Below are 144,179 nucleotides of genomic sequence, written 5' to 3' on the forward strand. Positions count from 1 at the left end.
GCTCCAGTCATGCCCGTGTTCTCCAGAAGGTGAAGCACTGACTGGCGGATGAAGCCTCAGAGTCCCAACTCCACTGGATATACTGTTGCTCTCCAACCGGCCTCCTTACACTCCTTACACTCTCACACTCCGCTGCCAGGTCGGAGTACTTCAGCTGTTTCTGCTCATAGGCTGCTTCTGCCCCCTCCTCCCATGGGAGGGTGAGCTCCATAAGGAGCACCACCTTCACCCGAGTGGACCACGTCTCCATATAAGGAGCACCACCTTCGCCTGACGGACTGTAGCACAGTGGGTAAGGAACTAGACTTGTAACCGAAAGGTCGTAGGTTTGATTCCCGGGTAGGACACTGCTGTTGTACCCTTGAGCAAGGTACTTAACCGAAATTGCTTCAGTATATATCCAGCTGTATAAATGGATACAATGTAAAGTGCTATGTAAAAAAAGTTGTGTAAGTTGCTCTGGATAAGAGCGTCTGCTAAATGACTGTAATGTAATAAAAAATGTAAAAGTGGAAGACGTCTCCATATAAGGAGCACCACCTTCGCCCGAGTGGACCACGTCTCCATATAAGGAGCACCACCTTCGCCCGAGTGGACCACGTCTCCATATAAGGAGCACCACCTTCGCCCGAGTAGACCATGTCTCCATGTTAGGCCACAGGAACGCTGTGCTGATTTCATTTGGGAAACGGAGCTGTGGATTGAGATCTACACGCATGTAGATGACGCTCCACCCTCTGCCTGGAACCAGGGCTCTACTCCCACCTTTGTGTCCTACGGTCCCCGCCTCCTCTGCTTGCCTCACAAAGTGGGTTTGATGCTCTTTCACAGCAGAGGCGTCTCTGTTTGCCTCCTGTCTGCTGGTCGTCAGTATTTCCGGAAGCTTCTGCAGCAGCTGGTCATGCCGCCATCTGTAACACCCCTGTGCTGGAGCCGTCTCATAGCCTGACAGAACGTGCCGGAGGCCTGCTCTGTGTCCCTGTGCTGGAGGCCTGCTCTGTGTCCCTGTGCCGGAGGCCTGCTCTGTGTCCCTGTGCTGGAGCCGTCTCTGTGTCCCTGTGCTGGAGCCATCTCTGTGTCCCTGTGCTGGAGGCCTGCTCTGTGTCCCTGTGCCGGAGGCCTGCTCAAATGCTTGGGTTTTAATGTATACATTATATAAAACGCATATTTTAATTACTAGTTAAATATACATTATTGACTGTAGCCTTACAGTAAGCCTAGTCTATAATTTGTTTTACAAGTGTCTCGGTATGCTGCGACACTGAGACATCCTACCCTTGCATCTACGATGCCATTTGTTCACCTTAAAAGGGAGTTGTCATCTCTGAAGGCACACCTGCTTGTCTGCATTTCCGATATATTAGTCTGGTGTTTCTCATGGAATACAACTGATAGCTTCTAATGATCAATGAGTTTATGACAATTTAAGTATTCATGTCTAATGTGAATATTTTTGATTAAACTCATTTTAATCTTACCATAGTCTCCCGAGTAGAAATCTCACTCCTGGATTAGATGCACTAACGCTATTTAAATATACGCTTTCATGTCACCGAAAAGCAGATAATGATTGACCACATTCAAACATTAAGTCATAACTGGGGACATTTAAATCCTAGATGTAGTTGTACACCAAGGAATCATAATTCCTCAGGAAATTATGCAGCAATCAGACATGTAAAAATCTGAATAGGTTTAATAAAATGAGACAAAAAACACTTATGCCAATAGATTTTTCTTTAATCAAACATCCAAAATAAATACAATCAAGACTATCACATTTCTTCAGCCTTTAATGGTGAAATCCACTGGCCATGGCAAATTCTGCCCGATAGCAGCTGAAGCCCTCATTCTTTTCCAAGATCTTGATTATGACCTTTAAAACAGAAAACACAAGCCACTAGTCCCCTTTACACATCACTCTTATTATTTATGCAACCAATATCAGTGAGCTATAACTCACATCTTACCTCTTGAAGTATGACATCAAAGAGGTAGTCCATCGTTGAATTTACCTCTGTCAATTTTTTCTTCAAAACCCTGGTTACAAGTGCTTTATATTTAGACAGAGGTGGGTAGAGTAGCCAAAAAGTGTACTCAAGTAAAAGTATTGTTACTTTAAAATAATAATGACGCAAGTAGAAGTAAAAGTAGTCATCCAAATAATTACTTGAGTAAGAGTAAGAAAGTATCTTGTGAAAAGACTACTCAAGTACTGAGTTACTTCATATAATCTGATTTAATGTTGAAATAAGCAGAGCAAGATGAATGTAAAAATCCAAATGTCCAAAATATAAAATTGTAAATGCTTGTCCAATAGAAATAAAGAAAATATGAAATAGCCATGTGCAAATTCAAATATGGCCTAAATCATATCCCTTTAAATAAAACAATACACAGGAGGTTCGTCAGAAGAGGAGGATTTTCGCTTTCTGTTGTACTCTCTCTCTGAGAGAATGAAACAAACAGAACGTCCATTGAATAAAAAATGGGTAAAAAATAAAAGTAACGAACGGAATGTAGCCGAATATAACGGAGTAAGAGTAACATTTTTTCTTCGCAAATATACTCGAGTAAAAGTGAAAAGTATGTTGCATTAAAACTACTCTTACAAGTACCATTTATTCAAAAAGTTACTTAAGTAAATGTAATGGAGTCGGGTTCGGGTTAGGTTTAGCGTTGCAAGAACAGAGTAAAACAAATGTCAGATTAATTTACCTGACTCTACACAGAGGTTTTGGTGTTTTTGGTCATTTGCTCTAGGGATGTATCCGGATCCGAATACTGTATTCGGGAAAGCACGAATAACAGATATTTCTTCTACCCGAAGCTGCTCGTTTAACATCAGCATGCCTTTGGAGCTGAGATGCGCAAGTGAGTATGTTTAACATGGTCGGTGAAAATAGCGGTGATGTGTGCTATTCAACCAATCATTTTAACAGAAACAATTACACACTAGACATTTGACACGTAAACAGTAAAAATAACATATACAAATGCAACATTACAAACTATTACCAGCAGGTGCTATCTGATAGAAGAAAAATAATCACATTATCAGAACAGACAGAGCAGACATTGCCACGCGAATACCTAACACGAAACGCTATTTTCCCCCATGTGGAATAAGCCGGCATTTTGGAAAAACAGAGTTGCGCGGTCTCTAATAAAAATGATTAACATGGCTTACAGGCCACGTTACAAAAATAATATAAAATGACACCAACACAACAACCCTGTAATGTAATTACAGTATCATATTTTGCAGTAGATTACTGACTTATCAATGTTCAGTCCAAAAACTCTTATTGACATTTTTAAGTTTGGCCTTACAATCCTTCCAGCTTTTCCCATTGTTATGCCTGGATTTATGACATGGTCAATCACTGTGGCTCTAAATTCATTCGATACAGCAGGATTTCTGCTACCTGCTTGACCACAACCTCAGCCTCAGCCACGACCCGTCCATCAGTACCAACCGCATTGGGCTGCTCCATGTTGTCAGACACTGCTGAATGTAGTGCTGTAAAACTGCCTTTTATGTTGGGATTACCAATCGTGCTGCAATGCGACTCACCTGGGCAATGTTGTTGGACAAGACAGGATTGCAAACATGTTGCCCTTATTTTACAATCTGCATGTCTATCAATAATAATTTGGTTTTAATATGAGGTGACTGTATTGTGAAAACTGAGTGTGATTTAGACTTTTGTACTTTGTGTGTAGGTACAGAAATTTGTGTCTTAAGGTAAGAATTTTGCCGGTTGTTGGTTTAGCTCATTTCATTGAGTCAAAGCAGTCATAACATACTGTAATGCATTTGCAGATATTAGAAATGCATATGAAAAAATGAGAAAAACTGTAGTGTCTCAGGAACATCTCAGAGACTGGATGTCATGCAAACCACACTTCTGCCTTGATTTTGGCTTAGTGGTCTAATCCATTCAACTGATGTGCAGCAGATCCAGGTTCAAACCTACAGGAAAATGATTTCTTTGAGAGGTAACAGAAACATAACTGCTCAATAGGCAAGCAGTGACTTTTCAAAATGTATTGAGTTGTGGTTACACTACAGTAACAGAAGCAAGCATTCATAAGACACTACACAACTTTCCTTATAATGGATTTTATTTCCATTACATTACATTACAGGCATTTGGTAGACGCTCTTATCCAGAGCGACGTACAACAAAGTGTATAACCATAACCAGGAACAATTCAACTACTGTAGATGAATTTCATTGCTTCATCTGTGTAGATTTCAGTCCCATACTGATCTATTCACATTGAGCCCAAATTAAATAAGTACTACTGTGTCGCAGGAGTGTCATGGTTCTGTGTTTCTGTCTCTGTTTTTCCTTGTTGGGCTGCCAGATGATGGCACTTCTGTTTTGTGTCCTGCTCGTTCCCCTGTTAATTGTATTACTGCTTTCAATTATTTTATTATTGTTTCTGATTGTGTCTCGTTGTTCCCACCCTGTCCTGGTTGATTGTTAATTGTGCCCTCCTGTGTCTTGTTGGTTTTGAGTCTTTTAATATTGGCTAGGTGACAAGTGACGGTGAACCTATCATAATGATAGCTGGCATTCAAACCCGGTTTCAGAGGGTCTTTGAGAAACGCAAATGAAATGCATTCAGAAACACAAGGAACCAGCATCCGAGTCAGGGAGACAAAGGACTTAAATATTCTGGGTTTAGGTCAGAATGGTCTCACAGAGTGCTTGTTATCCCGGGTAGCTCGCTAGCTAACTATTTAATTTATATTCATAACAGGTTACAACAAATGCAAACCTACAAAGATACGGATGAAAATGCGTCCCGTAGCCATGACTTACATACTGTCAAAATAAGGGAGGATTCTGTATTTTTCCGGATTGTTGGCATTCCTAAATGAAGCCAGTAACTAGAGCCATGATTCAACATTGCCATCAATTGTGAAATTGGACACTGAAAAGGGGAGGTGATGTAACAACAACTGAAAAGGGAAAAATAATGTGGCTGTTTTAACTGCTTTGGTGTCAGGAAGTCAGCCTGATTCTCCGTTGTGTTCCTGTTTCTTTATTGTTTATTTCTTTTTTTTATTATTTCGGTTTACTTTGTTTCGTTTGCGTGTTTGCTTTCTGTGTTTGTGTGAGTGCTTGGGGTGTGCATTGGTTTTTTCCCCCCCCCTTAGGTCCCTGGTTCCTTCCCACGCTCCGCCCCAGTCCCGCCTGCTCACCTCATCATCAATCAAGCCTCTACAGCCATCTTCACCTGCGTCTCATCATCCACTCATTACTGTTGCTATTTAGTTTCTGTTAGCCCTTTAGTTTTTTCCAGATCGTGCCTCTGTTCTTCTCAGTTGCCGTTCGAGCCTTTCTTATGTGTCGTGGTATTCCCGGTTTTGACTTTTTTCCTGTTTTTCTCGACTACGAGTTTAGCCTGCCTGCTCCGCCCCGAGCTTCAGATTTAAAAGGCCTGAGGTGTCCCTTTACAAAGAAATAATGCACACCCTTTGGACCAATCAGAATCGAGTATTCAGCCAAGCCGTTACATTACAGCTCTGCTTCCCAACATTCATAGCCAAATCCACAGTATCACATTATCAATCAAGCAATCAAATTGTATTTGTATAGTGTATTTTACAGCAGTTGTCACAATATACTTCACAAACAACCCTGGCCTAAATCCCCACAGGAGCAAGCCTAAGGCAACAGTGGCAAGGAAAAACTCCCTCTGGAATTACAGCTATGCTTCCCAACATTCATACCCAAATCCACAATCACATTACAGCTGTGACTCCCAACATTCATACCCAAATCCACAACCACATTATAGCTGTGCTTCCCAAATTTCATACCAAAATTCACAATCACATTACAGCTGTGCTTCCCAACATTAATACCCAAATCCACAATCACATTACAGCTGTGCTTCCCAACATTCATACCCAAATCCACAATCACATTACAGCTGTGCTTCCCAACATCCATGCCCAAGTCTACAATCACATTACAGCTGTGCTTCCCAACATTAATACCCAAATCCACAATCACATTACAGCTGTACTTCCCAACATTCATACCCAAATCCACAATCACATTACAGCTGTGACTCCCAACATTCATATCCAAATCCACAATCACATTACAGCTGTGACTCGCAACATTCATACCCAAATCCACAATCACATTATAGCTGTGCTTCCCAACTTTCACACCAAAATTCACAATCACATTACAGCTGTGCTTCCCAACATTCATACCCAAATCCACAATCACATTATAGCTGTGCTTCCCAACATGCATACCCAAATCCACAATCACATTACAGCTGTGACTCCCAACATTCATACCCAAATCCACAATCACATTACAGCTGTGACTCCCAACATTCATACCCAAATCCACAATCACATTATAGCTGTGCTTCCCAACATGCATACCCAAATCCACAATCACATTACAGCTGTGCTTCCCAACATCCATGCCCAAGACTACAATTACATTACAGCTGCGCTCCCCAACATTAATACTCAAATCCACAATCACATTACAGCTGTGCTTCCCAACATTCATACCCAAATCCACAATCACATTACAGCTGTGCTTCCCACCTTTCACACCAAAATTCACAATCACATTACAGCTGTGCCTCCCAACATTCATACCCAAATCCACAATCACATTACAGCTGTGCTTCCCAACATTCATACCCAAATCCACAATCACATTACAGCTGTGCTTCCCAACATTCATACCCAAATCCACAATCACATTACAGCTGTGCTTCCCAACATTCATACCCAAATCCACAATCACATTATAGCTGTGCTCCCCAACATTCATACCCAAATCCATAATCACATTACAGCTGTGCTTCCCAACATTCATACCCAAATCCACAATCACATTACAGCTCTGCTTCCCAACATTCATACCCAAATCCACAATCACATTACAGCTGTGCTTCCCAACATCCATGCCCAAGACTACAATTACATTACAGCTGAGCTCCCCAACATTAATACCCAAATCCACAATCACATTACAGCTGTGCTTCTCAACATTCATACCCAAATCCACAATCACATTACAGCTGTGACTCCCAACATTCATACCCAAATCCACAACCACATTATAGCTGTGCTTCCCAAATTTCATACCAAAATTCACAATCACATTACAGCTGTGCTTCCCAACATTAATACCCAAATCCACAATCACATTACAGCTGTGCTTCCCAACATTCATACCCAAATCCACAATCACATTACAGCTGTGACTCCCAACATTCATACCCAAATCCACAATCACATTACAGCTGTGCTTCCCAACTTTCATACCAAAATTCACAATCACATTACAGCTGTGCTTCCCAACATTCATACCCAAATCCACAATCACATTATAGCTGTGCCTCCCAACATTCATACCCAAATCCACAATCACATTACAGCTGTGCTTCCCAACATTCATACCCAAATCCACAATCACACTACAGCTCTGCTTCCCAACATTCATACCCAAATCCACAATCACATTACAGCTGTGCTTCCCAACATTTGTGTACGTGAATGGTCCTATATGTAAATTTATAAAGGCCATTTATTTTGCTGTCAGTGTCAAAACACATAAGCCCTGTGTGGTGTCTAGCATGGTGGCATTTGGTTTGGCAAATGGACTGCATTTATATAGCGCTTTTATCCAAAGCGCTTTACAATTGATGCCGCTCATTCATCCATTCACACACCAACAGTGAAAGGCTGTCATGCAAGGTATCAATCAGCTCGTTGGGAGCAATTAGGGGTTAGGTGTCTTGCTCAGGGACACTTTGACACGCCCAGGGAGGGGGATCGAACCGACAACTCTCCGACTGCCAGACAAACACTCCTGAGCCATATCGCCCCAATTCGGCAGTATGCAGGTGGAGAAACCAGGTGGAGAAACACTGCTTTAGAATGTTCTCGAAAGTGCAGAGAAATTATTTTGGTTATTCAGATGAAAATAAAAGATTTTCCCCCTGCGGATTTGGTTTTTATCTTAAGACTTTTTCATCTGCTAGTTTTCAGGCTTGTGTTAAACCTGTTGAATCTTTGCCTGTCTTCTTTTCTGTCTCTTAGGCTCCAAGTCATGTTTACAAAGGCCACAGCAGCCATGTGACAAACGCTGCCTTTCTCCATGACGACAGTCACCTGATCTCTACCGGAGGGACGGACATGAGCGTCCTGCAGTGGTCGTCTAGTGAACTCTGCTGCACCTTCACTGGAGCCTCCTGTCCACTAGAGGGCAGGACTGCTGTGCCTAAAACTGTCTTTACCCTGCTCTCCTACTCCTGTCTGAGTGTTCTCTACTGTACTGTGCTGAGTAGCCACTAGATGGGGCTCTGGCAAAAGAGAAATAGCATATCAAGAAGAATATTTAAAGCTATTTAAAGAGCTGTAGCTGCTATGTGCCGTTTGCAGAAGTCTATAGCGATAAAGATATGTAACCGAGTGGCTGTTGTATTTTAATATTTAAAGTACTTAATCTAGTTGCACTTGATGCGTAGATAGAAGTATGCTAATGCTAGACTTGGCCTCTTTTGTTTTACTAATAAAGTTTCTACTTGAGTTTGATCGTCTACACTTTCTTTTTGTTGAGAGTAAAACCTTGTGCCATACTTCCAGTTCTGTTTTACTTTACTTCCAGTTGCCTGCAAAAAGTAGGGAATCCAATTGAACATATCATACATTTTGTGTATTTCTGTGGTGTTATGACTTCACTCAGTCCCAGTGAGGAGGTATTCCTATGATGTGTGATTTAGATACAGAGGATTACTACACTGATTGTGACATGGTCAGGTCTTGGTCATGTTTGCTGGAGGTGTGTTCTCTGAAATGACCTTGTGACCAGCACCATCACCTGCTGCCATTTGCTGTTGACCGTCAATATGACCGGGGCCAAGAAAAGAAAGGATGTGACATCAGCCTTCACCTTCTCTCTTGTTCTCCTCTCATCTGCCATAAAATTGGTTGTGGCCCAGTGTATTTACAGGCAATACACAACAAACCCACGTCTTTGGAAGGCCGTGGATAAGGTCAACAGGTAAACCTACACACCTGCCCTGCCCTGACTTCTGACTTGTTTATTTGGACATTTTCCAAAGACGAGGCACAGTGGGAACATGTGATTAGCAAGATTTAGGGGGTTGGACCCAATCAACAGCTTGATCCACCTGCCTGTCAAAAAACAAATGAAATGTTGCTACTGCATAACACATGCAGCTTGCATTTAGAATGCATTTAATGATTTTGGTGAAGATTTGGCTTGCATTTGGGGGTCTGTTGATCTCCCAAACTACCCCCCCCCCCTTCCCCAACCACATGGTCTGCAATCAAAATGATAACCCCCACCTCCCACAATCCACAATCCTTCTAAAACCTTTTTTTAAATTATTTATATTAATATTTGAAATAGATATAATATTTTAACTTGGGCGGGGGGGGGTGGGTGGGGGGGGGGGGGGGGGGGTTGGGGGTCCTCTGGATCAGTAAAGGTTGATAACCCCCATGTTAAAGGGTGCAGAGTAATCATTTTCTTCAGTTTTGTCTGTATTTCAGTAAATATGTCATATTTATCCCCCCCAACCCCCTACAGCTTCTTCAGCAAATTACTTGTGCCTGAGATGAGGGGCAGCCCTTTGGCAAAAAATGTAGCTGTTAAAATGTTATTCTCATAGTAAATCAATTTTTATAGATTTTAAGCTGATAATTTCCCAAATGTTGTATATAAATAGGATGTACTTAGCCATCTTGTTTTATATTAGTCACTCACATCCTGTACAAATATATAGTACTGCATGGTGCAGGATTGTTTGTTTTTTTTTTGTTTTTTTTTGCAGAAACACTCTGACGTGGAGAGGAAGGGTTTATTGAACCAATCAGAACCTGAGGATGGTCAGCGTTTATTGAACCAATCAGAACCCGAGGATGGTCAGGGTTTATTGAACCAATCAGAACCTGAGGATGGTCAGCGTTTATTGAACCAATCAGAACCTGAGGATGTTCAGTTGCCTGAACTGAGGAAGCCATCCCATCACTTTGAGATAACGTTATGGCCTCAGGGAGCCTGAGTCTCAACTTTACGTCTCATTCTGTAGAGAGCTTCTCCTTCACCAGTGTCATTACACCAGGGGTTCATTCCAATCGCTTATTTTATCCATCCTCATCTCGGTCCTCGCGTAACCTGGAAATCAATCAATCCGCCATCTTTAAGGACGTTCCAATCCGTTTAATGCTCCTTGGAGGAGCGAGGAGGCTCCTGGAGGATGCTTCAGTGAGGATACATCTTTTTTGGAGCGTGTGAGGTATAAATGATCTACCTGCGGTCCACCTCTCCACATTTGCTGACTGTAAATGGCCTGGCTTCAAACTGATGCTAAGCAAGGACGTTCCAGTTGCCTAACACATGCTGCCTCGATTCCTCCCTCCTCGTATCTCATCCTTGCATCTCTTCTTCACGTCCTTCGTTCAGTGGCGCTAGGAAGCAAGGAAAGGACAGGAAGAGTTTCAAGGAGTGAAAATAAGTGATTGGAATGAACCCATGGACACTGGTTTTCTACTCGATCAATGAGGAAATGCTGCTCCCTACAGCCCCACCATTGCTAGTATCCGCAACATGTTTTCCCAATAGGCTTCCCATTTTACCAAGAGCAGCCCCAAACAGCTTTGCCTGTCTAGCAGGGGTAATGTGCGGGGCAGCATGGTTGCTGTCTCCATGACGATGTCTCTGATATGTAGACATTACCTAGCTGTAAGGTTTCAGGGACATTTTCAGCAGTTGTATTTAAACAAGACCTTGCCCATGCCTATTAATTCTTCTTTTTTCATGAATGTATGTATTGTTACACAAATATGAAGTTAGCCTCAACCTTCAGTCTATATAAAGTCAGTTGCTCCCAATTTTTGGCTGACCCAGTGCGAATGTCTGTTCCCCATTTCTCAAATGAATGGGACAGATCCTAATGACTGGGCCCATTTTTAGGTCAATGTGTTGTTTTAAAGGCTAATCCAGAACCTGATTTATACAGCGCCTTACAGCCAGGGTACAGGGGCTATTTCTGTGTATCTCTGAGTAGAAATTGGAAAAGGAGTGCGGAGGGAGGGGATTTCCATACCCACAGACCCTTCCATTTCCCTCTTCCAGTGTCCAGTATCAAACATTGCATAAACTGATTAGTGATTACTAAGCGGTATCTCTTGTAATGGCCTAGGTGGAAAGAAAAATAATAATTTGGACAAAAACTCAAGCAGGGAGGGAATTTTCTGTGGAGTTAATCTTCAAAGAGGAAGTGCATATCTTGGTTAATTGGTTGCCAAGCAACAGCGCTGGGGATGATGTCTCCAAGCCTCGGAGTGTGGGGGTACTAATCTGCCCTGATCCAGTCTTCCTCTGCCTGTCCCCGATCCAGTCCTCCTCTGCCTGTCCTCGGGCAAGAGGAAACAGCACTGTTGTCTTAGGCACATGAAAAAGGGCTTTCAAAAAGTGTTCTTAAGTGGAATTAGGCTGACTGGGTTCTCAGCCTCTGTGTCAAGCAGTTGCATGTCGAGTGCAGTTTCGCAGCATTCAGGCAAAAGACCACAGCTGAGCTGCACTCAAAATAGCACTGCCTTTGAGTCGTAACAAGTAATCTGCATAGTCAGCTGCTTTAGCTTTTTTTTGGAGTTGTGGTTCTGAGACTCAGTGATTGGTAAGCATTTTGATAAGCTTGTGTATTATCCGATGCAAAGGAAACAAGTAAAGACAAAAGGCAATTCATGAAATATGCCCCCCTGCATTCTCCTTTTGCAGAAACTCTGGAGCATTTCCTTGTGAACTTTGGACCTTTGTGACCACACTTCCTGTGTGAAAGACAGACGGTATGATCACAAGCCTGGAGGGGTACTGCAAGCTGGAAAAACCTTTTATGGAATTTATGGAATTTATCATTTGTTATTTCTTTTATTGTGTGAAACCAAATGTCTTTTTGACAACCCCAACAAACCATAACTTTAAGAAAATGGGACATTGTTCATTCTCAAATTTCCTTTGTTTGCAGTTGTTTTGCCTGAAAATACTTCTAACCTCCTCAGAATACTTCAGTCTTGGAATGATGATCTGCAAGCTTTGAACAAACAAACATTGTGGAATCATGTTAAGGTTAATATTTTGCTACCCTCAAATAACCCTGACTATTAGATGATACATTTTTAAAATGAAGCCTAATGCTTATTTAAATTCTGATAGAAGATATCAACTTTTGGATATGTCCAACTATGTCTTTTTCCTCAAACAAAGTTACCTCCCGTTTCCAAAGCCCTTCCGTTGCAGCTTCCCTACTGAGCCACAGGGTTTTCCTTCATGATGTCTTCACACCCTCAGTCTCACACTGAAAAACCTTCTTCTGCTTGAAAGCTGCTGCTGTCAATGCATGATTTCATTGTACCAGCTATCCTGGAGGCTTTTGTTGCTTTCTTTCTCAGACGTTATGCTCTTGGAATGGTCCACACGCAGGACCTCTTCCATGAATCAGGAGCTGACACATGGAAGAAGATGCATTGTGTAAACTGGGGTTTCTGAGAGGGCGTACGCAGTGACACGCCCAGCAGCCTGGAACCAATCATGTGGGCTGTCGGACAAGCGAGGATTAATTCAAAATGAGTTCATTCTCTGAATCCAGAAATCCAGAGGTTCCAGCTGTCAATTCCCATGTTACAGTTTTTTACGATTGCTTTGACTAATTTTGCACAACAGAGTTTCAATGTGCAAAACTCTTAACACAGAATGCTATACTGCTCATTTTGGGTTCAAAATGTAATGCGAAATAAAAATACCAGTGTTAAATCAGAGAATATTATATGCAAAAGTTTATCACAGCACCAGAACATTTACCAGATATTTCAAACAATGAAGTTAAATCATTGCTGTATTTTCAATATACAACAGTCATCATCAAATAATGCTGCCAAACACAAAATCCTTCTGATCAAAAAAGAGTTTGAGAGTGTTCTTTGGTCATAATGCAAAATGCTATACTCCTAATTTTGGGCTCAAAATCATATATAGCATGCACAATAGAAACAATTGAACCAAATTAGATTGTATTTCATGCTAAAGTTTATCATAGTGTCAGAACAGTGGATATGTTAATCTAGAATTTTGGCGGACTGCATGGTCTTACACGCGATTCAAAATGTATGTGTCTTATATGTTTATTGGCAAGACTGCGCTGGTAAAATTTTTTTACAGTGCCTTATCCACCCCTGACACTGCAGGGCTGTAATGTCATCGCATGCCTCATCCATGGCCTGAAGGAGCGTTGCCTGCTCATACGGACGCCTATCGTATACCTTCCACCTCCAGGCCGGGGTGGAAGGAAAAACTCCTCGATGGGGTTCAGAAAGGGGGAGTAAGGTGGAAGGAATTTTGATCGGAACTCTGGATGGGCTGTAAACCAGTCTCGCACTGCCAATGCACAATGGAAGTTCACATTGTCCCAGACAATGATGAACACCATCTGAGCATTTCGCTGTACGAGACGGTTGTACAGCCCATCCAGGAAATGTGTAAGGTGCTTGGAGTTGTATGTCCCCAGCGGAGGGTCACGAGCCTCAACTCCATTGCGGGAAAATGGCAGCACACATTGAGATGTTGGCTCCACGCTCTCCAGGAACATCAACAGTGGCCCTCTGCCCAATTACATTCCAGCCCTGATGCCAGCGCTTCATCCACCTATATGAAATCATGCTGCTCTGCTCCAGCATCAATGTCCATCCCGCTCTGAAATATAAACCACATGAGCATTACCGAGATAAAAATAGACCAATGCTTTACTGTACATACAATATGCAAAACAAGGTAATTTCTATGCACCATATTGTAGCGCTTTCCAAATGTCAATAAAGTTGAATAGGCTACATTACAATTGATTAGGCCCAGGTGCTTTTACTCATTGAATGTTGGTTGCCCACAGGCTGACCAATCAGGGATGGATGTGTGTGGGCCTGCCCATTGGTCTCAAGGGCCGGATCTAGGAAAACTAGACATGTGCTTACGGTCCAATTTCGCCAGGGGGTCCATTCAGCGCAAATATACAGTATATAGGTAATAGGTACTGTATATGCCTAGTTTGCCTAGACACGCCCCTGAGACCAATGGGCAAGCCCACACACATACTTACATAATCCTAATGCGATGTCTAGGGCATAATGTCAACCGGTCTACACATTTATAGAGGATGGGTTGCTGAAGTATTTGCTACTGTAGTATTGCAACATTGCTATACACATACCTGAACATATTCCACCCTCAAAGCCTCCACTCTATCTTCCTTCCTTAGGAAAGGCACCAAGTAAATTTGTTTCATTGTGATTTGGTGCTTTTTCAAAATTTGCCCAATTGTTGTTCGATTGATTGAGTGGATGTTTTGGTAAGATTTCCTTATCTGCCAGAATGTTTTTTTGGATTTTCTTGATCCGTATGTCATTTCTTTGAACCCCCATGTCTACTAGTGCCCTCTCCTGCTGGGCAGAGAGAAGACCTGGTGGTGCTTTTTCAGTTCTAAAGTACAGTAAAGATAATAATTACAACAAAGATAACAGTCTAATGTACCTTTAGTAGTGCTGCATGTTTAACTTGTCTTGTGAGTTTGTAGCATAATCTTTGGCATTTTATTATATATTAACCACATAATGTGCCAGTAAGCGTACTTAAATCAGAAAAGGAATCCTGATTGATGATTTTACAGTATCTCTGATATTGTAACATGGATTCAGTCACTGATGTAAACCTGGAACTAACAGGGATTGACTGAATTATCAGTTTGTGACCTCAACTATTTATAGGAAAGGATATTGAGGATGACACAGCAAGGAAAATCTTAAACCATCGGTAAAGCCGCGTCTTAATCGATCTATAGATCAGCATCTTTAAGCGTTCAGAGGATAGCAGATTAATCTTTATAACAGCGTCTAGCATCTCCAGGACAGCATCTTAAAGTATCTATAGAATACCTCTGTCCTTTACGGAAATTATTACATGTTTTGTGAACATTTTTAAAAGTAACTCTGTAAAAACGAAAAATAATAATAATAATATTTTTTTTTCAGTTATGAAAGAGTTATGATGTATCAGTTGTAATACTGACTGTTGTCTGTGGCTGTTAATGAGTTATTTTCATGTGAGACCAGGATGTGAGTGAAGGCTGAGATCCAGGTAGATAAGTGGGGATGACGTAGGTACCTTAATCAGAATGAATAATTGTCCTCTACTGAAATATTAACACTGCAAGGGGCAGGTTTTCCTAGAAGGCCTGTCATTTAAAGCACTGAACAAACCAGACCCTGCTTAATTTCAGCCACCGGGCACACAAATTAGAGCACTCTGACTGCTGACTGTTGGCAAATTGAGAGTGTATTTACCATCAGTCTAAGCACACACATTACAGTCTTAAAGAAAATCATCACTAAAGTTTTCAATGGATCAGCATTGAAGTGATACAAATGAGCCCTTCTGAGACTTTGTGGTTTGACTCTGCAGTTTGATGCAACTATGCAAAAAATAAAATGAATAAATACATAATGTTTCAACCGGGAGAGACCAAATTTGCTGCCTGGCTTGTCCCATGTCCAGTGGCAGGGTTAGGTTCACTCAAGTGTCCCCACTGATACCTCCCAAAAATGCACCCAGAAGCACCCGCCTGGTCTGAAGTTCTCCCCGGCTCAGCGTGAACAGTCTGTGCTAGCAGAAAGCTAGCACTGTCAGAATTCACAAACAGGGATTACTCCCCTGCCACAGATACATCCTGTTTTAATCACGTTCTCCGCACAAGACCGGATCATATTCTCTTCCTTACTTACAAAGCTATTTATGTTGGGAACCGTCCCTCAGTCTCTGGCTAAATATGTGAAGAGCAATGCTATTTGCTTGCTTATTTCCCTGGTATTTGTTAATAAATATCTGATCGGGGCCTTGGAAGCCCGGACCATAAACACTTGATAATTTACGGGCACGTTGCTCGAGACTGCGGTCGAGGTGGATTTAGGGTCTCAGCAGAGATCTGAACTTCATGCTGTTCTAAATTTGAAGGACAAAGCCAGTTTATGCGCACCACAACCTGGTGACAACAAGCTGATAAGGAGCAAATTGCCAACTATATTTGGCATGCAGTAAATTAACCATGGCTGAATAAGACTACAATCTGCGGTGAATTACCGAACTCACAGCTCGTAATAAATATTTTCCTTGCTAACTTTTTATTGCTTTTCACAACTGTTTTAATACTATTACAAATATATACCATATAACTACACTCCGTGTACATATTTATCTTCAAAGAAACTTTATTATACTTCATGCTTCTAATTATTCATTGTTAATAATTGATTTAAAAAAAATACATCTTCAATGTATTAAAACATTCAATTATAAAGATAAGATAGCTTCAACGAAATGGACCCCTTCACTTCCATATAAACATCCAATAGGATTTATACACAGTATGTGATCCTATTTCAGTCATTTGAAACTAACTGGATACCCAGAAAACTATAAACTAATCTAATGTTCCAGTTCTGTTGCAAGCAGAGTGAGGATTCTAAAACTATACATTTTGCTTTGCTTGCTTTTGGTTTTGTTTCTTAGCAGGCTGGCTGAAATGTCAGTTTAAATAATTTAATGGCAGTGTTTCTGGATTGTAGTTTACGTGATATAGTCACATGAGTAAAACAGAGTTGATGAGTGTCGCAGCGTGGGAGAAAGATCCTTCTTCTCCCTCGGTCTTCTGTCATGCAGAAGATATTCCAGTTAATAAGCTCCTCTCAGGGCTTCACTCAGGGTTCATAAGCAACCGAAAACGATCCTGTTTTTACCTCTGCCGGAACCTGTGACCTCAGTGCAGGTGAAATGCTCTCATCGCAGGCGACCCAACCCCCCCACAGCCAACGCTGGAGGAACCTGGGCCTCGCCCGGCAGAGCTGCCACCCTCAGTGGGCACAGTCCAGATGCCATACCAGTCCAGGGCCATCCAAACACTGGAGCAGGATGAGTCCATACACTCCAGCTTTAGACAGTAAACACAGGCAGACAACCTTTTAATCATTTTTTGCTCCCCAATAAGCTGGCAAGCACAACAGCACACACACACACACACACATACACACACACATGCATATTCACACACACACGCATACACACACACACACGCACCACACACACACACACACACACACACACGCACCACACACACACACACAAATGAATGATTGGCACAGGCTGCAAAGCCAGTGATACAAAAGTGGTAGAACTGACTGCATTGATTTATAAAGTTACATCACTCTCTAACAGAGACAATGTAATATAACTGAACTATAAGTGAACACAGCGAAATCTAGGAGACTATTGACATCACAGAATTAATTGCATTACTGGGGGCTACCATGTAGATTTAGCGGCAACCACAGAAAGTGATGTATTGCTTTGAGGTGCAGTTTTATATGAGTTTAATGTGAATGCCGCCTTCTTCTCTAGTTTATTTAGTCTTCCTACTTCACCGTTGGGGTGCTAATGATGTGTAACAGCAGTATTTGTTTTGATAAACATACAAAAAGTTATGCAGCGCCATTGGGCTGCTACCTTCCACTTGATTCATTAATTATACATTTACAGCATGGATTGTTTTGACATATTCAATGTGATACAATTGCTGAAATTAGGAATGCATAAGACCTTTATAAATTATTGATGGCCAGGCCCTTGGGTGTTGCCACCCAACATCACTATCATGTTGGTTTCTGTAGTACTTTCTTCTTAGCAGAGTAAGTTAACAACATGTATTTTTCATTATCCTTATGAGTCTCTGCTTTTTTTTGTTTTTGTTTTTACATATTTGTAAAAGGTAAACAGAAAGGGAAATGTCATTGTGGTCCTGCAGTAACTCCTCTGGCTGAAGAACTATATTTAAAATGAGAATATTTTCTTGCTGTTAAATGAACAAAACCTCGCTGGCATAATTAGGCCAGATTATGAGTCCTATTTTGCTGCGCAACATGTTTTCTCAGCACTGCTACTGTGAAAGAAAATGGCCGCCTTGCAGGCATACCGTGCAAATCCTGTAGCGTAAACGCGAGTGAAATGTGTCACCAGGAGTGAGGAGATTACAGTTTTTTTTATTGCTAAGACACATTTAATGAAACAATTCCTCTTTTTCTCAGAACTATTAACACAATCCCAAAACTACACATCAATCAGCACAAACATCCATGCCAAACTCAAATTATCTTCTCAAAAACATATAATCTTCCATCAAAATTAAACTTTGCCTTCAAATGGCACACACAAGCCATCGAAAACACAGACAATGTAGATTACCCATAAAACACCAGTGAGATAAATTCAAAGCACTACTGCAAAAACCTTTTATAGCAGTGCGTCAGGAGTTATTTTCTCCTGGTTATTCTACTTATTTTATGGTTTTCAGATTTTGATCTTTGCAATGTTACACTACTAACAAATGAGGGAGTGTGCAAATTTCCAAATATTTTATCTGTAGTACTGAAAAGTGATGCTGAGTGAAAAGTACTGTACAGTGACCACAACACAGTTGAATGAACAAAAAAATGTAGTATTTTCAAAGGAGAGTAGCATTCATAAAAGGAACTCAATATATGTAGCACTATAAACAAAAACAGCAATAAAATCTAAAGAACATATAGTCTGTAAATACACTTCAGCATTACATAGACAGCTTATCCTCTCACAGCAGTACAGCAGATACAATATGTAACATTACAGTAAATTATAGTACCTGTTTTCTTGTCTGAAAGTATGGACAATGGATGCCACTGTGAAATGATTCAAGTTTGGCTGAACTCTCTGTCCAGCTTCCCTCATCATCATACCATGCACCAGCACATGGTCAATCAAGGTGGCACGTATTTTGTCTGGGACAAATTGTCTCCTGCCTCTTTGTCTCCTTTGTCTTCCTGGTCTTTGGACAGCTTGTCCATTTTGAGGATCCATTGTTCAAAAGCACACAGACGCAAACTGTGGCCCTATTTATTGATCCAGAGATTGTGACCGGTGTGTAAACAATTTTGCTGCCAAGTGTTTGCACCTAGAGAAAGGTGTGTTACCTGAGTTTAGGTTGTGATGACTTGAGTTAACTGTTTTGACTACTAGTGATTGTTGCATGAGCACAGTGTGTAACCAGTGATTCATGAGAGCATTTGTTTGTAGAGATTTGCAGAAAAAGTTTAACAATTTGCAGCATGTGTTAAAACAAGTGAAAAGTGTTCATAGTTTTGAGAGATGTGTTGGTCCTCTGAGAACTGAAGTAATAATTTGAGAGTTTTTTCTAAAAGAACCAGTTTTAGTGTGTTAGCAATCGGGAAAAACTGTAAGCTGAATTATGAGACACCCCCTCATGTATGTATATATGTATATGTGAGTGTGTATGTGCGCGTGCGTGTATGTACGTATGTATGTATGTATGCATGCATGTATGTATGTATGTATGTATGTATGTATGTGTGTGTGTGTGTATATGTATGTATGTATGTGTGTATGTGTGTGTGTGTGTGTGTGTATGTATTTTACAGTATGAATGTAGGTATGTGTGTGTGTATATGTATGTATGTATGTATGTGTGTGTGTGTGTGTGTATGTATGTACAGTATGAATGTAGGTGTGTGTGTGTGTGTGTGTGTGTGTGTGTATGTATGTACAGTATGAATGTAGGTATGTGTGTGTGTATATGTATGTATGTATGTATGTATGTGTGTGTGTGTGTGTGTGCGTGTGTGTGCGTGTGTATTGCTTGTGTATAAATAAACTGTGATAAATATATATTTTAGACCAAGGATAATCACTTGATCATAGATAAGGAAGATGTGGATCCACTCTCTGGGTTGTGCCCTCATAGGCCCAAGGGTTCTCGACCACCTTATCCGCCCCCCTTTTCCAGAAACACAAATGCACACTCCCATCTCGCTCCTGCTAAGCCATCACAGTGCTAATGGACCTTGTCCTGTCGACCTTGTGTAGGCCGGTGGGATGTTCCTCCCACGCAGGAAGGGCATCGAAGCATCAAACCAATCACAATGTTCTGGTGCAGCACACAGCAGGCACGCACATCTGAGAGCAATATTTTCAGCTCCCGGATGATACAGTCGTACAATCATACAATGCATACTGGGCCAAAGACTAGCTGTTTTTCAACGTTTGTGTTCAGGACCTTATGTATGACTTCATTTCAGGTTTAATTTAGTTCGATCACCAGTTACAGAGAGCTGGGTGAGAAGCGTATACTCATGAACCCAGCTCTTTCTGTCTCAGGTTCTCAAAATTCCCATGAACACTTTCCAGAGCAGGAAAAGGGTGAGGATGATAATCAGCTCAAAACAAAAGGGTCGCACTCCGCGCTGCTGCAACGAGCCAAGATCGCGCTCCTGTGCCAAGCATTCTCCTTCTGCAATTTACACGCGTTTTCGAGCGACTTTTTATATCCCAGGATGCAAAAGACAGTGAAATGAATGTGATTTTTCCTCTGCGTCTTAGTTCACTTGAGTGCATTGATAAAACAGGGCCCTGAATTAGCACAGCCTCGGCCAGCGAAACAAACATGATTACCGTCTACATGAAAGTGATCCCAAATAATTACACAAAATTACTCATTTACAAAAAATTAGCGGCATACACAAAAGTACTGACACATAGAAAATCACTGATATACACAAAATTACTGGCATATACAAAATGATTGGCATTCACATAATCACCGATATACGCATAACCACTCATTTACACAACATTACTCAGATACACGATTACTGATGTACACAAAATTACTGCCACACATGTATGCAACATTTTTTACCGCAAGATCGCATGCTTGCATGGGAAAATAACAAAAGAACCCTTTCACCACTTTAGATATCTTTGTTTTTAAAGTTTTCAAGAGAAAAACTTGAGTATTTATTTATTTATTTTTATTTCTTATTCATTTATTGTTATTCAACATGGGAAATACACATTAATCCCAATTTCAGTTTTTACATCAGCGTAAATGTGCCAGAGATAGGTAATGAACTCATTTTCTTCCGTAGTCCCTGGGTGGGTCATGACAAATGGAAAGATTTTGGAGCCAGTGGATGCCAGCTGCAGATGCTTCAGAAAGACGCAGCGATACCAGCCAGCTCTGTCTCAGCAGTCAGATCCTCTTTCCTTATATAACATGCTGTATTTTTATGACATTTTCACAGATTTGGCACACAGAAGTGTTGATGGTTTATTTGTGATCTCTGCTCTGAAATTATGCAGCGAGCAAAGGGAATATTCTAAATCCAAGCTCATCTAATAAGCTGTGAGACAGCCTGTTTTTAACGCTCCGCACATTGCCTCTGTCACAGTGGTTTCCACGGCATCAGAGGATCACACGGCTCCTCTGGCTCACAGCACCACTGTATTCCAGGAGTGAGACAGGACCACTGAACAACAGTCACTGTGTGGGAATCCAGCCTGCGTCGCTGCAGCTGCGGACCGCTGTGCTGTCTGTCAACACACAACATCAGACCACCACAGCAGCCAGCTGGACAGAGTCCCAGAACCTGCAGAGTGCTCTTCCAATCAGTCAACATGCTAGCATGAAGTGTGCCTAAAAGTGTGTGTGTGTGTGCGTGTGTGTGAGCGTGAATGCATGTGTGTGAGTGTTTAGTGTGTGTGTGCGTGTGTGTGTGTATATGTGTGTGTGTGTGTGTGTGTGAGTGTTTAGTGTGCAGGTGTATGTGTGTGTGTATGTGCCTACAAGTGTGTGTGTGTGTGTGTGTGTGTGTGAGTGTTTAGTGTGTGTGTGTGTGTGTGTGTGTGAGTGTTTAGTGTGCAGGTGTATGTGTGTGTATGTGAGTGTGTGTGCGTGTGTGTGTGTGTGTTGTGCAGCTGTATGTCTGTGTGTGTATGTGTGAGTGTGTATGTGTGTGTGTGTGTATGTGCGTGTGTTTGTGCGTGTGAGTGTGTGTGTACGTGTATGTATTTGTGCGTGTGAATGTGAGTGTGTGTGTTTGTGCATGTGTGTGTCTGTGAGTGTTTAGTGTGCAGGTGTATGTCTATGTGTATGTGTGTGTTTATGTGCGTTTGTGTGTATGTGTGAATATATGTGTATGTGTGTGTACATGTGTGTGAGAGTATGTGCGTGTTCGTGTGCGTGCATGTTGTTTGTATGTGTGTGTGTGTATGTGCATGTGTTTGTGCATGTGAATGTGCGTGTGAGTGTGTGTGTGTGTGTGCATGTGTGTGTGTTTGTGCGTGCATGTGTATGTGTGAGTGTGTGTGTATGTGTGTGCATGAGTATGTGCGTGTGTTTGTGCATGTGAATGTGTGTGTGTGTGATTGTGTGTTTGTGCATGTGCGGGTGTTTGGGTGTGTGTTTGTGTGTGTGTGAGTTTGTACATGTGTGTGTTTGTGCATGTTGTTTGTATGTGTGTGTGTGTGTGTGTAAGTGCATGTGTTTGTGCGTGTGTGTGTGTGTGTATGTGAGTGTGTTTGTGTATGTGCGGGTGTTTGAGCGTGTGTTTTTGTGTGCATGTGTGAGTTTGTATGTGTGTGTGTGTGTGTATATGTGCATGTGTTTGTGTGTGTGCGTGTGTATGTGTGTGTGTGTGAGTGTGTGTGTATTTGGGTGTGCGTGTGTGCATATGTGTGTGCGTGTATGTGTGTGTGTGAGTGTGTGTGTATGTGTATGTGTGTATGTGTGTGTGTGTGTGTGAGTGTTTAGTGTGCAGGTGTATGTCTGTGTGTGTGTGAGAGTGTTTAGTGTGCAGGTGTATGTCTGTGTGTGTGTGTTTACATGTTAGAGTACAAATATACAGTGAACTCCATAATGCTTGGGACACAGACATATTTTTCCTTTATTTGGCTCTGTACTCAACAATTTTTGATATGCAATCAAATAATTCTCTTGTGGTTAAAGTTCACATTCCCAGCGCTTATTTAAGTGTATTTTTATACACATTGAAACCAAAGTGTATAAAAATAACCTTAATTACAGTACATTTTTTACATAACCCCACCCCCACCCCCCCATTTCAGGGCACCATGATGTTTGGCACATACTAAGGTTATGTAAATAAAAGTGGTCATGTTTAGCACTTTGCATATCCTTTGCATGCAATGACTTCTTGATGTCTGCACTAGACATCACCAGGTGCCGAGTATCTTTTCTGTTAATGCTCTGTCAGGTCTGTATTGCAGCCATCTTCAGCTCCTGCTTGTTTTGGGGGCTAGTTGCCTTACATTTTCTCTTCAGCATATGAAACGCATGTCATTTTGGATCGGGTGAATGATTTGGTCAGTCAAGAATATTCCAGTTTTTGCTTTGAAAAACTCCTTCATTGCTTTAGCAGTATGATCAGGATAATTATCTTACAGGTGGTTGAAGTACCGTCCAATGATTTTGGTTGAATTTGAAATAATAAGACGCTTCTGTACAATTCAGAGTTCATTCTGCTGCTACTGTCAGCACTTCCATCCTCAATGAAGACAAGTGAGCATTTCCTTTGGGCCTCCACACTTAGCTCTTTGCCATCACCCTGATACAAATAAATCTTGGTCTCATATCACTCTGATACAAATAAATCTCTCACAAGACCTTTTTCGGACCTTGTGAACAGAGGTTCATCGTCTTTTTCGGTTTCCTCGGGTGGCCTGGCATGGCGGCTGCAGCAGAGTCAACGAGTGTGCGAAGTAACAAGAACATTTCCCAACGACTGATGGAGGGGTGCTCCCCACATGACACCAGCCACATGGATAGTGCTCAACCAATCAGGCTCATGGTCATGAATTGGCCGGCTAGCTTCAGGGTCACACACTGAAACCCTTCAGTGCTCTCCACAGCCAGTCGCTTGCACACACTCTCCTGTCATAATCTGAAGGAAAACACTAAAGCACCAACTCCTGGATCTATTTGTTGCAAAAGGACTCAGGAGCTGACCTGTAATCTGCTTTATGCCACTCTGCACCTGATCCTGATCCTGACACACAGAATGTGCTGAATTTCCCTACATTACCAGCACTATTCGCACCCAAGTGTTTCCGTCTCTGCCACAGCTGTTCCTGGCCACTGTCCTCCTCTCGGTGCCATCCATCAGTCTCTGAGAGATGGCTGCTACTGAGAAACCCTCATGTCCATTTCATAACTGCTACAGTAGCACGCGCCCCCACCCGACCCGGCCCACCAACGCAGGGCTTGACAACAACAGTCAAGTACTGACTCCAAAACTAATGTGCCAATACAGAGAGGCTCACTGCATCATCGCAGCCTAATTTGGGAAGGTCGCTGACATTTGTTTTTATAACAAGATATTTTGCATTGTTCCGTCAGAAGATTTGTCCATTTATGGCAACTTCTTCGGGCTCAGTGATATCACAGTTATGATGAAACACTCTCAGTGTCCAGGCCTGCTCCTTCCTAATAGGAAATCCACCCTTTTTCCTCTTTGGCTAATATAAAGACATGGATGACATTATTAAAATTATTAATGGGTGGGCAAGCAGAAAGCATGAACTAATGTTATCAGGTGTAATTGAGCAGGCAATAGCATACAGGCAGCCATGCTACCTTGCTCAGATTGTCTTGATACTATCAATAAAAGCCTTGATGAGATCCTCGGATCAATAAGCTATTAGCAAACATGCGAGGAAGCCCAACCCTGCAGACTCTCCTGGTTTATGGGTTTTCCAATGTCTGTTTTTCAATTCATGAAATATGTCGGAGAGAAAATCTCATGTATCTCAGCCTTTCATTTTCTTACCTTCAAAAAAGCTAATATCGCTCTAGCTTTCTTCCAGATCTGTGCCGAACAGAGTTACAGACAAAGAAAATGTTCCTGATGGTAAGATGCACATATAGAAATGCATCCGCACACTCACAAGCCCGACAGCTCGTTGGCGTAGTTTCCTGTTGGATCTGGCACACACGTTGACTCACTGGCATCACCACGCACGTCAATCCTTTCAGACTAGCTCAGGTATGTACGGCATCAAGTTCCCACCGGTCTTCTATCTCCTTCTGGGAGGCAAATCGTTGTGAATGTGCACATACCTGATGTACCTGTTTCCCTTACAATACCCCCCCCCCCCCCCAAAAAAAAAAAAATATATATATATAAAAAAAGGAAAAGAAGATCCGAACCATATCCTGTCTAAAAACTGCTCTGTTCTAATGAATTAAAGTCTCCATGCAGCCTCCCTTTTCTTACATTTAAATTGTTCCTTTAGTTACTAAATTACAATGTATATGTATTTTTTCTACGTATTAGACTTTGAAAACATAAAAAACCTGCTTTGATGTAAAACCTTAATTTCTTAATATAGACTCAAGACTGGCTGGGCGTGTCAGTTCTGTCCTAATTATTCATGCATTCACTTTTGATTGACAGCTGTCAGTTGTTAGCTAATGTTAGCTAGTTATCATACGACCGTAATAATGGATGACGAGTACAGCAATAACAGCATTAGAAATATTGAGCCATATATGTATGAGCCCATCGCTTACAGCCTACAATATAGGACCCTAATGTTATAGGATAACCTATGTTAGCACATAACATTATCTATTGTTTTTTTTTTTTTTTGCGGCAGTAACGTTATAACAGTCTGGAGAATAAAGTAACGTTATACTCGCCGTTAGCTATATTTGCACAAGATAATTACAGCTCATTGCTACATTAGCAAAATTATCGATAGCCAGACAGCAAGTAAATTGGGGAGATGAGGTTAATGGTAACGTTATAGTTGGTAGGCTTGATTCGATTAATAGCAGAACGTCATCTAGCCCGAACGGATGCTTACCGGAACCAGTCCGTTCAACCGGCCTTGAACTTGGGAGCGCACACTATATAAATATTCATACTGGGTGAGTGTTTTGGCCACCGCACATTGGTCAATGCAAAGTAGAAACATTCGCAACGTCATGAATTTGGTCTCAAAACCACCAATACCAAATACTCCGCCAGGCAGCATTGTATAGTTTTTAGGGGAAAAAAACAAATTCATTACATACATGTATGAAATACTTTTAAAATCAATGTGTAAGTAACCTTATAGTCTTTGGTCATAATATAAGCATTTTAAAATCATGATTTTGACTGCAGAGGGTCTTTAAATACTCCAAATAGCACTTTTTCATTGACATTCTTCTCCCTCTCCTTTGCCCTCCAGAGGCACAGGGGGCGCCCTCCTTGTTCAACTATGTGTATAATAGTATTTGAAACAATAAACAGCAGGGGAAGCATGTAAACAGAGCTGGCTGCAGCTTTCCCATGAAGTCAAGTGTTTGTAAATCCATCCTGAAATGGACACAGTATCCCCTGATGGAACAATGTAGCTTAGGCTGCTGCCAACATATTCTAGAGATCCACACCTGACTGCTGAACAGACTCACCCTTTTTTTTTTTTTTTGCATTATGATTTTTTTCTCTCTATTGCCATGTTTGTCTGTCTGCATATCTATGGAGTTGCCAGGCATTAAAATCCCTGAAACGGGATTGGACATGTGTCGTCTCAGTTAATGAAGTACATGTTCACTGGCCGCTGCTGTCGTTCCTGCGATCGTTTCCTCCACCTCACCCCGTTGAGGCGTGTGATTAGTGAGAAAGTGGCTCGGAAATAAAAAGCAGCCCTCATTTCATCAGGTGAAGGGCCACCTCTTATTGTCCCTCGCCTTGACATTGACCATAATCACGCAATAATTCATACCTAGACTGAACTGCAGGCAGCCCTCTTCATATTACACTTGGTGATGTTTTATCGCAGATTAAATACTGGCTCTTGATTAGGGCCATTGTTGCCATTGTGACAGATGGTTTTTAGCCCTCTCAAAGAGAATATTCCAGACAAAGTCCCTCATTTAAGCAGCTTAAAATCAATTAATGTAAACAGGAGAGGGAGGAGGCCAGACCAGCCCCGCATCCTTCCAAATTTCTCCCTGTGGGGTCTCTCCTGAGGAAGTCCCGGCCAACTTTACGGCCAACTTGGCAGCAATGGTGAAAACAGCGTGGAGTGGAGCACACAGCCCTTCAGATACAGGGCTAACAGGAGCACATAGCCCTTCAGATACAGGGCTAACAGGACAGGAGCCCTTCAGATACAGGGTGTTACGTCCCCTGCCTCTGCTTGCCTGGGTAGTGCAGGTGGAGGTAGTTGCTTAATTACCTAATTGCCTGATTGCTTCCACCTGCCTGTGGCCCAATATAAGCCCAGTAGTATGAGGCAGGGGAGATTTTCTTTTGGGGCTTGTGATTTGTGTGGAGAGATTTGGTTTTGTGAACTTTGTGTGTTTTTGTTTGTAATTTAGATTAATAAATGTCTGGGTTTGTTTTTAGATCAGTTTCTGTCTTGTTTTCGGTGCATCTGGACTTTGTTTGTTGCGGCCAGTCGAACCAGCCGTAACACAGGGCTAACAGGAGCACATAGCCCTTCAGATACAGGGCTAACAGGAGCACATAGCCCTTCAGATACAGGTCTAACAGAACAGGAGCACATAGCCCTTCAGATACAGGGCCCAACAGGACAGGAGCACATAGCCCTTCAGATACAGGGCTAACAGGAGCACATAGCCCTTCAGATACAGAGCTAACAGGATCACATAGCCCTTCAGATACAGGGCTAACAGGACAGGAGCACATAGCCCTTCAGATACAGGGCCCAACAGGACAGGAGCACATAGCCCTTCAGATACAGGGCTAACAGGAGCACATAGCCCTTCAGATACAGAGCTAACAGGAGCACATAGCCCTTCATATACAGCGCTAACAGGAGCACATAGCCCTTCAGATACAGGGCTAACAGGAGCACATAGCCCTTCAGATACAGGGCTAACAGGACAGGAGCACATAGCCCTTCAGATACAGGGCTAACAGGAGCACATAGCCCTTCAGATACAGGGATAACAGGAGCACATAGCCCTTCAGATACAGGACTTACAGGAGCACATACCCCTTCAGATACAGGCCTAAGAGGACAGGAGCACATAGCCCTTCAGATACAGGGATAACAGGAGCACATAGCCCTTCAGATACAGGGCTAAGAGGACAGGAGCACATAGCCCTTCAGATACAGGGCTAACAGGAGCACAGAACCGAAATCAACTAAACGTGTTTATGTCCCTTTAGCTTAAGGGAGGCCTTTCTCTGGTCAGCCTTTTCTGCACACGCCCTCGGGGATGCATGACCACACCCACAAGCACATCCTTCCCTAAGATCCTGACATAGACATAATCCCTTACAGTATACACACTTCATAGTTTCGGCATCTGTTTGGGACAAACTTAATCCTGTTTGGAAGACATTTCCCTTGTTTCAGAAGGTCATAGAGCATTTAGTTTTTTTTGCCACAGGAAGCCTAAGAAACGCGCTCTAGCAGCCCAGAAATCTTAAGGGTTGCCTCGCTGTGGCAGCAAAAATTGCCAAAAGTAAATGAAAAATGATCGTAGTGATATGATGAATTTTTTAAACATCTCATACCAAAGAGGAGATTAAAGAGAAAAGTTGGAAACACACTTTCACCAACATCAGTACTTTCATAACCTTCCCAACTGCAGGGAGACAGGGCTTCGGTGTAAATATCATGCTTCAATGCCCTTGTCTCCTGCAGCCCGCATGATGAATTTAATGCCATTTCGGCCATTGTGTATTTGCTAAACTGGTGTTAAACTCATAACAAGCTTGGTAAAAGAGCTAGTACGTGGATGCCCAAATCGGGACATTGAATCTAAATCCAGCCTTGGTTTTCTTTCCCCCCTGGTAATTAACTGAACAACTGGTGCTACTGATTGTCCAGACTATATTCACACCTGACTCTCAGGTAAAGGGAGGTACCTGACCAAAACAACTGTTCTTTGACCTCAAGGGCTGTGATTTCAATAGGTTAGTAAGTTAATAATTTGGGCCACATTCTCTAATGGTAATTTTCAACTGGTGTCCTTCAGTAGTAGCCAAAGCATTACTGGCATGAGCAAAAGCATTACTCTTATCCCGAGTGACCTAGTGAAACATGGACAGCACAATCACACAGATCTGGGACTGAAGTTCACTGCCATAGAGGAGGAATTCTGTTAAGCACAGAGCAAAAAAAGTGCTGGACTCAGCTGACAACTTGTGTACCATGCTGACACATATTAGCAAACACCAATAAAACATAAAGGAGTGGTAAAGTTAAGGGTTAGTAAAGTGTTAAAGAGAGTGGAGGAGGCGAAGGGGCTGACTGAAGGGGTGGCCCTTCAATGGTGATGGGTACAGCTTCTCTGCTGTCGTCACAAGAAGTTCCTTCCGAAGGGGAGGGCAGAACAGAAAGCAGATGTGTCTACGAAGTGCGAGCGCTTCTACTGTGTAGGACAAGCTGGGAATGCACTTACTAATGAGTTTTTTTTCTTTTAAGTATGTGTTTCTAGGCTACATTGGTAGCCGAACGCAAAGCCAGACTGTTTAGCACACACAATTACCTTGAACTGCTTCTGTGCAAATCAGATGGGAAGTCGGTTGCTAAGACAACCAGCAACTGCGGAAAAAACGTGCCAATTAAACTATTTGCTTAATTGGCGAGGCAGTCATGTCACACCAATTGCTGCTTAAATTAAACTCAAACCGTGTATATTCGATTTGACATTGTTTTCTGATGACACGCTTATATTGTAAGTGCGCAATGGCATTACACAATTGCGTTATTTCCACTCGGAGAGCAAGTTGTGGTAGTATGGAAAGTACAGAATACGGAGATATACTGTGTTGTAATACTGTACTGCCATGGTCAGAAATGACTGATGATGCTTATTAGCATACTTTATCGCTTGTGAGAATCAGTGCAACGGCGTGTGCCCCTGTGTGCGAGAGTGTGTGCGCGTGTCTGTGTGTGTGTGTGTGTGTGTGAGAGAGAGAGAGAGAGAGAGAGAGAGAGAGAGAGAGAGAGAGAGAGAGAGAGAGAGAGAGAGAGAGAGAGAGAGAGAGAGAGAGAGAGAGAGAGAGAGAGAGAGGCCGTCGCCACTGCTCTAATACGCATCGTTGCACGCCGCCGCTCTCAGAGAGGAAGCGAAGAGAGGAATAGCGCGTGTTTCAGCCATCAAGACTGCTGCCATCTGTTTCAGGCTTTCCTTCGTCAGTATGGACACTTCGGTATTTCGGAAAAACACTGCTAAAGGACCGAAATGTAAGTGGTTAAACTTTTATTCGTTTGTCCTTATGCATCTACTTTGCGACAGTAACTAGCCATTGCCTTTCTCATTTACCTGCTTACCCATGTAGCCAGAGACTGCTGTGCGAAGTGCCCTCACGAGCCAGTTACACTTGTTGGAAAATTGTATGATAGCTATAATACTATATATATATATATATATATATATATATATATATAGTATATATATATATTTTTTTTTTTTTTTGGAGGGGGACTGAATTTCAGTCGACAAAGGATACATGATACGCTTTACTGTACTTATGATAATATGTTCCATCACCATTGATTGTAGTTAAATTACCGTTGTTCTTTGATTGACTGCTTTTTGACACTGGACTCGAATGTTGCTTTTTTATCAGTAATGTTTCTGAAAACCGTACATATGATTAACACATTAGTAAGGAATCCAGGCTGTTTAAAACAATGTTGTACATTTATTTAACTATCCGTTCTGCTAGTTGTCTTGCTATCCGACGGCGTTCGCTGTGTGCCGTAATTACCTGCAGTAATATTTGTAGTTTAATAATATTTTTATTGTTCATGCCAAAAACACGATGAACAGTATGGACATATCTCGATAGTTCCAGTTAACCCTTTATTGATAATACATATGCAGTTGTCAGCGTGACGCTTAGTAATTATTACCATTACCATGGTATAACTAAAACATTACCACCCACACAATAATTACTGCTTTGACAGGATGCACAGTAAAATTGATGCTGTTGCAACGGGACAGTGTTAAACTTCGTTTTTTGAAGTGCATTCTAACTTTAAAAGGTAGTGTGGCATTTGGCTGCGTATTTTTCTTCTTTGTGTTGGAAAATACATTTGGGGTTGAGTGTGTGCGTGGTTCGTGAGTTATATACCTTTATCAGATTAGTGATGTTTCCGTATGTCTAGCTTCTGCCTTCTAGGTTCATGCGTGCAACTGCCTGCTAGCTGTATGCCTTGTATCCTGCCAGTTTATCACTATAATAATAATAATAATAAGCAGTTGCGCCTCGATACCACAGTGCAGTCGTGCCATGTTGCAGGTTCATGGGTGGCTATACAGGGCAAAACTGTCTTATGACGACAGTTTGAAATGAGCGCAGTTAAATAAGTTACAAACAAACACTTCATTCTCCCTTGGACATAACTACAAATTTTCACTTTGCTGAGTCAGATTGTCGCGGTGAAAGTAATTACGTACTTCATCTGTCTGGACATGCGTGCGGAAAATGAAATGAAAGTGCGATAAAATACTGCATCCTGTACGTCATATCAGGAATTATATTTCACTCAAGTACTCCTATAGACAGGCAGTGACCTTAATTTTACTATTATTGTGATTATTAATATAATTATTATTAGAGATAGTGGTAGCAGTAATAATGGGTAGTAGTAGCAGCAGCAGCAGTAGTAGTGATGGTGGTAGTAGTAGTAATTTTAATGGCAGTAGTACTGAATGTACACTATCCTAATGCACTGAGCAGCTAGTATATTTGTTATGACATTAGTGTGATTTCAGTATTTTATAATAGTAAAAATACTTCAACTAAATACTAAATTACGGATAGCTAAAATCAATCTCAGTCAATGAAAGTTCCACTCCCAGGAAACTGCTGTGTGTTTCTGTCACAGCCCGCCACTGCGTCTGCTTTATGGTTATGGTTTTTCATGGTTATTCATGAGAAGGTTTCCCTGTCTGTCTCAGAATCTTAAGAAATTCAGTGCAATTGCCATGAAGGATGTTGCTTACAGAAACTTTGCTTGTTAGTTGTTTTTTTTTCTTCCTGAGTTCTGCAGTTGTTGTGGCAGCTCATGGAAACAGGAGTGCGACTAGCCCCTGCCTGTCTCCTTACACAGCCTTTGTGTCCCTTAATCCCGAATCAGGGCCTCTTTGCAGAACTTTAGGGGTCGCAGAGCTGCCCTTCAGTGCTCCAGTGTCCTGCGGTTTCCTTGTTTACCTCAGACAGAGGGCAGTGTCATTTGACCCAGCGTCCACCCCCCGAGCTGTCTGTTTCCTGGTCTGCTCGCCGGTCTGCTCGCCAGTCTGTTTCCTGGTCTGCTCGCCGGTCTGCTCACTGGGGCAGTCTGCTCATCGGTCTGCTCGCCGGTCTGCTCAGCAGTCTGCTTGCCAGTCTGTTTCCTGGTCTGCTCTACGGTCTGCTCGCCGGTCTGCTCAGCAGCCTGTTCACCGGTCTGCTCGCCGGTCTGCTCGGCTCGCCAGTCTGCTCGGCAGTCTGCCCGCTGGTCTGCTCACCGGTCTGCTCAGCAGCCTGTTCACCGGTCTGCCGCAGTCTGTCGCCGGTCTGCTCGGCAGTGTGCTCGCCGGTCTGTTCGCCAGTTTGCTCTCCGGGCTGTTCGCCGGTCTGCTCAGCAGTTTGTTCGCCGGTCTGTTCACCGGTCTGCTCACCGATCTGTTCGCCGGTCCGGTCTGCTCGCCGGTCTGCTCGGCAGTCTGCTCGCTGGTCTGTTCGCCGGTCCGGTCTGCTCGCCGGTCTGCTCTGCAGTCTGCTCTCTGGTCTGTTCACCGGTCTGCTCGCCAGTCTGTTCACCGGTCTGCTCGGCAGTCTGCCCGCTGGTCTGCTCACCGGTCTGCTTGGCAGTCTGCTCGCTGGGCTGCTCTCCGGTCTGCTCGCCAGTCTGCTCGCCGGTCTGCTCGCTGGTCTGTTCGCTGGTCTGCTCGCCGGTCTGCTTGCCGGTCTGCTCGTCGGTCTGCTTGCCGGTCTGCTCGCTGGTCTGCTCGCTGGTCTGTTCGCCGGTCCGAGCGTTGTGGATGGAGGTAATGCAATTGTTGTGGAATGGCAGGGGCAGAGAGAAACAGACACAAACACGTCATTATCCCCTCCCCCGCACCGCATGGCATGCGCCTGCCCGCGGAACGCTGGGCGGCGTGTTGCGCCATGCGCCCTGTCCGAGTCTGAGCTACGCGTGCACCCCCCCTCCCCCCATCGCCCCTCGACACTTTCACGCATCGTTACGTCCATTTTCACACTGTCTAATGAAGTCACATCCCCTTAAACAGTCAGTCTTTTACCCCAGCCTCTATTTTTAGCAGGGAGGGAACATCGTATTCGCGAGGAGCTTTCCCCCGTGCTCGCTGCCAGAGCGGGTTTGGGTCACGCACCAAATAGTAGTACGGCTGCAACAGGACGTCCAGACGTTTCATCACGGCGTGCGGACAGTCGGTGTAATTGCCTGCTTGGGGACGTGAGATAAGCGGGGAAGTCAAATGGGGGTGGTGGGGTTATCGCCCAATTACAAGCGCAGGCTTGTCTGGTCTGCAGGCACGTCTAATTGAATCTCTGTTTCGGAGGCATCGGCTGGTCAGAAACTCAATTTGCTGGAAGGGTGTGTCGGCTGCAAGGATCCGTGAGTTATAGACCTGTGTATGGTCTGCATTTGAATGCAGCCCATAGTTTTCCTGTTGCTGCAACAACATTTATTTTGGGTTGCCGGGGCAATAAATTGAGTGTGGATTTGAAAGTTCCCCTACTTTGCATAAAAGGGGAAGTGTGTCTCTTCTGCTCTCTGGCTTGTTTGTCTTGGTGTCACATGATTTCATTAGAGCTATACTAATGTTTAAGTCATTTACTGGAACAATTATAAGAAAGCCTGAAACCTACAGTACATATGTACATATAATATTCATATGGCTTTTTCTACCAGTACTTCGGGGTGTAACTTAGGATAGCCTGGATACCATGTACGATCCTTTCAATTTTCGAAATTAGCAAGTATTTTTTAAGCAGATACAAGGCTTACAAGATCACTGCTGCTAAGTGGCAGAGTACTCTTGTGTGCCTGAAGCCTGTTTCACAGCAGCTGAGCATTTTCTCGCGCTTTACTTCGCACAGAACATCGCTGAGGATCGGGCACATCTGCACCTGCGAGCTGTGCTTTCCCTGGCCTGGCCTCACAGCTGGGGCTGCTGCTGGTTACTATAGGCTACTATAGTACCACTGAGGCCCCCTGGGAATTAGAGTTTTTATTCACTTTGAGTGTACTCCCTAGTGATATTACTTCTGGCAGATTAACTGACTGTTTTTCAGCACATCCTGGTTCAGAATTACATATATATAAACAAAGCCTTCACTTGGAATGTAAACAATGTAAACACCAAAAATATACAGCTGATATATAAACCAATAAATGTGCCTTAAAAAACAAAAACAAAAGCTGTCTTTTGGAATAAACAGTTGAAACAGCATTTTGTAGGCACCACATGGTAATTGAATTCTGTTTCAGTGTCTGTTGTAGCGACTAAACTAACCCAAAACATAAACATGTACATGTTACCTGACAAAAGTACCTCCATCCTTTAAGCAAATGGTGAGTGTTTTCATGTGTAAATCTTTGATTTAATCTGAATACTCTGGGAATAGAGTAGAGCAGAGCAGGAAGGCGAGCGGCTCGTAGAGCACAGAGCAGGAAGGCGAGCGGCTCGTAGAGCACAGAGCAGGAAGGCGAGCGGCTCGTAGAGCACAGAGCAGGAAGGCGAGCGGCTCGTAGAGCACAGAGCAGGAAGGCGAGCGGCTCGTAGAGCACAGAGCAGGAAGGCGAGGGCTCGTAGAGCACAGAGCAGGAAGGCGAGGGCTCGTAGAGCACAGAGCAGGAAGGCGAGCGGCTCGTAGAGCACAGAGCAGGAAGGCGAGCGGCTCGTAGAGCACAGAGCAGGAAGGCGCTGCTCATAGAGCACAGAGCAGGAAGGCGAGCGGCTCGTAGAGCACAGAGCAGGAAGGCGAGCGGCTCGTAGAGCACAGAGCAGGAAGGCGAGCGGCTCTAGAGCACAGAGCAGGAAGGCGAGCTGCTCATAGAGCACAGACAGGAAGGCGAGCGGCTCTAGAGCAGAGCAGGAAGGCGAGCGGCTCGTAGAGCACAGAGCAGGAAGGCGAGCGGCTCATAGAGCACAGAGCAGGAAGGCGAGCGGCTCTAGAGCACAGAGCAGGAAGGCGAGTGCTCGTAGAGCACAGAGCAGGAAGGCGAGCGGCTCGTAGAGCACAGAGCAGGAAGGCGAGCGGCTCGTAGAGCACAGAGCAGGAAGGCGAGCGGCTCGTAGAGCACAGAGCAGGAAGGCGATACAGGAGGCTGATGCTTCCTCACAGCAGCCCTTCCCTTCTGCAGGTTACCCAGAGGAAGCCAAGCATTTCCCCCAAATGCTCCCGTGCTTGACCCCCCCCCCCCCCCCCCCTTACACTCGGCCTGAGAGAAGCAGAGAACACTCTGTTTCATGCCCTGAAATTTGGCCGTCCTGCTACAGACAGTCTGTCCTGTTACAATGAGGGATGCCAGGAGTTGTCTCGCTTTCCATCACCCTGCAGTCTCCCGCGATGGTGATGGAACGGGAGAGGATGCACAGAACTAATAATCTGAAATGTCTGTTTTAATGCTAGAATCATGAAAAATACATTATTGGACCTTGATGCTGCAAATAGTGGGGGCTATGACTTGGTTGGGATTATAGAGAGCTTGGGGAGGAGGATGGGGATGAATATAGTATAGAGGGGTACAAAATCATTTGGAAGGATAGACCTAGTAAGAGAGGTGAGGGTGTAGCTCTCTGTAAAAGAAAATTTTAATGTGCAGAAAATTCCAGAAATTGACCAGCAGTGAATGTTTTTGGATTAAGCTCATTGCGGAACATGAAAAGGGCCTTACGGTAGGTGTGTGTTACCAGCCACCAGCTTCAGACAGTAGTGTGAATTCAATGCTCTTTGGAAACAAACTGGTCAGGATTGTTACCATTATTATGGGTGACTTCAGTTACCTTGCTATTAGTTGGGAAATGGTGACAGGACAAGGAAAAAGTGAGGAAGAATATTTAGATGTTATAAATGACCTTTTCATGGCACCATATGTCAATCAGCCGGCAAGAGGGAAATCAGTTCTGGATCTGGTGCTTTGCAATGGTTCGGACAGAATTAGTAGCATTGAGGTTATCGAGCCACTTGGAACTAGTGATGATTCTGCAGTTTGCTTTGATATATTTTGGCAAAGTAACAAGGCCTCCTCTATGGCTAAAATGTTGTTAGAAAAATGAAGACAGTAGGAATTAGAGTATGTATTTCAGAGTGGATTCGGAACTGGCTACAGGATAGAACACAAATGGCGCTTCTCCACTGACCAGCATGGCGCGGTACAGGATGGCAAGCATTCGTATCCTACCCTTGCCTGTTGCGCTTCTCCATTACACAACAGACCTGTGAAGGTAGGAGGAGTCATGGGAGAAGTAAAGCAGAGTAAAGCGTCCTAAATATGTAATAATTAACTCTTGTATGTATTTCTATGCTCTGTACTCTTGTATGTTTTCTTGTATGGGGATGGGACAACATGAAAACAATTTTCAACCGTCCACCACGTTTTGGCAATGTTCCAACACTCTCATCATCACTGTTGCATGCATCACAAAAACTATTACACTACTAACAAATGCTAACATTACAGTGTGAAATATCCACATATAATACCACTAACCTATTTAAAGACACTTAATTTAAAAAATAACGTATATAACCAAAATATTTGACCAGTAATACTTACATTACATCTTTCGTCTTTTACTGCTATCACAGAGAGTGCGTAAGTTATTGCGACGATAAGAAAATTTTCGGTTACGCTGACCTATAAAACACTATTCCAGAAGCAAAATTAGATATGTTATACATCGTTAGAAAGCTTATACTCTCACCTACTGAATAAATGAATTGTCAAACAAGCCAGACTGTACAGCTTGTTACACACAGCTTGTTATTTACAAAGGTACCCAGGCATTGTCATATATTGTCCAAGACAATATATGACTACTTGGTCTCAAAAGGGACATCTCTATGCGTAGAACCAATGGTAAGGTTGTATATTTATTCAATATTTAGTCCCAGATATTGACTGTAGAATTCGCTAGTTAACGTTACTCTCTCTTGCTGTTGTGGTATTTAAAAATGGTGGTTGCTGCTGGTGAACAAACTGAACATGGGATGACGTTTTGTGACTATTTCCATTGACTAATCAATGGTCTGCAGTATTGAATTGCAGCATGGATAGTACCTTTGGTACCTACCCCAGAGCAGTAGCTAAAATCGGCACGGGTCAGGTGGCAGTGGAGAAAGCAAAACAAAGCGGGAGCACGGATTCTGGCACGGCACAGTGGTGGAGAAGCACCAAAAGAGTAGTAGTAGGGATATTATCTGAGCAGGGAACTGTTGGAAGTGAAGTCCCACAAGGATCAGCTCCTCATATATCAATGACCTCGACAGGGACATAGAAAATACATTAGTCAAATTTGCAGATGATACAAAACTGGGAGGCCCATCTAATAGTTTGGAATATATTAAAGCAATCCAAGAAGATTTAAACAATCCAGAAGTGGGAGGAAACCTGGCAAATGAAATTCAAAATAGCCAAATGTAAAGTTCTGAATGTGGGAAATAAAACAATTAGGCAAGATTACTTTTTGGGAGGAACAACTGGAAATTGGAATATTCTTAGTTTGAAAAAGACTTGGGAGTAATGGTTGATCAAAGCCTTTCAGATTCTAGGCAGTGTGCTGTAGCAATAAACAAGTATGAAACCTTCCAGACCCACGGCGCACCTGTGCTAACTATATAACTAGCTAGCTATGGCATGCCCTCGCCTCTGTAACGTTATTTGTTGTCCTCTGTGTGTCCATACATCTGTATCGGTGGTTGTAGCTGTGCCCTTAGCTCCTACTCATGCGTGCAGGATAGCATCCATACGTGCTAACTAGGTTAACTAAAGTAGGCGATCCGTACGCGCTAACTAGGTTAGCTAAAGTAGGAGAAACGCGAACATGTTAGGGTTAGCTAAAGTAACGTTAGGCGATAAAGCTGTGCCTAAAAATGTTGTGCCTTACCACCTGCACATGTGTCCTACTAAACGTCCTACTAAACGAAACACCACCTGCGCATGCGTCCCACAAAACGTCCCTCAAAGGTCATCCATGAGTGCGTGACCACAATTTGCCATGCATAGCCCATGGCGGCAGTCCTGCCTGCGCACCGTGGGAATAAGACCAACGGGATGCTGGGATATATAGGCAAAAGTATTGAGTATAAATCCAAGGAAGTTATACTTGTCTTATACAATACATTCGTTAGGCCACACTTGGAGTATTGTGTGCAGTTCTGGGGAAAGATACAAGATCAGTTACATGAAAGATATAGAGGCTCTGGAAAAGGTTCAAAGAAGGGCAGCCAAAGTGATTCCTGGTATGAAAGATAAAAGTTATGAGGAAAGACTTAAGATGCTTAATCTCTTCAAGCTTAGTAAAAGGGGACTTAGAGGTGATTTAATTTAGGCTTTTAAATTCATAAAGGCAATCAAGAATGTGAACTACAAGAGATTCTTGTAGTTCACATTCTCTCGAGGTTGAGTTCTGTTAGTAGAAGGAGACATAAATGGAAATTAGCAAATGGCAAATTCCGTGCAGATACTTGGAATAATTTTTTAATGCAGAGAGTAGTCAAAGTGTGAAGCCTGACAGTTCACGTAGTAGAGGCAGGAACTCTGGGGATTTTCAAGAGAAGGCTTGATAAGGTACTATCTGGTCTGAAGGCAATCAGAGGTAATCAGAGCGCTAGGTACAATTTAGTCAGGAAAATGGCAAGCACTGTTGGGCTGAATGGCCTGTTCTTGTCGTTATGTTATGTTATGACGCAAATGAGCGCGTCAGAGGCGGCACCTTCGCTGCACAAGGTGACATGTCCGAACGCTCGCACGCACCCATGCACGGGCTGTTAAACACACGCGGAGATGGTGCGCCATGTTGCTGACTGGAGCGGCAGGCCGGCTGAGCCAGCGTGATTCTCGCGGTCCTCTCGGTCGGGAACCAACTCAAAAATCTGCCACTTTTATTGAAGTCATTAATTCTCCTCCCAGGACATCAGCCCTGGGCTCTGCAGAGCCACTCCGCTGCCTCCCCAGCCGACCGTGAAATGGGTAAAAAATGAAGCACCTGTGCTGATTCCTTGCCATGCAAAGGGTGCTGGCCCTAACCTGCCGTCGCTGCGCGTTTGCATAAGCCGTGCAGGCAGGCCTGTCCTTGGGTTTGGAAGCTGAGGGGCGCCCGTGAGCACTGATATCTTATTGCTCCTTTACTGTCTACTGACATGCCCACAAGTCCCAGGAGAGTGTGTGTGTGTGTGTGTGCATGCATCTGAGTGTGTGTGCGTACGTGCATGCGAGTGTGTGTGTGCGTGAGTGTGTGGTGTGTGTGTGTGCGTGTGTGTGTGCGTGAGCGTGTGTGTGTGTGTGTGTGTGTGCGTGCATCTGAGTGTGTGTGCGTACGTGCATGCGAGTGTGTGTGTGGTGTGTGTGTGCGTGTGTGTGTGCGTGAGCGTGTGTGTGTGTGTCTGTGCTTTGTGTTCTCAGCTCAAAGGTTATAATGACATTAGCACCTTGTGGTTCATCAGAGGAGGGGAAATGGCAGGGTGTGATGTACTGGGCCGCGTCCTGTTCAGTGTACCGCCTGCTCGTCGTCCTTCACTCATCGCTGCCAGACTGAATTCTCTTCCTCCTCTAGATGCTGTCGTTAAAGCTGCGGTCCCAGTGTGCTGCCGATTGGCCACATACCCCCTCTCTGGCAGCGTGGCTGAGTGCAGAGAGCAGCTCCATTTTTCTGGGTGGGTGAGAGAGCCACCCTTGACGCCATGGCTGCCCTGTCCAAAAACAGCAGTGAAAAGCCACACGGAAATCCCCCTCCCCCTCACCCCACCCCACCTCCCCCCCCAACCGTGGGTACACATCTCAGAAAAGAGACAAAAACAGCAGAAACTGCGTTGTTTGCCTTCCTGAGTGGTGTGTGGTTAGATGAACCGCACATGCGTGCCTGGTGGCGGGGTGTTTGTTATGAGGCTCCTCGTTTCTGTGCGAACTGGGCGGACTACTCCGGAACTTGGTATTCATTGCATCACTCTTGCCAGTCTCTTTTCAATGCAGCCTTCTTTGGTCCTTTTTAATCTGAGTTTAATTGTGGCTGAACAACAGATGTGGGGGGGTCGGGTGGGGGGTTGTTTAAAATCCCTCTAGGGAAGGGGGCAGAATCGTGGCCTGTGGGTTTCAGTTAGTTGCTGTATGTCCCCTGTACTCTTACACTCAGAGTTAGGCACATCTCTTCCTTTAAAAACAATTTAACTGTGTGCTTTGATGTTAAAACCCTTTAAGTTGTGAAATCACAAATGTTGTTAGAATGTTCTTAACTGAACATTCTAATGCTGATGTAACTGATGTAAGTAATTGAAAGCGATGAATTTCTGGAACACTGACTTGAAAAAACATTCCAAATAACCTACTCTTCAGAGGATTAACTCCCTTGAGATAAAAGTGTTTATCAACTGGCTGAATAAGATAAGATGGCCATTAAAAGCCCTGCTGATAGGCCCCTTGGTCATTTATTTATTAACATCATGAGGCTGAATCTCCAGGGGTTAGGAGCAGACACAGGTCCATTCAAGTGTACAGATTTATGAATAATTCTCATGGTACCCAGCTGAGCCGCAAACCTCCTCTGGAGATGCTTTATGAATATGGGCTACTGTTAGTACAAAATTGCCTGCAAGTTATATGCATAACGTACCTGAACCAGGCCTTGGTTTAGTTCTATTCTTCCTATATGCCACCCGTGCCACTGTTCTTCTGTATGCCACCCGTGCCACTATGCTTCTGTATACCACCCGTGCCACTGTTCTTCTGTATGCCACCCGTGCCACTATGCTTCTGTATGCCACCCGTGTCGCTGTTCTTCTGTATGCCACCCGTGCCACTGTTCTTCCTATACTGTATGCCACCCGTGCCACTATGCTTCTGTATGCCACCCATGCCACTGTTCTTCTGTATGCCACCCATGCTGCTGTTCTTCTGTATGCCACCCATGCCACTGTTCTTCTGTATGCCACCCGTGCCACTGTTCTTCTGTATGCCACCCGTGCCACTGTCCTTCTGTATGCCACCCATGCCGCTGTTCTTCTGTATGCCACCTGTGCCACTGTTCTTCTGTATGCCACCCATGCCACTGTTCTTCCTATATGCCACCTGTGCCGCTGTTCTTCCTATATGCCACCCGTGCCACTGTTCTTCCTGTATTCCACCCATGCCACTGTTCTTCCTATGTGCCACCCATGCCACTGTTCTTCCTGTATGCCGAGAGACATGAGACCTTTATCCTCCACCCCTTGCTGCTGGTCGTGGCCTCTGCCCCACAGGGAGTTATGTTAATCGTGCAGGGTAGGGCAGTGGTTAGGGAACTGGGCTACTCACAAATGGGGCTGTGCCACTGTGCCCTTGAGCAAGAAACTTAACCTGAATTAGTTCAGTAAGAATCTCCATAAATGGGCTCTCAGCAAGAGGGTCGGCTAAAATGTAAAAATGAACCTTCTTGCCCCTGTGTTTGTGGCTGGTTATGAGGTCACCAGTGCGCAGCGGTACTGTTCTGACTCATTTGAACTCTGATGAATGAACAGTCAGTGTGTTGCATTGCAGAACCGGCATCCTGTTTTCTTATTTTCCCTCATCCCTCACCGAAGGAAAGGAAATGTTCCTCTGCTCGTTGCTAGATTACCGCCTGTTGTTCTGTGATTGACGGGATGACGCTGGCTGGGGTTTGACAGAACCCTGGGATGGCCTGCTGATTGGCTGGATGCTAGGCTTGGTCCGCTAGAACAACGCTCAGACATGCCACAGAGCTGCGGGTCCAGCTGCTGAAAGCAGTTAGTCCACTTCCCCTAACAACAATGCTTTGCAGACGTACGCTCTGTGTCTGACATTTTACCCAGTTCTGAATTAATGACACGTTGAAATTGATGGCATCAGATGTCATGCCGTTTATTTGCGAATACAAGTGCAAATCAATGTGACAGTAGCCAGGCTGTCTTGCACTGTTCAAAATTAAGCCATAAAGATCAGTGATTTCGGATGTTCCAGATGCCGATACCAAGATTTACAAGCATGTGGGGACAATCCTAACAAGCCATGGAGCAAATCTTAGGTAACGTAGGCTAGCTTAACGCAAGATAAACTTTTGTGAACCTAAGTTATTACCGGGGGCTTATAAAGCTAAATGAGCTTATTTGACAGAAATCTGCCATGGCTCATTGCAAAATTAGCCTCCAAACACAACATTTCTCATTTTCTCACAACCTCACAAGATTAACCTATGTCCTGTTGGACATTTTAAAATGTGACTGCCAATGCACAATTCATAGGAACCAGAAATACATCGATCATCCATTTCTGGTGGATACATTTCATGGGTCCTTGACTTTGAGGAAATGGGACCTTGAAGCTCTTGAAAAGTGCTTGAATTGGTTGCATGCTGTAGGTAAGTGTGGGATGTGGTCTTAGGGCAGAAAAGGTTGTGCTCATTGAAATCACCATCAGCTGATTCTAGGACATGAACTCCCAGCTTCTTATCCGCCCAAAAGCTCTGTTTCCCGCTTTTGTTGCCACGGAACTGGGAAAATGCCGGCGTTCACTGCATCCGTGACGGCATTACATAGTTTGCATAGCAGCGCTTGTAAGTATCAGATGGACTTAATCACATAAGATATGGGTCTTTGAATTGGGGTCAGGACTCCATTGCTATCCTGATTAAAACGTAATAGTTTGTGGGCAGCTCTGTAGCTAATCCAGAGGGATTCCTAGTGTTTTATTACAAGCCGGTGCCTTTAAAGCACTTGAAATAAGCGTTCGTGTTGTGTTTACCTCTGGGGAGAAGGACTTGAAATTAATTATTAATGTCAGCTACTGTAAAGTGAGGACAATGACTTTGGCTGGATCCTGAAGACAGTCATCAGGAAACAGAACTGGGTATTCGCAGTTTAAGTGCATCCAGAAATACTCGTGGAAATGGGAATGTGTAAACTTGCTGAGTTCAACTTGCAAGCACACGATGACCTGAAACTGAGAACACTCCAGATCTGGCAAAGGCATCTCCACCACTTTTGTGTTTGTTCTTCATTCAGTCATGAAAAGTCCTCCATCAGTTCATCCAAAGGGCACCTCAAGATCCTCTCTGAAACATTATCTCTGCTGCACTTTACCATTCAACAGTGGAGCTAAAATGCAGTGGCAAGAGAGCTCTCTGTGAAGATGAACCACAGGAGAAGTGTTCAGTTAGGCCTGCCAGTAAAACCAGGAACAGCTCTTTTTACTTCAGTCCATGTTCAAGGTTTGGGAGGGTTCCTGGTTTTTCTCAGTACAGTTATCCAGCTAACTCAGTAATCCTTCTCTGTGATACAGGGTTTAACTCAGTGCAGTTATCCAGCTAACTCAGTAATCCTGCTCTGTGATACAGGGTTTTATTCAGTGCAGTTATCCAGCTAACTCAGTAATCCTGCTCTGTGATACAGGGTTTTACTCAGTGCAGTTATTCAGCTAACTCAGAAATCCTGCTCTGTGATACAGGGTTTTATTCAGTGCAGTTATCCAGCTAACTCAGTAATCCTGCTCTGTGATACAGGGTTTTACTCAGTGCAGTTATCCAGCTAACTCAGTAATCCTGCTCTGTGATACAGGGTTTTACTCAGTGCAGTTATCCAGCTAACTCAGTAATCCTGCTCTGTGATACAGGGTTTTACTCAGTGCAGTTATCCAGCTAACTCAGTAATCCTGCTCTGTGATACAGGGTTTTACCCAGTGCAGTTATCCAGCTAACTCAGTAAACCTGCTCTGTGATACAGGGTTTTACTCAGTGCAGTTATCCAGCTAACTCAGAAATCCTGCTCTGTGATACAGGGTTTTACTCAGTGCAGTTATCCTGCTGACTCAGTAATCCTGCTCTGTGATACAGGGTTTTACTCAGTGCAGTTATCCAGCTAACTCAGTAATCCTGCTTCATGATACAGGCCCCTCCTGACCTCAGAGATCTGCCTGGGAGTGGGATTTGATGTGCAGTGGGTTGTAGCCTGAACGTGTCGCCCATTGACAGGCAGTGGGGTTCAGCAGGGCGGGGATTTGCAGAGATCTGAGGCCTGGGCTCACCTGATCCAAAGCAAGGCCTGGGCTGTTGTAACAGCAGGAAGACTCACACCTGAGCCTCACTGTGAGCACGGGTCCATCTGGAGCGCAACCAAACAAGCGCTCCTCATCTGTGTGCTCATCCTGACTGGAACAATGTGGATAAATCACCAGAGAAAATGTTTCCAGGAGCCGCATGTGGACACGGCCACTTGAACCGCTCTATGACCTCCTCTCTGATAACCGCCGGTCCTGGGGTTCACACGCGATCCCCGGAGAGCGAGGGCTGCAGAGGGACGAGTGACCATCCCCGCTCCAATCGGAAAGGGAAAAGGAGTTTCTCTGGACGTCAGTGACGTTACTGGGATGTCTTCCAGAGCTCCCAAACCTTCTCGTTTTGATTTTACATGCTCATTGGGATAGTTTTGTTCTTGCCTGTATAGCGTAGCTTTATTTTCAGTAGGGTAAATGACTAGGTCTCAATCAAGTCTTTAAGTTGTCTTCCAAGTTATGACAGAGCCTCTGCTTTCACAGATATGTGGTTACCTAAAGGGGACGCTTTTGCTATGATCAGACCCCTTTTGCGCACACCATACTGTACTGCCAGGCCGTAACCTGCTCACATATCCGCTTTCTTGCACTTTGGAAAGATGTTTTTTGATCTTTTGAAACAACCATGTAAAAACCTACAGCACAATTTGGTGTAAATACTGGACTGTGTGCTAAATACAAGGTACTGTAACTCGTTTTATTTTCATGAAGTGCTCCATCCTGGTACCAACAGATCTGGTTTGGTCGGATACTTTCTGTGGTTTTACTAGCCCTTACATTCCTTCCATTTTTTTCAATTTTTTTCTTTTTCATTTGTTTCCTCTTCATTTGGTTGTTAAATCTCTGCCTGCATTTCTGTATGTTAGCTAAACATAAAAATGAATTAAAAAAATTCTGTAAAACAGGAATTTTGTCATTTCGTAAAAACGTAAGGGAATTGAGGACAAGAGCATGTGCTGTATGACCCTGGAGATCTGCTAATAGAGTGAGCGTGGGTGTGTGTAGGGGGGTGGGCGATGGGTTAATCTGCTCAGGGCTGTTGATGAAACAGTAGCTGAGTCGTTCCAGGTTAGCTGGAGTTCCCTGGCTTTCATGCAGGAGTTCCCTGGCTTCTGTGCAGGAGTTCCCTGGCTTTCATGCAGGAGCTCCCTGGCTTTGGTTTGGCCAGTGTTTGCTCTCAAGCCCAGCTTCCTTACTTATTGCCTCATCTTATGTCCTGAAGGGTTGTCTGTGAGGCTGGAGGAACGGAACAACCGCAGGTGTATCCTGTCATATCAGTGCTGGAGAGGGTGTGGTGGTGGGGGTACGCTCCTGAGATGGGGTTTCAGCCTTTCACTAAAAGCTGTAACAAGGAGACATTTCAGTCCATGACAATCTTGACAAAACTCAATAATGAATGAAAGAGCAGCACAAAAAACAGATGCTCATTATTCACTAGGGCTCTATGGTGTCAGGTTAATTCTTTTAGTGTGATATTGCTGTAGAGTGAAATTAATCGCCATTTTGGTAGTTTCATTCATTGCTTTCATGAATTAATGATGATGATGATGATGATGATGATGATGGTGGTGGTGATAAATAGCATAGTAATGATTGACCTGTGATGCAGAAGAGCAGTAATGATATGAAACTGCTTATTTCCACATTTTGACACATCTCTCAGCTGTTCACACTCCCTGTGTCTGCAGAGTCATGCACGAGACCTGAGTTTACCAGGTTCACGGATAATATACCTTTGGTTTTTTTTGTTTTTTTTGTGAAACATTTGGTCAGCATTTTTCATTACTGCTTAACTTTGCAGCGAAAAACTTCTGCTGTTGTCATAGTAGTGAATACTCAGTCCAATCAGAACAGCAATACTATCACTGTTGTAGAATGTTGATTAACATGGAATTCTAACATGGATTAGCATGGAATTCTACTATTCCGCTGGCTGTTGACTGCCATGATTTTGCTTGCTGGAAAGTTTGCTAATAAATAAGCTAATTCCCGGTTCATTTTCTGGTTAGTACGAGAATGACTGCTTTTGATTAGGGAAAATAAAGTGGTTGAACTTAACACAGTTTCTTTGTTTTTATTTTGGTCTGTATGTATTGAAGCATCTGATATTTATGGGCATTATATTTAAAAAATGAAGTGCTGTCGGTAATGGTTACAGTATTTGGTTTAGCATTTAACTGTGTGAAAAGGGACTGATGAAGGACAGCTTTATTTTAACAGTAAGTAAAAACAGAAAACTTCCGCCAGCCTCTGTATCTCTTTTTGTTTGTAATCCCTACAGTTTTCCCTTGGGCTGTTACCATGTAGAAAAGCATATAGTGATATCAGACATGGTCATGTGATACTCCCTGACTGTGCAGCAGGCCTATATTTAGAGTCTCGGGGGCCCGGACCGGAACACTACCACCCTGACGGCCATTATGGCTCCGGTTCAGCCCAAGTCCCCCACCCAGGGAGGGGGCTGGCTGAGCTTTGCAGCTCTGTCCATCTATCTGTGTGTGGGGCCTGCTGAGGCCTGCTGCACATGGGGGCTGGATCCAGGTACTCCACACTGGCCCTGGCCCTCTGAGGCCTGCTCCACATGGGGGCTCTATCCAGGTACTCCACACTGGCCCTGGCCCTCTGAGGCTTGCTGCACATGGGGGCTGGACCCAGGTACTCCACACTGGCCCTGCTCCACATGGGGGCTCTATCCAGGTACTCCACACTGGCCCTGGCCCTCTGAGGCTTGCTGCACATGGGGGCTGTGTCTAAGTGCACACTGGTCCCGTCCATCTTCATTCCTCTGCCACCCATGGAATCCTGTCCCTTAGCTAACCTGTAATAGCACAGCATGTCGATGTGAGATGTCAGCTGTCACACCGCGTGCCTGTAGAGTCCTGTACCCAGAACCCCTGAGGCACGTTGTGCAGAGGACTTACACTTTAACATGCAGCAATTTAGGTGTGCAAAGAGTTACATGTTAAAGCTGAATTTATATGAGCTATGTTGCCTATACATGTCTATGCATGCAAGTGGTGAGGTTTTAATTAGAGAAAGTGTGGCACTACCAGAAAACAGGCTAACAAGGTTGGGGAGCGTGTCAGTCACTGGGCTTGCTCACGAAGCTGACCAGCGACACATGAAACGCACAGTTTCCTCCCTCCGAGGGGAGTTAGTTAAAGGCTTGAAAGAACGTCGGAACCCAGCCAGGTTCCAAGGGTGTCTTTACGTTGTGCTGATTCTCCGCGTTCTCTCAGTGGTTTGGTTATGTGTAAGTCCTGCAGAGGTTCACGCATTACATTCACCTCATATATCCGAGACAACAAAATTAAGAGATTTCCGTCTAACAATGCGATTTCTTAACATACTTTTATCCAGTGTCCCTTCAAAGACAAATGACCAGCTTGTCTGTGGGGATGTTTTTCTCCTGCTGCATATTTGTCTTCAAGTGGGTGTTTTTAATTAAAACCACACCAATTGTAGGCAACCTGAATATTTTTATGAACGTGAGTTGGTCAAATTTATAGGTCACATTAACATGCCATTGAGAATTTTTGTTGCCAAATTCTCTCTCAAACTTGCTCAATAACAACAGCAACAACAAAGTATCTTAAAAGTAATTAAGTCGATGAAGCAAGCAGGTATTAGTAGGGCTTGGGTAGGTAATGGCAAAAGGGCTCAACTCAACAGAATAAACATAATACACTCTATGGCCAAAAGTACAGTTTGTGGACACCTGACATCCAACATCTCATCCAAAATTATGGGCTTTAATATGGAGTTGGTCCACCCTTTGCTGCTATGACATCCTCCCCTCTGGAAAGGCTTTATACTAGATGTTGGTGCATTGCTGCAGGGATTTGCTTCCATTCAGCCAGAAGAGCATTAGTGATGTCGGGCACTGATTGGGCGATTGGGCCTGGTGTTAGATGGCATTGAGGTCAGGGCTCTGTGCAGGCCAGTCAAGTTCTCCCACACCATTCTCAACAAAACCATTTCTGTATGGACCTCGCTGTGTGCCTGGGGGCCCTGTCATGTTGATACAGGAAAGCCTTCCCTAAACTCTTGGGGAAGCACAGAAGCATCTAGAATGTGATTGTATGCTGTAGCATTAACATTTGTCTTCATTGTAACTAAGTGGACTAGCCCAAACAATGAAAAACAACCCCAGACCAAGGGGTTTCCAGATACTTTTAGTCATAGTGTATCTTTGAATAGATTTGCTTTTCAGAAATTGCAATTGTCTCTGTAATGGGTTTTGAATCTGTCTTGATATAGTAACGTAATTAATGAGAATCTAAGAGGTGTTGTTAAAAGTGGCTGAAATGAACCAAACGATGGAAACAAACACAGCTGGATAAATACCGCATCAGGGCTGAATACACAACAGGCATGTTATGAATTACACAGACATCTGTTTTTCATTAGTCAAACTTACATTGTGTGAATGGGCTGTTGAAGAGTTCATAATTGCTTGATTGCATGAGATCTGTTATAAATTGATGTAATTAATGGAGCCCTTTAACCTTTTTCAGTAGAGCAGTGGGAACCTCAATCACGGCTGGATCCTGTGTCCTGGCTCTGGTCTGTGTGAAAATGACCACTTCCAGAAAGTGAACTGGTTGTTTTTCCAGTACGTGACAAAATGCGGTCATTATTCAAACAAAGAAATGATCACAAATGCCTTTCAATTCAACATGCCAGAACACATTAAACATACACCTACGATGCAGGGCCTGTGGCTAAACTGGGGAAGAACAGGGAGAAGCCACGCCCCCGAGGCCAGACCACAAAAGCCATTTTTGTTTTACCCTTGAAAACCTTATATTTGTTTACGGTTTAATTTTTTAATTTATTTTATAAAATGTTGCCATGCCATGGATTTTACTGCTTGAAACAACTGAATCTCTGAAAGAATGCAGTTTCCCTCCTGCAAAAGGCCAATATAAGTACTGGCTGAACATCACCATACCAGCTGTGGTTGTGAACTGTGTGTGGTTTTTGCGCCCCCCAGTCAAAGGCAGGGTCCTATGCCCACCCCATCTCAGAACAGTGGACCAGGCTGGACTCCACAGCCCTGTAGTCAAAGGCAGGGTCCTATGCCCACCCCATCTCAGAACAGTGGACCAGGCTGGACTCCACAGCCCTGTAGTTAAGAGGAGTATCGTCCCCTCAGGGTCACCAAACCAGTCTCGTTTTGTCATGACCTGCACCTCGTGCGTCATGCACAGTGGGGATATTTCCTCAACTGAGCCAGCTTATCTTTTACGGTCTTTTACAGTGTTGTTCTTGAGAGGTATTTGACAGTCCCCATTGGAATGAAGTCAAACAAAATGCAAGGGGAAGAACTAGAATGTTGGCATAAGTGGCGAGGAATCACATTTCATTTCTTCTTTTCAGGAGATGATATTTTGCCTGCATCTGTGCTTGTTGAACTGTGTGTCCGTGTCAGAGACTGTCAGGGAGGAAATGAACAGCTGAAATGAAGTGAAAGGAGAATAAAGCAGACTGTGGGAAGACGGATAGAAATGGGGATCGAGGCTGGCGGACTGTCTCGTTAAAGCGCGTTTTCTCGCCAGACGCGCTTTGAGTGTAGCCTGGAGCTCCTGTCAGAAATGTGAGGATGGGGGGCTGTTCAGTCTCGACTCCGCTGCATCCCTGGGCCCGCAGTGTCCCTCTGCAGAGGCCATGAGCTCCCGGCATCTCTACAGGGAAGGCGCTCTCTGCTCTCAATGACTCAAAGGCTCCCTGCTTCGCCACCCAGTCTCCTGGCAGCTTCATTACCTTCGCCTTCCATTATAAAACACTTTTCCCTCTCAGCGAAGTGTCAACAGCCAGAGCGATGGAAACCAAACGGCTTTTATGAGTAAATGATTTGCGCCCGACATAACCGAGCGCGACCTTCTGTTCGAGCGAAATTACTGAACGGGCATAATCACAGCTGGCCGCTTGCCAGGCCTGGAATAGGAACGAGTTTTAAACGCTCGGAAAATTACAGCGACCGCGTCGCACGTCCAACGGTTTTCGTAAAAAAAGGAGCGGGCTGCCGGCCTCGAGCCGCGCCACGATCAGGCTATCGTTTCTGGAAGGTTCTTTTCGATCTCGGCCCCCTCGTTTCCTGCACTGCCTGTGTAATTTGGCCTGGAACAGTGGCATTGCACATTCCTGCTGCGAGTCCCTCCGCGGAACTAAACTAAATTGTGTTTGCTGGCATGACCGCCTGACCTCAGCGCTGTCGATGCGTGTGAGATATCTGCGGAGATGCTCCTGATGTTAAGCAGGCCCCGCGGCTCGCCCCGCCCACAGTCGCCCTGGCCCTGTTTGCGCGCGGCGAAGACGCACACGGTCCCCTCGGCCATTTCCTCTCGGCCTTTAGTGGGTCATTACTGTTGTTATTGGGTTTTTTCTTCCCAGGGTATCCATGACGATCGTCGCGTTGTTTATTTTGACTCGTCGTTAAGGCCTGTTCTGCGAGGGCGTTCGTCAGATGCGATTCACGCAGATCTTTGATTATCAGTGTTTACACAGATAAAGCCGGGGTCTTTGCCAGTTCGCACTGAAGCTGTTGTTCTTGTTCTTCTGCCCTCCCCCTGGACACTAAGAAATGCTCGTTTGGTTTTAGTAGTCTTGGATTTGGGAAACGGCACTGGGCGGGGGACCCTCTGGCTCAGGGCCTCTACGTACGTGCATCTCAGAGTAAGAGCGCTGTTCTCGGATCAGTTTTGCATTTCAGCTTAAATGGAAACGTCCAGATATGGACCGGGCCGCTAGCTGATGGTAGTTCAGAGCTTGTCGTGGGAACACCGCCCCCATCCTCTGTGTTTTGATGGTGTGAGGACATTGCCTTTGTGCTCAGTAAATGGGAAGAGTAAATCTGTGCATGACATACAGAACAATCGTGAACAATCGCAAACTGACAGCGCTTTGTCAAGGGTAACCTGAACAGTGCCACACACAGATCAGTTTCATGGAAAATACACCTTGAACCATAGTAATTACCTATAATTCCATTAATCAGGGTATCAACTGCTCAGTTAAAAATGTACAATGGAAATTAATTATCACTTAATTATATACAACTATATATACAAATCTTAAAGAGTTGGTGAAACAGGAACAAAAACAGCCATTAGAGGTTAAATAGAGGTTAAACTAAAAACATTTTTATATGTGTTGGATTATGTAGATGTAATGTCCTTAAACAACTAGAAGCAGTGTAACAGTGCAGGTTTATTACTGGTGACAGTTTTAGAACGCATCTCTATACGTTGTATGAGAAAATCGGCTGACTTAGTACTAGAAGAGAACACTACTGACTTATGTTCATTTGCAAAGTACTGTTAGATAAGCTGCCATCTTGTATCTGTTCCCTTTTTCAGTTTAGATCTATTGAAGGGCATATTCGCTTCCTGGAGTATTTAACTCTTTGTAACCCCCTTGTATGAATGCAAAATTAGGGAAGACTTCTTTTACATTCTACGCACCTTTTAAAAGGAATCAGCTCCATTACCCTCCATTTGGACACACTGATTAGCATTGAGGGTTTTCAGGTTTCTTTTAAATATTTTTTTTCTGGGAAATTGCACTTACTGTATTTATTTTATCTGTATATTTCCATCTTGTTTGCTGTACTTCTGTGGTCAGCTAAAGTATTGCTGAGTATTTGCTACAGTGTATCTGTCTGTCTGTCTGTCTATCTATCTATCTATCGAAGAATTCAACATGTGTGTGTGGAGCTATGTTTCAGGTGTAATGTTTCAGAGTGCAGGTGTGTGTATGGAGCTACCTTACATACTACAGTGTAATGTTTTAGGTCAGTGATATGCACAGAAGCAGAATCATTTACATATTTCCTGTGAATAGTGGAAGTTAAAATGCTAGTAAATCACCATGCTAACGAACTGTAATCATTTTATTAAAGTGTCACATCGGCAGTCTCACGGGTATGGAGATACTGACAGGCCGTGTGGAGTGCTAAATAAACAGAATGAAATGTGCTTCATTGCTATTGGCTAATGAAACTGAACAGGTTTCAGATTTTCAGGCTCGCGGTGGGTACGTAAGGACACTTCAGGGCAGGGATGCTCCAGTTCCTCTTTTAAACCCGTGGGGACCGCAGTTCCGAGACGACCAATCGATCCAGGGCACTTATCGCTTAGACAGCACACTGCCAACGTCACCCCTATCTGTATGCCAATTGCTAATAAATTTCTGCAGAGACATCATTATCTCCTTTTCAGTGAAATGTCTATCGGTGTGAAAAGCTGTGTCTGTTTTCTGTGGTTTTCCACAGCGGCTCTTCGCGCAGTGACACAGGATGTGGCAGCGGTAATCTTTATTATAGTCAGGCCGTCTGTGTGAGGGGGGTTGCAGTCTTTGGTGCTGTGTGTCTGTAATGTTGATGGTGGACTGGGAGTGGGAGCGAGGGCGAGGGCTATTTCGTGCAGAGATTAGGTGCGCAATTCCAGTCCCGGTGGGCCTGTCTGCGTTTCTGATCAGGATATGATTGAGCTAATTTAAAAATTGATTGCAGAAGTTGATGCAGAATCCTTTTGGGTGGGGTCCTTGTGCACCCCACCCAAATGGCATGTCTAAATGTTTTTGCACTTTTATTTGAAGCCGAGGAAGTGGCCCACATGAAATCACACCTTTTTTCACTATGTTGTGAACATGCACTTACACACACACATGCACACACACACACACACACACACACACACACACTGGGCCAGTCCATTTGATATGTCCTCCTTGCATTAAATACTTCACAGAAGAGAGTCAGGCTTTTGTGTTTGTGGGACATGGAATGTTACCCTTTTTCGCTTTGGGTAAGGGACAAGACCAGGACCCCGGGGTTATCTGTCATTATTACTGGACAGGAGGAAAGTGTCTTGGGACCTTTAACAACCGCAGTGAGTCAGGGGCTCAGTTTCGGAGCCTTAGCATTCATCAGATTTGTGTGCTGTGCCTCTGCTGCCCACCTTTCAGCCTCTCCATCTTATCTGCGGAGCTGGCAGACGGACAGGTGGCTGGGGGAAGTGGTCTCTGACTGGAGAAGCGCTGAGGGAGAGCTCCACAAACGGGACAGATATATGGGGCCTATTACCACTGTGGGACTGTCCAATTACCTCCATCAAAATGGCTGCACTCCACGTGTATGCAGCAGTGAACTACCCTCTTACTGTGGGAAATATTCTTTTTAATACAGAAATGTATATGTACAGCTATTTAAATACGTTTTTGTATGTTGTGTTATTGTTTTTTTGCTTTATTCAAGCAATAATAGAAATCAAATCAAAGTATTGTTGTCATTATTATTAATCGTATATTATTAAAAATGATGATAAAAATAACATTTCTATATAGATGTTATAAAATATTGTATGCAAAGCATTTCATAAGGAGCAGTAGATAATAAATGTATCCTTAATAAAATGTTATTATTAAATGAAGCTTTGCCATGATTATACTGTATGTAGGTGGTAATGAATGACAGTTCGTTCTGGAAGTGCTTCTGTTTGCAGACCGGGGCGTGGGTGCTGTAAAGCTAAAGCTACTGTGCAAGCTTCCTCAGCGCGTAGTGGGCAGAATAAACTCCGCCTCTCGGTCTGAATCTCCCCCCTTGGCTTTGATCTCTGAGCTCTGACTTCCTGGGTATGACTCGCCCCCCCTTGGCTACACCGAGAAGCTCAGAGAGGTCAAAAGGACAAAAACAGAGAAACCTTTAGCACTGCTCTCTCTCTCGCTCTCTTCTTTCTCCCCTTCTCTCTCTTCTCTCCCCCTCCCACTCTATCCCTCTTGCCCTCTCGTTCTATTTCCTTCACTCTGTCACTCTTTTTCCCTTGCCCTCTCCCTCTCCTCCCTCTTCTTCCTCTCTCCTCTGTTGCCCTCCATCCTCTCCCTCTCCCCTGTCTCTCTCTCTCTCCTACATCGCTGCTTGCACTCGGTCATTTCTCAGGACGGCTGCAGCTCTGCGTTTGTGGTTGTGAAGCCGTGGGCTGAGCCCTCACCGACATCCTCCATGTGAGCCCTTCTGAAAGCCGCGACTGTCCTCCAACGTCGCGACCGCTCTTCTTGTCACAACCGCCCTCCCTAATCACAGCAGCCCTCCTTCGTCGTGATAGTATGGTGTGATCACACAGCCCTCCTCCGTCGTGATAGGACTGCTGTGGTTACACCACACTCCTCCGTCGTGATAGTATAGCATAATCACAGCAGCCCTCCTCCGTTGTGATAGTATAGCATAATCACAGCAGCCCTCCTCCGTTGTGATAGCATGGTGTAATCACAGCAGCCCTGTTCCGTCGTGATAATCTGGCGTAATCACAGCAGCCCTCCTCCGTCGTGATAGTATGGCGTAATCACAGCAGCCCTCCTCCGTCGTGATAGTATGGTGTAATTACTGCAGTCCTCTGGTCACAATACCCTGTCAGGGCTTGTTTTGAAACAATGGACTCACTGACTGTACATTATCCCTTACGTGCCAGTGCTTTCTCAGAGAAAAAGTCTACTGTTTTTCTCGCCGAGGGGCAGATTGTTTGCCTGCTTCGTGAAAGGGGGGAGCTCCCAGCAACGGGCACAGATTTGTGGCTGAGATTGAGACAACATCTTTCTGGGTATCCAGTGAGCGAGCAGACGAGCAGAGGACACGCGGTCGCAGCCCGTGCCGCGACAGCACTGCTAACCCGCCGATCTTCGTTCCCATGTTCGCTCCCACACCACGCGCTGGGCTGCGGGAGCCCGGGCCTCGCTAGTCAGGTGTGCAACCGGGCTTCTCCGCGTTACGGGAAGCGGTGTGGTGGTCTGGGCATAAGGGCAGGGAACAGCAGCCCTGTGTTACTGTGTGTGATACTGTCCCCTCTGTCAGCCTCATCCTCACACTGCCCATCTCAGCTCTAGTGCCCCTGCTCTCCACCTGCTTCAGCAACTTATAAAGAAAAGACGTCAGAAAGAGAAAGAGTGCTTTTCTCCCCCAGGCAGGGCCTTCAAAGAGAGAGGTGACACACAACGGGGGGAGGGGCTGCTGGGGCAGCTAGCCAATTAAGAGTGCTTCACCTGGAAGGTGGGTGGAGTTAAAGGGGGTCGGGCTTGCAAGTGTGTTTGTCAGGTGCCTTAGATAGGATCTAAACAAAGGGCATTGTGTCTCCTTTCGTGGTAAACCTCACGTAGGTGGTGTCTCAATGTACGAGCTGTCAGCTGAAAGGGCGATGTGTTCTTCTTCTTTCATGCTCTGTGCGTACATTCATACATCACCGTGTGCACATGCACGTGCGTTACATACAGTTCCCTCCAACATTATTCACATACTTTGCTGAGGTAAACAGCAAAGACTGTATAAAATCAATGCTGCACGTACTGAGCTTTACTTTAATTTTCAAACATCTGGAAAATATTTGAATGATTCAATCACACTTTTTTTTTTTTCCAAATTATTCAATTTATTTCCCAGGAAAATAAGTACAACGTAAGAAAAATAAGTGTCCAAAACACACATCTCTGTTTTCACTACTGTTTTCACTTGTCCTTCACAAGGAGGACTACTGAGTCATCTTCTGTAGTGTTCAACAGATCCTTCAGTCTGCACTTGTGGACTTGCTGCCCTCTTCTACTCAAGTTTTGCCGTGTTTACACACCGGCTGCACTCAAGGCAGAGGGCCGGTTTTTATTGAGTGTATGTGTTTGGGCGCTGCGCTCCGGAGTCCTCCTGAACAGTTTATCTTATTCAAATAATTCCATGTCCTCCACATTTAGTGTCATAAGCAGACGACTGCAAGGCTGTAAACCGTCCTCATGAATCTTATCAGCTCTTCAAAGGGCTGTAAACAAGGCCCGAGCCGTGTGGCAAACAGACCCTACTGCCCAAAGGACAGCACAGCTTTCTCTTTCTTCTTATCAGTTTATTTTTTTCACTCGGGTGTCAATAGACCGAGCTCTTTGTGGGAAACCTTCTTTTACAGCGTCAGTGTGCTGGCAGCGGTGTTGATACTGGCCGCGGTTGTGATACTGGCCATGTGTTATCCTAATCCCTCAGTGGGAGATAATGAGCATCGGTGGCAGTGTCTCAGCCGTCCCGTCTGCGCGCGGGTGCAGGTGCGTGTGAACCTGCGGCCCCATCTCAGCTGCGGCCCCTTTTAAGTCTCGCTGGGGAAGGGCAGGCTGCAGCCCCCCCCCCCGCCCCCCGTTGTATTCGCCCCATCCCAAACAGCACACATTATTACTAACTATTGTACTGTCATAGGGTGAGAACTATGTGAGATGTGTTTAATTTTCCGAACCCAGGGGTTTTAACTGTTAACACCCTCGTTTGATGTCCGGCACTCTGAATACCAAACACAAGTGCATCAGCTGTTAAAACACCTGACTTACCCAACGTGTAAAATATATTTATTCGATTTAATCTGGTAATTATTATCAAAGATATCAATCGTCGGTTAAATCGGCAAATTCGTTGATAGGCAGAGCAAATTGTTTGATCAACCTTTATCAATAATGTACAACTCACAATTAGAAGAAAATTTAAATCGTTTAATCTAAAGACGTGAATATTTGTTGTAACTAATATAAAACAATTAACATAGGTTACAGACATGAGCAGTCACATGAGAAATGAATGAAAGAAGATAGCAAACCACAGCTTTTGTCCCAGTGTAATCCAAGGATGTGCCAAAATTCAAAAAGCAAAAGACTTCAAAAAGCAAGATATTCCAAAAGAACCAGAGATGAAATGTAGAACATCTGACCTAGATGTAGGACTCAGATGCCCACTTCCAACTGTTACAAACTTCTTCTCAGTTTGCCCAAAAACTGACCGACTAACTGAAAGAAATGTTTTTCTGTTGCTGTTATTTAAAAATGGCGCTTGTGGTCTGCTTGTCGATTCTCGCGAATATATCAGCGATGTTCAGTCCTGCAAGCTCCCACCCCAAGCACCCCAGTAGTTCTCGGACTGTACTACCTCGCGAGCAGGGAATAAAAAGAGGGATAGGAATTGTGTCTTAGGAACCAAAATCAACCCTGGTTCCTCTGTGGAAAAGGGGCTGTGGACCTTCTGAGTTCCGCAAAAAGTTTGTGAGTTCCGCAAAAAGTTTGTGAGTTCTGAAAAAAGTTTGTGAGTTCTGGAAAAAGTTCCTGTGGAAAAGGGGCTAGTGTATTTCTGGCCAAGCCAAGCCCAGGGTGCGTAAAAGTGGGGCTGCATTTGGGTTTGCCATCTTTGTGTCTGTGAATAATTTGATAAATGTCCCAGCAATGTCACACGAACTGAAGACAACACCTGTGTACTCAGCACAGACAGTCTGGTAAAAACATGTTTGTTTAGAATGTTGCAGGATGAAAGACATAGTGGAGATTGTACGGGTTTCTTGTGTTCCATCGTTGTGCTCGTGTTTGAAATGATGGATGACAGTCACAGTGCCAAGCAGGTCATTATTCTTCTGTTACTGTCTTGGCAACTTCTTTTGTTTAAGTTTTGGTGAGCACAACATAAATTGATGTTGGCTTTATGGATTACATAAAGCCAAAGGATTAGACCTGCATATTTGACTGGAAATATTCTATTAACTCATTTGAAGAGAGGAGAGTGAGAGATTGAAGTAGAGGAACAAAAGAGTATTTGGCCTTGTGTATTCGGTGAACTTCAAAATGTAATGGGGCTGATGCATGCTATTAAAATAGAAATGGCTTAATGATTGAGCACACCTACGCCTTCCTGACCCAGTTAAACACAGGGGCAAGGAGAGTGTGTCTTTTTCTGTGTTTCATGCCAACTTCCGCTCTTCATTATTCATAACTATAAAACTGGCATTTTATTTACATTCATGAGTAAGCGCACAAATCACAGCTGATAACTGTTTTAACTGTGTCCCCATAATCTAATCTACGAGTGAACTAGCTTTGGCGTGTAAAGCCCGGCTTAAAAAACCACACCTTGAATAGTTTGCGTTTGCTCAACCCTCGGGTGTACCTGAATAAATATGCTGCAGACTCAGTTTATTATGATGAGAGTGACTAAAACAGTGTGGAACTTTAAGTGCCGCTGTCCCAGACCTGGATTAAGCCTAGTCCTGGACTGAAAGAAAGATTCAGCGACGATCTCCACTGAAAAACATTTTCAGTGTGGGGCTAGGTGCAGTACATGTCTGGGAAACCTGCCCTTTATCTTTTGAAGAGAAAATGGAGTTGATTTTACGCGCTTGTACCATTTTTATTACTGTGTCTTAGTCATCTTCTTATATCATGTGTTTTGTTTTTGTTTTATGCATGTACCCAGGGCTCTCTCTGCTGTCGTACATGACTGCCTTGGGTAAATAAAGGATAAATAAATAAATAAATGAAATAGCCTGCTATAGGATCACAGCCATCTGTACCTGGTACCTGGAGGCTGAGTTATGTGTGGTGAAGTCAGCGCTAATGTTAGCGTCAGCTGCACTATATTGCACTTAAAAAACCCTTTCTGAGAATAACCAAGTGATGTACAGTGTTATTTGCCAACAAGGACATTGCTGGACAAATACATTTCAGTCAGTCACATGCTGTGTATCTCAGTATCTGAGGCATTTGGTTGTGCCATGCTGTGTGTATCTCAGTATCTGAGGCATTTGGTTGTGCCATGCTGTTTGTGGCTGGCCACAGTTGTTGGAAAGCTCCGTCCACATCAGAATATAACGTACTTTGCAAACATGCTCACTGGCAGCTAGGGAAATGAGATGTATTGATGATTATTTGAGAACATTATTAAAGCTGCAAAACAAACATCACCCCAAGGCAATGTTATGTTCTCGTGTTTGTAAATCGCATCTTTTCTTAATAGCAGTATGTTTATTTTTTCAACATTATCGTTGAATAGATTTGTTTTCGGGATAATGTTTGATCTTGTTTAGCTGTGGTTTGTAATCAATTGGACACGCTTCCTTTGATGTTTTTTTGCTTTGAATTACGCAGACATTTTTAATGCAATAAACCCTCGTGCCTTCCAGGTGTTTTTCGTTGGAATTCGATACCTGCTGGGATTGGGTAGATCACAGGAAAGCTTTTTAATAATTCTGACCTCTGGACTCTGGAGTCACATTTGGAACCGTTAAATCAGAGCGGTTTGAACCTTTTCCTACGTTCTACATTTTTCCCATTTTGCGTATTTGAAAAAGACCACAAAACAAAAGAGGGAATTTCGAGGCTTTAAAGCTTGTGCCTTCAGCTAGAATAAGAGCCAGTGTTACTGTCCTGTTTACAGACACCGTTCCACTGTCCTCCTGGAAGTGTTCTTAGGGTGAGGGGGTGTTAGGGCCTCCCAGGTGATATGCACCTGTGCGGTACCTCACACTAGCACTCCTACAGATGCTCAATACTTGCTGTATATTTCAGGTTTTTCTTGCCAGTTTAATTTAGGGGTTCTTTGTTCCATTCAGAATGTCAGTCATTCAGCCTCTGAATCTCTGGCTTTCCATAAGAATTATGTTATCAAGCACAGCCTTATAACACTTAATTAAACGTAATTTACCCTCAACGGAACCAGTTGTAAAATGTATTGGACAGTGTGAGTTCACACACGTGCCGTGGCATTGATCTGTTCATTGGCTTTTCTTACGTCAACATTTCTCTCAGACTGTCTGGTGCTCAGGATGTGCAGCGATGGCTTGTCTTATTTTCCCCAGGTTCGCGCCTCACCTCTTAACCATTTGATGACTGGTTGCGTATTATGATGTTAGAAGATGTGGTAATAAGGTTAAGTCAGTAATTACCTGGGGTTCACTGCGCCCTCAGCCTTTGCTGGTCCCAGAGTTCATGGAGCAGTTATTTGCAAGGGTAAAGTACAGTAAGGAAAAATATGTAATTATACTAAATTACTGCATGGTACATTTTGACCCATTATGGGAATTGTCACACCAGGTCTGCAACATGCCTTTTCGTTATTGTTTTCTTCTGGGCCAGCGATGTCCTGAGAAATGCCTTTACCACTTGGCCAGAATGTAATAACCTTCTCCTGGAAGGAAAACACACAGAATAGGTGTGTTTTACTGGTGTAATGGCTGCTGAGCTGCCCATTCACATAGTCCTGACTGGCTGATAACTCAACAGGACCTTTGCAAGGGGTTTTCCACCCTGATGGCCAAGGGTTATGTTTTTTCGCAACTCAGTTCAGAATTGTCTCCGTTTCATATTGGCTGTGGAGGGCAGTAGTGCCAGGTGGTCCATGACTCTCATTATCAGTACAGCAGAGCAGTCTCACTATCTGTACAGAAGGGCAGTCTCATTATCTGTACAACAGAGCAGTCTCACTGCCTGTATGGCAGAGCAGTCTCACTGCCTGTACAGCAGAGCAGTCTCACTGTCTGTACAGCAGAGCAGTTTCACTATCTGTACAGCAGGGCAGTCCCACTGCCTGTACAGCAGAGCAGTCTCACTGTCTGTACAGCAGAGCAGTTTCACTATCTGTACAGCAGGGCAGTCCCACTGCCTGTACAGCAGAGCAGTCTCACTGTCTGTACAGCAGAGCAGTTTCACTATCTGTACAGCAGGGCAGTCTCACTATATGTACAACAGGGCAGTCTCACTACCTGTAGAGCAGGGCAGTCTCACTGACTGTACAGCAGGGCAGTCTCACTACTGTGGCAGAGCAGTTCAGCTATTCCCTGCACATATGTGGTAGTTGATATATCATCATATTACATTCACCTCTGGCTGGAGGAGTTTCCATTTTGTATGGTTGGTAATGAAACCAAAGGCCTTTTTTTCGTGTAATGCATGCACTAAAAGTTACCCAAACCTGTACATGCATATGCCCTTCATAAACAACACCAGGAATAATAATGATAATAATAATAATAATATGTGCATTATCTAACTGGCTTACTCCTGGTCAAGGTGGCTGGAGCCTATCCCAGCATGCACTGGGTGAGAGGCAGGAATACTCCCTGGAAAGGTTGCCACTCTGTTGCAGGGCACACACACCATCCACTCACACACTCATACCTATGGGAAATTTAGACTCTCCAGTGAACCTAACCTGTGTGTCTGGATTGTACCCTGTGGAAACCCACGCGGACACGTGGAGCACATGCAAACTGCACAAAGTAAGGCCCCAGCTGGGATATGGACTCAGGATTTGAACCTTCTTGCTATGAGGCGACAGTGCTATCCACTGCACCAATGTATCATAATAATAATAATAATAATAATAATAATAATAATAATAATAATAATAATAGAGAGTTCATATTATTATTATTCCTTGTGTTTTTGAAAATATTTATTGAACCAGAAGAAGCTTGGGAGATAGTTTTGGGAGATAAGCTCCTTCATCAGAGCATCAGTGATCTGACAGCGCAAAACGCGTTATCATCTTGTGGTTCAATAAATATTTTAAAAAGGAGTTTCTGGCTGAACCTTCTTTTTTCTGCATGTTTATTTTTCCGTGGATAAGCACCCCATTCTGCGAGCCAAAGCTAATGTGATGAGCACCAGCACTCTTCATCTGTTACTGTACATCAGAGTGAATGTGATGTTATCAAATTAATGCAAAAGCAAAGGTTTATTTCAGGTTTTCTACAATAACATTAGAATCGAGCTGTTTTCAATTTCAGTTTTTCCATTTCAAAACTCAGTGTTTTTCTCCTGACTGCTGTAACCTGTAATTTCTGCTTTTTGGTGTGACTATGAGTCTTAGTCATAGTCATGCATTCCTTGTGCTTCCCCTGTGTTTGTGTATTATGTAAAATGATACTGAGTTTACAGGACGTCCGCATGGTGAGCCAAGCTCGATGGTAATCAGTGCAGCATCATCACTGATCTCTGCTCAAAGTTAATTAGGCAGTATCTGGAATATTAAGTTCAACTCAAGTTCAGTTCTCTTTGTTCAACGATTGTGATAGGATCATACAAGTTACTTTCTCTATTATAAGATTGTGTATGATAGTACACTGTCATCTATTCAAGGATTGTGATAGGATAGTATACTAGTCTGTTCGGGGATTGTGATAGGATAGTACACTGTAGTCTGTTCTGCGATTGTGATAGGATAGTACACTGTAGTCTGGGGATGGTGATAGGATAGTGCACTGTAGTCTGGATTGTTATAGGACAGTACACTGTAGTCTGGACTGTGATAGGATAGTACACTGGAGTCTGCTCTGTGATTGTAATAGGATAGTACACTGTAGTCTGGATTGTAATAGGATAGTACATTGTAGTCTGATCTGTGATTGTGATAGGATAGTACACTAGTCTGTTCGGGGATTGTGATAGGATAGTACACTAGTCTGTTCGGGGATTGTGATAGGGTAGTACACTGTAGTCTGTTCTGCGATTGTGTTAGGATAGTACACTGTAGTCTGGGGATTGTGATAGGATAGTGCACTGTAGTCTGATCTGCGATTATGATAGTATAGTATACTAGTCTGTTTGGGGATTGTGATAGGATAGTACACTAGTCTGTTCGGGGATTGTGATAGGATAGTACACTAGTCTGGGGATTGTGATAGGACAGTACACTGTAGTCTGGGGATTGTGATAGGATAATACACTGTAGTCTGATCTGTGATTGTGATAGGATAGTACACTGTAGTCTGATCTGCGATTGTGATAGGATAGTACACTAGTCTGTTTGGGGATTGTGATAGGATAATACACTGTAGTCTGTTCTGCGATTGTGATAGGATGGTACACTATAGTCTGTTCTGTGATTGTGATAGGATAGTACACTAGTCTGTTTGGGGATTGTGATAGGATAGTACACTAGTCTGGGGATTGTGATAGGATAGTACACTGTAGTCTGGGGATTGTGATAGGATAGTACACTAGTCTGTTTGGGGATTGTGATAGGATAGTACACTGTAGTCTGCTCTGTGATTGATAGATCACACGTGTCGGTATTGGATGATACACTGTAGTCTGGATTGTTATAGGATAGTACACTGTAGTCTGGACTGTGATAGGATAGTACACTGGAGTCTGCTCTGTGATTATAATAGGATAGTACACTGTAGTCTGGATTGTTATAGGATAGTACACTGTAGTCTGGACTGTGATAGGATAGTACACTGTAGTCTTTGGATTGTGATAGGCTAGTACACTGTACTGTACATGTTTCAACAGGAATGCACACCTAACATTCATCTCCCTGCCTTTAATTTTCAGATGGGTTAAAGAGGAAAGACCAGTAGATCAGCACCTGGTTGGCTGACGCGTCACATGTCCTTCTGCGAGAGTTTGGACAGAGAAGGAAATGGCACAGGGATCTTCAGCAGTAGACTCTGCTACCTGGTAGCCTGCTTCCTGTCCCCATCTTCCTGCAGCTCTGACCTCCGATGATCTGTCCTGATCCCTGACGCTGGGTTAATAAGAAGCCTGGGGCTTCCTCTGGGGAAAGGTCAGGAACCAGCCATGAAAAACGGGGAGGACAAATGAGGAGCCTTGGAGCCACACCCACCATGTCACAGCACAAGGGTCCTGGGCTTGACTATTTCTCAAAGGCCTCCCAAACATCTGAACAAGGAAATGTTTGAGCTCATTGCAGGTCCTCGCCGGCGTCCTTGTGTCTGTACAGTTCAGACGAGTGCCTGTGTGTTCATTGCCAAACCCGCCACATATATCTTAATGTATATGGCTTGAGTTGGAATACAGTGATGTTGAACGCACACTGGCAAAGATGAGCTTTTGGAACTTGCTATAAGGGGCTCTGAAAGATATACGAGTAAAGCTAATAAATGGACAAAACAATGTGCAACATCTCTTTCTGCAAAGTGGACTCCAATATAGACCATCTGTTCCAGCCAACCTTGTACATCATCGTGATTGTCTTGGGTCTACCTACCAACTGCATGGCGCTGTGGGCTGCCTACATGCAGGTCAAGCAGAAGAACGAACTGGGGATCTACCTGATCAACCTCTCGGTCGCCGACCTCCTCTACATTGCCACACTGCCCCTGTGGATCGACTACTTCCTCCACCATGACAACTGGATCCACGGACAGGAGTCCTGCAAGCTCTTCGGCTTCATCTTCTACACCAACATCTACATCAGCATCGCCTTCCTCTGCTGCATCTCTGTGGACCGCTACCTGGCCGTGGCCCACCCGCTCAAGTTCGCCAAGATCCGGCGGGTCAAGACGGCCGTGCTGGTCAGCGCGGTGGTCTGGGTCATCGAGATCGTGGCCAACTCGGCGCCCCTCTTCCACAACGAGCTCTTCAAGGACCGCTTCAACCACACCTTCTGCTTCGAGAAGTACCCCATGCAGGAGTGGGTGGCGGGAATGAACCTGTACCGCATCTTCCTGGGGTTCCTCTTCCCCTGGGTGCTCATGATCTTCTCCTACCGGGGCATCCTGCGGGCCATCCGGGGCAACATCTCCACGGAGAAGGAGGAGAAGGCCAAGATCAAGCGGCTGGCGCTCAGCCTGATCATGATCGTGCTCTTCTGCTTCGCGCCGTACCACGTGCTCCTGCTGTCGCGCAGCGTCTTCTTCCTCGTCCGGCCCTGCGACTGCCGCTTCGAGGAGGACCTGTTCACCGCCTACCACGTCTCGCTGGCCCTCACCAGCCTCAACTGCGTGGCCGACCCCATCCTCTACTGCTTCGTCAACGAGGGCGCGCGCAACGACGTCACCCGGGCCCTGGCGGCCCTGATGAGCGCCATCAGCCGCAGCCCGCCGCCCGAGCCGCTGGCCGCCAGCTCCGTCACCGTGGAGACGCCGCTCTCCACCAAGAAGCCCAGCTTTTACGAGGCCAAGCCCAGTGCGTATAAGACTGAACTAGTGGCCCTGCGCGAGGAGTGCCTTCAGATGACCATACTCAGCGTTAAGAAATGAGCGGCCTTCAACCCCAAACACGCGTCACCACCGTTCCATTTCCCCCAGCCTTTTTCTCTTCCACTTTGCTTTGATCCTGTGAGAACTCTGCTGCGTATCAGGGTTAATGGTCCCTAACAGTCTTGTGACCATTTAGTGTACCATTAAAATTTTAACCTTTTTCCAGGACAGTAAAACTGTACATGTCTGAATGAGCTTTTGATTCTGAGCAGTAATGAGTTTCACCTAGAAAGTTGTTGAAATGACAGCGACACAAGGCCTTATTTCATAGTTCCTTTGAGTGAATCAGTGGCGTGCTGTTGGAATGAGGAAGGACTTCCTGTTGTGTATTGGTGGCTGTAATGCTCTTCACATTTTAAACCACTGAAAATGATTTGTTTATCAGAAATCAGAAGTGCAGCGATGCTGGTACTTTGGTTGTGTGAAGCGTTTTTTGGGAGAGCGTGAAATGATGATAGCATTGCGTGTTATCGCTGCAGGCTGTGCAGCACCACTCAGAGTGATTTATCCCCAGGCCAGGAGCGCTAGCTGACCTTTAGACGCCTGACCTGGCCGTGGGAGGGAAGGGCACATAACTGAGTCTCAGCTCCTTTCATCTGACACGTTTACAGTTTCTCTTTAGATACCCTACAATGCCTTTTAACAGATCCGAAATCATGAATGTCTTTGGTTTTCCAGGGATTATAAAAGCACAGATCATATCACAGGCAATCACTGTTAAAGCGATGTAATGGACAAATAAATTATCATTCCTGTCAGTCACTGTAGTTCCTGTGGTCTGGAGTGAGTGTCTGAGAGATCCTGGGGAAAATGGCTGCAGCGCTGAAGGCAGCTGGGACGGGTCCCTGGGGGTCAGGACGCTGGCCGCGCAGCGGAGTCGAGCGCGTCACGTTCAGCGGGAGCCGGAAGAGCTGCCGTCCCGCGATTCCCCCGGGGACAGAGAGCGCACATCCACCCTAAACCTCCCAGCCCCGATTCCTCCGGGGGACAGAGAGCGCACATCCACCCGCGACCGCGATTCCCCCGGGGACAGAGAGCGCACATCCACCCTAAACCTCCCAGCCCCGATTCCCCCGGGGACAGAGAGCGCACATCCACCCTAAACCTCCCAGCCCCGATTCCCCCGGGGGACAGAGAGCGCACATCCACCCGCGACCGCGATTCCCCCGGGGACAGAGAGCGCACATCCACCCGCAACCTCCCAGCCCTGATTCCCCCGGGGACAGAGAGCTCACATCCACCCACAACCTCCCAGCCCTGATTCCCCCGGGGACAGAGAGCTCACATCCACCCACAACCTCCCAGCCCTGATTCCCCCGGGGGACAGAGAGCGCACATCCACCCACAACCTCCCAGCCCCGATTCCCCCGGGGACAGAGAGCGCACATCCACCCGCGACCTCCCAGCCCCGATTCCCCCGGGGGACAGAGAGCTCACATCCACCCGCGACCTCCCAGCCCCGATTCCCCCGGGGACAGAGAGCGCACATCCACCCGCGACCTCCCAGCCCCGATTCCCCCGGGGGACAGAGAGCTCACATCCACCCGCGACCTCCCAGCCCCGATTCCCCCGGGGACAGAGAGCGCACATCCACCCGCGACCTCCCAGCCGAGAGACCGGGCGGCATGTGGGACGAGCGCGCACGCCCGCATGGCATGATCCGCAGCGGAAATGCAGCCTGTTCTCCCCCCCCGCCCGCGTGCGCTAGGCTGCATACCCTAAACACACGCAGCAGCGGGAATTACGCATCCACCTCTAATCAGAAGCAGAAGCTATTTATGCCAACTGTGGAAAACTGAGGAACAAACTGCTTTTTCTACCAAGTTGATTACATGCACACGGTCTCAATTTCCCGTTGATTGTTGTCTCTTTATGTACGTGTATTCGAAAGGCAGATTTAGTGTTCATTTTCATATTCCAAATGTCCACGTATTTTCTGGAACTTATTACCAAAAGAATGAAATCACTTGGTGTTCTCATTCTCTGAAAACAAATTAGTCCCGCTGAAATTTCATGGGTCACAAACACACAGAAGAAATGGTCCAACTAAAAGAAGGTTCTTTTGTATAATAAAGTATGAAATATTTTTGTAGAGTAATGAATGATGCAGATGTTGACATTTTATTCCATAGGGTTACTGCCCATCTACAGATGGTATTCAAAAACTAAATATTCATGAACAGGATAATTTGCCTTACATAAGTCTAAGTAAATTATGCACAGTTTATCTGTAGTTATTTATGGACATGGGTAAAGAAAGAAAATACTGTTTATAATTATATCCTGCTGTTGTCAAGGCTACAATAAACACAGGCTTTTTCCCTAATATTTTGTGTTGGGGAAACCGCTCTTAAAGTGTTGTACAGACTACCAGTTAATTCACACTGAAAGTAATTGAACTACAGCAAAGATACCCTAAAGAGAAATGTGGAAATGTGAGACACAACACAAAAAAAAAAATTATTATAATATTCCCCAGCCATAACACGTGAGAGAAATGCCTTCTTTATATGAGAACCATTATACAGCTCAGTGGGAAACTAGCTGTGTGTGGAAAGTGGGAGTTGATCATTGGCAACTACAGTGGAGCAGAGTACTTCTCACCAATCAGGATTAGAGGGAAAAGAGAGAGGAGGCAGCATTCGGTCAAAGGGGTTTGAGGAAAAAAAAATATTTTAGGGCCGAAAGGAGTTGATAGCTCTTGTTAACTATACCTCAGAATGACAAAAAATAACTTCTACAACCACTACACAAATTTGAATGTAGTTGAACTACCAGGAAAATGCTGCAAAATGTAATTGAACTGCTCCCCAACACTGCTAATATTGAATGGAAAAATTCACTGACTTCTTGTTTCACTAAGTTATTGTGAATGCTCACACTGACTGCCTGTTTCACTAGGTTATTGTGAATGATCACACTGACTTCCTGTTTCACTAAGTTATTGTGAATGCTCACACTGACTTCCTGTTTCGCTAAGTTATTGTGAATGCTCACACTGACTTCCTGTTTCACTAAGTTATTGTGAATGCTCACACTGACTGCCTGTTTCACTAAGTTATTGTGAATGCTCACACTGACTGCCTGTTTCACTAGGTTATTGTGAATGCTCACACTGACTGCCTGTTTCACTAAGTTATTGTGAATGCTCACACTGACTTCCTGTTTCACTAAGTATTGTGAATGCTCACACTGACTCCTGTTTCACTAAGTTATTGTGAATGCTCACACTGACTTCCTGTTTCACTAAGTTATTGTGAATGCTCACACTGACTGCCTGTTTCACTAAGTTATTGTGAATGCTCACACTGACTTCCTGTTTCACTTAGTTATTGTGAATGCTCACACTGACTTCCTGTTTCACTAAGTTATTGTGAATGCTCACACTGACTGCCTGTTTCACTAAGTTATTGTGAATGCTCACACTGACTGCCTGTTTCACTAAGTTATTGTGAATGCTCACACTGACTGCCTGTTTCACTAAGTTATTGTGAATGCTCACACTGACTTCCTGTTTCACTAAGTTATTGTGAATGCTCACACTGACTTCCTGTTTCACTAAGTTATTGTGAATGCTCACACTGACTGCCTGTTTCACTAAGTTATTGTGAATGCTCACACTGACTTCCTGTTTCACTAAGTTATTGTGAATGCTCACACTGACTTCCTGTTTCACTAAGTTATTGTGAATGCTCACAGGCAACTCAAGCTGTCCTCGCACTGCACATTTGAGCCTTAATGAAGACTCTTCCTCTGCAAACCATTTCTGCTCGATGAATAAAGCCAGGACTTTGTAAGCCAAGCAGATCAGTCAGTGTTTGGCTTACGCTTTTGATGCACCTGTTGTCAGTCTTACTACACTTCAAATAACTTGATGCACCTTCGCACTGCTAATTCATAATGAATGAAAACAGCTCAAGGGTGTGTTTCTCACGACCTGGTCTTTGCATTCAAAGCTGAAATATGTCACATAAGGGAGTCTTAGAGTAAGTACTATAAAATTTAAAATAGGAGTTGAACGTGGCCCCTGTCTGTGTGCTGTATCCAAAGACTGCCGAGGTACTTCTCTGATCCTGGAGGAAGGTGCAATATTAACAAGCAGCACATTATTTAATCCCCCACATTATTTAATCCCCCTGGTGTTCTTCAGTTCTCAGGGAGAAATCATCTCTCTGAGGCTTGTCTTGGATTCCTGTGTATCAGCTGGGGCACCTTGGCTGAGTGTTTCCAGTGTGACTGCCAGCACTGCTCGTGTTTACATGGTTTAAATGGCTGCTCTGTACCTGGCTGTGTTCGCAGTTTCAGTGTTCTTTCAACAGGACCTGCGCTTAAGGGGCGGCCATTTGTGGTCGTCATTTTGCACACCTGCACATTTGCACATTGAAAGCCACATCATTTGGCTGAAGGTGCCACCCGCTGCTCCCCAGTACTGCCGTCCGACATCATCCAGGACTCAACCACTCCCTAAAAAAAGGGCCTTCATATCAACATTGCAACGTCTCCCGTAATACTAATACTTAGAATGTGCCTTTGTGATGTCTTTTCATTTCCTTTCTATTGTTCATATGAGAACATAAATTTTGTATTACTGATATAAACTAAAAATTGTACTGTGGACAGTGGTAAAATAAGAACGTACTGTATAATTGCAAATGAGACAAAGGGATGTTTAGTAGCTGCTTAGTAAGACCCTAACTTTACTGCAATGGGATCCAGCTCAGGAACCATACTGTAGAGAGAAGAAGGGACTGCAGAGAGTTATGGGAAATGCAGATAATCGATGTAAATGTATAAGCAAAGTGTGGTGTGTTTATTGCTGTTGGTGAATTTTGAGCTTACCGGTGCTCATCCCTATGCAAAAACAGAAAGACATGTAAGGTACAGTATGATTAAAAAGAGCCATAGGTGTGTATTGTCCTTGTGTGCGCTGTGACTGTGTGGCTGTGTTCTCTGTCTTACACACCACTCAGGCTGTGGTGCTGGGAAAATGGCTTCCTCTGAAGCCACGTCCCACGCTGGCTCTGATATGCTCACGGGGGAAATGGGCCCCTGTGCCAAGGGAGATTATCCGCTCCTGCTTGCTAGCTGTCTCCTTGTTAACCTAGTTTAAGCACAGAGACAATTCCAGTCGCTTTGAAGCACTTTGAGGTAGCATGTACCCGTGGCATATTTCCCCAAGGCAATCAAACCAATTTTCCATCCTCGCTCCATTATAGTGACGTAGATATTTGGAGAGGCCTTTCAGCACTAATGGATGCTAATAATGTGGGTAAAACATTGTTATTGCTTAATACATTTTATTATTTAACATTTATTTTTGAGCATTTCCCAATGTAGCTGCACTTTAGTTTCTATTTTCCTGCCTACACCTGTAACTGCAGCCAAAGCAGGCAGATGTTTTCCCACAGTACTACAGGAGGGGTACTACCAGTCAGCAGAGAGCTGTATCTGTCTGTCCCACAGTACTACAGAAGGGGCAGCACCAGTCAGCATAGAGCTGCATCTGTCTGTCCCACAGTACTACAGGAGGGGTAGCACCAGTGAGCATAGAGCTGTATCTGTCTGTCCCACAGTACTACAGGAGGGGCAGCACCAGTCCTCACAGAGCTGTATCTGTCTGTCCCACAGTACTACAGGAGGGGTAGCACCAGTCCTCATAGAGCTGTATCTGTCTGTCCCACAGTACGACAGGAGGGGTAGCACCAGTCCTCACAGAGCTGTATCTGTCTGTCCCACAGTACGGCAGGAGGGGTAGCACCAGTCAGCATAGAGCTGTATCTGTCTGTCCCACAGTACTACAGGAGGGGTAGCACCAGTCCTCACAGAGCTGTATCTGTCTGTCCCACAGTACGGCAGGAGGGGTAGCACCAGTCAGCATAGAGCTGTATCTGTCTGTCCCACAGTACTACAGGAGGGGTAGCACCAGTCCTCATAGAGCTGTATCTGTCTGTCCCACAGTACGGCAGGAGGGGTAGCACCAGTCCTCATAGAGCTGTATCTGTCTGTCCCACAGTACGGCAGGAGGGGTAGCACCAGTCCTCATAGAGCTGTATCTGTCTGTCCCACAGTACGGCAGGAGGGGTAGCACCAGTCCTCACAGAGCTGTATCTGTCTGTCCCACAGTACTACTGTGGTGCAAGTCTCCTAGAGCTGTCACTGCTCTGTCAAGTACGGCGGATGGGGTGCACAGTTCCTCCTGTAGCTGTTCTTGTCTACCCATTTTAAGCAAGAGAAAATCCAGTCCTCACTAGAGCTGTACCTGCATTTCCCCAAGGCAATAAACCAATTTCCCTCATATAGGCTAGTATTGTGTCCTTCAGCATAATAGCTAAGGAGGGTAAAACCATGTTATGATACTTGTATCTGCTTCCCAAGTAGCTGCACGGTTAGCCATTCCAGCCTCACTTAATGAGCTGTAGCTGTTTCCCACAGTACTGCAGGAGGGGTAGCACCAGTCGCATAGAGCTGTATCTGTCTGTCCCACAGTACGGCAGGAGGGAGCACCAGTCAGCATAGAGCTGTATCTGTCTGTCCCACAGTACTACAGGAGGGGTAGCACCAGTCCTCATAGAGCTGTATCTGTCTGTCCCACAGTACTACAGGAGGGGTAGCACCAGTCCTCATAGAGCTGTATCTGTCTGTCCCACAGTACGGCAGGAGGGGTAGCACCAGTCCTCATAGAGCTGTATCTGTCTGTCCCACAGTACGGCAGGAGGGGTAGCACCAGTCCTCATAGAGCTGTATCTGTCTGTCCCACAGTACGACAGGAGGGGCAGCACCAATCCTCATAGAGCAGCATCTGTTTCTGATGACAGCTGATAGCCCGAGAGGGGGGGCATGGAGCTGATAGCTGGGGCTGGCATACAGCGTATCCTCTTCCTGCTAGATGAATCACCCAGGTTCAAGTGTCTGGTCCCCAGCTGATTAATAATAATAATAATAATAATAATAATAATAACAATAATAATAATAACAATAGACTTTTATTCAGAGACTGATAACGATGGCATAAATCGCAATGCAATATTCAGAGGCTGATAATGAATACCATGAGATTCAATGCAACACAAAAATGTTTTGTTTAAAAACAAAAAGAAAACATTAATTCTGAAAACATTTAATAGACATTGAAACTGAGTGACAGTAAGGGGAACCATTTAAAAGGGTTTTGTGTAAGATGCAGAGGAGTGCGGTGGTGGAGGAAACCTGAATTATGAGCAGGACAAAAATAAAGTGCCATCAGAGACACCAGCCCAGAGTGAACCGAAGGCAATAAACCACAGAAACAATGGAGGAGAGATGGGCTTTCAAGCAGAACCATTTTGTATTATCTGAAGAGAACAGACCATGAGAAGTCAGCAAAGAGACAATTCAAAGAATGCAGGTCAGAGATTAATAATACTCTGACAGGGGTAGTGTTGGAAATGTTATTAGGGATGGAGTCTAAATATTTCCTACAAAGAATATTCCAATGCACAGCTGGATGCTTTAGAAAAGGAACTGAGAAGGTTGTATTTTTTTTTTTTTTTGACAGAAGAGAAAGGATTGACAACGGCAGATTCCCTGCTTTTTGTGTAAAATTGTTTAAGAAAAGAAACGGTGTAAAGACATTCAGAACGGCATGGACAATTGACTGTGAAATCCAAGGGGAACCTTGTCAATCAGATGGAGGATAACAAAGATATAAATGTCAGAAGTAATAAATAAGTGACAGGATACACATTTGAAGCAATGAAAGTGTATCATGCAAAAATCCTTAACACAGTCGTGTCGACAGCCAGTCCTGGAGGACCATACTGTCTGCAGGTATTTCTGTCAATCAGCTGGAAATGAAGACCTGGAGAACAAGGTGTGTGGACTCTTCCGCCTTTCTGTGGCTTTAATGAGTCACTTATGCTGAATCACAGACATTCTGGCCCTCCAGGAGTTGCACATCCGTCTTCAGATTATGCTATTCCTCACATAAATCCTATTTTTTTCGAAGGCATCATTTTGAAACATTTCCACTGGCATGCCGGCCTTGGGATTCAACAGATAAGAGCAAAACATTGATAACCAATATTTAGGGGGTGTTTTTTTATGGAAAAAGTAACTATAAATAATGTACTGGTAAAGAAGGAGAGGCTTAATTGTGCTTTAAATTCATTCACATGGTGTGCTGCATGCCATGCCAACAGGAGTTCACCAGATAACATTGTATTAGGGCAAATGTGCAAACAAAGCATTTGCCTTGAAATACCAGTGATGTCATACCTTGCGGGCCTTCTGCTGAACGGTGTACTGCGCTTAATGGTAGCCCAGCTCGGCTGCAACAATAGTCAAAGGGCCGGCCCTGGGTGTCACGGGGAGGGGCTGATTGTACACGGCTGTTATGTCTGGCTGTCTGACGTCCACAATGAGGTGTTGCTGTAGCAGTTTGCTCTGCGGAGCGTATCATTACCCACCGTGCAATTTGTGCAAGTCGCACGTGTTCATTTTCGCGTGAGCTCACGGTGGTGGTCGCGTGACGAAACGATGGCCTGTCGGAGCCGGACGTGTCCACTCCCCGCCATCAGTGAGCACAGACGTTGTGTCCACTCCCTGCCCTCAGTGAGCACAGACGGTGTGTCCACTCCCCGCCCTCAGTGAGCACAGACGGTGTGTCCACTCCCCGCCCTCAGTGAGCACAGACGGTGTGTCCACTCCCCGCCCTCAGTGAGCACAGACGGTGTGTCCACTCCCCGCCCTCAGTGAGCACAGACGGTGTGTCCAGTCCCTGCCCTCCGTGAGCACAGACGCTGTGTCCAGTCCCTGCCCTCAGTGAGCACAGACGGTGTGTCCACTCCCCGCCCTCAATGAGCACAGACGCTGTGTCCACTCCCCGCCCTCAGTGAGCACAGACGCTGTGTCCACTCCCCGCCCTCAGTGAGCACAGACGGTGTGTCCACTCCCCGCCCTCAGTGAGCACAGACGCTGTGTCCACTCCCTGCCCTCAGAGAGCACAGACGGTGTGTCCGCTCCCTGCCTTCAGTGAGCACAGACGGTGTGTTTGATGCTGTCAGAGTGGTAGTGGTGTGTTTGTGTGGCACTCCGTCCCCCGGAGAGGCGGATTGGTCTCGGCTGCGCCGGCTGGTGGAGAGAGCACACGCACCTGGGCTGCGTTGGCTAATCAGCCAGGTGCTTACAGGTGTGCTGCTCTCCACAGTTCGGGGCCGAGCCGAGTGCCTTTATTTGAGTTGCGTTTAATTTCAGTTTTGTTTCTTTTAACAAGATGGGGACAAAATTAACCCGTGCTGAAAAGTGGGAGGAGCGGGCCAGCTACGAGCGGGGAACTGAAAAGTTGCCACACGGTTTTGCTTTCTTTTGCCTTTGTTATTTTAGTTTGTTATTTTAGTTTATTGTTTTTGCCTGGAACCCGTAAGGGGGAAGGGTGAAGATGGCGTCTATTTTATTTCATGTTTGTGGGGGTGCGCTCTCTCTCTCTCCATACGACAGACAGTGGTGTTCCCCGGCACTGCCGCATCTGCCTCCCAGGGGTGTCACGCTTGGCGTGTGACAGTTGGAAAGTATTATTATATGGGACATAAGGAAAGCAGGCTTTTGAGTGTTTAATTCAAACCTTTGGAAGGCTTAGTACATTCATTTATAATGGCAGCACTGTTATTGTAAAAATGTTTCAGGGCTTGATGAATGGACTTTATTCATCAGCTCAAGGATCCAGTCATGCACATGAGCAGCTACATCCTGGAACTACGTGGCCTGAAAGGAATCCAAAGTGAAAAGGAAAACCTGCATTTAGAATTCATATTTCTGGGAAGGAAGCAGGTGGCAGGATCTGGCACAAAGTGAGTAACTCCAGCGCAAACAGCGCGCAGGGCAGACAATGCGAGCGCTGGGGGGGGCCTGGCTGTCCTGGCTGTCCGTGCATGTGAGTGGGTAAGCCCACATTTACAATCTGTGTGTACACTTACACTTACTGAGGTCACCTGTGTGCTTACCTGGAGCAGACTACTTACTGAGGTCACCTGTGTGCTTACCTGAAGCAGACTACTTACTGAGGTCACCTGTGTGCTTACCTGAAGCAGACTACTTACTGAGGTCACCTGTGTGCTTACCTGAAGCAGACTACTTACTGAGGTCACCTGTGTGCTTACCTGAAGCACACACTACTTACTGAGGTCACCTGTGCGCTTACCTGAAGCAGACTACTTACTGAGGTCACCTGTATGCTTACCTGAAGCAGACTACTTACTGAGGTCACCTGTGTGCTTACCTGAAGCAGACTACTTACTGAGGTCACCTGTGTGCTTACCTGAAGCAGACTACTTACTGAGGTCACCTGTGTGCTTACCTGAAGCAGACTACTTACTTAGGTCACCTGTGTGCTTACCTGAAACACACTACTTACTGAGGTCACCTGTGTGCTTACCTGACGCAGACTATTTACTGGGGTCATCTGGGACCTTACCTGACGCAGACTACTTACTGAGGTCATCTGGGAGCTTACCTGAGGCATACACCTTACTGAGGTCAACTGGGAGCTCACATAGCTGTTTATGTATAACGTACATACAGCCAATTCGGCCAATCAGGTGGAAGGGGTGTGGCTTTCAGCACAGACCACAACAGACTCAAGATATAGGGGCAACATAGCTCAGGAGGTAAGAGCGGTTGTCTGGCAGTCGGAGAGTTGCCGGTTCGATCCCCCACCCTGGGTATGTCGAAGTGTCCCTGAGCAAGACACCTAACTATATAAATGCAGTCCATTTACCAGATCCATCACTCAGTTCTGCACAGTAAATACGTGATCAAAACCTCATTTCAGTATTTATTTTATGCAACTTTTTGTTTTCACTTCCTCAGCACTGTTTTCAGCTAAACCCTGTTTTGAACCGTTTTGCTCATGTTGGAACACAAAAGGTTCCCTTTTTGTTTTTATTTTTTGTTTCTAAGCAAGCCGTGTCCTATAAGAGACAGTCTCATTCGCTGTTGCTGAACAGGAGGTAGCTGAACCGTAGGAGTGGTTCAGCTCCTAGTACTGGCAACATGATGGTTGTGGGACTCCTGTGTGAAATCTGGGTGAAATCCGTGGGGAATTGTGTTGGGTGAGGATTGATCGGAGATTAGTGTTTCTCATTACACTTGGGCCTTCTAGAGCTGTACCAATCACATTATTTCTCCTCTTTTATATTTTATGGGGAGAGAGAGATGACACACAAGGAAAGATTTGGCTTGCAGTGGGTTACCAGACCAGCTGATATGTGGCCTTCCTGCAGAGAACTCACAATAATCTACAGCATGTCTGGGTTCTCAATTTCAGTCCTGCCAGACCCCTGTGATTGGCTGGTTTCAGTCCTGCCAGAGCCCTGTGATTGGCTGCTTTCAGTCCTGCCAGACCGCTGTGATTGGCTGCTTTCAGTCCTGCCGGAACCCTGTATTTGGCTGTTTCAGTCCTGCCAGAGCCCTGTGATTGGCTGCTTTCAGTCCTGCCATACCCCTGTGATTGGCTGCTTTCAGTCCTGCCAGACCGCTGTGATTGGCTGCTTTCAGTCCTGCCAGACCCCTGTGATTGGCTGGTTTCAGTCCTGCCAGACCGCTGTGATTGGCTGCTTTCAGTCCTGCCAGACCCCTGTGATTGGCTGGTTTCAGTCCTGCCAGAGCCCTGTGATTGGCTGCTTTTTGTTGTAGCTCTTTGATCTCTTGATCAATTGAGGCTAATAAAATTGTACTTAAGGTCTATCCTTTGTTGCTTAAACTTATGAATGCAGTACACAATACCTATGAACGCAATTTTGGCTTGTTACCATTTGCATTTCCAAAAACGATTCAGTTTCAGTGACAAGGTTTCCACACTAATATTAATTAGTTTCGTCTGATTTCATAGTTTCCCCACTGATTTCACCTGAATACACAGTAATTTGCTACATTTTTCACTAAATGAAGCCCAGGACTCAATGGCAATAGAGAACATTAAATGAGCATTAGCTCATCTGATGAGCATTAAATGAGCATTAGCCGATCTGATGAGCATTAAATGAACATTAGCCGTTTTGACTGCGACTCCCAGGATGTGAAGATGAGGCCTTTGAAACATCTGTGTTATGACAGCAGCGTGGAACTGCAATGGAGCTGTCACCTCCAGCCCCTGTGTTTTCATGTCACGTAGCACATCAGACCACCATGTGTTTATGTGGGTAAGCCAGAACAAGGTCAGTATGCTGCTAGCACCGTGGATTCCAAGGGACCAGCACTGGGGAGATATGAGGAGCAGCTGAGATGACTAGAGAAACCAGGGTGGACTGAGCAGGAGATACTGATAATAGCAGTAGTAGTAAAAGTAGTAGTAGTGTTTGTGGTGGTAATGGTAGTGGTAGTAGTAGTAGTAGTAGTAGTGGTAGTGGTAGTAGTAGTAGTAGTGGTAGGGGTAGTAGTAATAGTAGTAGTATCGTAGTTGTGGTAGTAGTAGTACTAATAGTAGTAGTAGTAGCAGTAGTAGTAGTTGTTTTAGCGGTAGTGGTGGTCGTGGTAGTAGTATATTTGAAGACAATTTGAAGGCAATTTCCTTTTGGTGATAAAAACACGTAACAGTCAGATACTTATTTTCACTGTGGTCCCCAAACCAAAAACAATGAAGCAGAAGTGATAATTACTAAAAAAGATAATCATCACATCAATGATTAATGATAGTCCATTATCCGTTCACAGGCAGAGCAGCAGAAGAAACACACAGACTAAAAGTGCAGGCTTTCAAACATCCATCTTCTAATCACTCTATTGAAAGCCTCTCCATTACTGATTCTCTTAATTAATGCTGGTAAACTATTCCATAATGAGACTCCTGAATATTCAAATGAGTTTTTACCATACAAACACTTAAATACATATACAGTGATTCTTACAACTGCCTCTGGTATAATAGCTACATTCATCCCTTTCAAATGTAAAATAATATGTTAAAGGACTTCGAGAACAGCCAAAGAGAAAAGTGTGCATAGATCTTAATTTCAGCATGTTCACTCTGTCATCCAACGGAAGCCAACCAAATTTCCCGAAGTGCTTGAACTGATGTGGCTACAGGGTTTGAAGTTTGAGAATAACTCCTGATGCATTTGTTCCGTAGCCTGTCTTTCCATTGTTTTGATATACTGCCAGCGCCAAACCAGGATGTTCATTAATAATCAAAATAACATTAATTACAGTATCTAGATAATTAGATGTCCTGGCAACATATCTGATTCTTTGGATAACTTTTTGCAGCACATGGTAATGCCATGTCCTAAAATGATAAATAATTGTCAAGGACACAGGCCATATACTTAAGAGGTTTTTTGGAGTTATTTCTGTACTGTGAACCATGATGCTAAAGCCTGGTGATTGTCTCAGGCTGTATCTGTTACCAAACAAAATGGGTAGTTTTACCTAAATTCAGAGAGCTTTTGTTCCCACAGAGAAACATATTGCCTTTAACTCACAAAGTAATAAGTTGCGATTAACGCTGTCAAATATGTTCTGTAGGTTTAGGAGATCCGTATCGCACAAATGACCATTATCAACCACTATCAGACCTTTTTAATAAAACCTGTGAGGTATAAAAGACACATGTCCATTCAATCTGATGCTCTGGAATCAGACTGGAAACTGTAAAGCAAGTTTATCCTGCGAACATAATCATTAATCTGATCATAAATGACTCTTTCCATCGCTTTTGACATTACAGGCAGTATTCAGACAGGCCTCTCATTTCCGTGCTCAACTCCGCTACTTTCAGATGAGATGCTACTACTACTAGATGAACAGATAAGTTTATAATATGGGTGGCAGAAGGAGCCATCCTTCTGCATCCTTCAAAAAACAAGCAGAAATATTGTCCATCTCAGTATTTGTTAGTATACTGTATATGTTATTATATCAGAACATTTAAGACCAGTTTAAAGCCTTTATCACCTTAATTTGGGGCACTTTCATTGGATAAAAATAATTTTGCATTATACCTTTTGGAGAAAAAAAAACTATTAATATGGTTGTCATCAAACTTTCCAGAGTGCATGGGTAAATTATTAATGAAATCATCTGCAGCAGATGTAAAAAATTAAACTCCCAGAAAACTGAGCTTTGTCTTGTGCTCCACAAGGTGACGAGTATGCATGCTCTGGCTGCATGTGTTGCATGCAATAGGGTCACTTCACCTCAGAGTATACCCTCCCTTACTGGTTATCCTTCCGACCTCCATATAACTAAGGATTTTCAGTCTTGCCAGCACTCATACTTGATTCAAACTGGGGAGAGGTACCTATTTTAGGAAAGTATATTGTAAAGTGAAACATTTCAAGGGCAACTGGTGTAATTTTTCTTTACCATTCTTTACCTTTATCTTTACCATTTAAGCACGTATCTATGTTCTCACAGATTCGCTGTTGAAACAGTGAATCATCTGAATAAGACCAAATAAGCAGCATGATGATGAAATATACTGACTTTTTTTCCACCAATGGTTGACCAATGGTTGAATTTGATCATGATACATATTTCCAAACATGATAAATGTGAATGTGATTTCAGGAGAGGCAAGGACAAAGACAGCGCCCAAGTGTTTTATGTTGCCATGGAGAGCACATAATTAATAAATTTTGCCACCGATTCATAGTTGCATATGCCTACTACCATAATATCCTTTGTCTAATATGTCTTCCTATTCCCCCAGGGCTTCCCAGCTGTCCCACAGGAGTGTGTCTTGTTGTGCTTGAAGCACGTGCCGTGAAATCAACCGGAAAAAAGATAACATGGCAGTATCCGTGGAAACGGGGTACCTTATGACCCATGTCATCCTTTTGTTTTTGTTTTCCCAGTCAGGATTTTTCATGGGTGGGCACTCAGAGCCTGAGCATGGAAAACAGACCCCTTCAACAACTGTGTGGTAACATCTGCCATGTCTCTCACTTTATCTTTCTCCCTTTCTCTCTCTCTCTCTCTCTCTCTCTCATTTGCACCTGCTTTTCTGATTGTACTTGTGAAATTGCTTCTTATAGAATAATCCAGCCACAGCACCTTGTGTGTTAAGCTAAATAAACTGGTGTGAATGTCAGCATGTGACACAGGAGCTGCAGCTACAGAAACCAGGTCTATGCAGGCTCACTTCTAGGAGTGGCCTACCAGAGCCATCAATTACAGTACCAAACATTCATTCCTATTAGGCTATGCTAACTTTACCTTCATTTAAACTGAAAATGGTAAGTAATCTATAAGTGCAGCATTTCCTGCTTCCTTTGTTTTGGTTTTTGTCCACCTCTACAGCTAGTGGCCAGCACCCCAACCAATCGGATAAATGGAAATGGCTGACATGCTGCTCAAGAGGGAAAATAAACTCTATGGTTTATGGAATTCCTGGAGCCTTATTACAATGTGAATTCCACCCTGAACTTACTGTAGCATCACTTAATACAAAATGGCCTAGTGTGCAATTCATTGAAAAAACAATTTTGAGAGAAGATCTAACTTCAAGTGACCTGAGAAATAGCAGTGTGTTTTCACATTGAAAAAGAACTGAATAAGCTATAATAGTATATTACTTCAGTCCCAAAATACTGTTTTTAGAGGAAAAAAACACCACCAGTAAGCAGTCTTTCACATTACAATCACAAACACTGTAAGGGCATACAATATCAGCATGTCACGTGCAACATTTTTTTTTCTCTTTTCCTCAGGAAACTTATCTCAGCTTTTTACTCAGCTGCATGCCTGCCACTTGATTTATTTAATTATGTTATTAAAAAATAAGAAATGGGGGCGACATAGCTCAGGAGGTAAGAGCGATTGTCTGGCAGTCAGAGGGTTGCCGGTTCAAACCCCGCCCTGGGCGTGTCGAAGTGTCCTTGAGCAAGACACCTAACCCCTAACTGCTCTGGTGAATGAGAGGCATCAATTGTAAAGCGCTTTGGATAAAAGTGCTATATAAATGCAGTCCATTTACCATTAAAAATGTTGTTACAAAGTAACGCATACAGTTTCAGCTGAAATATTATCCACCCACAGCATGAGCTACAATGAACTACATAGCCTCGTGTTTGTGCATCTTGCACCTGGAGCATATACCCCACAGCCTCTCACCAGGCTGCTCAACTAGCACCTCTCCTCCCATTCTCTTTAAAGAGCGTTGGTAACTCTTTCTGTGAATCGTCCTCCTTCATACACACGACACAGTAGTGCTGTAAACAAAGGCTGGTCTGGTAGCCTGAAAGCCAAACAGACCTGACCACAGGTGTGCTCTGGGCCCTGTGATCACTGAGAAGAAAGTCTTATTCAAACATGTCGACTGTGTTCAGGTCTGAATCTGGACAGCACTAGCATATCTCTCACTACTAAATGAATAATGAGTACCTGCTGAGTATATTTTAAATATGCATCTACACACATGCATGTTTTGGCCTATAGGTACCATGTTGAAGCAGAAGCTGTGCACCTTTAAAAGAAAAATTCCTTCCACATCGATAGTGCTTTACTCACAGCTCAAAACCTTTTTACAGGTGTTAGGGGGAAACTCACCTCAGCCACCACCAGTGTGTAGCGCCCACCTGGGTGATGCACGGCAGCCATTTTGCATCAGAACGCTCACCACATATCAGCTAGAGGAGGTTTAATTGGCAATGATTTGCCGATGAAACTAGGAGATGATTAGGTGGCAGGTTGTGAGAGCCAGGTTGGGAATTTGGTCAGGTCACCAGGGCACCCCCAACTCTTTGCGATAAGTGTCATGGGATCTTTACTGACCTCAGTGAGTCAGTACCTCAAATTAATACCTCATCCAAAGGCAGACCTTCGAAAGCAGAGGCAACAAGAGCCCCTGCACGGGAAGCTGCCGCCCGCAGGTCCTCGCCTCCCGGGCCCCTGGCTGCAGACTGGGCCCAGTCATCCTACAGAGATTCTTTGAGATCTGCTTGCTGACTCTGGGAAGGCATTTCTCGCAACCTTTTCATCCTCTGATGAAGTGTGATTTGAGGCCTCTGTACTGTCCATGACCTCAGTGGGGACTGCTGGAAGTGTCACTTTGGGAAAACCCAAATTTAAAACACACATGGCATGTCCTGCTGCTCATAGTCTTTCTGGGAGGAGGGGAGAGAGTCATCATGCTCACTCAAGGGTGGCTGTAGACCATGTTCTCACCATCCTACTCTGTGTGCAGTTCAGCCCCATTCAATCAGGATTTCCCAATGCACTCAGTCAACACAATAGTATAGACCTGCTGGTCATGACCGGACTCTGGAGATCTTCAAGGGCATGGCTGTCCAAACATTCTCCATCTTATGTCTTGCTTCAATTCTCTTGTTCATCTTATAGTTGGGTTGTCTCACAGGCATGAGGGGGAAGCAAGTTGCCACCTGTCCCACAGGCCTCTATGACAGCATGACTGCAAGCTTCTCTCAGGCAGTGGTCCATGGCTCCTTCCAGCCAATTTTGTTTTTAGCAGAATGTCCACAGGCTAAGTAAACTACTGTCCAAGCATGGGAGCATAGAGTTTACCCTGTCCTAGTGTTGATCTGTGCATAGTTTATCCTGTGCTAATGTTGATCTGTGCATAGTTTATCCTGTGCTAGTGTTGATCTGTGCATAGAGTTTACCCTGTGCTAGTGTTGATCTGTGCATAGAGTTTACCCTGTGCTAGTGTTGATCTGTGCATAGAGTTTACCCTGTGCTAGTGTTGATCTGTGCATAGAGTTTACCCTGTGCTAATGTTGATCTGTGCATAGAGTTTATCCTGTGCTAGTGTTGATCTGTGCATAGAGTTTACCCTGTGCTAGTGTTGATCTGTGCATAGTTTATCCTGTGCTAGTGTTGATCTGTGCATAGTTTACCCTGTGCTGGTGTTGATCTGCGCATAGAGTTTGCCCTGTGCTAGTGTTGATCTGTGCATAGTTTATCCTGTGCTAGTGTTGATCTGTGCATAGAGTTTACCCTGTGCTAGTGTTGATCTGTGCATAGAGTTTACCCTGTGCTAGTGTTGATCTGTGCATAGAGTTTACCCTGTGCTAGTGTTGATCTGTGCATAGAGTTTACCCTGTGCTAGTGTTGATCTGTGCATAGTTTACCCTGTGCTAGTGTTGATCTGTGCATAGTTTACCCTGTGCTAGTGTTGATCTGTGCATAGAGTTTACCCTGTGCTTTTGTTGATCTTTGCAGTTTACCCTGTGCTAGTGTTACCGTTTTAGAACACCCACATTTTTCCAGTTTTATTGAAATTTACACAGTTCAAGTCCAGCGAATGACCTGAAATGTTACATAGGTAAGTGGTAAACTGCCAGAGGTTTAAAAAATAAAAGTTCAGGTTACCAAAAACTGAAAAATAATGTAAATTTCAGAATTATAAAAATGGCTTTTTTCAGGGAACAAGTAATGGGTTAACAACTTACAGCTTTCCTGCAGCAATGGAAGTAAATTAAGCCTTGAAAGTTGATGCAAATAATTCCTACAGTGTCCCAACTTTTGTTGATTTCTTACAAACCCTCTGTATATATACAATCAGTGAATGTCTGGTGCTCTTTTGCTGGATCCAGAGTTGGCGACTTGCACAGAGTGACTGGCACCGTGAACCAAAAATGCTACCACAGCATTTTGCAGCGTCATGTAATACCCTCTGGTCAACGTCTAGTTGGTCTGGGGTTCATCCTACAGCAAGATAATGACCCAGAACATACCTCCAGGCTATGTCAGAACAATCTTAGAAGAAAAGAACAAGACGGTAGGCTTCAAATCATGGAATGGCCAGCACAGTCTCCTTAAACAGACTTAAACCCCATTGAGCTGGCTTGGGTTGGACTGGACAGAAGGGTGAAAGCAAAGCAATCTACAAGTGCAAAACATTTGTGGGAACTTTTGCAACAGTGTTCGGAAGATCTTTCAGAACAATATTTGATTTCCATTGTAGAACGAATGCCACGAGTGTGGTCAGCTGTAATATCTGCAAAAGGTGGCTGCTTTGATGAGTCAAAAAATTAGAATAAATTGTGTTAAACACAATGGTTCCATGATTTTGTTTTTTAAAATCTACAATTGTTTATTTGTTCTATGCTTTAATTTTAGAGTATGTTGAGATAACTGCGTAAATTTCAACAAAAACAGGAAAAATGAAGGTGTTCTAAAACTTTTGACCGGTAGTGTAGATGCTGATCATTAAGATCAATGCATGTGAGCACGCTCGATTCATCCTCATGAGCAATGAGCTGAAGTCACAGACACTCATGTCCCACCCCGATAAACACTGGCCACCATTGATTGTGCTAATTACATACCAGAGCCTCATTATTAGGGCCACAACAAGACTCCTGCCATTTTCAGAGATTAACAACAGCTGTGTCTCCAAACCCTTAATTCCTCAATAATGCCTTGAGCTCTGTCTGCACAGAGGTGTTTGATGTGATATCCATCTCCTTTTCCACAAATCTGGGATGAAAACGGATACACTTTGAATGGTACTCTGAGGGAGAACATTAACTTCCCCATCTGGTTTTTCATGGTTCAGTGTGGAGTTTTACTGAGAGAGCTCTGTAACTGATAGAGCTTTTTGGCTTGGACAATGTTTCAAATCTTTCTTGACAGAGCCTATAAGTTTGTTAAGCTTAGGGAAAACTTTAGGGAACAAATACTACACCAAATCTAGTGTGCCACAATGTGAGCATTGCTAGTTAAATGCACTGAATTTGGCAACAAGCCTTGAAGTATGTCTCTAAGGCTACGTTTACACCGCCTGGTAAAAGTGACCCAATTCCCATTTTTTGCTCACATGTGACACAGATTTGATTGGATGTACTGTAAACAGGAAAAAGCACATGGAACCAGATATTTTATGATCCACACGGGCCGCATTCATATGTGGAAATAAATCCGACAGCAATCGAAAATCTGTCAGTGCCATCTAATTGCACAGATCGGAATTTCCTGGACATTGCGGTTCACACATTATTCAAAATGTGATATTCCCATACTTTTCTTGCATTTGAATTATGCGCACCATATATTACATGTACAATCACTCGCCACTGGTAACGATAAATGTGCTTTTAAATATGTGGGGCAAAGAGTCAGGGGCTGTTTGTTGCAAATCTAAGACGCTTTGAAATTATTATTATTAATAATTATTATTATTATTTTCTGTCTCGTTTTAAGTACATTGAAGAAGGTGATATGGCCGTGGCGGCGCGGTTGTTTACTTTTGTATCGGTAACCAAACCCGTGTGTATGCATGCAGGTTGTAAACCATGTAAACACAGGTATCGGATATGGGTCACTTTTAAAAGGAAATATAAACAGTCGGTCAAAAGAATTGGATATGTGCCAAGGCAAAACATCGGAACTGGGCATCAAGATCTGCGGTGCAAACGTAGCCTATGTGCTTTTAACATATATTGCAACTTGCACTGTCAGACTCAAAATGCTGCCACATTATTTTAATCAATGTTGTAATCCAATAAGCATTCCTGGTGCTATCTGCCACTCAGGAGCAGTTCAGCACAGTTATGTACACTGCAAGGAGCACTTTCGGATCGGCTGTGCTGCATTTTCCTTGAAAAACCAGTAAAACATGTAAAAATTACCTGTACCATCCTTCAATTCTTCCGTGACCACAGATATGCCGTTAGTTTCAATCAGTTCTTGATTACATGCTTGTTTAAAAATGCACGTAATTTAGGATTGTCCACTTTGTAACACATACATTGTATATTTGTAACACAAAAGTAGTAACTTTGACACAAAATGTGTTAAAAGTAACACAGGTAGTAACACAAAAGTGTGCTGGATATTAACGCATCTTTTTTGAGTGATGCATCTCTCCCTCAGAACAATATGTGGAATATCTTCACATCAGAATCAAGTAACTGAGTCATTCTGCAAGACTGTAGATGTATAGATCAATCAAATAACAAATCAAAACAAATGAACAGGACTGTTAACAAGTTATCGATTCAATATTTTAGTCATGTAGGTATAGGTGAAGATGTGCGCTGTTCTTTTTCGATATGCTCTTACATTGTCTGAAGGGCAGGAACTAGGCTATTAGCGGCTGTAGATGTCTTGGCCACCCTTTGTGATTCCTTAAGTGTGAACCAATGTGAGTTCCAGACCCTTTGAAAAGATTAACAGAGCCGTTGCCGTGACATTGACCCGGCCAAACCAGACAACAGAGCAGGAAGCGCATCCCAGCGCCCGTCGCCTTCCTGCCGACGTCAAGTGGTTCGCTGTGGTGTGAGGTTTCGGGGGTCGCAGGCTGTGACTCTGCCGCAGTGCCTGGGGGGACTGGGGAGGAAACAGGGGACCGGGGCAGCCTGAGTGACGCAGGAGACGCGGTCTCTATTCCAGCCTTCCCTTCACTGCTGTAAACAAGACTCACAGAAGCCGCACGCCTGACAATCAGCCTCCGGTAATAATAGAGGGAAGGGGGAGGGCTGTCTTTCTAACAGGGAAAACGCCAAAGTGAAGGACTTCAGCAGCCTTTGGTTACCGGAATCCCGCTTTTGGAGTGGGATGTCCTGTTTTGTGCAGGTTTGTGGTCCTGACAGGAGAGTATATATGTCCGGTCTGGATAAGTGATTGAAATGAAATTTGACTTTTTGTAATGCACTCTTCCTCCTGTTCCCTGATCAGCGTCCGGTTTTGAACAAAAATGATAATCTGGCTTCCCGAAATCTGTGCAATCTGCGCTCTGTAAACAGGATCCAAGCCTTCTCGGACACGTGGTACACTGTACAGTACATAGTATGAATTTGCTTTCTCTTTCTCAGCTTGCTTACTGGCTTCATCAGTGCTTCAGTAAATAACAGCCGTTCTCCCTCAAAAATTAAAAAAGGTGAAGACATTGTGTTTAATTGGTGTAGAATCGCTCTCTCTCTCTCTACCCATGTCAAATAAAGACTGGTAATTCCAAATTTAACAGTCTTTATTTTAAACAGGCGGAGAGAGCGCGCGATTCTACAAAAATGACACAAAACGCCTTACACCCTCATGGGATCCAGGTAAAAACATAATAAATTAGCGACTGGAGCCGCCACTTTACTGTAGTTCGGCAGCTGCCACAAGAAACCTGCCACTCTGCCAGCTGCCAGTATAACCGCCACAGGCCACCCGCCAGACTAGCTGCCGTGAGAAGCCAACTGGCAGGAAAACCCGGCAGCCACTGCAGTGGCAACTGGCGGCTGCAAGCTGCCCCTAGTGGAGCCATACGTATTCAGAATGGTCTAACTAGCCCTCGCTAGCCAATATGCACACAGAAGTAAATAAATACATATTATCTAAGTATTTATAATGTGTGTGGCCAAGGAATGACAGAGCTATGTATTCACAATAGTCTAACAGCTGACATCTTTATATTTCAAGCCAAGTTCAAAGCAAAACACAAGAAGCTACTCCTTCATGTTATGACACCATGCCATTGATTCAGAAGTACATATGTGCAGTTATTTATATATATTTGGTTTTTTTGTGAGGGAATGCAAAAGCTTTGCAATGGAACCCAAAAGTATTGCGAAGGAATGAAAAAGTTTTGCGAGGGAACGCAAAATTATTATTATTATTATTATTCTTTTTCCACCCATGTCCCTTCATAAATTACAATAGTCCAAGGTGATCTGTTTTTTGCTTAGCCAGTTCCTGTGCACTAATAAGTGTTACTGCCACACCACCAACTTTTTTTCCTTTCAGTTCAGAGCAATAAGTCTTTCGGGCTTTGATTATAGAATTTGTCCCTGCTCGGGGGGTAGTACTTTCCAAAAGTACCGGAACCTTTGGGGTGGAGCGCAAGCGCTGAAAATGTCTGATTGGTCGACTACTTGCAGTGTTTTATTTCAACTGCCATTTTTAAAAATCTGCAGCCGCAAACCGATTTATTTTCATAATAACTTGAAATCAAACTTGTATGTTATGTGGCGCAGTAGCCTACTTTTGGTTATAGCCTGCGAACGTCTTGGAATTATAACGTGTGCCCTTCTGTTCTTTTCTTGCTTTAGTATTCGTTTTATAAAATGCTAAGCATTTGTGCTGGGACACCATATTATGTACCAAACCATTCAAACGGTTTAATTCGGTTGCTGAATATTTTCTTCCGGATTTTCTTTGTTAGCCCGTTGTAATTGACTCAAAACGTTTGATACAGTTATGTGAGGTATGTGGAAGTTCTGCGTAGTTTACATTGGTGATACAGTAAAAGAAAACTGGAAATCACCTTCCGCACTTTTTGTCAGGGTAAAATAACAGGTTAATTCTAGTAATCGTCCCTTTAGCTTTTTCAGACTGCCGTAATTTTACTCTGCCATTCTTCAATTCCACAAAAAGACCAGGAAGACTATGGACTAATTTATGGTGCATGGTTCGCATCTGGAGGGCATGGTTCGCATCTGGAGGGCACACTTCGCTGCTCGGCTAGCAGTAACTTTGAAAGAAAGCAAACGGTGGCTGTACCACTGCTAATTTAAATTTTCACGCAAGTCCGAGTTTTCGTTCTATTCTTGTCATTTTGCGATTAGCCTGTATAGCCTGTAATCTATTCAACAGCAAATTGTTTACAACGTGTGTATGTTTTCTGCTGTTGTTGCCAGTTATTTGTGGAATGTGAATGCATTCTGTCGCCTCGGATGTCAAGACATGAAAGTGAATGTTCGCATAAAAACATAATGAATGTGTTTGAGAGGATATATAAAACAGCTACAATCTGACTATTGGCCTGTTATATCTATCTATTTGTTGCATAACAAAGTTCAACTACCAATGAGATTTTTGCTTGACAACGGTAAAATATGCCCAAACGGCCGCGGAAGAATATTTCAATTTCAGGTGATTAAATCGATAAAAATCAATAAATACAAAAGTAACCATATATAGTCATTGTTTGTCTTGTCCATCTTGTCTCTCCCTGGTATATTCACTCTCTTCCCCTGAAGACACCATTGTAGATTTACTCATGAGTACCTGGGGACAAAGTGCCCAAACATACACAAATGCTACACGGATATACTGATTTTGCTTTGCATTGCATTGTATCAGAGTTTTCCCACAGAATCCAAACAGAAGTTAACTTGGAAAAAATAAACTGCCTGCGGTAAAAAAATATAAAATACCATCTATATACACAAATGATTATTTTTTTGTCCTGCAACATTTTTTTCATTCTTCTTTGAAATAGGTTCTCCATTCTGGCAAGGTGCACAGAAACTGTCACCTATTTGACCATAAGGACATCCTGTTTTAATGATTTCTTTTCTTTTTTTCTTTCAACCTACATGCTTAAATTAGACAAACTGCAATGCACAAGGTATTTCTCTAAATAATATTTTAAAATGTAAAATATTTGTCACAGATCTGTATTCTGCTGTGTTTGTATTCTACTGGCTAATACAGAAGTTTCATAATGGATTCTTGAGATTAATAAAAATAATTTTGAGCCTCTATCTTTAATATGATTATGAATATAAACTCAGATTTTGAGAGATATACACACTCCTCCCACATCTTTGTTATTAGAACACAGCCTGAATCATAGCAAAATCTGCTGTAACAATATTTATGCAATGATGAAATAACAACTTGTGTCCTCCAACAATAAACAATAACTCCAAAAATGAAACTCAAGTGAAAGGTGAAGTAAGCTTTGTGAGCATATCAGATGTCAGATGTAGGCCTATTCTTATTATTTCACTTATTCTTATTATTTTCACTTTATTCTTGCAAATGGCAGTTTGGATTTTTCACAACATACTAGCTAAATTATTGCACTATATTATGTTATATTTTTGCACAGAACCAATATGGAGGACCCCATAATTCAGTGTTTGTTCGGGGTTGAAAAGAAATGATTATTTTGATTAATCGGAGTAACAGGAACTTGTGTTTCATTTAATGTGTGCCAGCTGGCTCCAGGTTGTTTGAAGAAGTACATAAAACAAATACACCCTCTATGATTGACTGTCACATAAGTATAAAACATATAGAAGCGGCATAAAATGTATTCATTTTGGTTTGAAGTGCAATGTAAACAGGTATTTTAATGTACACAAAACAAAAATGAATCATTATGCTACACACTTGCGCCCCCGAGTGTATGGCCGTATACTGAGGGAATTTTTAACAGCAGATATAGAAATTGTGCTTACAATTAATAAGAGAATGAAAACAATCGAATATAAATAATATTAATTCACAAACATTTAAACAGCCATAGCTTTACGGTTGCGGCAGGGTTTTTGTTAACCAAATGCATAACATAGATATAAAAAAAACATCTATGGTACCTTCTCACACTATAATTTCCAGGGCAAAGGTTATTTTTCGAAAAACAATAAAGAGTATGCGAAAAATTTCTCCTGCCATTATCTCAAAGAATCCCCATAACCGGAACTCTTCAGCAAAAGTAGTCAACTTAAAACCGGAACTTAATTTGTGGACTACGGAACGGTGTCGAGAGTGTAATCGCGAGTGCAAAATAGTATCTGGTCACACGTGTTGAATTAGTGTGGCAGCGATGTTTGTCCTATGAACGAATTATTTATTATATTGTAGCTAACGTTAATATTAATGTAGAAGCCATGGCTGCGAAGCCGAGAGAAGTATCAAGTAGTGATGCAGAATCGGATTCGGAAAGCGAATTAGTGCAAGAAAAACAGACACGACAACGGCAGCGTAAGCTATGTTTTGTTGATACCTGTAGTTAGTACTTGAAGTAGCAAGGCAACTAGCTAACGTTAGTAATATTGGTAGCTAGTTATTAAGTAGATCGTTTTGGCGTGTCACGTTTTCAAAGGTGAAGCTAATGCTAGCTGTACAACCTCATACCTGGCAGTCAGCTCCTCCTGCAAAGTAGTTCAGTTTGCAAACCGTTTAGCTGTCCATTATCATTTAAAAGTGTAGCTACGTAAATTTGCTCTTAAGTGATTTGTCAATGATAACCAGATGAACTAGTCGCTAATTCGAAATCACAGATTTAATCCCAGATGGACAGTCCTGGGATCAGAAAGTGAAAGGTTTGCTATGCATTTCTTCACCCATCAACTCTGCCTTCTGATATCACTAAATAGTTCTACTTCCTGGCTGAAGAATTGTGCTAACTTTGCAAATCCAGGTGACTGGAACCAAATACTCGGGAGGACTTTTACTGTATATAACTGAATTGTCCACTTGTGTATCTGACACGTTTGGTTGTTCATTTAAGGAATAGCCTACGTAAGCCAGCATTGCACGTGGGCCTCCCAGAAATGTTTTGGTAACTAACTGGCTGTTAACCAAGTTGGACCCAAAGCAGTCAGTACTTTGAAAATCCCACCCTGTCTTTGCAGATACCAAGTACCAGTGTCCAGCGGATTTTGTCTTCTGCGACATCAGGCCGTGTGCCAGTACACGTCTGGAGAATGTGAAAGACGGCGACACAGAGCTGTGGCTCATCAAAGCGCCCGCATCGTTCAGTCCAGACAGGTGTGGTGCCTCATCTTAGCCTCTGTTTGTCATCTTAATTACGGACGTTTGTATTGTTCTAATGGGATTCCATAAGTACGTTGGCTTGGATCAATGCAAGGAATTCTCTGCAAAAATTCAAGCTAATACAATGTTCGTAAAGGACTGACCCACTTTACACAAGCAGATAACTTTCAGTGCAGCACAAAATAATGCTTCAACCTTGGACCCCTCTCTCCTGATTGGATGTAATTGTTTAGAATGGGCACTATGACAACAGTACAGCAATGCTGGTCATGTAGCTTCCGGGGCAGCGTAATTTCAGGAAATTGCTGTTAATGAGAATATTAGATTTGAGATTTAAATATTTAGATATGATATTTGTTTCACAGTGGAAAAAACTTTTAGAAGATTCTACAAGAGAATTCTGTATTGAATATCACTAGGTTAGGCGTCTTTGTCATGAGGTTAATTAATGGGGGAAGTGCATGATCTCTGAAAGGATTTTATTTTATTTTTTTGCAATTACTGGGAGCCTTCTGCAGTCTGATCGTGTGTCTTTGAGTGACTTCCACTATCATTAGGATAGATTTTTGTAGGTGCTGTGAAAACAGCCAGGCTGTGCCTTACATCACTGAACTTTGAATTAAACTTCGACAACACTGGAATGCTGTTTTCACGGTGTTGTGCTCTTAGTACTTGCCAAGTGCTGCGTTAGCTGTAGTTTTAGCAGACATTTCTGATGACCTGCTGTTTTATAATGGCTGTAGAGGTCCGTATCGGGCTAGAACTGAGGCCCAAGTCTGTCTAAGCCTGATGTCTTTATGGCCTGACCTGATCCAGCCCCACAAGCTTTGGGTTGGTTCCTTCTTTTTTAGTTAGTTGACGGGTTTTGTCTTAATTTTCCCTTTGAAGTGACAGTGATGTTTAAATAAAGCTGTGCTTGGGGCCTTGCGCTGCAGGTCTGTGGGTTTGGTAAGTGAGCTCTGAACGGTTTCTCTTGCAGTTTCTCTGGTATGAGGGTTCCCGTGGTGGGCCTGGAGACCATCCAGCCGCGCAGCAGGAAGCAGCAGGTCTACAGCGTCCTCAGCACACCCGTCGCCGTGGGCGACGCTCGCCTCCTGTCGCCCGGCAGCCAGCGCACCGGCGGCACGCTCTGCGCCCCCGCCTTCTCCGGCATCATCAACATCTGCGAGAGCTACGGGGATCGCCGGGGCCACCAGGTTCCCATGGCGATCCCCGCGTGCCCCGCCCCTCTCATCCTGGAGGGGCTCAAGCAGCGCTTCCAGCCCTTCGGGAGCAGAACCCTGCCCGGCCAGGGGTCCGAAGCGGGGGGGCCGCAGGAGGAGGGCCCCGCCGAGGGCCCTGCAGCAGCCAAGCGCATGAGAACAGACCCAGAGGAGAGCGCCGCCCCAAAGAAGAAGAAGAAGAAGAAGAAGAAAGACAATGACGCTGTGGTGGCGAAGGAGGAGATGGTGGAGGAGGAGGTCTCGGCAGCGGCGAGCCATGGTCGACCAGACACACCCCCGGTCACTGCCCAAGAGCCTGCCCCAGGGGAGGAAGCGGTGGAGAAGAAGAAGAAGAAAAAGAAGAGCAAGGATAGAGACAGAGGAGAGGTGGAAGAGAGTGGCAGAGACGTGGAGACGGGTTTGAGATTAAAAGAGGAAGTAGAGGTGAAAACTGAGCAAATGGACCTTGCTTGCAGTAGCATGGAGAATTTGGTGAAAAAGAAAAAGGTGAAGAAAGAAAAGAAGCAAACGCAGGACTAGCACACCTCATTTTTACTCTTAACCAGAGCAGAGCAAAGCCTAGATTTCTGTAGTGATAATACAGAATTACATTTGCGAATACAGTAACCTGTCAGAGGTCTGATTTTGCAGGTTACTGTTTAACATAAAGGAAACCTATACTGGAAAAAATGCAAGCGCAAAATGCAGAGAATGGTAAATTAATTAATTTTTTTTTTCCTTTTTTTATAATTTCATTTTTTGTGATATGCTTTTTAAAAGGCTGTTTATAAACATGGTGGAGTAATGAACCATGGGAGTGTTGGCATGTTGGCAACAGGGACCATATCCCAAGGAAACATCCGGAAGAATACTTCCAGTAAAATGTCTTGAGCAAAAATAAAATACGTGTGTACACACCCTACTGTGCAAAACTCTTCATCGTATTCTTCACGATGCATAAGGATGTAAAGCTGTTCGGCCATTGGTGATGTTGTGCAGCAACATGAAACACCATTTCAGAAGTGAACACTAGTTATTGAAGGTCTCTGGAGAAATGTCAGTGGTTTTGAAGGGATAGGGTGGGCACACTTACCATAAGGTATATTGTGTTTTTTTTGGGTGTATTTAAATAAATAGAGATCTCCCTTATGCTACAAGAAACAAAACATCTGTAAATATATTGCGTAGCTCCCCCCCCCAACCACCCTTCCCATCCTTTTAAGAATAAGGCCACTGCAGTTCTGTAATGTGCAGGAGCCACAGGTAGGTGGCGACGGTGCTCTTCCGTGTTGCACGCCTAGGCTGAAGTGGTTGGGCTGATTTTGTTCTGCCTCTTGATCTGCACTGGAGCATGGTCATGTATCCTAATGAGGGTAGACATCTTTAGCGGTGCTAGACTCCAAGGCTATAAATATGCCCCTTTATATATACATCACTCAATCTGAGTGTGAGACATGAACTGTTTTCTCAGTGTGTGTATCCTTGTGTCAGCTTCTTTTTTTAAAGCGTGCATTTGGGATTTGCGTGTCCTCGTTCTCTTTTTAGCTCCAGAAGGTGAGTACAGACTGCGCTGCTGCAGCGCTGGAAATAAGGCTTCAGGAGACCGTGACCCGTTAGAATTCACCGCTTTAAAAACGCTCATTTCATCTTGCTGCTGCTGGTTGAAAGTAATGGGGACAATTTGGTGCATATGCCACTCTTCACTAAAATCACACACTTTCTTTTTTTTTTTTTGTTTGGGGGGTGTATTTTAGGGATATGTATGTGTGTGTGTGTGTGTTTTTTTGGGGGTGTGCGCGTGTTGGGTGTGTATTTATGGTGTGTGTGTGTGCTTGTATATGTATTTTGGGGACGTGTGGGGGGAGGGTGTATTATTGGAGAAAGTGTGTCTATGTGTGGGTGTGTGTATTTTGTGTATGTGTGTGTGTGTGTGTGTGTGCATGTTTTGGGTGTATTTTGGGCATGCGTGCGTATTTTGGTTGTGTGTGTGTAATTTGGGTGTGCGCACATACATATCGGTTTTGTGTGACTGTGTGTGTGTATTTTGGCCGTGCGTGCGTACTTGGTTGTGTGTGTGTGTGTGTGTGTGTGTGTGCTGCAGGTGCTATTAACAGCAGTACATAACGCTATCTGCTGAGTGAATTGGCAGGATATAGAACCCTGAGCTCCGTGCTCACCTCCAGGTAAACTACGCTGACCAGAGCATGACCAGAGCGTGACCAGAGGGGCATTGGTTCACATCCCAAGCAGGATGGCGTAACCGGACCCTGGACAAAAGACCCCCCCCCCCCCCTCCCAGGATTGCTCCGGTGAAAGCATGCAGGTGTTCCTGCGCGTAAAACGTAAGCGCCACTAGCTCTGAATCGAAAAAGGGGGATTGTCTGGCTACGCGGATAAATAATTGAATGCAGTCTGAAGCTACTGGAGACGTGTCCTGACTGCAGAGCACCAGGGCTCCCGGGCGCCCGAGCACATGCAAATTAAAGGGTTTTTTTTTCGGTGGGTGGGTGGGGGGGTGTTTGTGGTGGCGTAATGAATTGATGGAAGCCAATCTCATCCCCCCCCACCCACCCACCCACCCACTCCTCCCTCCTCCACTGCAGCGATTCCTCTGTCCCCTCTGAATCACTCTCTCTTTCTCTCTCTCTCCTTTCAACCCGTGTTCCAGCCAGCCTGCGGCAGCCAGGGGAGGTGGAGGAGGCGGGGAGGGGGGGGGGCGTCTCCATGGTTACACAGACCTGCCGAGGACTGCCGATCCTCCTGGTGGACGGACGGACGGATGGACGGACGGACGGGTGGGCAGCAAGCGGAACGGGGTGGCGGGGGGTGCAGGCTCCTTCACAGCGCCGGACGCTGTGTCCGGAAGGGCACCCCCTTAAACCCCCCTCCCCCCCCCCCATCCCCCCGCCCCCCCCCCCGCCCGTCTGTCTTCTTCCGGGCCTGCATTAGAATGCGCGGGGCCTTGTGAGGGATTAGGGTGCTGGGATTTAGCGTGTGGGATAATGATGTACGGTGGAAGGGGGGGGGGCTAGCCGCGGTGCAGAATGAGCCCGGGACAGCGCGTCCGAAGCCTCCATCGCACCGCCGTCGCTCGCTAAATGAGCCGCAGCGCGGGCCAGTGGAGAGGGGGGGTGCTGCTGCAGCCGCAGCCTGGTGGCATACTAATAGGCTCCGGTATCGATGTGTGTCCCAGCACTGACGTGCAATCGCACTGCTGCTCGGGCCAGAGGAATGGGCTTTCAGAGACTGCAGGCATTGCAGAGGCAACGGCAGGCATAATTAATGCACAGAGAACAATTCCACCTCAATGGATTTTTTTTATTTTTTATTTTAGTGAGTCGGAATCATTTTTTTGTGTAAAATTAAAAAATACACTGAAGGGTGGTGGGGGGGGGGGGATGTTCAGCCAAAGCCACAGTGAACGCAATATTAATTTTCCTCAAGAAAATAAAATGACGGCGAGCAGAACTGCTGCACAATAGAGCCTCTGAAAGAATCTGTTGCTATGTGCTCAGCGGCACTCCAGTCAGACATGCTTTCTGAACGCACTCCTCTCTGTAGCTCGTTTCCTTGGCAACGGGATGCTATTTTACCTCATTGTTCCTTTTTAACCGTCGCCGTCCTTGAAACGTTTCTTTCTCGGGTGTGTGGGAGAGCTCGGTTTGTGGAAGGTTCGTACACTTTACCTTTTCGATCGGGGATTTTGCAGCTGACCGTTGGGTCAGGCGCTTTAGGGATTGGGGAAAGCGCTGCCTCCCCGTGACCTTGAACAGGAACACGTAGAGCGGAGTGCTGCGGTGTGCTTATTTCGTCCGAAGGGACAGAATTGATCGCGTCCTTCCCTGAGAAAGTGAATGCATCATTCATGTTCTTCGGCGTACGCGTCTCCGACGCGGGTCTCTCCTTCCCGTTTGCACACGCACGCTCGTCCTGCTGATTACCGCTGTCCACAGGCTTTCTCTACAGCATTTATGCAACTCCACTGCCATGGCAACAATCAAACCAGTTTGAAAAGCCTCATTACAATCCTTTCACTGAACTATAAAAATGTCGTGAGCATATAAAAGTAATTTATCTGCCTCACGCAAGTGCAGCGGATGAAATATAGATTTTGTCCTCATCTCTCGGAGATACGCGGGTAGGGTAGCCAGTGTAGCCTACAGTCTATGGACCCACTGCAGCCACATATGAATGGCGCTGTTGCACACTGCAGAGCCAGTTTAGCAGAACCACTAAGAAGTGCTTCAGTAAAGAAGATTTTTGGAGAGGTTCTGGTTTGGGTGCTTAAAATGTTCTCTAATTTTAGTTCTTTAAAAATGTTTTTTAAATGACAAAAAAACGGTGCAATTTTGGCACGTTTGTGCAAAATGTTTAACATTATGACCAGATCTCTCAAACCACATCCATAAACAGTCTCGACAAGCAGCATAGGATTTACACCAACTTTGACCTTCCTATTGTATTACAAATTGGCACACACCATGTGTTAGCAGGTCAAATGTGACCCGGCAGGCAGTAACATTACAAAGCACTCACAAAATGATTATCATACAATGCGGAGTTCTCCCTCATAACTAATTTACTATTCATTCCATACCATAATGTCTCCTCCCAGTTTTATATTGTGTGGGGAGTTTACAGTACTTTACAACATACCAGCCATTTTCAGAATAAATTGCTTGGGATTTTTAAAATAACTTCATATTATCAATCATAATCACATCTGTGGTGTTATGGGTCAAACCTGATCAATCTAGATGTATGAAAACATAAAGGAAAAATGTCACTTTTTAGTTACTAAAACCAAATTTGATTTTGCTCAAAATAACGCATTTAAATTGAGTCAAAAGCAGATTTTATGTTTTGGGCATATCGGGGCCCTGGGATGCTTCTGACTGCGTTCCCTCTCTGACCCCGGGGCCCTTGTCTCTCGTTAAGGCTTGAGGAACATCATATACTGCCATATTTGACTGCTGTCTCTTTGGGCCCCCTGCAAATCAGCATCTTCGTCCATCTCAGACACTTCCTCCTCAGTTTCATCCTGCTCACTCTCCTCCTTTTTATTTTCATCAAAGACAATCAGTAGAATCTGTTCTGCATGTAGAAATATGTCGAAGCTGCTGCAAATGTGGACAACGCAACTAGCCTTATTTATAGAGTGATGTCGCAATAAGTCTGTGTATCGTTGTTCACACCACGACCCTTATCTCATAGTAGAATCTTATTTGGATCAAATTTGTTCAACAGAGCTACCCATATTTTTTTTAATGCTGCATATCATACTATCAGCAACAGTATTATTTGCCGGATAAAATTTGACCCATAGCAGTATTTTTTTAGAAACTTGCAAATTTCAGTAAAATGGTGAAAAATGAAATATATATATATAGTTGAGGATATTGTGAAGTGTGGTTCCAATAAAACAAACTATATGCTAATGAACACTTGGTGGATTCGTCGTATGTCAGTCGCGAGAACGCATGTAAAATGTTAAATTAAATAATCGAAAATCGTTTTTTTCCCCCTTTTTGTTCTTTTTTTAAATTCTCAGTTGAAAATAAATGGTATAAATATAAATGGTATAAATGGGTAATATAGGGGGTGGGTGGGGCTTTTTGCACTTTGGTTACCGTCAGTTGAAAAGATGGCCAGTTTGCAAGAGTGCCGTGTGGAATAATTTTAAGAACCGCAATCAAAACATTGTTCTGTGCAAAATATGTGCAGACAAATTCGCGTACATCACGTTGACATTTATGATGTTAACCCACCAAAGGACGAAATGTCCAAGGCCAAGGGATCACAGCAAACAAGCACCCGACCCAGTTTCGTAGTGAGCCCTCATCAGTGAGACAGCTGTCCAGATGAAACCACAACAGATTAAATTGCTAAAAGCCCGATGGTCCTGTGCGATATAGGCCTACTGTTGCGCGAAAAGCCATCACCGTCAAACATCAACGGCAAATTTGTGATAACCATTATGTCTGGACAGCAAAAAACTATAGCCTACCGAGTCTTACGTGACTATAACTTGCCACTTCATTGAAGATGGGCTCGTGTTAACCTGTGCAGTTTACGAGTAGGCTACAATCCTTCTGGGGGGAAAATAGCAATGCTTTTAAACGTTTTAATCTCGTGTTTTTATTAGCGATATCCCACATCAAACGGGGAAAAAACGATTAGTCGGTAACTAATCTTTTCAGATAGCAACTAGACGACGGTCAGAAATGTGTGTCGTTCACATAGGGGCAAAATTGACCCTAACACAATAGGGTGGTTAAATTCTCTGGCTCGCATTCAGCTCCATTGGGGACTTTTAGTCAATTGCTCAAATCGGCTACTTCAGATTTAATCCATTTAAGGGCCTCATGTGTCTCTTTTGAATTTACCAAATAATATTATCTACCATTCCTGATCCGATTTAGTTTAACCACATTGCTTTCCGTATAAATGCTTGATGAAGACGAATACTAATTTTATAAACCCATTTTCCAAAAAGCAGGAAATGACTGCAGTGGGCGTGGTGATCTTTCAGTGCGCCCCCGTGCAGAGCGGTCTGGCGTTTGTTAGATCTGCGCGAATTTTAAAATTAAATGTTAAAAAATGTGCTGCAGAATGGTTATTTTATTGAAGTTTTTCCTCTCTTCTCTCAATTTCTAGATGTGAGACATATTGGAGTTACATTATTGAAATTTCCCATCTGGTGGAAAGGCTTTAAAATGAGAGGCAAGATGATTAACCCGCTACTGGTTAACAAGATCATTTTAATTGCCCAGTTAGGCTATAACCGACAGTGTATGTGGCCACAGTTATCCTTAATCAAAGGAGTAGGTAGTATTGAAATGCAGGCAGGCTGATTCAGATTAAAGGTGGAAGATGTGGATTCCATTTTCAAAATCTTGCTCAACAGATTAAGAGGTAGGCCTAACGAGTGCCACTGAATTCATAGTCTATTGTATATATATATTTTTTTACCAATAAGTCTAATAAGCGAACGTCCAATTCCATTATTTCAACAGCAAACTTGTTCATTTTGTCGGAGTTTTTAATAAAAGAGAGGCTGTACAGTTCAAAAACACCAGGTTGTTGAGCTGCAGTTAACAAGATTAACTTTTGCTAACGTGTTCACACTTCTCCCCCGTCAACTCATGTTCACAGCGTGAGGCCAACAGGCTGCCGCAGGAGCTGCATCTGAGCCTGTAGCCGGGGAAAGTGTCCAGACAGGTGGGTCATTATGTATCTGGCCGTCATACCTGAATGTCCCAGTTTCATAATTAGGTCTTCCGTAACTAGCAATGTAACTCTAATATTTTGTTTTCGTTTTCAAATGAGCAACAACAACTTGGTGTTAGCATATGTTAGCTAACATAATATTTTGTTGCTAGCTTGGAATAACCTCATTAAGGCCATTACAGTACTGTAGCTAGCTATATTTTATCTGCCTACAATGTCTTCTTTTGTCTTTGAGAAGGTGTTACAGAGACTGTTTATTTACCTCCAACATTAGTAGGGGGCCAAGTACCAAAGAGGCAATGTAGGGGTGTACAATTTTAACAGAGGACAAATTATCATGCAACACACTCAATAACTTTTTTTGTGATGTAAGCTGCACCATGATATTAGCCTGAAGCATTATCCTCGGACAGTGTGAGAAAAAAATTAAGCCTGTGTATGTACTGTATGTCTGCAGTGAAGATTGCAAAGTTTTGGGGGTATATTTCTTGCTTTCTTACCTAGCTTTGATATTTGAATAGCTTCTAGTTCTTACATGATCATGAAACAAAACCTATGCAGCTGAGATTATTCATCTGTCTTCTAAACATAACAACTGTTATGAAAGTTCAGGGTGCTAGCTTTTTGTGCAGTGCAGGTGTAAATGAAAATTTGTTCGCGGGGAACAATTGTAACGGCAACATCAGTTCCAAAAATATAAAAATCTGTGCAAGACAGTGGCCTTATTTTCACCTTATGACGATAAATATTTTCGGCTACAGCTTGAAAATTTGTGTTCATTTCATGTGAGCTACCACATACACAAAATATATAGGCTAACGGCACACTCATTTAAAGTTTAATTTAAAAAGAAAGCTATCTCCTCCTAGACAGTTAGACTGATTTGCATGGAACTTAAGTTACAACATTGCTCCTGTATATCTTTAAAAAAAAAAAATTATGTAAACCATTTTTCTATGTTTAAAAATATGCCTGCAATAAACAATTTGCATGTGGACATGGATTTTTACGATTGAAAGTAATAAATCCCAGGCAGTTTGACACAGTGATGAAACTTGGTGTACCTCCAGTATTTACAGCTACTTCAAAAGGACAACTGTAAAGAATTGGACCGCAAGGTGGCACTAAGGAGATCAACACATTTTAAGAAGGAAAAATTCACAAAAAATCTTTTTACTTTTTGTAAACATGAAACTGGCTAGGCTTACTAACCAACCACCTCATTAGGAATATCTATGTCTTTAGCATATGGATACATATTTGTGACTTTGAGTGTTTGGCCCCCTTAATTGCTGCTTGCAGCTTTATTTAAAAATGTGCTAATGGCCACCTAAATTAAATGTTCATTTAAAATAGTTTAATGACCACAATGAGCAAAGAACATTGTTCCAAGCACATGTACACCTTGTCAAATGCAGCTCTGATTATTTTGTGGAAGTTTCAAGTTTGAAATTAGTTGAAAGGCATCAGTTGAGTTGTTCAATTTGTAGAATATTAGTTGTCAAAAATAAGAAATGTATAACCCAAAAATATGTTTAATTAAAAAATACATATATATTTTTATTCCCGCCAGTTCTTAAGGCTGTCAATGAGACTTTAAGAATCGCTTATTAAACAAGGCTTTAAAAAAGCATCAGCTAGGATGTTGTGAACTGACAGTTTACACCTGATTAAAATGCAGCTTTAATAGAATGTAATTATCGAAAAAACGTTTCATATGTAGTGTATTTCCCTCTCCCGCATGCACACATGCGTGTACGGACGCACAGACATTTGCCTCAGGGTTTGCTCAGTGTTTGCTCAGTGTTTGCTCAGTGTTTGCTCAGGGTTTGCTCAGGCTTTGCTCAGTGTTTGCTCAGGGTTTCCTCAGGATTTGCTCAGTGTTTGCTCAGTGTTTGCTCAGGCTTTGCTCAGGGTTTGCTCAGTGTTTGCTCAGTGTTTGCTCAGGATTTGCTCAGTGTTTGCTCAGTGTTTGCTCAGGGTTTGCTCAGGGTTTGCTCAGGCTTTGCTCAGTGTTTGCTCAGGGTTTGCTCAGGCTTTGCTCAGTGTTTGCTCAGGGTTTGCTCAGGGTTTATTTCTGATGTGTGCTGCGCAGCTCTTAACATGCCTGTCTCTGAGAAGCGTCACGGTGCTGCACCCTGTGGACAAGCAGCCATTTTGTAAAGGGCCTGGGTTCAGGGCTTGGCCGAGGAATTGAGCGGCGCTCTAACCTGCCGCAGTGGGCCAGCGCCGGCCGTGCCAGTCCTGCCGCGCGCCCATCTGGTGCTGGGCCGCTCCACGTGCCCCGTCAGCCCCCGTTACTCAAGTCTCCTGGGTCTCTCTTTTTTCCAGGAGCGGCCTGGAAGCCCGTCGAAAACGGCTCAAGGGGAACAGGGATGCGGACATTACACGGTCCTGGCCCTGTGCAAACCTGCTTTCTGAGAAGCAGGGGGGGTCAGTGCAGCGCTTGAGTGTGGGTGTACAGTCAGCCGCTTAATGTTTGGGGCAATGACATATTTTTTTGTAATTAATTTTGCTCTGTACTCCACAATATAAGATTTGTAATCAAATAATTCACAAAATTGTTAAAGTGCACATTCTCAGTTTTTATTTGAGGGCATTTTTTTACATTTTGGTTTCACCATTTAGTCTCCTCATTTCAGGGCACCATAATGTTTGGGACAAATGGCTTCACAGGTGTTTCTGATTAGGTATGTTAAATTGATTCCTCAGTGTATGTATAAGAGCGGTATTAGTGTCTTGATTCTGGGCTTTTGATTGCCTTTGGAGTTTGTTATTGGTGTTTGTCAAACCACTAGGTATCCATAAAAACAGGATGGCCAGGTTATAGTTTGCAAAGAAATACGTAAAAGAGCCTGCAGAGTTTTGAAAAAAAAGGTCTTGTGGACCAAGATTCACTTTGTTAGAGTGATGGCAGGAGTGAAGTGTAGGCAAAAGGAACTGCCCAAGATCCAAAATACACCTTCCCCCCCCGTCATCTGCAAAACATGGTGGTGGGGGTGTTATGGTTTTGGCATGTATGACTGCCACAGGTACTGGCTCATTTTTCTGTGTTGATGATATAACTGCTGATAGCAATAGCAGAATCAATTCTGAAGTGTAGAGATGCATCTTATCTACTCATGTCCAGAAAAAACTCATTGGGCAGCACTTCATCCTACAGCAGGACAATGATCCCAAACATATTGCTAAAGCAACCGAAGAGTTTTTCACAGCCAAAATTCTTGACTTCCCAAGTTAGTCACCTGATATAAATCCAATATGAAAGAATATGCTGAAGAGAAAACGTAAGGCAACAACTAGCTGAAGATGGCTGCAGTACAGGAGAAGATACTAGAGCATCACCAGAGAAGATACTCAGCACCTGGTGACGTCTATGGGGCACAGACTTGAAGCAGTCATTGCATGCAAAGGATGTGCAACAAAGTACTAAACATGACTACTTTCATTTACACAACATTAATACGTCCCAAACATTATGGTGCCCTGAAATAGCACCATAAAGGCCAGAACTAGCCATTGTGGTGTTATGTATAAAAGGTGCTGTAATTTCTACATGGTGAAACCAAAGTGTATAGTAATACCCTTACATAAAAGCAGAGAATGTGGAATTAACATGTGCATTGTTTTATTACAAAAGTAAAATTGTGGAGTACAGAGCCAAATAAAAAAATTTTAAAAATAGAAAAAGGCTTTGTCCCAGACATTATGGAGCTCACTATAAGTCTTTGTGGAGATGGTCAGGGTGTCCGGCAAAAAGGCGTTACTGTTGGACTCAAATGACTTTCATTATGGATGTCTTTATATATTTCTGGAATTTAAATATATTTTAATAAAATGTTTCTCCTGGGTGTTAATCATAGCATACATAGTGTACCATTAGGAACAAATATATGACAGTAAAATTAATGTATATTTTGTGATTTGGCCATTGGTTTTAAGCAGAAGCCTTTCCTGCAGTGTTTCTGCAGTTACTTCCTGTTGCATCATTTTCTGCATCTGCCTGCCAAATTCAGTGCTTCTATTAAAGTTCTTGGTTCATGAGGTGAGCTGCAGGTTTCTCTGTGTCAGTACAGTCATCTGTCCTAGTGCCGTGTCTGTGGATAGGACAGCTTAATATTAATGGCTCCGCCTTGATAATCTGAGTTATATAAAAAAAAAAAAAAATGGTGGGGGTTATTTGTGACCACAAACATTGCATAAATAGGTGACAGGAGTTGCACATAATATTCTCTTATTAGCGGTTTTGTGTGGCTGGTGATGCCACCATGCTGTTGCAGAAACATTGTTGAATGCCAGGCTGATCCTTAGAAACATTCAGGAATGTTTTGGGCGCAGAATGGAACTGTATGGTGCAACAACATTACTGTTCCACAAGCGGTTTGCATGCCTATTTAGCTCCTGGAACCCTTAGTAAATTAATATGCACTTGAACAGACCTGTCAAGTCTAGGAGTAATCAACCAAACCTTTGGCACCATTTTAATGTGAAGTTCTGTGACCTGTATTGCTGAGGTAATGTTGAGTACTGTGCTAGGTGGGCTTTTGAGCGAACTGACCTTTCCTTTATGCTAGCATTTTGCTGGCATGTGTTGTTATGGGTCAATATGACTCAATGAAATACCCCTACCTAAAGGATGTTCCACTTTGTTTCTGCATGTGAATTGTCATACTTTCTGCTTTTTTATGCTGAACACATGCTGACACAATATAATTTTTAGCTAGGCATTGGGGCGATATAGCTCAGGAGGTAAGACCGATTGTCTGGCAGTCGGAGGGTTGCCGGTTCAAACCCCGCCCTGGGCATGTCGAAGTGTCCTTGAGCAAGACACCTAACCCCTAACTGCTCTGGCGAATGAGAGGTATCAATTGTAAAGTGCTTTGGATAAAAGCACTATATAAATGCAGTCCATTTGTAGGAGCCTCCAGTAGCACCTACAGGTCAGCAGGCACAGTAGATGTACAGTCTTATATTTTCAATTGAAGACTAAAAAAAAGTTGTACTTGCATGTAATTGTCTACTGATCACATCCTGGTACTGAGCCATTTTAGCTGGGCATTGTAGGAGCCTGTAGCGCCATTAGTTACACTAGATGTATAACAGATGTACAGTAGACCACTATGTTTGCAGTGGAAGCCTGAAAATGGGCTCACAACTACATTTCTATGTGCTAAACAAAATCTGACACAATGCTATGTTCCCTGGGCATTTGGAGCCTGTAGTGCCACCTATAGGTCAATGATTAAACTCAATGTATAGTCGACCCCTGTTTTGAGTGGAACCCTCACCCTAACTGGCACACTTCCACTTTCAGGTGCTGACTAGAACGGGTACAGGGCCATTTTAGTTGAATATGGTATGAGTCTGTTTCCATCTGTGGGCCAATGGTTCAGTATGTATTTTGGATCCTTCCCTTTTTCAATTGGAAAATGAAATTTGGCATGAATGCATATTGCTTTGCACTGAACACAAGCTGAGGGGCTCAAGCTATATGGCTCCTAGGGTTAGGTTTGTGTGTGGATGCAGGTGTGTGTGTGTGTGTGTCCTGGATAGTTCTGTTAGCTAGTTATAGCATTATGCTGGGCTTGTGGTATGCCAGCATCCTGTTTTATGTGATATTATATATTTTTATTGAGGATGCGGTGTGGGGGGGGGGGGAGTTAGGGTTTTGTGTCATATCATGATACAAAACTGGGAGGTTTAGCCAACAGTTTGGAATCTACTAAAGTAATCCAAGAAGATTTAAACAAAATCCAGAATCCAGAAACCTGGCAAATGAAATTCAATATAACTAAATGTAAAGTTTTACATGTAGGGAATAAAAACATAGGGCAGGATTACTTTATGGGTGGTACAAAATTAGAATGTGCACATGTAGAAAAAGACTTTGGAGTAATAGTTGATCAAAGCCTATCAGGGTCTGGTCAATGTGCTGTAGCAGTAAAAACAAAGCCAACAGGATGCTGGGATACATAGCACAGGAGGACTACTTCGACATCGATAGGAACTCGTTACCTGAAGGAGATCATATATCCACCTTTGATACAAAAATGCTTAAATTTTGTCCCGGTAACTTAAAACTGTAAGAGTATTGTTGAATGGGATGCAGCCCATGGGGATCGACTACTACAAGAAAGATATAGAGGCGCTGGAAAAGGTCCAAAGACGGGCAACCAGATTGATTCCGGGTATAAAAAATAAGTGTTATGAGGAAAGGCTTGAGATGCTTGGACTTTTCAAGCTTAGTATAAGGAGACTTTGGGGAGATTTGATTGAGGCTTTTAAATTTATTAAAGGGATTAACAAAGTAAACTACAGTAAATTATTCAAGTTGAGTTCGGTTAGCAAAATGAGGGGGCATAAATGGAAACTGGCAAAGGGTAAATTTCACACAGACATTAGGAAATATTTTTTCACAAGGAGTGTGGTCAATGTGTGGAGTAGCTTGCCTGGACATGTAGTGGAGGCAGAAACACTGGGGGTATTCAAGGCCTGGCTGGATACAGTATTAGATACTACCTAGCTTTTAGGTAAACTAAGCATTAAGTACAGTTTAGTGGTAGGAATAGACGAGCAGTGTTGGGCTGAATGGCCTGTTCTCGTCTTACGTTATGTTGGGGTTAGATGTGTGTTGATGGTGGTTTGTGCAACACCTTGACCCTACTAGTAAGTGGTTTATTATTATTGTCTTTTTTTTTTGGAGGGGGGGGGGGGTGAGTTTTTGGCCTGGCATTATGACTTCATATGCATATATAAATAAACTTTGTGTTACACATGCATACTCATGCTTTTGTAAATTGACTTTATCTATGAGCGTGTAGCTTACTGTAATTGGACTGTAATAATTATATATATATAGGTCTATATATTATATTATAATTATTTCAGTCTACCATTGACGATTTTAGACTCTTTTTAGGGGTGCTCAAGCACACCTAAATTTCATCTCAGCACCCCTAAAAAAATAATAATTATTATTGTTATTAATTATTATTACTTTCTGAAATCATTTTTATCCCTCTCTAACGTTAGATTTTTCAATCTTGTCTGAGGGCTTAAATGCTTGTAAATTGAAAATCAGCACCGTTTTACACTTCCTACTCACCCCACCCCTAGTTTCAAACTGAGCTTGCGAGATGTAGCTAGGTAGTGAATTTAGGATTTCATGGTGCAGAAAAACACAAGCTGAAACGTTAGCAAATTAAATTGCTGAATGTTCTGTCAGAGAACGTTGGGTCAAATCAGTATTATTGTGCAGTTGATTCGATGTGTTTGGCGATGTATCAACGTAATTTTAGCGAGCTCACAAGCTAGCTAGCTAGCTAACGGCTAACGTTAGACCATCTCTGAGCTAGCTGGCTTGTAAATTTGCTAATTTCAGATTTTAAATATGGCAGTGCGTGAATGTCATTTGTATGGGTGCTGTTAAAGTTAGTTAACGTTGTTTGTGTGGGTCATAGTTATAGCAATTGTGTGATTGTTCATTCTGAACCATTATTATTATACACTACAATAGACCACCCAACTAATTAGGTTGCTTCTAAAGGTGACATTGTGTACCCTAATTTAATTGAGGTTTGCCAAAGTGAAAGGGGTTGAGTACAGCATACTCATGTTACAAGAAAATGGCCATTTATAAAAAGAAAAAATTCATTTTTGGTCATATGGACCCTAACATATGGGCGGTTAAGCTTTAACCTGGGTTCTCCCAAAAAAAGCTGACTCACTTTTAATCGGGCTGTATTCCCGTGGTAACTTATGCTGCATGGCTAACCTGGTCAGGAGCAGGTTATGTTCAGGCGGACATATTGAAAACACCACCCTTTGACCAGTATGGTCAAGGTTAACTATCGTCTTCCACGGGAGAAAATTGTCTTGGATCTGAGAGATCTTTCTGCATAAAAGAAAAACAAGACAAGATCTCAAATTTGACCTTCACAGTTCATCCAAGTTGCCAGTTGAGCAGTGCCTCAGAAGATTCATCTTTATTCCTGTAGGACCACATAGAGCTCAGGGCTGTTTTTTCAGGGCAGAGATTATTTAGAGATCAAATAATTCCACTGGCTTTCTCTGAGGATATGCTATATGAAAGATATAGATTCTCAACGGGGGGAATACGCTGCATATGCAAGCTTATTGAGCCCAACATGTCCATATCCACTTGTCTCTTAATTATGGGGTGTGGAGTCCCATAAAACAGTTTCACGTTTTGTTTTACGAGATAAATTACATCCATTAATACTCAACTGTGAATTTCTAAGACGTGTGCTTTAAAAATGTAAGTTGCTAACAAGTTGTTGTATTGCAGTTACAATGGTTGTCGTGTATAGGCGGGCTAGTATGGAAAGTAGAGTGACAGTTGCCAGTAAGCGACCATTGTTGCAGTTTCAGTATAGCAACTTGTTGGCAACTTACTTTTTAAAAGCACATAATAGCTTTGAAATCCACAGTGATAATATTAATGGTTGTAATTTCTCTCGTAGAACGAAACGTGTCGCTCTCTTAGGCTTACGACCTTATTTATGACGCTCACCACAGACCTTATTTTCCGCAAAAAATGAAATGTCTGTGGGAAAAATGAATTGGAAATCTGACGAGGGAACCCATGGCTCAAAAATGTGAACTTACGTCCGGGTTTTAGGACTACAAATTGTAACACTCTGTTGACGTTGCACTTGCATCACTGGTCTGGGAATGTTGAAAGCCGGGCCTGGTACTGATCTCCACACAGCTATGGAGGACGCACTTCTGTTCTCTTTCACGGTAATTTGCTCAGGGCAAGAGCATCTGCTACATCAATCTGATGTGCTGTAATGCTTCTGGGGTACTGGGGTCGCCTCTTCATTGGATGATCAGGCTAGATCTGAACTAGATCAAATCTGGTTCAGATTTGTTGTAAATTCCGAATGCGGCAGTTTAATCTATGGTTTAATAGTTATGACATTAGATGAATTAGAGGTGTAAAGTCACTGAATAAGAGGAATCTCCGTCAATCAGTGAATAAAGTTGGATGAGGGCTTTGCACAGAAAGTGGCGCTCCTAGCCTTCATCTTTATCCCCTTATGTCCAGTATGTCTCCCTCCTCCTCTCCCTCTTTATGTTTCTAGTGTATTTGTTCTTTCTTTCTTCTCTTTTTTATTCTTATGAGTCATCCTCACTTTTTGCCATTCCCTGCCCAGGTCTGTTGAGTTGCTTTTTCCTTTCGTTCAAAAGAACCCCCTCCCCCCCCACGGACACTTTGGCCTGAGTGAGGGGGTCAGCATCTCTTTTCTCACATACATACTTCCAGTCTTCCATCCTTGGCCTTTGTGTCTGTCTCGGGTTCACTGCGAAAGGCCACCGCCATTTGCGTTTCCTCCAGCCATACGGAGGCCGCTGTGTCCCCCCCGGGGAGAATCTGATCTCCGGAGTGTGTGAGTGTGCCCCCTGGGAGCTGCCGGAGGCAACGGGCCTGTGGGGGGGGAGGGCCGAGGTTTGGGCACACTGTTTAATTTTGACTTTTAACTTGCACTCAAAACACAAACTAGTTATACTACGATTAACATCCTGTTTCAGAAAATTCTAAAGCCTAGTGTTACAAATTAACTGTATATACAGTGTTGGGTAGTAATGGATTGCATTGATCAGATCATTACTGTATTTTGAAGCCAAAAATGAAGTAACTATAATCATTCCAGGATACTTTAAAAAATGCTTTTTTTTCATGATTATATTTCTTATTTCAGTGTACAATGTACACATCCCACATCTGCCCACACATGCAAGCAAGACACACACGTACATAAACCACATACACACACACACACACACACCACACACACACACACATCCACAGACCACATCCCCACACACATCCACACACTACATACACACACACATCCACAGACCACATCCACACACCACATTCACACACCACATCCACTCACACATCCACACTACATACACACACACATCCACACACCACATACACACACACACATCACACACCACACACACACACCACATACACACCACATACGCACACCACACACACACCACACACGCACATCACATACGCACACCACACACACACACCACATATGCACAACACGTACACACACACATCCACACACCGCATACACCCCGAGCACAGGAGGATGGGCAGAAACTGAATGTGTGTATTGTAGCTGCACATTCGAAGGAAGAGAATAAAACAGTCTTTTAACCCCCTGTTGATTATTTCTAGTTTTTTTGTGTTGCAAAGCCAAATTAAAAATATATATATATTCCTACTTACTACTTTAAATTAATTAAAGCGTTGATATTTATTTAGAATTGTATTATGAATTAAAACCTGAAAATGACTGAATTGGTAAGTATTCCCCGTTTTTATTGCCAGTATAGGCCAGGTGCATTTCATTTTCTTGAAAGATCACACTAAATATGTTAATGTGGTTCACCTGTGTTGATTTTGAATCCACCTGTGTTCAAATGCATGATTTCAGAATGAATATCACAGACTGAATGAATATCACTGACTGAATGAATATCACGGACTGAATAAATATCACTGACTGAATAAATATCACAGACTGAATAAACATCACTGACTGAATTAATATCACAGACTGAATAAATATCACTGACTGAATAAATATCACTGACTGACTGAATATCACAGACTGAATAAATATCACAGACTGAATAAATATCACTGACTGAATGAATATCACAGACTAAATAAATATCACTGACTGAATAAATATCACAGACTGAATGAATATCACTGACTGAATGAATATCACTGACTGAATATTACGGACTGAATGAATATCACTGACTGAATATTACGGACTGAATGAATATCACAGACTGAATAAATATCACAGACTAAATAAATATCACTGACTGAATAAATATCACAGACTGAATGAATATCACTGACTGAATGAATATCACTGACTGAATATTACAGACTGAATGAATATCACTGACTGAATATTACGGACTGAATGAATATCACTGACTGAATGAATATCACAGACTGAATAAATATCACTGACTGAATAAATATCACTGACTGACTGATTATCACTGACTGACTGAATATCGACAGAATATTGGCTGAAACAGCAGATCAAATCAGTCACACTGTCATGGAGACCGAGGAAGCAAGGTAACATAATACCAATATATAAGAAAGGGGACCGTACTGATCTAGGAAACCACAGGCCTGTCAGCTTAACTTCCATCACATTGTGATTGTAAAATTCTGGAGTCTATCATTAGAGACAAGTTAGAAGTGGTTCTTGATAATAACATCCTAAGGGATAGCCAGCATGGTTTTTGCAAGGGAAGTTCATGCCTGACAAAAATTCAGGTATTCTTTGAACAAGCTATCAAGTGTTTTGACTATAACAAGTATATTTCATACTTATATTTGATGAGGTACCACAGACGTGTTAGTAAAATGAAGACAGTAGGAATTAGAGAACATATTTCAGAGTGGATTCAGAACTGGTTATATGGTACTACACAAAGAGTAGTAGGAGGAATATTATTTGAGCAGGGAACTGTGGGAAGTGGATTCCCACAAGGATCGGTGCTGGGACCACTGCTCTTCCTCATTTATATCAATGACCTTGACAGGGACATAGAATGTAAATTAGTGAAATATGCAGATGATACAAGGAGGCCCAGCTAATGATTTGAAATCTGCTAATCCAAGAAAATGTTCATTAAATCCAGAAGTGGATGGAAACCTGACAAACGCAATTCAATATAACCAAATTTAAAGTTCTGCATGTGGGAAATAAAAACATTACTTATTACATAGAAACAGGCAACATTACTTTAATGGGAGGAACAAAATTGGAATGTGTTCAATTTGAAAAAGACTCTGGAGTAATGGTTGATCAAAACCTTTCTTGATTCTACTGTGCTGTAGCAGTAAAAAGGCCAACAGGATTCTGGGATATATTGCCAAAAGTGTTGAGTATGAATCTGAAGAAGTTATACTTATCTTATACAGTACATGTGTTAGACCACACTTGGAGTATTGTGTGCAGTTCTGGGAACAGTACTACAAGAAATATAGTCGCTGGAAGAAGAGCAACCAAATTGATTCTTGGTATGAAACATGAAGCTATGAGGAAAGACTTAAAATGCTTAATCTCTTCAAGCTTAGTAAAAGAGGTTATTTAACTGAGACTTTTAAATTCATAAAGGGGATTAACAAAGTGAACTACAAGAGATTGTAGTTCACTTTGTTACAGGTTGAGTTCTGTTTGTAGAACAAGTGGATATAAATGGAAATGAGCAAAAGGTAAATTTTGTACAGACATTAAGAAGAATTTTTTCAGGCAGAGAGTAGTCAATGAATGGAATGGCCTGTCAGGTCACATAATAGAGGTAGAAACTCTGGGGATTTTCAAGACTAGGCTTGATGCAGTGATAGATACCATGTAGTTGGTGGGTGAATTGCCTGTTCTCGTCATTATGTTATGTTATGTTATGTTAAATTACGTTATGTTATGTTATGAACTGCCCAAAGAACTGCAGGATGAAGTTATTAGGTGGAAAGAAGTTTCAGAAGGCTACAAAAAGATTGTCAAAGTTTTATCTCTTCATAGGAGCAATGTTAAGTCAATTTTAACAAGTTAAAAAAACAAAAAACATTGCATGGACCCAGAGACTACAAAGATCAGATCATTCTGCCTAGCTGGACAACCAACCAAGAAGGGAAATTATCTAAGAAGTGACCACAAGGCCATCAACACTGACTGAGTTGCAAAACTCATTGGCTGAAATGTAAGAAACTGTCTAGAGATCTGCAATCTCTTCAGCACTTTACAGATTTGGATCTTTTGGCAGAGTGGCTAGACAGATGGCATTTCTGAAAAAAACAACATTAACTCACTCCTGGAGTTTGTCCAAAGGTATGTGACACTCCCTGACACCTTTTAGAAGAAGATGTTACAATGTGATGAGACTAAAGTTGGGCTCTTTGGCCTGAAAGCAAAGCAGCAAAATGTCTGGCACAAACCAGACAAAACTCATCAGCCAGGTAACACCCATCCATCCAGATCCATAAAAGATCTGCATTGAGGGGGAGAATTCATGTTCCAACAGGACAATGACCCAAAACACGCAGCAAATGAACGGCTAAATAACAAGAAGGTCAGTGGAAATGCCTTGCCACCCCCCAGATTTAAATCCCATTGAAAATTTGTGGTATGACCTTAAAATTGCTGTTCCTTGATGCTCTTCATCTGAATGTTATTAAAAAAAAATTTTTTATATATATGTTTTTTTTTGCATTGTAAATAAATTGTGTTGGTGAAGGGGGAAAATAGTTCAATATAATTTTGAATCTGGTCTAATAACAGGGCCAAATATGCAACAGTTTAAGGAGGGAGTAATTTCTGAGGGCACTTTCTGTGTGTACACACACACACACACACACACACACAATTGGACAGTTGGCTACTCAGTTGTTTCCTGACCAACTGTGTGTTGTTGCATCATTAGTTCATGCACTAGAAAGCTAACAAAAGAACTGGAGTTGATTCTAGGTGTGACATTTGCATTTTGAGTCTGTTGCTGTTGTTTCTCAACATGAGGACTAAAGAAGTGTAAAGCAGGCCATCACGAGGCAGAAATCAGAATAAATCAATCTGAGACATAACCAAAACATTGGTTGTGTCAAAATCAGCAGTTTGATACAATAAGAAGCAATACAGTAAGGATGCACTGGTGAGCTCAGCAATTGCAAACAACCTGGTAGACCATGGAAGACCACTGTAGTGGATGATAGAAGAATGCTTTCGGTTGTGAAGCAACTGCTGAACAGAGCAAGAACACTTTCCAAACCACTGCTAAGCTTCAAGAACTGAACAGCCAGATTAGAGTTTGCTAATGATAGGGGAGAGCAGGAAATAACAGTTTTTGTATTTGGATCAATTCTAAAAATATTACTTAGAGATCGATTAATCATGTGCAACCTGCATTCCTTGGCTATGATTACACACCACAATGTAATTTCTGGGACTTACCATTCTTTAGCAATCTGACTGAAGTGAAATGTTACATTTTACTACAAGGTTGGGATAAAAACTAAAGCAGCATGTGGTACAACTAATAGTCATAATAGCTTTTAAAGTCAACACAAATAAGGCAATTCAATACAGTTCCGTGTTGTATGACAAATAGTCTAATACATTTTTGATTACATTTATATGTTTTTTGTGGCCTACCTATATCAGGGAAAAATCTATCACAAGACTGTACATTATTCTCCGGTTGCCATCTAATGTCTGTTCGATCCAAACAGCTGTATCAGTCACATGTCACCACGTTGCCTAAAGTTAAAGTGCAGTTAAATATATGTATGAAGATCCGGTCTGAGTTGAACAAATCCAATCAATTGTTTAATTGATAGTCTACTCACAACAGGCTGTGATGTGGCTGCAGACAGCAGCAGAAGGATGAATTCTTAAGCGTAAATAAGCATTTTATCTCCTCAGATCCAACCAAATTCAAAATTCATTGGACTGGGTTTGACCTTGGAGCAGGACAGTAAGCCCAAGCACACTGCCACTGCCGCCAAGTCATTTCTCTGGGCTGAAAAGTGGAAGGACCTTGACTGGCCAAGTCAGTTGCCTGACCTGAATCCAACTGAACATGTGTTTCACTTGCTGAAGACAGGACTGAAGGCAAAAATCCCCTGAAACTAGCAGAAGCTGAAGATGGCCGCATTACAGGCCTGGCAGAGCATCACCAGGAAAAATACCCAGCGTCTGGTGAAGTCTATGAGTCACAGATTTCAGGCAGTCATTGATTGCAATATGGATGTCAATACCCTTATATTGCAGCTGATGGTCTGCACTTTAAGCTCATATTCATAGTTTCATTTAAAAACTAACCGTGGAGTACAGTGTGCCAGAGTGTCCAAGTGAATTGTGCTATGCTCTCGTCTCATTGCTACCACACATTCACGCCGACGTTGGGCGCACTGCTGAAGCCACAGATCCGGCTGTTTCCCTCACTACAGGCTGTGACTTATCATAGGACAGTTAGAGCCGTGCGGTGCGGATTCAGGACCTCAGTTTAATACACAGTGTCCCCATCACTCCACAGGGGCATTGGGGCTAATTTGACAGGAAGTAAGATCACCCCCTACTGGCCCAGCAGCACCACTTCCCACCGCAACTTACGTTTTCTTAGGCGGTCTACCATCCGTGTACTAACCAAGCCCAAACTTGCTCAGCCTCAGCCATTCAGCAGGAGCAGGTGGAATGGATGCTGCATCTCTCCTTGACGCCCACCGGTGACCTTTAACCTGTGCCTGGTGAATGGAAAAAATGACCCGTGCCTCACCGCCATGCCGTTCTGGTTGTGGATGAAGGGGCATTTAAATGGGCATATGAAGCGCAGGGGTTTGAATTATGGAAGAGGGCGTGCGTCTGGACTTCCTCCCCAGAGACGATGAAGAGCCAGGCAACTGTTTGGACATGTTTTTTTTAGTATAAACCTCAGTTGTTGGCAGGGGTATATCTTTTTAACTGTTGCATCAGAGCCCGCTGTGTTGGCACTGTTGCGTCTCATCGCACTCAATTAGAATCGCACATTGTGCCTGCCCTAATTAGCCGCAACCGAACCGGGTCTCCAGGGCCCGAATTATCTGGAAAATCTTGGAAAGACTGCTGCAGTCTCCGATGAGCCGGCTCGGGCCATCTTGCTTTGCATTCAGGTGTCATAAAGACGTACAGGAGCCAGGCACAAAGCTGGAGGGTTTTTTTTGCAGCAGTTTGAAATGCGCATTGGCCGAGATGGCTGCTCTAACACTCAAACCCGAGAGAGGAGGCCTTTTTCTGAGCGTGACTTGGTGTTGTCTTAGTAGGTACTTGATGTTGGAACAAGCGCTGTGTTCCTGAGTCCTCTGCTTTACTCATGAATTAGGTGTTGTTAGGATGGCCTGCGACACGTTCTTTGGGGGGAAAATATTCGGAATAGGACAGCAACCACTGCTACTTTTCACTTGTATACTGTGGAAAATGTGTTTATTAAAGCTCAAAAACACAAAACAACAGCTGCAAGAATGCAGAACATATCATATGTACCATAACACTGATAAAGAGATCACTGTATTTCCTACAGTGTGTTAAAGTCACAGCTTTTTCAATTGCAATTCCTAATATTCAGTGTATGTATTTCTGTAATTATGTGTGTTCATGAAATACTATAACATTCTCTAATTTATCGTAGTAAAAGGGTGACTTGTTATATGTGAAGTTAAAATGAAGTTCTTTTTAAAATGTAAATTAATTAAATGTGTGTCTTTCTTCAAACTGACAGCAGTTTCTGATTTTTGCTGGTTAAAAAAATACAACAGCCACAAACAAAAAACATACAAAACTTTATTATTACAATCATAGTTCAGAATCTTGTCCATCTGACTTGCGTAGATTAGAAAATAACTATAAATAAACAAAATAAATTAAATCAATTGAATAAATAAATAAATAATTTGATCTGACAAATACTGCGAAATATTCTGCATTGTCTGCAGGCATTCTTTCTCCACCAGGAATTGATTTGTACCTTAAGTAAAAAAATTAATGAAAGAAAACTAATAAAAATGGTCAAATAAAAAATTATTTTCCCGAGGTTAGTCCCCACTGAGAATACATCTCATCTAATGCAGGCATATCCATCAAGGATAAGAGGAAGATGCATAATTGGGATTAAAGATGGTTGTCTGTACAATTTGCATCATTGTCTTTGACAATAGACTTTCCATATTGTGGATCTTACATGAATGCCAAACCCAAAGCCCTAAGTTCTGCCAATGCAGACGCTGATGATTAAGTTGTGTTGTGAGGTGAATGCGTCACTGGAGACGGGCGTCACCACAGACTTTATTTTGTGTCTGTTTCACTCGCAAAAGGCTAGATCGAGGGCTATGGTCGTTTGGGTCTAATTAAGACGTCAGTGATTTCGCTTAATTAAATGGGGGCGTCTAGTGTTTGCTTGTTGAGGTGGTCCCTGGTGTGAATCAGACAACGTGTAATTTGGAAAGTTAAAAAAGGCTTTCATCATCCCTATCTTAAGGACTTGCAGTTCTAGAACCACTGATTCAACACTTCACTAGAATGTTCTCTAGTAGGTAAGACGCGTTGAAAGTATTGTACCTACATTCTTTCAGTTGCATTTAATGTGTAAATGTGAACAATTGAAGGTAGGCACTGAGTACTAGTTGGTTTAAAACTGTACCAGTAAAAGCAACTTGTACTACAACCTGCCTATGATCTAAAAAGACCTGTCGTCCATTCGTAAGGAACCGATCAGGCTCTTAGCAAAGATTCTGTATCATGCTGTCACTGCCTGCACTAGTTCCACTTGACAATGAGCCCAATTACTCATATATATTAATAGTGCATTTTCAGACAAGGCATCACTATTAGCAAATATTTCATCTGAACCAGCACGGGCTCAGGACTGCATTTTCTAAAAAATGTAATTATAACAATATTAACTCCCCTTCATTTCAAAATGTAATTTTAAAGATTAAAATCAGTCCTTCTAATAGCATGACACCAGGTCAAGAGGAAAATATTATTTTGTTTATTTCAGCTAAGGGCTTATATTGTATAATTGTTATTGCTGTTCTATAGTGTCTCAGTATATAGCCATGTCTTTACTGGAAAGAAAGACCGCTTGTTTATGTTTCTCTTTCATTCATTTATGCTCAAAAGATTCATTTTCATTCTGTGCTAAATGGCGACTGCGGTTTTATTACATTATGCTCATTATGCACTTATGAAACGGGCAATGTGGCTTGTCTTGAAGCCTTGACACTTGAACCAGTTTGTAAAAGTCCAGCTCAGGGTTCCAATGCCAGATCAAACAAGCTTAGCCATTTATATGTGAATCAGGGCCGGGCTGGCAGTATGCTGGTTTATTCATCAAAGGGTGAAATAGACGGAATTTGGTCAGAACGCCTGTGCAGTACGAACTACATTTCCATAAGAACTACATTTCCATAAGAACCACAGATACTTGGGAGACCTAGTGAAGCAAACGTTTCCGAGTTGGTTTCAGGACTCGCGGAATTGCGGAATATTTCCCCTCTGACATGTACCATCATACAATCAAGTAATTTTCATACATTTAGCAGAGGACATATAAGGGGATGAGACAGATCCTTTGAAAACTCTGTACTAAAAATATGTGACTACAGATGAAACCCTTGGAATGTGAGACTTTTTGCAGTCATTTAGGGCATAAAATAAAATTTGATTCCAGATCAGACAACATATATTATCCTTGTCACAGGCATGAATCTGACACCACTGAGGTATGATATGCTGATAGCCATCTAATGTGCATATTCCTGTCCTCAAATGTGTGGCCTGTGTGGTCATTTTAGGCCCTGCTGCAGAATCAGCTGAGGTGGGGGATGGAGGTCAGTGCCTGCGCTTCCAGGCAGCTCTAGCTCAGGACCTGTTTCACCGGCTGATTCGCAGGGGATTAAGAGCTTGTGTATTTCTCAGATTCCCAACATCTGCTGTTTGTGCTGGCGCGACGTGCAGCCCTCCCGCCGCGTGGCCCGGGCGGTCCAGCTGCGTGGGGACTGGAGGAGGAAACCCAGAGGACTCGGAGAACAACACGCACAGGCCGAGGCTGCACTCACAGTTCGTGGGCAAGTCTCAGCAAAGAGAGCCTCAGACCGTCATCCACACCCCCTAATTTAAGCCCCTGTGGCTCTGAGGCCATTAGACGTTCTCCCATCACTCTGCTCCGACCAGGAGCCGTGCAAAACGGACCTCGGAGAGCCGCCGGTGCAGCCCCTACGCCGCCGCCATTTTGCTTAGGTCGAAACGCATTAGAGATGCGGTGTGTAGACAAAAAAATCTAAACATTCCCATTTCAAAGCCTGCTTTTAAATAAGGGCTTCAGGAACGTTTTAGAGAACCGGGACATCGCTTGTGCCTCAGGGTTTCTTTTTGTTTTTGAGAATTTTAATTTTAGTCCCTGATATTGACCCATTTCAGTCAATTATCTATATCTAAATTGGAGCCCATCACGGCTGAGAGGCGACCAGCTATTTCCTAGCATTGACGTCATTCTGTGTTGAAAGCAGCGCTGGACTACCTTCTGCTGGCTCTTACGCAGAATTCCTGCTCGATTCAAAGTGGCGGATAACTGTGCCTCAGAAGACTCGACGAGCACTAACCTTGCTGTCTGCAGAGAGACGTACGTGATCAGCTATCAGAAAAAAAAACGGCAAGCCGAGAGAGCTCGGATTTTAGCGATTGCACATGCCCAACATCCCCCCCCCTTCCTCCCACAACCTCCACATTTCGCTCCAGCACAGAGGATCATGGGAAATTTTACAGCCCGTACTGCGACACACGGTCCATGGGCCCCATCTATCTAGAGCAGAGGGCCGGAGCGGATAGGGCTGGTCCGGGGGAACAGCTGGCCTGAGACTAATGATGCTGGCCAGGCGTGGCTCAGACCGAGGCTGAGGAAGGGAGGGGGATCGATCATCGGCTGCAGCAGGAAAGGTGAGCAGCTGGACCAATCAGACGCAAGGCCAGAGGACAGGCTCACATGGGACGGGTACAGCATGGCCTACATTCTGTCACATCCGCACAACTGCAGCTAGCGCCTGGTTTCTTGTTAATTCAGCACACACCTACACACACATAAAACAACTTTACGAATTGCATTATCAGTCCACCCTCCCCACCTTTAATAGTACACTTATAACTGAACACATAGACATTGTACTTGGCCTACAGTGGCACTTGTGTTTGTGACCTGCCTTAAAATGTGGGCATTTTGTAGAAATAAAAAAAAAACCTTTTCTGCTATTGTAAACTTTACTGAACTCATTAACTTACCTGTCCTATGGCACATGGAAGAGGCCCAAGCTAATTTGCCTTTGAGATTAGTGGGACATGGGATTCATTTAGGTCCTTTGCATTCAAAGCCAGTCATTTTACAAGAGAATAAAAGGGGGGGGGGGGGATCACAGTGATGTTAATCGTGTAGCGCGTGTGCAAAACAGCTGGATTTGTTCTGCTTTCCTTTGAACATTGGAGGTACTTCTTTAGTAATGGCCGGTTCATGACACAGATTACCAAACCATGCTGTGAGTTCTGGCCAGCCTGGAGGCTCCACAGTGAGCGAATAAGCCAATAACGGAACGGGGAAGCATTTCCGTACTCCACATCACTTCTTATCAGCTTATTGTCACCGTGGAGAGGAATGGGTGGGTGCACAGGGTGGGTGGGGGGAGGGGGTGCTTGCATGGATGGAAAATGGCGGGTAACCCATCGGAACTGCATTTGCCACGTGTAAGAAACATTGACGTCCAGCATTCTGGATGGCTGAAGCAGATCGTTTTCCTTCAATGCCTTTGATGACCGATCAGACCATTGCTGCAACTGGCCTTTTTAACGTGAACCTCATGAGATCCCCTGACTTTAGTTCTACCAGCATCCTGGAACCCTCAGGTGCCAAGTCCCATATCCCTAGTCATGCCCAGTCTAGCCATCCCCAGTCATCCCCAGTCATGCCCAGTCATCCCCAGATGTCCCCAGTCATCCCCAGCCATCCTCAGTCCAGTCATCCCCAGATGTCCCCAGTCATCCCCAGTCCAGTCATCCACAGTCATCCCTGTCTGTGCTCTCACCCCCCTTAGAGTGCTGCAGTCAGCTGTGATACTTATTCAGTACCATCACAGGCATTCATATGTCTCGTCCTTCATCATGATTTTCAACTCATTTTATAATACAGTACAATCCAAGTTTCTTTTTTTAACTTACCTTTTGTAATTGGACTGCGTTCTGTAAAAACTCACAAATATTACAGCAGTAGACAGTAGTTTTTACGTATTACCCTAATGACTTGTTAGATCACGTTTTAATGACCATTTTCAGTGAAGAATATGACTAAATCTGTACACGTTTTCAGCAGCACGTGAACCCTGACATCATTGTACTTGTTATTATTGCCAACTGTAAATGTTGCACTAATTGTCACAACATACCGTCCAATCTGACACCTAAACGTGTTGCACTTCAGAAAGGGACGCCCCAAACGTACTATGCTCCCAATGCTTCCTCGTAACGATATTTTGTGTCGCATAGTATAAGCAATTACAGCGTAGCACAAGAAATCAGATTACTCAGGTAAATCAGATTACTCCTACACATTATTCCAATGGTCTCAGTTTTTTGTTTTTCTGGGTGAAAATTAGATTTAGTTCAGATGATGCATATCTTTACTTCTTGATGGCTAAGAAATCACAGCTGTCATTTTCCTCTCGCCTCCGGTGAAAGCATTCAGGTGAGTAGAGGGTGAGGCTGTTTAATGCAGGAGGTAGATCAGCAAAGCACCCTGAGGGCCTTCTGAATGTACTTCCCGCACGCTCGTTTTGCCTGGTCGGATCTGGCCAAGAGTATGGTTGAGTCTTATGGGGGAAGCAAATTGACATGCGACCGACTCCTTGAAGTATGGAGAAACAGTTAATGTGGGTCTGGTCGAGTAGTATGTTATCAATGAAGAACATCACATGGTGCAGGAGGGGAGGGCGTGTGGCAGGGGGATGGCGGGGTGGGGGGGGGAGGGGGGGTTGTGTGGGGACAGCGTGGGGTTATGGACTCTGATCACATGATGAACTCCAGCTAACATCAGCAGGTTCCATTGGCTAATGGAACCCTACAGGGTTTAGCTTGGTGGACACTGACAGGACACCTACCCCCTCTTCCCTCCCCCCAAACTAGGCCACTTCCTAAGACCTCATTCATGCACCCACACAGGCACACATCCATGGCACTCAGTCCATACGGCCCTGCCCCCAGACAGAGCACATGGTTCCAGGAACAGACTTGCAATGTGTTACTTGGATGAGACTGAGTGTTGTGGCAGGTGAAGAATAAGACAACAGAAGACAGGTGATGCTAACATGAACATTTATAATGACTTTTGTTGCTGTCGGAAAATAATAATCCTTAAAAAAAAAGATTTAATATATATTAGCACTAAAATGCTGACTTCACTGGTAATCCACAAGTCAAGAAACACAACTCACTACTTTTTTCTTTTCTTTTTTTTTTACAAACACAATGCTACAGTTACATTAAATATTCATTACTCTTAAAGTCACTTAATGAATGGTGTTAAAAGAAACCACTAAAGTACTGAAAAAACAAAACAATAATCCACCTTTCCAGTCATTCCCTTTTTGGAGTTGTTGTTGTCATTTATTAATAGTATATAATACGTTAAAAATAAATAGCTCATGAAGTGTTATAAGAAAATAAGACTGGCAGCATAAAAAGCTGTGTGTGGAGCTCACAGCTACCCACAGAAAGCGGTGGCCTCGCTTGTGACGGTACATCTCTTAGCTCACTTAGCTCGTTTGATTTGAAAGCCCACTGCCTCCTTCATGATCAAGACATACGTTTTGGCACTAGGGTTCTTGTTTTCTTTTACCCTTCTGACACATCACTTAAAACAACAATTATTCTCTATAAAATTTGACCACATGAACCATGGTGACTATATTGCACAGAAGAGAGAGCTATGTACACCTTCCCTCATTGTTCAGGAGGTATGCAATGTAGCATATGGTACGATTTCTATTAATCATGTAGTCTGATATACTTGTCTAAAGCCAAGCAGGTAACCACAATTTGAATACAAGCAGCCATGTAATCAATGATAATTCTATAACTGCCCACAGTTCTATTTAATTCAATTCCTGGGGTAATTTATCAACATCCCTTTTTACATAAGTTGCATTCATGATACTAATCTTCATAAACGGCATGACAGCCCATGCAAACAAAGCTATCTAAAGCACAAAGTTGGTGCTTGAAAGATATTATGCGAAAAGAAGAGATTTAAGAAGCACACTGTGGACTGATCTCTGCTAGCTCAGTAGTGCCGACATGCCCTGGTTTGATAAATCTGTCGTTTGTGAGTCCTACTTCCACAAAGCAGATTTTATGCTGCCAGCCCCATTCTGTTGAACACGTTTCTTTTTTACAGTTCAACAAAATCAGACAAAAATATTTACAATGAGAGAAAAAATGAAGGTGTGGAGAACAGTTGTTTGGGTTTTTTTTTTGTTTGTATTTTTTTTTGTTTGGTTTTTATTTTTTTATTTTTTTTTTAATCTGAGAATTGTCCCAATGGCGAGAAACAAAAAAAAACTCCAATCATATCAACTAAAATTGCACAGTCTCAAAAGAGGTTTGGTGATGGAATGGAGATTTTAAATCCAAACAGTTTGATGAACATAGAAGGGAGGAAGAAGGTCAATAAAGTTCATGAGGGGTGAAAAGTTCAAAGTTCAGAAGAGAGAAGATGGCTGCGCAGCTGGCCTTCATACTCCTCACACCTTTTTTAATGTTAAAGAAAAATCGTCTTAAAATGGATTTTTTTTTTTTTGTTTGTTTTTTTTCCCATCGAAATACAATGAAGAGACTCAGGGTGAGGAAAGTGACAAGTGCCCTCAACACTATGGCACACAATCTATGATGTCCTGGAGGCTGAAGAGATGAAAGAATTAGGAAAAGCAGTTTATGAGAGGTAGCCAGCCTTTACCATGTTAATCCAGGTCTGCTTTTGCTTTTTCTGCTGGGTGAGGCTGAGGCGCCATGACTGACATCATGTTATGGAGGAACATGCTGGCTTCATGAGTGCGTCCGATGAATGTCCAACATACAAGAAAACTCAAAAAAGTTTGGAATGGTACAGCTTTTGTTTGGCACTCAGGAGGAATCTGGGAGGAAGTGGGGGTTGGTTGGGGGAGGTTTGGGGCAGAAGTGGGGGTAGTGGGTGGAAAGGGGGCAGTGGAAGTGCAGGGGGAGTAAACAAGATACATATGAATGGCATTTTGTTATAACTGGTTTAGGTTAGAGAGCATCGTACAGATAAAACAGGAAATTAAAAACAAAAGGAAATCAACAGTGACATGACAATGCAGTCTAACATTGCTGGTGCTTTGATGGGAACAAGCTCAAGAATGACCACTGGGTTGGAGAAACGAGGGCAGAGGGGCTTGGAAGAGTAGAGCGCTTTACTGGCACACCTGTGAAAGCGACGACCTTACCAAACACCAGGCTGGCCCTCAGTGCCCTCTCCTCATCTCATACAGCAAGCCCTGCGCTTCCAATGGTGTGCAAGTGACAGAGCCACTGCAGGCACGCACACCGGATAGTGCTCCAGGACGGCCAGATAACGGCAGGAGCAGCCATGGAAAAGGTAACAGAATCACGTTTCTCCTATACACCCACCCCCAACCCCACCGCCCCAATCTACTCCTTTCAGTCTGCGCACACCGCACTTCTCCACATGCACACGTCCCTGGGCAGGAGGACTTGCTGCTGACCGAAGCAGTTGCAAGCCTTTTTTTTTTTCTTTTGCAAACGCTTAGTTGCAGCACGTTCTAGTCTAACATGCTTGGTCGCAGACTTTTGGAAAAGGTTGTCACTTTTAAACTTGTCCCTTATTTGGCACTTTGTCTCCTCATAATGGGTTTTGAGAAGAGGAACAAATGCTCCTTGCTGCTGGATGAATCTAAGTACATGTCACTCTGGGGTTTATGGTACTCAGAGACCCTAAAGTCAATACTAAGCCGTATGCTTATGCACAAACACGCATCTAATGCCAAGACTTTCACTTTGCTGTTGTTGGCCAATTTGTTTTTTAGTCCCCCTTCCAACTTGCAAACACCCAGGCCATACACCTGAACTGATAAATGGTCATGATATCAATATCAATAGTGAATAAAAGCAGTCACACTGGAGTAGAGTACTTTGCATAAAAGAGGACAATGAATCTTGTCACTCCCACAGCTGACCCAACAGCTCTGCGGCAGGTAAAAGCCAGGGTGAACTTTCTGGCTTGCTCATGATTTGAACATTCTACGACTGGTTTTTAAATAAAGTTTGGTTCTGAAGGAGGTGAAAAAGGAGACATCGCGTAATGAATAGAGGAGCTTTCATCACGTCACAAGTGTCCCTTTGTGGCTTTCCGGAGAGACCCAAGGGACTATGAAGATGAAATAGCCAAACAACAGCAAAGCAGAAAAGAAACAGACAACAAAAAGAAACAACTGTCTACAGCTGTTGCATCAGAATTGTTCGCCTTGTTTTGCATCCACTAAGGAGAGATGGGGGATTCCCTTAAAGGTGAGACTGACGGATCAGTAAAGTGCAGATTTACGTAAAAATGGGATCAAGCTTGGAGTGGATCAGAACTGGTACAAGAACAAACTGGTTCCATAAAGTTTCTAAAGCCAGATTTGGCCCACCTGACATTGGTGGTTCACATATAACACTTAACGCTCAAGCCCTGAAATAATATTCAAAAGAATAATAGCATAATTTTAAACATGTTTGTTCATAAGTTTATGCAAATGTGAGTACATTCATGGATTAGATCTGGGTTATAGAGGTTAAAACCATAGTTTTAAACCCCCTTTTTTTCTCTTTAGTTTATTAAGCAACTATGTCGGAACCCAAATCCAAGTGTAATTACACTGCAAAAGACTTTTTTTTTTTTCCTAAAAAGCGGCACAACCAGCGAACAATCACAATCTTGTATGTTAAATTGTTTAAATACTTCTTTCAGTTCACCTACAAACCTTGACCCCTTTGTTTATAAAATACAGTTTGTCCAAATTCAGTTTAAAATAAGTTTGTTCTGGCCTAGTAGATGGGCTACCTCCCAGCTTGGTCTTAGTAAAAAATGACTTTAAGAATGTGTAAAAGAAATAGAAAGTGCTCTACCATTGTTGGCATGCAAAGATTTGTCTTCAAAATTAACGACACACACCTCCTAAATTTTTTTGTGTTGTTTTTGTTTCTTTGATCATTTTTTTTTTTGTCCACGCTTCACTTTGATATCATGCAATATAGACGTGCAAAAAAGATAACATCTAGCTCCACAAAATACATTTTCAGAACTATAAAAGGCTGTGTTAAGAATACTAATAACTTATTCAGCTTTAACCATGCTTATCTATCTAAACCTTTTGAAAGAACAGAAGTTCTGAGGCCCACAAGTCAAATGTTTACTGAAGGAAACGGCCTTCATGCTCGTATTTGACGAACAACGCGGCTCTCTCCCTTGTCTCTTGAGATTAGTTCAGGGGGGTCAAAAAACTATCAACTAAATAGCACTAAAACATTTTTGTCTATCTTAATCTATGACATTTTTTTTTTTTTAAACAAATGTATCTCTGACTATTCCCTTCTATTTAAATTATTAATATGGTTTGTTTGGCACTTGTCACATTTTTTTCTGTTTTATAAAAGTAAGTTCATTCTTATCTAATGTTGTTTAAATCACGCATTTACAGATTCAGAGGCTGTAAAGGTCTATTTTGGCACAGGTTTATTCAGTTTATTATTACAGTTATTATTATCTTATCAATATTTATACACTATTTATTACACCTCATTTTATTCTCTTGTAACTACAACAACCTGCTAATGGACAAACCAGATATGTTCTTAACTTTATTTTTTTTTTTTAGTATATGTTACTTATTAAATAGCAGCATTTTCACAACTTAAAAAATAGTACATATGTAAACCTATTCAACATCTAGGTAAAGTCAAAAGCTCCTACAACAGACAGAGCAAATAGACGAGACAGGACAACATGCTACTATGTATATTGCTTCCGGTACTCTTCACATTTTCTCAGTTCCCCCTAAATTACAAAATGAACAAAAAATGGACACCTTATCACCCCCTTCATATAGGGTTCTTCCACTACAATGAGATTAAAACAAAGCCATTAGTTAACTAGCTTTGTTGGCACCTTCTCCATATTCCCTATCATATAAAATATTGTTCACATTGAATTGTCACAGTTGTAGTTTTGTCAAAATCCAGTTTTCAGTTTTCCTTACAGCGGCAGAGCAGTTCGTTCGTTTAACAATGCCTGAGCAACTGTCACATGCCATGGAGAGGGCTTTACTACACACAGAACTCAATCGACGGCACGTGAGCTTGTGTGTGCGTGTCTAAGACTGTCTGCGTGTGAGACTAGGGCGATTCCAGACAATGCATTCGGTCTGTACTCCGCTAGATATGCAGGATTCCATCACACTCTGGGTTAGAAGCATGGTGTCATTTTTCACCATTTTCTTGAGAGCATCTTGCCCGTCTGGCTGATCTATTTTTAGGAGCTTGAGTTGTTACCATGGATACGGAGCCACAAACCGCTCGGAGAGCACACAGCATCCATACAGGGCCTCTGTGAGAGAGAGGCCAGGTATGGCCATGCAACTGCAAAACCAAATGATACAACACTGTTAGTTTCCCGCACATTCTGCAAACAGGTTTTAAAAATTGGTTCGCTAGGCCATTGGTGCTGGGCTGTTTTATCCATGTCAGTTGTTGCTGGGTTGGGTAAATACACTGAATTTGTTGCCTGGAGTGCAGTGGTCGCTCAGAACCACAAGCTAGCCTGATCGTGCCTGCATGCGTACTCCATGTGGTGGGCATAATCGCACGACAGCGGCAGCCTGATATAACGTGGTGAGAGCGGTGTCCAGGCACGCGCTCGGACTGTTAGTGCACAATGCCGTCCCTACTCTCAGACACAAAACAGAAACTCTAAACTCCTGGTTTTGTGGGGGCAGGCAACATGCATTGCACACCAAACACTTTCACCTATGGAGAGAGGTGAGAGGGGGCAGGAGAGAGGTCTCTGAACTGGGGTGTAAGAATGGGGTGCGTTGGGATATTGAGGAAAGGGGGTGAGGGGAGTGAATGGCATTGAATGGGAATAAAGAAGCCTCCTTACCAAGCTGTAGAGAGAAACGCGCGCACTGTCGCCTCCGACGGTGAAAGAGAGAAGCGTTATATCTCTTATCTGAGACAGCCATGTCACAGTTCACTGCAGGGATGCACAGGAGTCAGAGAGGCTACTGTACTTAACAAACATGTGCCATGTGTCATATCCTCAACCAGATGCTGCTGGCTAACAGTAAACACTTGTTTTAGTGATGCAGCAGTCAGAGTGATGCTAGGAAATTTAATTGGTACTACAGCTATCAAGCAGTCTAGCAGGGCCCCATCGCTTTGTTCACCACATCGTGTGAAAACAAAGGATTTTTTTTCCTACTCTCTCTACCTCACTCACTCTCTCTTTCTCTCCTCTCTTTCTCTTGCCCGGATAGGCCCATTTCCATAATTCTGTCTTTCAATGCCGCTAATCCCCCTTCATTTTCAAAGCAGATTACAAGAGCCTGCGCACTTGATTTCAAAATGGTGGCCTGGAGGTTTTGCGGATAAAACTCTCTGAAATATCGAAATGGGGTCAGTGTTCGGATTGAGGATTAGAATGCAGCAGCACCATGTGCCGGTGGAAACAGAGGACCTCTGCAACCCTGACGCTTCTCTGCTCGTCTCCCGCCTCTCGGTAACTGTAACCAATGACAACCGTTCCTGTGGAAACGACTGAGAGGCCATCCTCTCTGTGACCACCACCCTTACGTTGGGTCTGAAAGCGGGAGGTCACAGGGCAGATGACACAGTGATGATTACAACCTGAAGGTACTTTTTTCACTTATTTTCTTTCCCCCCCCAATACATTTTGTATAAAGTTCAGTCAGTTCCCTTAAAGTGGATATGAATACACAACCTTCTGACCACAGTCCTATCACACAGAACTCTGACCTGGCGCCAGAGAGCAGGCCCCATACTTCACAGTGCATTAAGAGGATCTCCAGTGTACTCCGATCATTAAAAAACATCGTCCTTAGCAGCAAATATGTCTAGTATGGTCGCTATGTGCGCAGAATGTTCTCGAGGCAGAGATCCCTGCAGCTTGCCAGGTTCAAATGTCCACATTAATGGAATCCGCGTGATCTGGGTAGCGCTTTCTGGCTAACAGTCAGCCACACTGCAGCCAGTACATGTGTCCAATTAATCGCCAGCACTAGGGCCCTGGTAACAAGAATTGCGGGGGAGCGAATAATCTGGAGATGAGAAGGACACGCTCGCCCGCGAAATATCCGGACGCGCGGAGGACCTCGGAGGTGAAATTTGGCGGCTAAATTTAGCGGGTGGACTGGCACTGGCAGACTGCTGGGCTCCAGGGGTGCCCCGAGCGCAGGGCGGGCCCGGGCGCGAGGCACAGCTACAGCCCCGGGAGCTTCAGTGTAACGTCTCTCAGTAGTACTCCTGTGTTCAGGGGTCACGACCTCAGGCTCTTAAGTGCTCTTCCTCTCCATTTCTAGCTCGAGTTTTCCGAGCGTCTTTCGCCGGCCACAGGCAGTAGTGCTGCGCTCACACTGCATTTTTAATGGGGCGCTGGGTCACTTCAGGGACCGGCCCAGAACGGGGCGTGTCGGGCGGGGCGGGCGGGTCACGGGAGCATAAGCAGGGCGGTGACTTTTGAGGAATCTTGGCCCGGCGCTGGCATAATGTGCTCCTGGGGGAGGGCCCTCCACCGGGCGAGGTGTGTAAGCAGCACTAATGCCTGCAGCAGGGCACTGGGCGCACTTGACCTTCTTCATCTCGGTCCACTCGCTTTAGAGATAGGGAAGGAGAGGAAGAGCAAGCGGCCATGTTGCACTCGGGTCTAAAACTACGATTCGGTGCGTTCCTCGCTTTTTTAGCACCGCTATGGGTATGGAGTCTCACATTAGACCAAGCCTTTCTCGCTTTGTGTGTGTGTGTGTGTGTGTGTGTGTATGTGCTCATAAGAATCTTCCACATCCCTTTCTCACACTGGATATCAGATCTGACCCCCGACCCTACCCTCTGCGATGATGCCGACGTCGCAGTTCTGACTGGGTTTAAATTAGACATATATTATGCTATCTGACACACTATTTAATCCACTTAAATAAAAAAAAAACTAAATTAAAAATAGTCTTTACATTCATGTCAACCTGAATTCACAGATTTAAACAAAAACTCAAAAATACCTCAGTCTTTATGAGTGAAATCATATTAATAAATAATGATGATGGTGATGACAATAATTATAATAATAGTAATAATAACACCAGAATGCGAACCCTGTAGAGAAAATGCCACAAACTCTATGTGCCCCGGTACTAGCTCAGGATTCTGAGTCAACCAGGTGCATCACGCATTACAAGTTACCACCACAATGAGACTGGACGTTATTTAATGTTTTTTTTTTAAGCAAACAATGAGTGTTGCAACCATACCTGGCTGAGTCAGAATCCTGCCCAGTACGCGGAAGGAACTTTAAGATAAGCCATTGGCAAAAGCCTTTGGCCCCCTCGCCTCCCTCATCAGCCATTAACAGAGGAGGGCGGGGGTGGGGGGGGGGGTGTCAGTGACAACGGGGGTTTTGCTCAGATCTTAGACCCAGTGCTTGTTTGCAGCCTGAACAGACCCACAAGGCGGGGGGGGGGGGGGGGTGGGGGGGCGGGGGAGGGGAGATTTGAGACTGAAGTTGAAAAAAAAAAATCTGTGAGCTAGGGAGAAACGGGCGGGGGAGGGGGGGAGGGGGGAGTTTTAATCAAAGGGGCAAGAGCCCCCCCCACCGCCCCAGAACTGCAGTGCGGCAGCATGCCGGTTCAAAATGCCGTTCACCACCGTCCAGAGAACCAAAAAAACAAAACAATAAAAATCCTGTTAGATCAGGATAGGTAATAAAACCATATTTACATTTTACACTTTTTTTCTTGGTTTCGGTTTGACACTTTTTTTTCCTCCTTCCAAGTGGGTTTTTTTCTCCTCATCCTTTTTCTCAAATACTGAAAACATGAACATTGGGATGACTTCCTCTCCACTTCCTCCTCCCCTTCTTTCCTCTTTCTGTGTTCTTCCCCCTCCCCGGCCCCGTTTCTTTCTCTTGTGATTTTTTCCTCTTTAGATCCCCTTTTTTAGCCCACCTTCTGCGGGTTGGTGGCACGCACGCCCTGCTCGTACGTGATTCGCTGGCTGATCAGGTACTGGGCGGCCTGTGTGGCGGCCGGCGAGCCCGTTATGGTAACTTTGCGGTTCCGGGTGCCTGGGATGAACTCCCCTTTTTTGGAGATCTGGATCCGGGCTCCCGTCAGTTCCTGGTACTCCACTAACGTCTTCCCGCCCTTGCCCAGGATGGCGCCCACCAGGTTCTCCGGGACGGCGATCTCCACCACGTCCTTGGCCCCTTCGGTCAGCTTCTCGGTGGCCAGGAGGGAGCTGGCCACCAGCGGTGAGGCCGCGCTCAGGTAGCCGTTGGTGGCCCCCGTGGCGGCGGCCAGGGAGCCCAGGGTGAAGCCGCCCAGGGTGGCGGCGGGGTGGCCGGCGCTGGTGGAGGCGTCGCTGGCGTAGGACGCCAGGAGGTTGGCGGCGGCGGCGGCAGCCGGGTTGGCGCTGGCCGCCACGGCCGCCAGGACCCCAGAGGCGGCGGCCGGGTTGAGGCCCAGGCCCAGGGAGTTGGTGTTGTATCCGTAACTGGCCAGCGTGTTGAGGGCGGACGTGATGGCCAGCAGGTCGTTACCCGAGAAGCTGGACATGGTGGTGGGGAAGGCCCCCACACCGGCCAGGCTGGCCTGGCCCAGCAGGCTGGACGCGGTGGCGGCAGCGGCGGCGGCGGCGGCCGGCATCACCTCGGCGGAGTTGGCGTAGGGCGAGCCGGTGGGGTTGGAGTTGGCCACCGGGCCGGAGATGTTGGAGTAGCTGATGTTGAGGCAGCTGCTGCTCTGGGGGTCCTCCTGGATCTTCTGCACGATGATCTCCACCGCCTTGCGGTTCTGCTCGGGCTCCCCGCTGATGGTCACCACGCGCTCCTGCAGGTTGATGCCCTCGGGCTTCTGGGAGAGCTGGACCCACGCGCCCGACTGCTCCATCACCGCCTTCACCGTGGCTCCGCCCTTCCCAATGATCAGGCCCGCTGTGCTGTTGGGCACGATCAGCTTCGCCTGGAAAACAAGGGCACAGACGGAACGTCACCACACCCGTCTCATGGACTTACAGCACTACTACACCCGTCTCACAGAGCTACAGCACTACTGCACCTGTCTGACAGAGTTATAGCACTACTACACCTGCCTGACAGAGTTATAGCACTACTACACCCGTCTCGCAGAGTTCCAGCACTACTGCACCTGTCTGACAGAGTTATAGCACTACTACACCTGTCTGACAGAGTTATAGCACTACTACACCTGCCTGACAGAGTTATAGCACTACTACACCCGTCTCGCAGAGTTCCAGCACTACTGCACCTGTCTGACAGAGTTATAGCACTACTACACCTGTCTGACAGAGTTATAGCACTACTACACCTGCCTGACAGAGTTATAGCACTACTACACCCGTCTCGCAGAGCTACAGCACTACTACACCTGTCTCACAGAGTTATAGCACTACTGCACCTGTCTGACAGAGTTACAGCACTACTACACCCGCCTCGCAGAGCTACAGCACTACTACACCCGTCTCGCAGAGTTCCAGCACTACTGCACCTGTCTGACAAGTTATAGCACTACTACACCTGTCTGACAGAGTTATAGCACTACTAAACCCATCTCGCAAAGTTCCAGCACTACTGCACCTGTCTGACAAGTTATAGCACTACTACACCTGTCTGACAGAGTTATAGCACTACTAAACCCATCTCGCAAAGTTACAGCACTACTACACCTGTCTGACAGAGTTACAGCTCTACTGCACCTGTCTGACAGAGTTATAGCACTACTACACCCGTCTCATGGAGTTACAGCACTACTACACCTGTCTCACAGAGTTACAGCACTACTACACCCGTCTCGCAAAGTTACAGCACTATTACACCCGTCTCACAGCATTACATCACTACTACACCCGTCTCACAGAGTTACAATTCCACACCCGTCTCATGGAGTTACAGCACTACCACACCCGTCGCACAGAGTTACAGCACTACAACACCCTTCTCGGAGTTACTGTACCACACCCATCACACAGAGTTACAGTACCACACCAATCTCACAGAGTTACAGCACTACTACACTTGTCTCAAGAAGTAACAGCACTAATACACCCATCTCACAGTTAGCCTACCACACCCATCTCACAGAGTAACAGAACCATACCCGTCTCTTGGAGTTACAGTACTACCACACCCGTCTCACAGAATTAAGTGAGTGCTGTTTGTGGTATAATACGTGAGTGCAGTTTGTGGTATAGTACGTGAGTGCTATTTGTGGCATAGTACATGGGTACAGTTTATAGAATAGTACATGAGTGTTGTTTGTGTATAGTACATGAGTGCTGTTTGTGCTATAAGTATGTGAGTGCTGTTTGTGGCATAGTACGTGAGTGCTGTTTGTGGTATAGTTCATGCGTTTTGTCTGTAGTTTAGTACGTGAGTTCTGTTTGAGATGTAGTATGTCAGTGCTGTCTGTGGGATAAGTATGCCAGTGCTGTTTGTAATATAGTATATGGGTGCTATTTGTGTATAGTACATGAGTGCTGTTTGTGTAATAAGTATGCGAGTGCTGGTTGTGGTATAGTACATGAGTGCTGTTTGTTATATAAGATGTTAGTGCTGTTTGAGGTATAGTACATGAGTGCTGTTTGTGACGTAGTATGCAAAAACTGTTTGAGGTATAGTACATGAGTGAGGTTTGTGACGTAGTATGCAAAAGCTGTTTGTGGTAAGTACATGAGTGCTGTTTGTGGTATAGTACATGGGTGCTGTTTGTGGTATAGTACGTGAGTGCTGTTTTTGATATAGTACATGAGTGCCGTTTGTGATATAGCAGGTGAGTGCTGTTTGTGGTATAGTTCGTGTGCTGTTTTTGGTATAGTATGTGGGTGCTGTTTGTGATATAGTATGTGAGTGCTGTTTGTGGTATAGTACCGGAGTGTTGTTTGTGGTATAGTACATGAGTGCTGTTTGTGGTATAATACGTAAGTACTGTTTGTGGTATAGTACATGGGTGCTGTTTGTGGTTTAGTATGTGAGCGCTGTTAGTGATATAGTCTGTGAGTGCTGTTTGTGGTTTAGTGTGTGAGTGCTGTTTGTGATATAGTACATGAGTGCTGTTTGCGATATAGCACGTGAGTGCTGTTTGCGATATAGCACGTGAGTGCTGTTTGTTGTATAGTACGTGGGTGCTGTTTGTGGTATAGTACGTAGGTGCTGTTTGTGGTATAGTTTGTGTGCTGTTTGTTGTATAGTACATTGGAGCTGTTTGTGTTATAGTACGTGGGTGCTGTTTGTTGTATAGTATGTGAGTGCTGTTTGTTGTATAGTACGTGGGTGCTGTTTGTGGTATAGTTCGAGTGCTGTTTGTGGTATAGTACATGAGTGCTGTTTGTTATATAGTACATGAGTGCTGTTTGTTGTATAGTACGTGGGTGCTGTTTGTGGTATAGCACGTAGGTGCTGTTTGTGGTATAGTTCGTGTGCTGTTTGTTGTATAGTACATTGGAGCTGTTTGTGTTATAGTACATGGGTGCTGTTTGTTGTATAGTATGTGAGTGCTGTTTGTTGTATAGTATGTGAGTGTTGTTTGTCGTATAGTACATGAGTGCTGTTTGTGGCATAGTACATGGGTGCTGTTTGTGATATAGTATGTGAGTGTTGTCTGCTGTATAGTACGTGAGTGCTGTTTGTTGTATAGTATGTGAGTGCTGTTTGCTGTATAGTACGTGGATGCTGTTTGTTGTATAGTATGTGAGTGTTTTTTGTCATATAGTACTTGAGTGCTGTTTGTGGCATAGTACATGGTTGCTGTTTGTGATATATTATGTGAGTGCTGTTTGTTGTATAGTACACGGGTGCTGTTTGTGATATAGTATGTGAGTGCTGTTTGTGATATAGTATGTGAGTGCTGTTTGTTGTATAGTACACGGGTGCTGTTTGTGATATAGTACATGAGTGCTGTTTGTGATATAGTATGTGAGTGCTGTTTGTGATATAGTATGTGAGTGTTGTTTGATGTATGGTACATGAGTGCTGATTGTTGTATAGTATGTGAGTGCTGTTTGTTGTATAGTACATGGGTGCTGTTTGTGATATAGTATGTGAGTGTTGTTTGTTGTACAGTATGTGAGTGCTATTTGTTGTATAGTATGTGGGTGCTGTTTGTTGTATTTTATGTGAGTGCTATTTGTTGTATAGTATGTGGGTGCTATTTGTTGTATAGTATGTGAGTGTTGTTTGTTGTATAGTACATGGGTGCTGTTTGTTGTATAGTACGAGTGCTGTTTGTTGTATAGTATGTGAGTGTTTTTTTTCATATAGTACGTGAGTGCTGTTTGTGGTATAGTGTGTGAGTGCTGTTTGTGGCATAGTACATGGGTGCTATTTGTGATATAGTATGTGAGTGTTGTTTGTTGTATAGTACATGGGTGCTGTTTGTGATATAGTATGTGATTGTTGTTTGTTGTATAGTACATGAGTGCTGTTTGTTGTATAGTATGTGAGTGCTGTTTGTTGTATAGTATATGGGTGCTGTTTGTTGTATAGTATGTGAGTGTTGTTTGTTGTATAGTACATGAGTGCTGTTTGTCGTATAGTATGTGAGTGCTGTTTGTTGTATAGTACGTGGGTGCTATTTGTTGTATAGTATGTGAGTGCTGTTTGTTGTATAGTACGTGGGTGCTGTTTGTTGTATAGTATGTGAGTGCTGTTTGTTGTATAGTACGTGGGTGCTGTTTGTTGTATAGTATGTGAGTGCTGTTTGTTGTATAGTACGTGGGTGCTGTTTGTTGTATAGTATGTGAGTGCTGTTTGTTGTATAGTACATGAGTGCTGTTTGTGTATAGTACGTGAGTGCTGTTTGTGCATAGTACATGGGTGCTGTTTGTGATATAGTAGTGAGTGTTGTTGTGTATAGTATGTGAGTGCTGTTTGTTGTTATAGTACTGTGAGTGCTGTTTGTGTATAGTACGTGGGTGCTGTTTGTGATATAGTATGTGAGTGTGTTTTTGTTTATAGTACATGAGTGCTGTTGTTGTATAGTACATGGTGCTGTTTGTGATGTATATATGTGAGTGTGTTTGTTGTATAGTAACGGTGCTGTTTGTTGTATAGTACAGAGTGCTGTTTTGTTGGGATCAGTTTGTGATGTCAGGTGCTGTTTGTATATAGTATGTGAGTGTTGTTTGTGTAGTATGGTTGAAGTGTTGTGTTGTGATGTACATATGCTATGTTGAGTAGCTGGTGCTGTTTGTTGTATAGTATGTGAGTGCTGTTTGTAATATAGTATGTGAGTGTTGTTTGTTGTATAGTACATGGGTGCTGTTTGTGATATAGTATGTGAGTGCTGTTTGTGTTATAGTACATGAGTGCTGTTTGTGATATAGTACATGAGTGCTGTTTGTGATATAGTATGTGATTGTTGTTTGTTGTATAGTACATGAGTGCTGATTGTTGTATGTGAGTGCTGTTGTGTGTATAGTACATGAGTGCTGTTTGTTGTATAGTACATGAGTGCTGTTTGTCGTATAGTACGTGAGTGCAGTTTGTGGCATAGTGCATGGGTGCTGTTTGTAATATAATATGTGAGTGTTGTTTGTGGTATAGTACATGAGTGCTGTTTGTGATGTAGTATGTGAGTGTTGTCTGCTGTATAGTACATGGGTGATGTTTGTGATATTTTGTGATATAATGCTACCTGCGCTAGTGCTCTATGAGTAATCCTATGTGCCAGCCCACCCTGTCCCACCGTGACTCACGGTGGCAGCCGGCATTTTGAGACGGCGACGCCGTAAAAGGGAGCGCTGAACACTACCGCACGATTGCCACTCCACTCCTGCTAGGGATTCCATTCCACCAGTTCTTACTAATCCTGCCTCAAACCTGCAGCCCAAACGGATTGGAGTAAAGCTTTTTGGAATGAATGAGGGAAGGAGGGGGAGAAAGGGAACGGGGGAAGCAGCTACTGCATGCCGAGGTGCAGGTACATTCAGGGGAAAAAATGAAGGAGAGGAAATGGGAAAAGGGGGTGGGGAAATAAGTGTTTTTTTCTCTTTGGTTTCAAATCCAAACTGTGAATCACTGGATACAAAGAACCTCGAGTGAAAAGCATCAACTCCCAGGGGTCAGCGTTACCATGGAAACCCAGCCCCAGCATTCAAGAGGGACTGAAAGAGAGTTGGAGCGATGCGTAGCAACAACTCCCCCAACCCCCTCCCAACCGCCTAGCATCAATACACATAGATGTGTGCGCACACACACACCCACACACACAGAAGCACACACACAGAACACACACACACACACACACACACACAGAACATACACACACACACAGACATGCATATGAACACACACACACACACACAGAAGCACACACACACACACACCCACACACACAGAAGCACACACACACACACACACACACAGACATGCATATGAACACACACACACACACACACAGGAACACACAAACGCGCACACAGAACACACACACACACATACACACACACACCACCGTGCTGTGGCAGGGACAGTGGGGGGGAGGGAGAGCAGGAGGTAGAAACAGAAATATCACAGAAAGAGGAAAAAAAACGAGAGAGCCTCTATCCTGTGTTTTTTAATGATTCTACCTTCTCAGCCACCACTGCGATGCTTCCAAATGAAACGTGTAGCTGGGGGGGGATTAAATACAAGCGCGCTTTCCCCCCAACACACAGGGAACACGGCAAAGAGTGGAAGAGCACAGGAGACAAAGGAAAGGAGTGAGCGTGGGCAGAGAAAAGGAAAGAGAGAAGTGGGAAGGAATGAACAGATGCAACGAATGAGTGAGAGAGGAGAAAGGGGTGGTAATCACCTACATCCATCCATTTTCTTTTTTTTCGCTGAGAGCAGAAATTATTCATTTTTTTTTATTCTTTCATTTTCTTTCAAGGTTTCCAGCAGCTAGCAACCCACCTACATTTCTCTACAAATCTGCTTTACCCATGATGCTACTGTTAGGGAGTTGTGAATTAAATGAAGTCACTATTCACTTTTTCAATTGAAATATGCAGCTGATTAGAAAGAGAAATAACAGTAAGTGTTTTTTTCTTCATTAAAACAGTATCAACCCTGCTTGATATGTAAGCTTAAAAAATCTAATGATTATTACAGACACCTTTACTTAGCTGTCTTGCGATTCATTCAACAGGAACATCTGTTTAAAACAATCATTTAAGGACTGCCTCCACACGGCACACCGCAAAAGATCCATCTGTTTCTGGCTTCTCTTTATTCTTTATTCTTGTATTATTTCCTATGAATACCTTTTAAAAATGTTCATGTGATTTTTTAAAACTGTTTGAGCAGTTTATGAGCAGTGTTTAACTGGTCTGTGTATGTAGAAACTGGAGAACAGATGCATAAGCACTTGGAGAATTAGTGTGGAGGGGGCATCATCGATCTTCTACTCAGCAGTCTCTTCTGCATCCTGACCCCCCAGAGCAACACACACATACACACACACACACACACATGCACACACAAGCACACACAAGCACACACATACACACACACATACACACCCACACACACACACACACACAAGCACACACATGCACACACAAGCACACGCACACACACACACATACACACCCACACACACACTCACGCACACACACAGACACACATACACACGCACACTCACACAGACACACATACACAAGCACATGCGCACATACGCACATACGCACACACACATGCACAGACACACATACACACGCACACACCACACACACACACCAATCACAACAAACACACATACACACGCACATATACACAGACACTCACATGCACAGACACAAACACACGCACGTTTGGAACTGTCAAAATACACATCTGGCGAAACCGGTCAGCTTTCAGAAGCCAGGTGTGGCCAGCATGAATATAAACAGGAATAAACGGACTCCATGATGTGCTAAATTCTGAGGTCATAGTACATCTTTACAAGGTCTCTATAAATACTCCAGGTGTCAGTACTTTCCCATAACCCAAATCCACCCCCCCCCCCCACATCCAGCCTTAGTGCCTCCCCTGTACCTGTGTACTGTACACAGATTCCTCCCCTGTCCCCAGGTCCCATTTTAATCTGGAGCAGACCTTTCTATCCTCAGTCATGGCTGCTGTCTCTTTGGACAGGAGGAGAGCGTTTTGGCCGCCGCGGCAGCCACTGATTAAAATGTGGACTCTTCACTGCTCGTTTGGGGGGGGGGGGGCTCTGTTAGTGCTGATGCAGCACAGTCCACAGCGTAATTCTGCTGAACGGGCCCCAGTGCTGAGGTAGGCCAAGAATGACCCCCCCCATTTAAAATTTAAAAAAATCCTTTGCAGCTGTATGATCAGCCAGCAGGTGGCAGGTAGTCCTTGGGGGACTGGGAGGGGGGAGGGAGGGAGGGTATGGCAGTAAGACTATGTGAGTGCACATGTGGGTTTTTTGGGGAAGGAGATTAAAAAAAAGTCTCAGTTGCACTGGAACAAGGCAAAGTGATGACTGCATTCGTTTCAGAGAAGCAGAAACTGCTTGTTTCGCTCAAATGCTGAGGAGAGAAATTAGCCTCTCTGCATTTTGCCTGGCTGTGCGACAGGAAATTTTCTGTCCTCTCCCTATTTCAGCTTTAATCGGGCAGCAGGCTGAAGATCAAACCTTACCCTGGGTGGAGCTGGTCTAAAGCTCCTGACCACACAAACACACTGGCAAACATACGCACATGCAGGTGAGCACATACACATAAACACATGCGTGTGCACACTCATATGCACTCACACAGACATTCACGCATACTCACGCACGTACACGCACACACACACACACACAGACACATGCATGCACACACACACACAGACGCACACATGCACACGCACACACACACGGTGTGCTTGTGACGGTGCGGGTTGCTGATGTCTATCAGACATGTGCAACTGTTGGCCGGCTCAGATTGGAGCCTGAACTTGGCACTTTAAAGCCTTAAGCACCGGACCTGGGTTTGATCGCGCATCTGCTGATCCTGCAGCTTAGCCAGCAATCCTACGCATCTGTGTCTTTGTGAGACTGGACAGCATGGGTTAAAAATAACGGCATGCCATCGCTCCGTCCAGACACAGCAGTACAGGAAAGCCAAGCGTTTCAATTAAAAGAGCCCAGACCGGGCTGCCCTGGTGGACTGCTTGTGCCTGAATGTTAACCTTGCAGTACACTCCAATAATAGCATGCAGTGTGGCAAATCAGACTGCCACCTATGATGTCACTTCCTGTTAAAGCAGTGAAACTTTGCAAGTAAACCAAATCCTGCTAAATTAAAAGTGCTCTTGTCATGGTCTGTGTTGTGACCTGTGTATTTCAAGTAAATTTCCCGGAAATCCACCTTTGATTTCCCCTTCAAATTAACCTCTTATCTAATATTGTAGAGTTTTTTTTCAAAGCAGACAGGGAAAGGTGTTTAGGAAGACAACAAAACAAATGCTCCTTGGAACAACTAGTGTTATTTCATTCATTATATTTATTTCAACATAATGATACAAAATATTTTGAAAGGCAGACAGCTGCAGATATGTAGCTCTGAATTATTCAATATTAAAGATATGTTTATCTTCCTGGTAAAATGAACCATAATACCATTTTCTATGGTGCGAGTAATGAGTAACAACTTTTTCATTTCTCAAATACTTATTGATTTTTTTCTAGCAGGCAGACTAACATTGCAATAAAAGCGTTTGCTTGAATTTGCTTCTCAAGCGTAGGGCCAAGAGGCAGTGTGATCTGAAAGCAAACCTCAGTCTCTATTTTAACTGCACGTGGTTGGATGTACCCTTGAGTATTCTGGGATGTCAGAAGAATGTCTCCCAGTTCTCTGAGCTCCTTCACTTGGTAAGAATTCACTTTGCTTTTGCTTTCCATACAAACTGTCTTTACTACTATAAAACTGCAGATTTATGAATTAATATTAACAAGAACTATTAATATAATGTTCACAACTGACATATTACAATGCATGAAATTACACTGAATATGTATAAAAGATAAAATTAACTCTGTTTGATATTAAGACTAACTTTCAGTCAGCATATGAATGAGAATACTGTACATGAATTATAATCTAAAATGATTCAGATACAAGATATTTGTATCAGCCTTTGGATGTTGCCTGCGTCATGTTACATTATAAGGTAATCTCAGAAATTTTGCACAGGCACAAAAAGGCTTCATCGGTCCTGTTTCTGATACTCTTCCATCTTTTCACATCATGGTTTTTGTTCTTTCTTGCTCAAGACACCAAACCTGTCTAAACTCACCAAAAAACTTGTTTTTAATTTAACTCTAATTTAGCGTGTCTGTCATCCCAAAATCCTGAACGCTAAACCTCGCAATGAGATTTCTAGCACCAATCTCTCCTGACCTCTTAGTAACAACTATTTAATAACATATTGTTTATGTATATTCTTAGGAATAGCAATATGTTGTAAATGGACATGATGCAAATAATTAGCATCTCTAATAGAACAGTTTTTTTAGGCTGTAAGCCAGTATCTAATATTTTTCATTTATCACTTATTCCTGTGACTATTTACATTGCTTTGAAATCTGTACGTTGATGGCGGTGGTTCCGGTGAGTTAAATTACTAAAGTTTCTTGTTTAGCTAAAGTACTGGAATCATTAATAAATCAGCAATTGCATACTTTATTTATCCATGAATAACATTTTAAACCCACATCAATCTGGTTTCAGGCCCAGCCATAATACCATCTCAGCTGTCTCTCATAAATGCAACAGATAATAAATGCAACTAAAATGCACAGCCTTGTTTCTAGATCTATCTATGGCTTTTGATATGGTTGACCACTCAATTTTATTGGGCAGGCTGTCCTCCATCGGCCTAGATGATAATACAGGAATTTATTCCATAATTATTTGAATAACAGGACTCAAGTTATAGTAATAAATTAGGTAAAGCCACCCTTTTTGAATTTCAAAAAAGGGGTCCCACATGGGTCCACTCTGGGCCCTCTTTTGTTTGTCAATTATATAAATGACATTGCCACTAAACTCGAGAACGCTGATGCACTACTTTATTCTTCAGCACCCGCATGTAGCCAGGCTCTCTCATATTTACAAGCTGCCGTTAACGATATACAACACGCACTGGCCTACGTGAAACTAGTCTTGAATGCGAGTAAAACAAAGTAAATTATTTTTTCACGCAGAACATTGACCTCACAGATCCAAATTAATCTACTTTGAACATGCTGAAATTGAATGTGTCCACCAATGCAAGTATTTGATTATTTGGCTGGACTTACAAAATTACAAACAAGCTTAAACTTGGCTTCCTTCACATGAATAAGTCTTGCCTGTTTATGGATAGGAGAGAAAAGATTGTGCAGGCTACAATATTGCCAGTTCTCGACTATGAAGATGTCCTATATACACACACCCATGTGTGCTTTAAACCCACTGGCTGCCATTTATCTTCATGCAGTGCAATGTATCATGGGCTCTGGGTTCTGTGCTCTTATTTTTGTACCAATCAGTGGTTTGTATTCCCTAGACCAGGCTTATTCAACTAGTGGCCCGTGGGCCGGATGCGGCCCTTTTGAATTGTTCTATGGCCCGCAAGAGGCTGCCTGCAAATCAGGCGGGCATGTGTGTGATGTGATAAATAAAACTAAGGTACATATCTCTGAGCTACTTGAGACATTTGAACCGTAGACTGTATGATCTGAACCAATATGGTATTGGTTACCTCTTTTTAAAGCACCTATGTGCTGTGATTGGCTGCAACAGGATTACACCTGCTCAGCACCTGCCATTCGCTCAGTCAAGCCTCACGTTGCATTCTGGGCTGGCGGGCCACAGAGAAACTCACGTTAGCTAAGCTAAAGGCCTGTCAAAAAATATTCGAAGTTCGAAAACTATTCGAAAATCTTTTTTTTTTTTAAGTTCGAACCTAAATTCGAATTCGAATTTTAGTTTTGGATCCTGCGTTTTGTAATTAACATAAATATACAGGCTTTAATTTCATGCGGCGAATCATGTTCATGCACACAAAGTATCATTAAGTATTTATTTACTTTGCCAGCTGTAACCATAGCTTTCCTACTTTTTTTTATGGACTGGCAGCTGTCTGGAATTGATTATAATGATATCATTAAAGTGAAAGAAAAGGGATGCACGTGACTAGTTTATTCCATGTAGTAATATATCTATTAACATTATACTGTTAGAGTTATTTGTAGCCATTAAGTGACAAAGTATTCTATGTGGCCCACGAACCCCCAGTGATTTTCCTATTTGGCCCACTTGCTGTTGAAGTCGAATAGCCCTGCCCTAGACCTGCAGAGGAAGCAGCATGGTATTTTACTTATTTAAAAAGCTTTACTGGAGAAACCTCCTCTCTGTTAAGCAAACTTCTGTCAATTAAGGTCTCAAATTACACCACAAGGTCTCAGAGTTACATTAATATAGACATACCGCGATTTAGGACGGAATTGGTTTTTCAGTGGTTACCTAAAGTGGTTTTTACACCCTATATGACGTGCAAAGTATTTCAAGAATCACTTAAGCTAACCTCACTGGAACATTTTAAATATCTGGTAGTTAATTTCTTAGAGAACGAAGGCATGTATATCTGTATAGTATAACTGTTATTCTTGTATATCTTATGAACTATATGCATGTGTGTATATATATATATATATATATACTGTATATATATTTTTTTTCCCTTGTTATCTTTGTATGTATGCAGGTCTCCTGAAAGAGGGATTTCAGTCTCAGGGGGTTATGTTTTTGTGCTGTATTCAGACAGGTAGATATCAGAGAAGGTTACAGAAGAAGAAGGGGCCTGAGAAAGAGCCCAGCCAGGGGACCACACCTCCACCTGCGCAGGAGGGCCTGCGGGTGGCTCCAGATCCAGACCACCCCACGCACCGCACCACGCATCTCGCCCCAGTGCTCCACTTTTATGTCAAAAGATCCGTTGACGTGAGCTTAAATCTCATTCAGCTTCGATTCTGTTTGAGGCGGACGATGTTCAGGTAAAATGACTCAGCAGACCGTGACCTTGCGGCCGTGGAGATGTTTTTGTCCCTACATGAGCAACAGCTTCAGCCGCGCTGAAAACCCACCGCACTGGCAATGCGTCACCTGCTCGATAATGACTAAGGCAACGGGGCGAGGTAATGGCAAAGCAAAGGTGTGGGCTCGATGCCAAGCTGGCGCACTGCTCTTATACCCTTGAGCAAAGGTACTTGCCTCGTTTCAGTAAATATCCAGCTGTATAAATGGATTGTATGTAAAAAATATAAGTACTGTACATAAGTTTCTCTGAATAAGAATGTTGGCTACATGCCCAAATGGGAATGATCTTAATTAATTAAGGAC

General features: G+C 43.6%; 3 protein-coding genes across 4 annotated transcripts in view; 2 read left to right on the top strand and 1 right to left on the bottom strand.

The window, feature by feature from the left end:
* The first annotated feature begins 29,660 nt into the window (after positions 1 to 29,660).
* Positions 29,661 to 65,760, top strand: gpr4 (G protein-coupled receptor 4). Its single transcript, XM_064302335.1, has 2 exons — positions 29,661 to 30,188; positions 63,333 to 65,760. Exon 2 carries the CDS (start codon positions 63,902 to 63,904, stop codon positions 65,000 to 65,002), a length of 1,101 nt encoding a protein of 366 aa, XP_064158405.1. The 5' UTR covers positions 29,661 to 30,188; positions 63,333 to 63,901; the 3' UTR covers positions 65,003 to 65,760.
* Positions 65,761 to 90,373: 24,613 nt separating this feature from the next.
* polr1g (RNA polymerase I subunit G) lies at positions 90,374 to 93,563 on the top strand. The gene is made up of 3 exons (XM_064302558.1): positions 90,374 to 90,634; positions 91,288 to 91,423; positions 92,409 to 93,563. Exons 1-3 carry the CDS (start codon positions 90,541 to 90,543, stop codon positions 93,169 to 93,171), a joined length of 993 nt encoding a protein of 330 aa, XP_064158628.1. The 5' UTR covers positions 90,374 to 90,540; the 3' UTR covers positions 93,172 to 93,563.
* Positions 93,564 to 130,448: 36,885 nt separating this feature from the next.
* nova2 (NOVA alternative splicing regulator 2) overlaps positions 130,449 to 144,179 on the bottom strand; it is a 59,724-nt gene continuing 45,993 nt past the window's right edge. For both annotated transcript variants that reach the window (XM_064301213.1, XM_064301214.1), the window contains exon 4: positions 130,449 to 131,770. In XM_064301213.1, coding sequence (XP_064157283.1) covers positions 130,748 to 131,770 — 1,023 coding nt within the window. In that variant the 3' untranslated portion in view covers positions 130,449 to 130,747. The remainder of the gene's footprint in view (positions 131,771 to 144,179) is intronic.

The sequence above is a fragment of the Anguilla rostrata genome, chromosome 12, assembly GCF_018555375.3.
Source record: "Anguilla rostrata isolate EN2019 chromosome 12, ASM1855537v3, whole genome shotgun sequence".
Classification (NCBI taxonomy): domain Eukaryota; kingdom Metazoa; phylum Chordata; class Actinopteri; order Anguilliformes; family Anguillidae; genus Anguilla; species Anguilla rostrata.

Coding starts and splice junctions, on each gene's coding strand:
- polr1g (XM_064302558.1), top strand. CDS start 90,541: ATGGCTGCGAAGCCGAGAGAAGTATCAAGTAGTGATGCAGAATCGGAT. Junction 90,635..91,287: donor ACAGACACGACAACGGCAGC/GTAAGCTATGTT, acceptor CTGTCTTTGCAG/ATACCAAGTACCAGTGTCCA. Junction 91,424..92,408: donor GCATCGTTCAGTCCAGACAG/GTGTGGTGCCTC, acceptor TTTCTCTTGCAG/TTTCTCTGGTATGAGGGTTC.
- gpr4 (XM_064302335.1), top strand. CDS start 63,902: ATGGACAAAACAATGTGCAACATCTCTTTCTGCAAAGTGGACTCCAAT.